Source organism: Notolepis coatsorum (genome assembly GCF_963971535.1).
Source record: "Notolepis coatsorum genome assembly, chromosome: 1".
Lineage (NCBI taxonomy): Eukaryota > Metazoa > Chordata > Actinopteri > Aulopiformes > Paralepididae > Notolepis > Notolepis coatsorum.
In genome coordinates this window covers 38194460-38338638 of record NC_140165.1, presented here as the reverse complement: position 1 = coordinate 38338638, position 144179 = coordinate 38194460, and the positions used below count along the sequence as shown (strand labels likewise).

Below are 144179 nucleotides of genomic sequence, written 5' to 3'. Positions count from 1 at the left end.
CTATAATCATTAAGTACCATCGCTATAGTTCCCTAAAGAACCAGGTTGTATACTTGCTTCCTGCGTAACCAGAGATTGGACATTCAATGTTGATTTGCCTACGAATACTCATTTGCCTTACAAGTGCATTCAAATCATAAATGTCATTAAGTGAACGTTGTATATACCCTTTGCTATATATTAAATATTCGACTTATACATTTGTGTGGACTTGGTTTCATGGTGGGAAAGTGTTCATCATATCTATATCATGTACTGTGTGGCCAGTAGTTAAAGTACATAAAGCGGTAGTGGTTTAATGATACCATACTTATCAATACAGTCAGGGAATTGTACCCCTCAGTTACAATTGGTCCTTCGAGCCGGAGGGTAACTAGTGTAATATTAATATAGTGTTATTAATATTGAAATGGCCTATGATGAACACTCCACGAAACGGTCCTCCTAACGTAGAACGCCCGCGGCGCAGACGACAGACACCTCAGTACTTAGAGGATTACGCTGTCAGTCAACTACCTAGCCTTCTACAAACGGTAAACGCGGTAAAAGTAGAAAGTAAAATTATGTCTGACCTTAACGACCAGGTTACCCCGACCACAGAGGCCCTAGTGGGTTCTAATGTAACTGACCAAGCTCACGGTGGGGACCAGGAGGGAGCTGACATGCCTTTACCCCCCGCCAATACCGAAGAAGTAGTCCCCGACCAGCCCCGGGAGGAAGACAACCCTACAGAGAGAGAACTCTGCACGGAAGAAGAGGAGGAGAGCGCCGAGGAAATAGAGCTCCAGGACTCCCCAACGAGTACCGCCAGGAGCGGCTCACCTCTACAACCGTCTTCCCCCAGCGAAGCGGAGAGGATGCTATCACAGGCGTTCCTCGTCAGCCTGACGGCCTCTACCGAACGCGATCGACTCCAGGGTGAACGCGATCGACTTCAGGGTGAACGCGATCGACTCCAGACACAGCAACGGAGCGAAGAAGAGCGCATACGCCTGGAGATGAGACGCCTTCAGACGGAAGAGAATATGGCAAGAGACCGAGCAGACACCCAGCGTGCCGCTGCCGGTGCCCAAAGAGAAGCAGAGCGCGACCTCGCTCTCATCCAGCGCAAAACCGAGCGCGACAGACTACAAGCCGAGCGCGACAAGCTACAAGCGCAACTAATGGAGCAGCTGATCCTCAAGGCAACACCCTCTCCCTCCGCCAGGGGTTCAAGGAACTCGTCGAGACAACAGTCAAGGGCAGCGTCTCCTAACCGAGCAAGCGACCCTGAACTTGACCAACAGACCAAGCCTATACCCCCCGCAGACCCCCTTCCCCGACCGGTCCAAGCGAGACCCAGCTACAAGGAAGGAGCAGCATACACTGCGGAGAAGCTAAATAAACGACTACAGGATCTAGAGGACCTGATAGAAGAAGAAGAGGGAGAGGAGGAGAACCAAGCCCGACGACAGCACAGTACTCCACCGGACCAGGAGGTCCAGTACAGCCCAGGCTATACCCCCGCGGCGCTGCGCTACAGACCCCCGACTCTATTCACGGGTGAGCACGACGCACGACCAGCCCCGAGGAATAGCACCTGGACCAGCGGGCCATGGTACCCTGCCGGTACCAGCCCACAGAGAGGCGCAAGAGGAGACTCGCCTAGGAGGCCTCTCCCCCAACGCTCGCCGATGTATCAGCCATCCACGGCGTCATACATTGCCACACCGACCATCCCAGACTTCACCCATGAGAATCGGGCACAGTACACGGAGCTCCGAATGTGCTTAGAGACAATGATGGTGGATGTCGCTGATGAACGCCACAAGTATGCAATATTACTGAAGCACCTGAAAGTACCCCGAGCGCACAATATAGCGCTAGCCTATGCCACCTCTACGACCCCATACACCGCGGCTCTAGCAGCGCTGGACCAGAGATATGGACGTATATGGGATTACGTAATCCAAGAGATAAGGCATATTGACCGCCTACCCCCAGCAACAGACAATCGCTCATTAGACGACCTGTCTATAAAAGTGCAGTCCCTGGTAGGGATGCTGGGAGCGCAACGAGAAAAGGGTATGCACGAGCTATACGCCAACTCTAACGTCGAGAGGATTTTAGAGAAGCTGCCACCCGCCAGACAAGAGCGCTTCAGGCGGCAGAGAGACCACCGTGATCCTAACGGTCCCGAACCATCCCTCCTCGATCTAGCCGACTTCCTGGCGAGAGAAGTCAGCAGCTTACGACTGGATACGTTCGTGCGGAGCACACCAAGCTCCAGAGAGGGACCCAGGAGAATAAACGATGGAAGAAGATCGGTGACTGTCATGCACCAATCAGAATCAGTACCGAGCAGTAAGAACCACAGTACCCCCTCGAGAAAAGAGAAGTGGAAGATGGTGTACCCGTACTGCGAGAAGGAACACTGGCTGTCACAATGTGACCTGTTCACAAAGATGAATGCAGAAGAAGTGAGTCAATGGATAAAGTCCAACAGGCGCTGTTACCGATGTGCGCGCAGTCACATGGCAGCCGAGTGCCGCCTAAAGAAGAGGTGCAGTCGGTGTGACGGAGCCCACCTAGATGTCCTACACGACAGTAACAGAAGAAAGCCTGCACCTGCACCATCGAGCAGCACCAAGGCAAGTGTCATGTACATTGACCCCGCCAGCAGCAGCGGCGCCCAAGTGCTCTTAAAGGTAGTCCGTGTAACATTGAGCTACCAAGATAAAGTCATGGACACTTACGCCGTCCTTGATGACGGGTCAGAGAAGACCCTTCTGCTCGCGTCCGCTGCGGCCCAGCTGGGACTGCGGGGGAGCGAGAACCAAATGACGATTCGGACAATAAGAAGAGATTTAAAGACGATAAAAGGCGAGAATGTCTCCTTCACTATCGCAGCAAGCGGGCAGCCAGAGCGACGGTATAGGATTACAAATGCTTTCACCAGCCAAGAAATAGGACTATCACAGTACACCTACCCCATCGCCAAGCTGATGGATAAATATGTGCACCTGCGTCAACTACCTATCCCGCTCATAGATGGCGCCACCCCGACCCTGCTGATAGGCTCCGACCATGCAGACCTCATAGTCCCGATAGACCGGGTCCATACAGGACCCAGAGGCTGTCCTGCAGCAGTCGAGACCCGCCTAGGATGGACACTACAAGGCCCCCTCGCTAAATCTCTCAACCGAACAGCAGCCACTAGCTGCCTCCACTCCAGAGTGACAGAAGAAGACACCACTCTCCTGCAGCATGTCGAGAGGCTATGGACACTAGAGACAATGCCCTTTAAGAACGAAAAGAAAGACATTCGTTCTAAAGAAGACATTTACGCCATAAACCTCCTCGAGCAAGGGACAAAGAGAGTCACAGTCGGCGGAGTGATGAGATACGCAACTCCACTCCTGAGGCGAGAGGGAATGCCCACCTTTCACGCCACGAAAGAAGCTACGGAGCGGTATCTATTGAACACAGAGCGGCGCCTAGCCAAAGACCCCGCTCAAGAGAGTGTGTACCACGCTGAGATTGAGAAGCTAATCACAGCGAGACACGTAATGAAGATTGACATTAAAGAGGCCGATCAGACGACCGAATCATGGTACGTGCCGCACCACAAGGTCCACCACAACGGCAAGGATCGCATTGTGTTTAACTGCAGCTACCAGATCGGATCCCAGAATCTGAATAAAGAGCTCTTGCCCGGCCCCACACTCGGCCCCTCTCTACTAGGCGTGCTACTACGCTTCCGCCAGGACAAGGTGGCTATCAGCGGGGATATCAAAGGGATGTTCCTGCAGGTGAGACTAGTGGAGGAGGATAAGCCCCTACTGCGGTTCCTATGGAGAGAGAGGATCGGAGATGAGCACCCAGCCATCTACCAATGGGAAGTCCTCCCCTTCGGAACCACATGCAGCCCGTGCTGTGCTACATTTGCACTGCAGAAACACGTCGCAGAGGACCCAGCAGCAGATGAAGAGGTCCGACACAGTGTGAAGAACAGTTTCTACGTGGACAACTGTTTACAAAGCGTTTCGACTCAAGAAGAAGCCGAGGCTCTCCTACTCAAGCTACGCGCCTCTCTGATCAAAGGCGGCTTTGATCTCAGGCAGTGGGCCAGCAGCGACCTGCACGTATTGCGCAGCCTCTCCCCCGCGGACAAGGCTGCCAGCAGCGAGACCTGGATGGCGACAATCCCAGGAGAAGCCCAAGAAATGACACTAGGACTAGTCTGGCGCTTCAAAACAGACTCGCTCCACTATAGACACAAACCCCTGACCACGGAGCAGGGAAGGTCGACGGCGATACCGACCACCAGACGGAGTGTGTACAGAACACTCGCCAGACAATATGACCCGTTGGGATGTATTCTACCTTACACCACCAGGGCAAAGATGATTGTACAAGCACTATGGGACAAGGACCAGGGCTGGGACGACCCAATACCCGCACCCCTTGCCTCCACATGGAGAGAGTGGGAGACGGAACTCCGCTCACTCCCAGGCGTCAATATACGCTGCAGCTACTTCCCACCCACAGTGAGGCCAGAGACATGCAAGATGGATCTACACGTCTTCAGCGACGCCTCCGAAGTAGCCTATGGATCAGTGGCCTACTTGCGTGCCCAAGAGAAGGGAGGAGAGATACAAGGAGAGTGGCCTACGCCCACCCCACGGGAGGCGAGTAAAGAGGAGGCTGAGAACAAGAAACCTATGTTCTGTGGACTGAGCACAGTCGCCTCCACAGACCCCAACATAGATGATTGCCTCACCCTACAGAGTGCGCAACTAAAGACATTTCTGTGGCACCACCCAGAGATTCAGCCCACTGCCGACATTTCAGCAGCTGACTACGAAGAAGCAGAACTTCTTCTACTACAACGAGCCCAGAGAGACTCGTTCCCCGACGAGCTAGACTGTCTACAGGGAGGAAAGCCCGTCCCATCAGACAGCAGATTGCTCCACCTGGCACCCGAGAGCGACGCCCATAATCTCATCAGAGTGGGTGGTCGTCTGCGGAGAGCCCCCGACCTACCGGATGACGTTAAGTACCCGATAGTCTTGAACAGCCGACACAAGGTCACAGAGCTGATCATAAAGAAATACGACGAGGATGTACACCACGCAGGAGCAGAGAGAGTCTTCGCGGAGATCAGAGGTCGCTATTGGATACTTCAAGGAAGAGAAGCAGTGTGACGCTTCCAGCGAACCTGTCTAGACTGCCGAAAGTGGCGTGCGCAGCCCAGCATACCCCGGATGGCTGACCTACCTCCCTGTCGCCTCCGACTCGGCGACAAGCCATTCCACTCCACAGGCATGGACTGTTTTGGCCCGTTGTATATAAAGAAAGGAAGAGGAACCGAGAAGCGGTGGGGTATTGTATTCAAATGCATGACCACCAGAGCGATACATATCGAACTCCTTCCAACCATGAGCACAGACTCATTCCTTATGGCCTTCCGAAGATTCACATCACGGAAAGGAAAACCGTCTACATTGTTGTCTGATCACGGGACAAACTTCAAAGGCGGAGAAAGAGAGCTGAGAGAGAGCTTCCAAGCTATGGGCCCAGAACTTAAGACCCACCTCGCTCCATCCCAGATTGACTTCCAGTTTAATCCCCCGAACGCACCCCACTTCGGTGGAACCTGGGAACGAGAAGTACGTTCTATAAAGACAGCCCTGTACGCCGTGCTTGGGGCCCAGACTGTAGCGGAAGAAGTCCTAATGACAGTCCTCACGGAGATCGAGGGAGTATTGAACTCCAAGCCCCTCGGCTACGTCTCCAGTGATATAGCAGATGTCGACCCAGTCACCCCCAACACACTCTTGATGGGGCGGCTGGACCCCGCGCTACCCCAGACAATGTACAGGCCTGAAGAAGCGAACGGCCGAAGAATGTGGAGGTACAGTCAAGTACTAGCTGACAAGTTTTGGAACAGCTTTCTACTCCACTACCTACCGTCTCTACAGACCCGCCAGAAGTGGGTAAAAGAGAGAGACAATTTGACAGAAGGAACAGTCGTCATGATTATCGACCAGTCACTACCCAGAGCTATGTGGCCGGCTGGCCGCGTAAGCAAAGTGATCACCGGTGCCGATGGCAAGGTCCGAGCAGCTGAGGTGCTCGTCCAAGGGCGAACTTACACATGACCCGTGGCGAGGCTAATAGAACTGCCTAGACTCCCAGACACTATCGATGACGACCATGACCCCATGACCCCATGACTTTGTGAGTTGACTGACCCTTACAGCGGACCTTGAGTGGTAGACAGTGCGGTTAATCTGTCTCTGCTTAGCTAATTAGGTGGGACTAATTAGGGGGCGGCTGTTGTGAAGGATCAGATTAAACCGAATATATATATTTATTTATGGATATATATTTAATAGTATTTGTATATCGTTTGATATCCCTTGTATATTCCTTGTACATATACACTGAATATCCCTTTAGTCTACTAACAGCCCATAATAGTTTCATTCTCTCATTGGACAAGAACTTGGCGCCAGCAGCCAAGCCCCTTGGTTCAAGTTCAATCGTGCCGACGAACATGTCGTTACTAGCCCGGTTCCGCGTAGGAATATGTCTGGCGAAATACGAATGGTACTATTTGTTCACAGCGCATATATATATGGCGCAAGTAAAGTAGAACTTTCTTTTAGTCCCTTAGCCCTTAGTTCTTTACCCTCCAACCTAGTGGCAAGACGTTAAGCCTCACCCACGATACACGTGTGGTGCAGTATGGTCAACTTGGCCTCAGAATGGCATTGAGACATCGTGTGGATTAATAGTTGAATTGTCATAGTTTGGCACTATACCGTCGAGTGGGACGTATTTCTATTAAGTTAATAATAGTCTATTATGTATGGTGCATCGTTCGGTTAGAGTTATAAAGTGAGCAGTACCCCCATCGTTTTCCTCGCGTTATCTAGAGTCTTAACCAGGCTGGGCAGACCACGTGTGGTGCTGACGGCGCTCTAACCCGAGTGAGGTCGCCTCAAGTCTCTTCGTTGTGGACCGGCAGCTACCGTCTACAAGAGGGCCCAACTGTATTCATCTGTGGACCAAGGTTCTGTGGGCACCGTGTTCAGCACTCTGAATTCTCCCAAGAAATCGTTGGCCAGATGGGATATCGCCAGCGGCTCTCCTAACCCCCCCCCCCCCTACTGACTTACAACCAGCAGGACCCCCCTTTAGTATATCCAGCTATAATCATTAAGTACCATCGCTATAGTTCCCTAAAGAACCAGGTTGTATACTTGCTTCCTGCGTAACCAGAGATTGGACATTCAATGTTGATTTGCCTACGAATACTAATTTGCCTTACAAGTGCATTCAAATCATAAATGTCATTAAGTGAACGTTGTATATACCCTTTGCTATATATTAAATATTCGACTTATACATTTGTGTGGACTTGGTTTCATGGTGGGAAAGTGTTCATCATATCTATATCATGTACTGTGTGGCCAGTAGTTAAAGTACATAAAGCGGTAGTGGTTTAATGATACCATACTTATCAATACAGTCAGGGAATTGTACCCCTCAGTTACACACCCTATTCTTAATCCTAGTCCTTTTATAAGGAGCATGTTTATCTACAAAGCAATTAAATGTCTTTATAAAAGAATCCAGTGCAGTTTGCACATTATCAGACCCTGCTAAACATAGACTATTATTAGTAGCAATGTCCTCCAAAAAGGTTTGGGGGTTAAAGATTTTAAGATTTCTCCTTTGAACAATACGCGGTCTTGATTTCAGCAGCTTTGTGGATCTAACACAGACCGTAGGACAATGATCACTAATGCCTAAATCAAAAACACCACTAGCAGAGATCCTGTCACATCTGTTAGAAAATATCAAGTCAATGAGAGTGGATTTAGCATGATCTTTAGGGTTTGGTCTAGTGCTCTCAGTAATCAACTGAGTAAGGTAGAGGTTACCACTCACCTCCGTCAGGTAACTAGAAGCAGCATTTCGCCAGTCCAAGTTAAAATCACCCAGCACTAGCATCTCTGAATTAGGATATAATGACAGTATATCCATAATTTTATCAGTAGCACTAGCCTCAGCTTTGGGAGGCCTATAGACACCAATCAAAACTAAAGAGTTACAAGGCCCCAAATCAACCTTCAGCACAAGTCATTCAAAACACTTTGGAACTGTGATGGTATTCAATACTGAAACAGACAAACAGGATTTTACATACATTGCAACCCCACCCCCTCTGCCAGCTCTGTCGCTTCTATATAAATTATAGTGCTGTAAAGCTGCAGATGAGTCATTGTCAGATTTTTTTAACCAGGTTTCCGATAAAACCAGAACATCAGGATCAGCCTGAGATACTAAAATGTTCAGATGGTCTAACTTATGTTGTTGAAGGAGGCTTCGTATGTTTAAATGGATTAGGCCAAGCCCTTTCCTATCCTTGAAGGCAGATGGGCTGTTCAGACTAACTGTGGCAGAGACTGTATCATTAGGTACAGAGGTTATGGGAACAGAAACCTGAGACAAGGGGTGTACATATCTCTCATTTTTAAGATCCACCAGGTTACTCCTGACCACACCCCTCTCTTCTACATAACTGCGCCTACCACGCGACAAACCATCACATACAACAGAGATATTTTTAGGAGTAGGTCCATCAATAGGGCTTTGATCCGCCTGATCCCTGGGAGTGGCTTTAAAAACATGGACACAAGGAACTATGAGATGGATCGGACTCACCCCATTTCAGGCCACATCCACTGTTTTCGGACCAGTTCCCTACTCCCACTCACTGCGGATCTCAGAGCCATGTCCATACCCATGGAGAGCAGCCGGGCTCCATTCCAGTTGGGATGAAGGCCATCCCTAGCAAAGAGCTCTGGACGTCTCCAGAAAACATAGAAATTATCTATATAGGGAATCATCATTAGGCAACAGTAACCCTTCAGCCAGATATGAAGTTCACGGATCCTGCTGTACTTGCCATCCCCATACCTAGGGGAGGGAAAGGGACCAGAGATAATGCAGGATTTATTAGATGACTGGACTGTGGAGATCAGGGCCCTAAAGTCCTTCCTCAATAACTCAGACTGTTGATACTTAATGTCATTAGACCCGGAGTGGATGATGATGGATGATGCCTGAGGATGGTCCTTAATGAGTGAAGGGAGTGCTGCCTTGATGTCCGAGACCCTGGCTCCTGGGAGGCAGTAGGTTCTGGCCCTCGGGACAGCCACATGACGCACCATTGAAGTCCCGATGACAAGCACAGAGGGAGGGGGGGGAGCGGTGCAGGGCTCACCATGCCTTGTGGGTCTCTGTAGAGGTTTACCATTCCGAGTGGGAGGGGGGCGCGGCTGGCGAGGGGGATCCTTCAGAGAGTGAGGCAGGGGACCCATCCACGCCTCCTGCGTGTCGGCTACAGGCGTGGTACCAGGAGCAGCAGTGAAGGACATTCCTGCATGACCAGTCTGCTGTAACACCTGCTCCCACGCCCCGGGAGAGGAGGTCGGTTTCGGTCTGGGGGTGAAGACCGGGAAACCAGGGCGCCTAGAAATGCTAGGAGTAGCTGGCAGATCCTCCTCCCGCTCCTGTGGTGGGGGGCCCAGACAGCTCCTAGCCACAGGAGTGGGTGAGCCTGACCCCGGACGTTGCCTCTTGGCCTCTGGTGTCCGGTGGTCAAGCTCCACACTCTCCAGGATGTTGAATCTGTTGGAGAGTGAGAGAGACTCATGGGGTGGAGGGCTAAGACGAGAGTCCCAGGTTCGCCTCTTACGCCTCGACCGTACTTTAGACCAGGCCTGGGGAGGGGGGTGAGTAGGAGTGGAGCTGTAGAGCTTGGGCTTGGCTCCCTGCTTCCTGTATAGCCTCTCCCTAGAAGATCCAGCCGAACGGGGGGCGCGCGCGGGGGGGGGGGGGGTGCTTCTCTCAGGTCAGCCGACAGGATGGTCTCCCGATGTCTCTGCTCATCCAGATGGATGGTGGTGAGGAGGGAGACCCGCTCCAGCAAATCCTCCAACTGCTTGGCGATCTGGCAACAGCCAGTAGTGGAACACTCCAGTGGGGGACCGGCGCCCGATGTCATCCTGGAGCTGTAGGCTCAGGCAGAGCAGGCTGGAGGCCTAGTGGAGCTGGAGGTCCTCAGGTGGAGATGGAGGCCCAGTAGAGCTGGAGGCTAAGTGGAGCTGGAGGCCCGGTAGAGCTGGAGGCCCAGGTAGAGCAGGCTGGAGGCCCAGTAGAGCAGGCTGGAGGCCCAGTAGAGCTGGAGGCCCAGTAGAGCTGGAGGCCCGGTAGAGCTGGAGGCCCAGGTAGAGCAGGCTGGAGGCCCAGTAGAGATGGAGGCCCAGTATAGCTGGAGGCCCAGTATAGCTGGAGGCCCAGGTGCAGCTAGTGGCCCAGTAGAGCTGGAGGCCCAGGTGTAGCAGGCTGGAGGCCCAAGTCAGGCCAAAGTAAAAAATATATCTCGCAGTCCACAGGGCAATAAGCCTCTGCTGCAGATCTAGGCTATAGACGAGCCACACTGCAGCAGTAAGATGGTTGTGATGGGCAGGTAAGCAGGAGATTATTCTTCCAACTCTAAACTACTGCAGGTCTTCCAGCTCTTAGCTAATTGCTAACAGAGCCAGCTAGGCTACTGCTAACAAGCAAGAGCACAATTTTAGAAAAGTTCCCAAAAACAGTATAAGTAGTCCACTGTTTTTAAAGCAGATTAAATAAAACTGACCTTTTCAACTGGCAGTACAATTCCATGTTAAAATTCAATAAAATCCAATAAAATCCAACAAACTTTTCAGGAGCTGTCATTTCACACAGCTATCACGGCAGCCATTTTGTTTTTAGGGAGTAGCCAGCCTCCTGATATGGCGGCGGTGTGTTCTTGAATGTGCTGTATTGGTCGGTCTTCTCCTCCTCGTCATTGCGGTACCACTTGAAGGAGGATGAGGGATTGTCGGTGTAGCGGCCAGTCAGTAGGACGCTCTCTCCCACACGGATGGTGGAGATACACGGCGTTGGCCTTGGTCTGTCGTAGTCTGCAGTGCCGGGGTGGCGCAGCAGGCTCAATCTCGTTGATGGTGATAACTCTGAACTCGTAGGTGTCTTCTCTCAGGCCGTCGAAGGTGGATCTCCTCTCCGTCAGTGTCTCCTTGGTCAGTCTCCTTCGTCGTCCTCTGCTGTTGTCTGCCGTGGGCCGCCGGGGTGAGGCCGCATGTCGTCCATCCTGTCTGTGCTCCCCTTCCTTGGGGATTTCTGTGTCGTGTGGGCTGGGTTGGATGGCGGCTCTCCCACGGCTGTTGTCGTCGCCCTGGTTGTGTCCGCAGCTCCCCGGCGGTGTCCCTCGTGGTCCTCCGCTGCTGTGGGTCGTTCAGGTCCCTGGGCCGTGCTCCTCTCCGTCTGGTCCCGCTGTCGTTCGTGGTTCAGGTCAATCATGAGTCACTCCTTCTCACTTGTCGTGTCCTCTCACCAATATGATCTGAGGATGATAAACTGCCTTAGAAAACTCCTCACATAAATGATTTTAACACCTTTCTGCTAAAGAGGCAAATCATTTAAGATTAGTTCAATTCACTGTAACACCATCATGCATTTTTTTTATCATCTGATCTTTGCATGGAATCAGACAAAATAGCTCTTTATCTTTATAGTCTGATGTTAAATTGAAGTTGACCTTACCTCAGGCCACGTACGATGGTGTGCTTGGATACTTACCTCGCCATGACTTCTCTGGCGTTCTTCACATCTCAGTGTGGCTCATCATAATTTAGCATGGGGAAAAAAACATAAAATCTAGGCAGCCAGTTATTTTGCATGAAAAACAATCATTCATTTTCTCATCTACTCTTAAGTAGCATTAATTAAATTATCCTATAATATATCATGTGCATTTTTGCAACTGATCAAAATAAATCTAACCCTAACTAATCTTAACACTTTGATCGCCATGGTTAAATTCATAATTTACCATCCCTCGCCATCTCTATTTGTCTATGGAGAAGTTCCCCTTCTTTGCAGGGCTATAACTTTTTAAATTGTATTGCTAAATTGACATTATTATGGCCCATTCAATGTCCTATATCTATTGTTCAGGGTGTAGCAACGTTATACGTTTTCATTCACATATTCATACTAAAATACGGTCTAAAGTATAAGTATGTTTTTATCGTTTTCTGCAGCTTTCTCCAGAACTTGATTTATAGCCCTAAATGCATTATATTGATGATAAAATACAGTTTGGTAGGAATCTGTGCGAGATAGAAAATTTCAACTGGATGTGCTTCTAGGAGTTACTACGTATGATCTGATGTTGACCGGATGGGCGGGGGGTCGTTTATAATTCTGTGGGCAACGTTATATCATTCATCTAGTGTGGGTGATATGATCATCAGAGCAGTTAGTAAATAACACGTTGGAAAATAACGCTGGATCTTACCGTATCTTCCTCGCGCCGTTGGGCGATGAGCGTGGAGCAGAGATATTCATATTATGGGATGTAGAAATACCCGATCCATTTCCAGGTTGTATAATAGTATATACGTCCAAATCATGTTGTTTGTCGAGTTATTTGCAACCGATCGACATCCATTGTGTCAAGATGGAGTCCTGCTAATGATAGCGAGTGCCCGGACGAAATATGGGTGAGCACCACTTCATCCACATGACTTCCTGTTGGGCGATCTGCCGATCGGCCACCAGATGGCGCTCTTGAACCGTTAGAGAGTTGAGTGGAGCTCAGCAGTATATCTCAGGTCCCCGGGGGAGAAATATGATTTCGATCACAGATTTTTGAAATATTGATATCAAAGACGTGTTACGGCGTCTTCGGCAGAATGAGCATGGCGGGGAATGACGAGTTACGGCGTTTCCGGCCATTAAAGTGTTAATGTCATGCCCTTGTCCTAATAAACTAACCTACACTGTAGCACTCAACACTTTGATGAACATTGTTACTCAACTGATAGAGTTGTGCCCTTCCTGATGTCTTGTTGTATGCAACTTGTAAGTCGTTTTGGATAAAAGCGTCAGCTAAATGACAACAATGTAAATGTACACCTTGTACATTTTGATAATCATTGTGTAACTCCTGGCGGTTTGATATTTGCAGTCATGGAATGTGCTTGAAATAGCAAGGATTTAGTGGTTATAAGCAGAGAATAGAGGGAGGAGATAGCATGTAAGTTAAGTTGTTTTCATCATTAATCCTTCATCTTGGGCACTTCTACTTTGTCTGGTTTTATTCAGAAATCATATCTCTAATTCGTGTGCCTTCTTGGAACGAGAGATGATGAAAACAACTGGTTAGTTATTCTGTTAGTATGTGAATTAGGTAGCCTTTCATGACTGCAACATCATCACCTGTGTCTAAGTTAAGTTGTATAAATAAACAAAGATGAGTTCATTTTAAAACATTGCATTTATACTATACTAAGTTGCGTCTCTAGGTGTGGTCAGAGTCCTCTCTAGCTATTTGCATTGTTTTTCAGCTCCACACCATCCTGGTTGATTCTCGTGTTCAAATGTAGATTATTTGGGGTCTCAATTTACATGACTGCAGTTGGTGTCTCTCAGTCAATGTCTCGTCTGTGTTCACATGCAAATCGTTGGAGTTTCAGTCTTTTGTGATACAATTGGGTGGCTAAACAATGCAAATCAGTCTGTCTTCTTGATTGTCTGCTTGCTTCCTGTAAACACAAAAACATGTTAATTTCCCACTCTTTTCTTTTGTTTTCGTCTGGGTGAATTCTCTTTGACTGCCTGTGTGCTCAACATACAATACATGTCTCATCACTGTTACTGTGGAAAAGAGGAGGCGGGGGACTTCCGGTTTGGAGATGTGTGGGTAGTCGACCATTGAAAGAGCTCCCGGTCAAACAATATCGAAAGAAGGAAGTAAAACTGTCTAAAACTAAATAAAAAGTGGTAACTCAAAGATATAGGAGAAGGGGAAGGATGAACACGAGAGAGCGAGAGAAAGAGGACCCCGGAGGACGTACAAACACCGGAGGAAATATCTCGACACGAGGAAATGGCGGAAGAGATAACTCAGATGAGCGTGACACAGGTAGGCGGAGGCGTGGAGCCCGCCTGGGTAGCGAAGATGCAAGCGACCATGATGGCCAGCGTACAAGAATTACGGGCTGACATACAGGCTAACACCCAAGCTATAATGCAGATGGACCAGGACGTACGGGCTAGCACACGGGCTATGGAGTTAGCTAACCAAGCTATCCAAGTTAACGTGCAGGACATCCAGAGCGACATCGATGGACTCTGGGCTAACGTGGTGTTGGACCACAGCGAGGCCTGGCCGGAGAAGGAGCTGCAAGCTAACACGGAAGCTAACATGAGGAATACGGCACAGCAAGGGATACAAGCTAACGTGGTGTTGGACCGCAGCGAGGCCTGGCCGGAGAAGGAGCTGCAAGCTAACATGGAAGCTAACACGAGGAATACGGCGCAGCAAGGGATACAAGCTAACGTGGTGTTGGACCGCAGCGAGGCCTGGCTGGAGAAGGAGCTGGAAGGTAACATGGAAGTCAACACGAGGAATATGACGCAGCAAATGATACAAGCTGGTTTGGGAGAGGTGAAACGGACGGCCCCCAGGGGAGGGACAGGGAGACGCTGGATACAAACGGACCAACTGGGACTCGGGCACCGAGGTCGGCCGGACCATCCGCACACGAGATGCAGGCGCGGAGGTCGCCCGGGCCGGCCAAGATGCGAACACGGAGGCCACACACACCAACCGGGACCCGAGCACCGAGATCAACCGGACCAGCCAGAACTCAAATAACGAAGTCGCACACACCAAGCAGGACTCGAGCACTGAGGTCACACACACCGACCAAGATTCAATATCACATATGCATATAATTAGATAGTGAATGGAGGCAATGATTCGAGACACACTGCAGACAACACATAGACCACTGGGAATACAGACAAGGTAAATACGCTAGTTGGGGAAATTGGGACTTGACTCGGGACATATAATACAAATAATAAGTACTAGACTAAACTATAGACACTAACACACAGGACACACAGCTAAGAGGATGGGGAACATAGGGAATCACATTCGGAGACCTGATCGGGAGCTCTGGAAATGTACTATCTATGAAAGATAAAAATTCAAATAAAATGTTGGACAATAATAGGGACATTGGAGAACCCCCACAGGGGACATCTCCGTCGTTATAGGAGGGGCCCTCTCAAGAGAGCCTTACCCCTCCAACCCGCCAACGGGGGTTAAACGGGGGTTAAGAGAATTACCTGGGAAGTGCCAACTGTCTTTAGTCTTCTTTTATATTATCTCTTCAGAGTTATGTTAGAATAGCAGTTTCTTTAAATGTGCACATGGACAAATATGAAGGACAAGAATTAAAAATGTTGGACATGAAGAGAGGCTTGGAGAGCCTCCTTTGGGGGGCATCTTCGTCTCTGGGGGGGGGCTTCTCCAGTGGGAGGGCTGATCCCCCCCCAAACCGCCAACCGGGGAAAGAGTGCGAACCATATAACCATTTATATCCATGTAATTTCTTCTTATTGTTGTTAGTTTTATTTTCATAAATGTATGCGGTGATGTCGGTGACATGGGAGGTACAGTGGGTTCAGTGGGGGGGGGGGGGGGGGGCCGGGGGGAGGGGCCATCGTTCCGGCGGTTCGACCCGAGGGAGTGTTGTGGGATTGGTGTAGGGGGGGGCGGGGTTTCCTGGGGTCGCGGGGGGTCGGGGGACCATTGAGGCGTGGTGCTTGGGCCTTCTGCGGACCTGGACTTGGGGCTCTCGTGGGCTGGGGCCTGGCGGTCGGGCGCGGGCGGGCTCTGGGTGCTCGGCTCCGCGCATGGTGGACCAGGATATGGGGGTGTTCTATCTCTCGGGGAGGAGGGCGGGAGGGAGGGGTTTCTCTCAGGGGGATCTGGACGGCTGAACGAGGCCATATTCAAGGGGCCCATAATGTATGTTGTTATGTTATGGATGTCACTGTAAATATTGTGTTGTATGTCTATAAATGTTAAATAAAAATTTAAGTAAAAAAAAAAGGAGGAGGCATGATTTGGCCTCATCTAAACATTATCTGCATTTATTTATTATCTTCTAAACCTCTTATTGCTTGGGGAGCCGTTTTACTCTATAGTTTGTGTCAAAGTATTCTAAGGTTATAAGGTCTAATCTAACGTAAAAGCTTATAAGGTCTAATCGCCTATAATGGGAGTAAGTGTGTGTTACTCATAAATAGTTTCTGCTTGGGGAGCCGTTTTACTCTGGGGGAGGGAGTTCCATTTGATAGGTAAAATGGGTGGGGGGGGGGAACACAGGATAGGGGACAAAGGGGAGGGGAGGGGGGGTGTTTTTACATGAGAGTTAGGGAACCTTTCCTTTCTATCCAAGGTTTTGGAAAAGGTAGTTGCCTCCCAGCTCCAGGACCACCTTAAAAATAACACCCTGTTCGAGAAGTTCCAGTCAGGCTTTCGCTCATCCCACAGCACGGAAACAGCTCTGCTCAGGGTGACGAATGACCTCCTAATGACCGCTGACGCAGGATCACCATCACTCCTCATCCTCCTCGATCTGACAGCGGCGTTTGACACTGTGGACCACACCATCCTCCTGGAGCGCCTCCACAACACTGTTGGACTGTCGAGCCATGCACTACAGTGGTTCCAGTCCTACCTCTTAGGCAGGACAGAATATGTCTCACTGGGAGGACACAAGTCCAGGCTGCTCGAGGTCACCTGTGGTGTTCCGCAGGGGTCGGTTCTTGGTCCCATTCTATTCATCACCTACATGCTCCCCCTCGGTCGTGTCATCGGCAGACATGGAATGTCTTTCCACTGTTATGCCGATGACACACAACTCTACATAAAAACGGCCCCAAACCCCTCTGCAGCTCTGTCATGCCTCACCACCTGTCTTGGGGAGATAAAGGCATGGATGAACAGCAACTTCCTCCAACTAAACAGCAAGAAAACCGAGGCACTCCTAATTGGCACCCCTCACCAGGTTCAGTCTTCATCCATATCCCATCTCACCTTTGACGGCCAGGTAATCCCCCTCTCCCCCTCAGTCACAAATCTGGGGGTTCGATTTGACCCCCACCTGACCTTCAACACCCACATAAAACACCTCTGCAAGACCTCATTCTATCACCTAAAAAACATATCAAAACTCCGTCCCATTCTAACCCTGTCAGATGCAGAGAAGCTTGTCCATGCCTTTATCTCCTCAAGACTGGACTACTGTAACGGACTCTTCATCGGGATTCCTGGCAAGAGCATCCAAAAGCTGCAATACATCCAGAACAGCGCTGCCAGGATCCTGATGAGAGTCCGTAAACACGATCACATAACCCCCATCCTTCACTCACTACACTGGCTCCCCGTCTCATCCCGGATCAACTACAAAATCCTTACGATCACCCATAACTGCATAAACGGACATGCACCCCTCTACCTTCAGGAACTCATCACTCCACAATCCTTCACCCGCACCCTCAGATCCGCAGGTAGCCTGCTCCTTCGGGTCCCCAATACCCGGCTCTGCACCATGGGTGACCGAGCCTTCTGCACGACTGCACCACGCCTGTGGAACAGCCTCCCCATCCAGCTGAGGGCACCACAGAGCCTGGACTCTTTCAAAGCAGGCCTGAAAACCTATCTGTTCAAAAAGGCCTTTGACTGTTAGCTTTTTATTTAAATTTTATTGCGCTTTGTTTTTAAATTGTCTGTTTATACTATGTTTTTAACTAACTATGTTCTATTTTTATTCTGTATTTTATTTTATTTGTTTTACTAATAACTATTTTATTCTATTTTTTTAACTGTTTTAACCATGTAGTGTAGCACTTTGGGATCCCAGCGAACAAAAAGTGCATTACAAATCCAATCTATTATTATTATTATTATTATTATTATTATTATTATTATTATTATTATTATTATTATTATTATTATTATTATTATTATTATTATTATTACTATTATTAATCAATATATTATTCCACACTGCCATACACTGGCACCAGGCTCACATCACACTACACAATGGCTGAACGGCTCAGGAGACAGGGATTGATATCAGCCAATTAAGGGGAAGGGATTATTAGGTGGCCTTGATGTCAGAGACCTGATTGGGAATTTGGCCAGGAACGTTGGGGAATCCCTACTCTTTTACGATAGGCGTCCTGGGTTCTTTAACGACCGAATTCAGTCAGGACCTCGGTTCAGCGTCTCATCCGAAGGATGGCACTCGCAGCTGTACGGTGTCCCTATAACCGACTGCAGTTCTAATGCCATTGCCTCGGGGCAAAAAGTCAGATTCAAACCAGCAACATCCCTAATACACTGTATGTGCTTTGGCTCACTGAGACATCGGGGCAAGCCGCCATAATGTTTCTCCCTTATCGAGAGCGAGTTGTCCAGTGTATTCAGCATTTGAATGACCCTCGGCTGATGTCCAAAAGCTATTTTCCATCATCGAGAATAACATTGTAGTGGGGGAGTCAACATTTGGCTGACCCTCAGCCGACGTCCAAAAATAGACATCATGTCAAGCCCATTATTCCGAGCAGTTGTTTATAGAGGATAAGCAGCTAAAATGTCTGTAATAATAGCAGAGAATTGCTTGCCTGGATAAATAAAGGTTAAAAAAATAAAGAGCCAAGTAGCTTTACTGGGATTTTCTCTCTCTCTCTCTCTCTCTCTCTCTCTCTCTCTCTCTCTCTCTCTCTCTCTCTCTCTCTCTCTCTCTCTCTCTCTCTCTCTCTCTCTCTCTCTCTCTCTCTCTCTCTCTCTCTCTCTCTCTCTCTCTCTCTCGGCATCTCTCTCGGCATCTCTCTCTCTCTCTCTCGGCATCTCTCTCTCTCTCTCTCGGCATCTCTCTCTCTCTCTCGGCATCTCTCTCTCTCTCTCGGCATCTCTCTCACTCTCTGTGACTAAACCATCTTCAAAAATTACATTTTAAAAGTCCTCTTTCTTGCTATCAACAGCGGTCACAGGTTGACAGGACCCTGCTTTTCGAAAGACTGTAGTTTCATATGAAATGTGTGGATTTACTGTTTGCGAACTGTGTGGATAACTCTGGATTATCTATTTTTCTGCCCAACAGAGACTAGAGACACTGATTGTACATTGGCTCAGGTGAACAGCTGTAGAGAATATTAACTAATTGGGGGGGGGGGCTGTGACTTGTGTTTTCCCTCGGGACTGGCTAGGCATCTTTCTGCCCTTCTCTCCTCCTCTACTGTTCTCCTGAGCTCTCCTATAGGAGCGTGATGATGTCATGGCCGAGCATCTGGGGGCTTATAATGACGAGGAATTTGTAAATGGCAGACTGGTCCAAACGAGAACGTCTCATGCGAGCTGTCCATTCCACCTGCTGTCGGCACATCGAGTTCTTCACCGTCTGCAAGCAGACATCCTCGAGATTCTACTTCCCATAGGAAGCCAATATTGTTGCGCTAACCGTAAACGGGCTGTTTTATGATTGTAATAGTGTTTTATGATTGTAATATTGTAATAGTTTTATACTTTCAGTGTAAAAAATGGTGAAGGTGCCACTGCAGCCATGGCAGTAGTTCCCCTGCCCTAGACAGCCCACTGAGCATATACTGTAGTAGATTATTGCATGTGGTACAAGAAGTTATAGGCCATTGAATGTGTGTCGGCCTGCTTGCTAATGTTTCCGATTACTGTGTACCCAAGTGGCCTTTTCTTGGGCATGACAATAGGTATAGTATTTGTTGTGTGTTTTCGCCACATGCAAAGGGCTTGTGTAAGCTTGCCACACACTAAACTGCCACAATAATGTGGAACGCCCTACCAACAGCCGTAAAGGAATGTGAATCCCTACCCTCCTTCAAAACCGCTCTCAAAGAGCACCTACGGGTGGCTGCAATTAGAAACTGCCCCCGGTAAATGTCAAAATCCCCCTCCCCCACCCACCCCCCTCTAATTTAAAAAGATTTCGCCTTTTGCTTTCTATTTTTATGATGTTCTCTCTTTCTTACATAGTACTGTATATTTGTATGTCTCTAAATGTTTTGATGAATTGAAAATGGAGGACCCTCCTCTCTGGTAAACAAGAATACCCTGAAGACTAGCAGGAGCACTCATTCAAGGGTACTACGACTATGCTTGCACCTCATGGTACCAAAGCACCTCAAAGGCGCTAAAAACAAAATTACAAACATCACAAAACAAACTGGTCAGACTACTGCTTGACCTTACTACTAGAACCCACCTCACCCCTGCCCACTTTGACAACCTAGGATGGCTTAGAGTAGACGAAGAGTACAGCAACTTGCAATGGGCCTGGTCTACAAGATACACTACACGACTAAGGTACCCATGTAGATGTCAAAATACTTCCCAAAGGTCAGTGAATACCACGAACACAACACCAGAGGGAGCTCCACAAATCATGTTAAACCCAGATTCGGCTCAATCAACGGACTAAACACAATGTGGAACGCCCTACCCACAGCTGTAAAGGAATGTGAATCACTACCCACCTTCAAAACCTCTCTAAAAGAGCACCTACGGGAGACTGCAATCCGAAACTGGCCCCTGTAAATGTCCAAACTCAACCCCCTCCAATGTACAGTCCCCCGCGCCTACCCAACCCCCCCCCCCCCACCCAACCACCTCCAATGTACAGTCCCCCCCACCCCACCTACCCAAATTCCTCCAATGTCCAGTTTCTTCCCCCTCAAATGTATATACTCTCTTTTTTAGACTCTTTTTGTATCACAAACAGTACTGTATTTGTAGATCTGGTATGTCAAATGTCTAGATGTAGCAGTACTGTCTATCTGTATGTCATGTATGTCATATGTTACGATGAATTGAAAATGGGGGACCCTGATGTAAACAAGACGAAAGTCTTTCTCTGGTCTGCATCCCCTTAACAATTGTGTGTATTGAGCTGAACTGTATTGTACCCATTGTGCAATCTGTTAATAACATTTTCAATCAATCAATCAATCAACTCTTATGTAAACAAGACAAATGTATTTTTCTGGTCTTCATCCTGTTAGCAGTTGTTGTATTGAGCTGTACTGTATTGTACCCATTCTGCAATCTGTTAATAAAGTTTTATAACAATCAATCAAACACCATTACTAACAGTGTATACTAACCCCTGGCATTGTGGTGTGTAGGCGCAGTCTAACCCCTTTCCCCGCAGTGCTGCCCCGGGACACGAGAGGGCCCTCGACACCACCTTTTCTGTGCTATTTTTCTTTCTGTTGATATTATTTTACAAATAAATGTTACTTTGTTTTTCACCCATGTCTGTCCACTGTGTCTGGGAACCTATTACTCGGTTGATATGTCATAGGTCGACCTGTGACACAACCAAAGTTTTCGTCTTTTTACTTCTGCATGAAGTGCTGTTCAATCGTTTAAAAGCTTCAATGTCACTGCAGCTTGATGTATTTCTTTTGCACACTCAATGGCTTCAAAAGGGTAAAAGGAATCTTATCTGACAAATAAAAGAAGAGGACCTTGACACTTTCACAAAACCTGAATATATTTCAATCACGTTGCAAGAAGTTCTTTTCAGAGTTTAGACTTCTGTGAACCCAATTACATGATGTATTGAAGAATGTGTCCCACGGTGCAAAATGTTAAAAAAAAATCACAATTTCTCATTAGGTGTTCAGAAGACATTCAGTTGCTCAGTGTGGAGGGCATCTGGCAGGGCAAGACGTGTAGAAGAACAAGTAAAGAGAGAGAGAGAGAAAGAGGGAAAAGTAGCAGAGAGATGAATATGCTATTCAGACTCTAAGGCAGGGAATGTCCAAGGACATGTACAGTAGAGAAAGAGAGGGAAAGAGAAAATAACAACGAGAGATATGCTTATGTTGTTTGGGCTCTGAGGCATGATGTGAGAGGAAGAGTGAAAAAAGAGAGGAAGAGAGGGATGTGGAGGAGAGAGAAATGGAGAGACAGATAAAGTGGGCGGGGGGTGCAGGAAGGGGAAGAAGAGAGAGAGAGGAAGAGAGAGCGATAAACACCCAGCAACTCAAAACACTACATATCCCTCCCTCTTGTTTTCCTTCTAGATGATGTATTATTTATGTGATTCCTGCTGATGGTCTACTACTGCAGCGGTTCTCAAACTACGGGTTGCGACCCAAAGTGGGGTCGTGGGTAAAATAGAAAGAAAATGTGCTTTTATTTTGATATTCTATAGTGGAGGGGGGTAAAAAATGGCTTCCAACACAGATTCATAGTCGAGGCCATTGGTTCTCAAATATTTTTGTGTGAAGTGAACTGGAAAGATGAACATCCTCCCTCATTTGGCAGGTGGATTTGCGATGTAATGTACCATTTAAAAGTTGAAAAGATTAAATATACTTTACGGGGATCAAGTGGGAAATTTGATGTGGTGTGGCAACCCTTTATCTCGTATGTGGAACGGTTGACTACGTCTCTCACCTCCTGAAACAAGGACACTGTATAGGAACGACTGTAACACGAAAGAACTTTTTATTTTTTATCTTTTCTTTTATCCACATATTATATATCCTATATATAATTTTTTTTATTTTTATTATTATTATTATTATTATTATTATTATTATTATTATTATTATTATTATTATTATTATATATAATGATATATATATATTAGTATATGTTATGTTATGTATATTATTATTATTATTATTATGTATTATATATATTATTATTATATATATATATTTCTTTCTACATATTTTTTGGTGTTGGTCTGTTTTTTTATTTAATTTTTTTATGTCTTTTGTTTGTTTTGTCGATAAGTGTATGTATGTCACGTTCGTATTGTCTACTGTAATGTCTAAAAAAAACGAATAAAAATATCAAATATAAAAGATTAAAATAAGATCTAAAAAGTGGGTGTACTCTGACTCCACATGCCATATATTTTAATCATAATTAGGCTGATGGGTATACTTTATAATAATCGACCACTAAAAATAGGTGGGGATAGTTGTATACCACTGTGTGTCTGTGTGTGTTTGGGGCGGGGGGGGGTTCTGTCAGTCCATGACAGGGGAGTATAAAATAATGGAATTTTATATGCAAATAGCTGCAAATGAATTTGTATCCTGCCCCTCAGACAGTACACAGCTGTGGAATGACAGGAGACACTAATCCAGCACAGGGCCTGGTAAAGAGAGAGAGAGAGAGAGAGGTTCGTCTCTCATGGCACCAGAGCCGGAGCGCCCTCTAGGGGTGCCAGCAGAGAGGTGCATGGCTAGATGAAATCCCTGTTGGTCAGTTCTCATTTTAAACATATGTGACCGTAAATGCCTTTTTAGCCTCATTCCATTACCAACTTAATACGTTTCATTTCAAATCGAGATATCTATAATTTTGAGAAAAAAAGTACATTATTTATTGATGATGGAATCAGCTGTATTTTATTTTTATTTTTTAATATGGCCCTATGAATTTCAAGTGGGATTTTGTACCCACTTCTATATGCATATATTCATAGTATTCGGTCACGGACGTCTTGGTCACAAACAACAGGTGATTGTCATCAGATATCAGGTGATTATCATTAAATGGCAACCGTGACCAATGAGCTGTGGTGTTGTGCCGTATTGGTTGGCAAAACACATCATGAGATTACTACTGACTGGCAATATCACCTCCTGGTTTGGGAATAGCACCGCACAAGACCGTAGCAGACTGCAAAGAGTGGCCCGTTCAGCCGAACGCACAATTGGAGGTGGGCTTCCCACTCTCCAAGACATTTACAACAAGCGTTGTAAGAATAAGGCCAAGAGAATAATAATAGACTCTAGCCACCCAAACAACTGCCTCTTTGAACTGCTGCGGTCAGGCAAGCGATACCGGAGTCTCATGGCAAGCACAGAGAGACTCAGAAAGAGCTTCTATCCCCAGGCCATCAGGATGCTCAATGATAATTAACACTATGTAACAAACCATCAAACACACTCACAGCACACACACCCACACGTTCACACCCACTTTAAATGGACAACTCATTGTAGACACTTTAGACACTAACACACTTTATATTTATATATTATATTATTGGCAACTCATTGCACATAGCCAAGCCTTGCACCTACCTCATCCCATTTACCTCATCCCATTTATATTGTATTGTAAACACTCTGCATTGTATATTGCACCACAAGCTACCTCATCCCATTTACCTCATCCCATTTATATTGTATTGTAACTACTCTGCATTGTATATTGTACATATCGTTAGCCTCATAGCATAATTGCCTAAGTAATTTTTTGGCCAAATTGATATTTCTGCCTAACTCTACTCTCCTCACTCCTGGCTGTGTCCTCAGCCAATCAGAACCTTGTTATGTTACAAATCCCTTTCTGCCTAACTCACTCGTGTGGCTTGTGCCAAAATTCTTCTTTTCCGAAAGTCTTGAAAAATGACTTAGGCAATTATGCTATGAGGCTAACAATATGTATATTGAAAATTGTTGTCTTGTTTAAACTTGTTTAAGTACTTGACTTTCTATTATACATACTTTTTATAATTATCTATTTTTACCTAGCACACTCTCAGGAGCAAAACAGAAAGACGCATTTCATACAAAAGTATCCTGTATTTCTGTATGACAACTAATAAAGCAACTTGAACTAAACTTGAACTATGAATAGCATTTCTGAATCAAATCCCTATGGTGACCCTCTTTTATTGCCGTGTCAAATAATGTATTTTTCCTTTTCCTTTTCTCTTCAGGGCCTGGGAAACTGATGGGGCAAGCTATGAAGAATGGGTCTCATTCCCGAAATTTTTTCAAAGTGTTATTCTGGAAGACTTATCTTGGAACCACTGAGACATAATCAATGACAAGTTCACTCTGAGTCCTAAACGTGCTGGTAATATGTCTTAAGTGGCTGAAATGGTCGCACAAATGATATGATCTGATATCTGCTTGGAGAATGGCATTCTGTCTTAAACTCGAAAGCGCGTTCCCGTTCAGGTCATTTGCATACAAAACAACGCCTCCAGAGCTCCTTATAAGGCAACTAGTGACACAGCTGTGTGAAAATGGAATGGCGGAAGTGCTTTGCGAGTCTTGCGAGCCGCGTGATTACGAAACCTAGCGTCAGTCAGTGCCAATCAGAGAGCGTCTCCGAGAAATTCGGCTAGGTTTCGTAATCACGCTTGCGCGCCATCAAAACTAGATTAGATTAATGTATTGGCATCATATACAGCTCGCGGTACACCTGCCGCAGCGCGCGCGCACACACACGCGCGCGCAGTACTGTATATGAATGAATGAATGAAATATAATATATATAGCCTACGGCGGGCGTAATGAATGAACGCAGTATGGCTTATTATTCCATAATTAAGCCTATAGGCTACTGTTCATTCAGAGGCGCACACAAGACTTGTTATGGAATAATAATGCAGTCTATTTCCACCGATTAGCTTTAGTTCTTATTTATTTATCCACTGTCATTTCAGTGTTGGTGTATAGGCTATAGTGTAATTCAATATAAGTTTAATTGATTAATGATATATTCAAAGGAATGCAGGTTTATAGCTATATCAACCCCCTCCAATGTACAGTAAATGACCAAGTATGGTTTTGTCAATATTCCAATGTACAGTTTTGCTTGTACAGTGTAAGTCTATCCCCCACCCACCCCTCCTACCCAACCTCCTCCAATAGTTTCTACGTCAAATGTACTCTCTTTTCTGGACTCTTTTTGTATCACAAACAGTACTGTATTTGCAAATCTGGTATGTCATAAATGTATAGATGTAGCAGTACTGTCTATCTGTGTCGTGTGTGTCATATATGTTATGATGAATTGAAAATGGGGGACCCTGATGTAAACAAGACGAAATTCTTTCTCTGGTCTGCATCCCCTTATGTAATTGAGCTGTACTGTACTGTACCCATTCTGCAATCTGTTAATAAAGTTTTCAATCAATCAATCAAACAAAGGTCTGTCCCAGTGTATACCAATCAATGGGATACATTGCATGTTGACCTGCATTCTTTCAAATGTATATAATTAATCATTAAAACAGATGTGTAACAAATAAGAAATACAAATTCCACAGAAGGCATTAAATAATTATTATTTTCAATCATTTCACAATAATTGCATAATTGTGTTTGAATATCTGAGTAATTAAAGTAATTATACATTTGTCCAAAATAGCTGGTTCAGATATGGTTAAGCAGCTGCCCTGTGATCAGATGAATCCATATTATTTATTTTTCCGCGTAATTGCGTAATTTCTTATCGTACAAATATTGTCATATTTATTTTAATTATGATTAAGTAATTAATTCCAAGGAGGCCTGTAGCGTTGACATGAAGGAATCACTATGAGAACACAGTCTGTCAAGTTAATAAAATTTTAAACTAGTCAATCAATCATGAGATTTGATCGTGGCTGAGAGCAGATTTAAGAGTGCTCCTCAGCACTCTTAAATCTGCTCTCAGCCACGATCAAATCTGATCTCAGGAAAATTTGGGGACTCCCGCTCCCAGCCCCAATATGTCTTAAATGGGCCGAAATCTGGCTAAGACGGAATTTTTTGTCGTAAATTCGTTCGGGAATGAGACCCAATGACTCTGTGTGGACAGCCGGATATTTTTGCATTAACTCATTCAGCTCCTAGAGGTCGCTGTTTACCGTGTGGTAAGAAGGCCAGCACTCTGTTCAATGGGGATAATGCCGGTGTTTGCGAGTGCTAAAACTATATTAAATATTATAGCTATGGATCTAATAAACACGTCGATTGTCAGTGAGTTTCTTCCGGTCAACATGCAAAAAAATTAATTTTCTTTCATACATATACATTTCTGTTTTATACCGTGGTGAATATGAGTATAGTTTTAGAGTGATCCTGTCGAATCCCAATAAACTCCAGCAAACATTTACATTTACATTTAGTCATTTAGCTGACGCTTTTATCCAAAGCGACTTACATGTTCTGTACGACAAGCCATCAGGAAGGGCACAACTCTATCAGCTGAGCAACAATGTTCATCAAAGTGTTGAGTGCTACAGTGTAGGTTAGTTTATTAGGACAAGTGCATGACAGTACGGTTAGTTAGGGTTAGATTTTTTTATTTTTTTTTATTCAGATAATGGTTGAAGAAGTGCGTCTTTAGTCGACGCAAACGGCGCTTCAATGTATTTCCTTAGAAATCGTGCCATTTGTCGCTTGATTTATGAATCATTCTGAAATAAATGCTAGATTGTCGGTATTATGTTTCATCATGCACGCACGAAAGCGGGGGAGGAAAAGTTGCCCCTCCGTGCTTTGGTCACACACACACACACGTTGTGATCGTTACGAAAAAAACATCGGGTTAACCCAAGATTATAGAGTCCATAGAGTCCTTACCTCACATCTGATGTACTGGAAAAAGAAAAATCCAATTCCTGATCGCCATTCCAAATATTGATCGCAGTCGTCTGTCCAACGTTTATCAACCAAAACACATGAATCCACGGTGCTCCAGTGTCCCCAATCCGTGTTATAACGTTAGTCATGCCCGAGAAGGAAAACCCGGGCCGGACTTCTTAGATCGAGGCACAGCCCAAACCAGAGGGATTCCAATGATGTGCAATACCGTCCGCAAGGCGTTAGGCGGCGGTATTGGCATTTTGCAAGCTCAGGCCCATTCCCAATGATAACATCAGGCTGGATGAAAAATGAATGGATATGGCGAATAAAAGAAATAACGATTAAAACCCGACTTTTCTCGTGATTAGTGCTCAACCACCGGCGAGATAACCAGACTTTTTTCGTCATTGCCGCAGAATGAGTTAAGAATGCTTGGGGGGACTTCCGGTTTGCGACGTTCTGGTGAACAGCCACATGAAAGAGCTCCCGGTCATTGAATATAAAAAAAAGGAAGTAGTGCGGCTAAGTGGCGCAGTGGGCAAGGCGCTCGCCACTAACGCAGGAGATGCTGGGTTCGAGCCCAGCTCTCGGCGTTGCTTCCGGCTTGGCTGATCGTTCATACTAATACAATTGGCAGTATTAGGGGGTGGGAAAGCCGGTGGGTGGGGATTGGACGTTGTGGACAGCGACTCCTACAGGTCGGTTGGTGCGCCTGTACAGCAGAATCAGGAAGCAACGGGGGCAGCGTGAGCCTCCCACGCGTTACTCCTCGCCGCTGAGAGATTGCGCTGTACAGGTGAAAAGATGCGACAGCTGCCTCGTGTACCGGAGGGGACACGTGATGCAAGGCTTGGTCCACATTGCAGCCGACCAGTGGGAGGCATGGTCTAACAACGTTCGAGACAGGGGAGGGTAGAATTGGATAATACGAAATTGGGATGGGAGAAAAATAGAAACTGGGGAGAAAAAGTAGATGCAAAGAAAAAGGAAGTAAAACAATTCAAAGTGAAATAAAAAGTGACAATTCAAAGATATAAGAGAGGAGGAAGGAGGAACACGAGAAAAGGCGAGAGAAAAGCGACCCCAGAAGAAGTGCAAATAAGGGCGCAGGAGAGGATTCAGGCTGCCATAATGCAGTGGGCAGTGAGCATGCAGGCTAACATGGCGCAGTTGGAAGCTAACATGGAGAAGTGGGCAGCTAGCTTGCAGGCTAACATGGAGAAGTGGGAAGCTAGCTTGCAGGCTAACATGGCGCAGTGGGCGGCTAGCATGCGGGCTAACACGGTGCAGTGGGAAGCTAGCATGCAGGCTAACATGGTGCAGTGGGCAGCTAACATGCGGGCTGGCACCCAAGCTTGATTGATTGATTGAATTGATTGATTGAAAACTTTATTAACAGATTGCAGAATGGGTACAGTACAGTACAGCTCAATACATACAATTGTTAAGGGGATGCAGACTAGAGAAAGACTTTCGTCTTGTTTACATCAGGGTCCCCCATTTTCAATTCATCATAACATATATGACATACATGACATACAGATAGACAGTACTGCTACATCTATTTTAGCAAATCTACCAGATTTGCAAATACAGTACTGTTTGTGATACGAAAAGAGTCCAGAAAAGAGAGTATATACATTTGACGTAGAAACTGTACATTGGAGGAGGTTGGGTAGGTGGGTTGGGGGGGACTGTACATTGGAGGTGGTTGGGTGGGGGGGGGGGGGGGGGGTTGGGTATGAGGGGTGGGTGGGTGGGGGACACTGCAAGCAAAGCAAGCAAAACTGTACATTGGAATATTGACAAAACCATACTTGGTCATTTACTGTACATTGGAGTGGGTTGTGTTAGGACATTTACAGCGGCCAGTTTCGAATTGCAGTCTCCCGTAGGTGTTCTTTGAGAGTGTTTTTGAAAGTGGGTAGTGATTCACATTCCTTTACAGCTTTGGGTAGGGCGTTCCACATTGATGTGGCATAATTGCAAAACGTGTTTAGTCCCTTGTTTGAGCCAAATCTGGGTTTAACATGATTTGTGGAGCTCCCTCTGGTGTTGTGATCGTGGTATTCACTGACCTTTGGGAAGTATTTTGACATGTACATGGGTACCTTGGTCGTGTAGTGTATCTTGTAGACCAGGCCCATTGCAAGTTGCTGTACTCTGTCGTCTACTCTAAGCCATCCTAGGTTGTCAAAGTGGGCAGGGGTGAGGTGGGTTCTAGGAGTAAGGTCAAGCAGTAGTCTGACCAGTTTGTTTTGAGATGTTTGTAATTTTGTTTTTAGCGCCTTTGAGGTGCTTTGGTACCATGAGGTGCAAGCATAATCGTAGTACCCTTGAATGAGTGCTCCTGCCAGAGTCTTCAGGGTATTCTTGTTTACCAGTGAGGAGATCCGGTACAAGAATCGAGTTTTTTTTTTATTACATTGGATGCCATTTTATCACAGGAAAGATTTGCCTCTAGGATGGAACCCAGGTAGGTAATTTCTTCTTTCCTTGTGACAATATTGTCACCCACTGTAACTGAAAAGAGCAGATGGTAACTGTAACTGTAGCTGAAGAGCAGATGGTCCAGGACATACGAGCTAGCACACGGGATATGGAGTTAACTAACCAGGCTATCCAGGCTGGCACGCAGAACATCCAGAGCGACATCGATGGACTCGGGGCTAACGTGGAGTTGGACCGCGGCGAGGCCTGGCCAGAGAAGGAGCTGCAAGCTAACATGGAAGCTAACACAAGGAATATGACGCAGCAAGCGATACAAGCTAGTGTGATGATGGGCCGCAGCAAGGCCTGGCTGGAGAGGGAGCTGCAAGCTAACATGTCGGAGCCAACACACGGAATGGACTCGATGCAAAGCGGGGTGTTCGGAGGAGCATGGAGGCTGGATCGTGAGAGGTGAAACGGACGGCCCCCAGGGGAGAGACAGGGAGACGCTGGATACAATTGGACCAACTAGGACTCGGGCACCGAGGTAGGCCGGACCATCCGCACACACGATGCAGATGCGGAGGCCGCCCGGGCAGGCCAAGATACGAACACAGAGGCCACACACACCAACCGGGACCCGAACATCGAGATTAACCGGACCAGCCAGAACTCGAATAACGAAGTCTCACACACCAAGCAGGACTCGAGCACTGAGGACATACACACCGACCAAGATTCAACATCACATATGCATATAATTAGATAGTGAATGGAGGTAATGATTCGAGACACACTGCAGACAACACACAGACCACTGGAAATATGGGGAAATTGGGACTTGATTCGGGACATATAATACAAATAACACGTACTAGACTAAACTGTAGAAACTAACACACATGACACACAACTAAGCATATTATTTGATAGTGAATGGAGGTTATGGTTCGAGACACCATGCAGATAACACACAGACCGCTGGGAATACAGACAAGGTCAACGCATGAGTTGGGGAGGTTGGGACTTGATTCGGGACATATAGTACAAATAACACGTACTAGACTAAGCTGTAGACACTAGCACACAGGACACACAAATAGGATGACAGGGAACATGGGGAATCACATTCGGAGACCGGACCGGGAGCTCTGGAAATGTACTAACATATGAAAGATAAAAATTCAAATAAAATGTTGGACAATAATAGGGACATTGGAGAATCCCCATTGGGGATATCTACGTCGTTATAGGAGGGGCCCTCTCCAGGAGAGCCTTACCCCTCCAACCCGCCAACGGGGGTTAAACGTTGTATTACGTTATATTATTTTCTTCTGAGTTATGTTAGAATAGCAGTTGCTTTAAATGTGCACATGGACAAATATGAAGGACAAGAATTCAAAATGTTGGACATGAAGAGAGGCTTGGAGAATCTCCATTGGGGGGGGGGGGCTTCTCCAGTGGGAGGGCTGATCCCCCCCCCCCAAACCGCCAATCGGGGAAAGACTGCTAACCATATAACCATTTATGTTCACTTCATTTTTTCTTATTGTGTTGTTAGTTTAATTTTTCATAAATATATGTGGTGATGTCGGTGACATGGGAGGTACAGAGGTGGGCAGGCTGGGTTCAGTGGGGGCGGGGGTGTCGGGGGGAGGGACCATCGTTCCGGCGGTTCGAACCGGGGGAGGGGGGGCCTTGCGTGTTGTGGGATTGGTGTGTGGGGGGGGGGTGGCCTGGGTGGTCTGGTCACCGGGCCGGGGGGGCACCGGGCTTGGGGTCGCGAGGGGTCGGGGGATCATTGAGGCGTGGTGCTTTGGCCTTCTGCGGGTCTGGGCTTGGGGTCCTCGTGGGCCGGGGGCCTGGCGGTCGGGTGGGGGCGGGTGGGAGCTCTAGGTGCTCCGCGCATGGTGGACCAGGATATGGGGGTGTTCTGTTTCTCGGGGAGGAGGGCGGGAGGGAGGGGTTTGCTTGGCTCGGTGGGGGGGAGTCCCCTATCCTTTCCTCTACTGGGCTGGCCCAATTGATTCAAGGGACCTGTGTCGCCGGGGGTCCGGCGGTGCGCGCATCGGCCTGGGATATGGGGGGCTTCTATGGGCTTAACTCAGGGGGGGGGGGGCGTAGGGGGAGGGGGACCATCGTTTCCGCGGTTTGGCCCGGGAGAGTGGGGTCTTGGATGTTGTGGGGTTGTCGGCCGTGGGGTGGGGTGCTGGGTGGCATGGGAGGTAGCGGGCTTGGCTCGGTGGGGGGGGGAGTACCACCCCTCGCCCCTCTACTGGGCCTGGCCCAATCAAATTCAAGGTACCCATGTCGCTGAGTACTCTGCCATGCGTGAGACGGCCCTGGGATGTGGAGGAGCCCTATTTCTGGGGGTAGATGGCGGGAGGGGGGGGACCCCTCTCATGGAGGTCTGGAAGGCTGAGCGCGGCCGAATTCAAGGGGCCCAAGTGGATGTACTGTTGTGTTGTTGATGTCATTGTAGGTATGCTGTAAGTGTTGTTTGTCTATAAATGTTAATAAAAAATAAATTAAAAAAAAGAATGTTTGGGGACAAGCTGCCACTGAAAATGTCATAAGGATCTTGGGAGAAAAACCTCAACTCTTCTTTTTTTTCTGTATTTTTTACCCATCCCCAATTGTAGTCGTTATGCCAATTCCCTTCCTGGTCGTTGCGCGCATTGCCCCACTGTCGATCTGGGGAGGGTGTGTAGACTATCACATGCCTCCTCCGATACATGTGGAGTCACCAGCCGCTTCTTTTCACCAGACAGCGAGGAGTTTCCCTGGGAGAACGTAACGCGTGAGAGAGGCTCATGCTATTTCCCCCAGATCCCCTCCCTGATTCGATCCCAGAGTCTCTGCGGTGGTAGGCGAGCGCTTAGTCCACTGCGCCACCCAGCCGCTCCTCAGCCCTTTTGTTTAATCTCTGCTCTCATGTTTGAGCCATTTGTGAGCAGCCCCTGTCATTTGTGAGCCATTGTCACACATCTTTAACCTTTCTATTGCATCTGGCATAGTCCCGCAAGTGTGGAAATCTGCCAAGGTGCTCCCCTTGCATAAAGGGGGGGATAGGGATAAGATGGATAACTATCGTCCTATCTCCAAACTATCATGCTTAGCCAAAGCACTGGAGACCTTGGTAAACAACCAATTAAAAACCTTTTTCTCAAGTTGCTCAGTGCTAAGTACTCACCAATCAGGTTTCAGAGCAAATCATAGTACTATTACAGCTGTTACTTTGGTCACTAATGACATTATTTCAGCCCTGGACAATGGGAAGCATTGTGCAGTTCTCTTTGTAGACCTCTCAAAGGCGTTTGATACAGTAGACCATCACTTGCTTTTGAATAGTCTAGCTAGCATTGGCCTGGATAAAGCCGCTTGTGCTTGGTTTCAGGACTATTTATCTTCAAGGTGTCAATCTGTGAATTCAGGTAACTTTCAATCTGATTTCCTGCCATTGTCTAAGGGTGTACCACAGGGTTCGGTATTGGGGCCGGTCCTCTTTACAATCTATATTAATGATATTGTTTCTAGTCTTTCAGCACTAGCAGGTTGTCAGGCTCATCTTTATGCGGATGATACAGTTGTCTACTGCATTGCGGATACTGTTCAGGAAGCTATTGTGAACCTGCAGCTTGCGTTTGACACTCTCCAAAATGCTCTAGCTAAGCTCAAGTTAGTGCTTAATGCTAGTAAAACCAAGTCTATGATGTTTTCTAGAGCCAGGGTTATAGATTATGACATGCTACACCTAACAACAGCAAATGGTTTGTATATTGAAAGAGTTAGTGAGTATAAATATCTTGGTATATGGCTGGATGATAAACTTTCTTTTAAATTCCATATAGATAACCTAGCTACAAAATTACGGCAAAAGATTGGTTTCTTGTACCGTAACTGCGCTAGTTTTCCTATGTTCTGTAGGAAAAGAATTATACAGGCTGTTTTTTTGTCAATATTAGACTATGGTGATGTCATTTACAGGCATGCGTCTGCGTCTACATTAAGGCCTTTGGATTCTGCCTACCACTCCGCCCTAAGATTTATTACGGGTGACAAATATGATACTCACCATTGTCTTTTGTATGAGAGGGTAGGCTGGCCATCTCTCTCGTTGCGACGTAGTTATCATGGGTATCTTTTTATCTACAAAGCAATTATTGGCAAACTTCCACCTTATATTACATCTTTGTTGGTCTGGAGTGCTGTCACCTACCAAACTCGTTCGAATGATCGGCTTGTGCTCAGGGTGCTCGAGTTCGGTCTGAGCTTGGAAAATCTGCCTTCTCCTACGATGCTCCATACACATGGAATACCCTGCAAAAGACTCTAAAGCTCGGAACATTCCCATCATTCATGGAGTTTAAAGGCATTGCAATTGACCTATGTACTGAATCATGTAATTGTTTTTAATCCATCATTGTAGTAATTGTAATTCATTGTAATTATTAACTGTTATGATATTTGTGTCCTTTGTTAACTCGTCATCACTGTAAATGAGGGAAACCTCAGTGCTTTCACGAGTATAAATAAAGGTTTGAAATGAAATTTTTCTGCACAATAGTGTTTGCACCGTCTTCACGATTTGGTCAGTAACCCAGATGCGCGGACATTAGGGGCGACATTTTTGTACCCTTTAAATGCCAGTGTTTGTGATGGCATCACAAATTATTGTTAAAAAACAGGCTAGCATATATGATTAGCAACAACACAGATTTGTATGGATTTTCTGTTTTTTTGTAATGTCAGATTGAAAATAATACAATCTTTTATTCAACTTCAGCCCTGATCATAACACCACATATTCATTTTATAATTCTAACCCTTTAAATGCCAGTGTGTGTGATGGCATATATTTGCAATATATCAAATGCAAAGTAGATTTTTCTGGGGGGGATTATTACAGGCTAGCATGTGTCAATGATTAGCAACAACACTGATTTTGATGGATTTTTTGTTTTTTGTAAGGGTCCCGCCTCCACCAATCACATGCGGCTCCCTTTGTGTGTGTGTGTGTGAGCAAGAGAGAGAGAGAGAGATAGTTATCCAACTTGTGTGAGTTGCAGTGATCTCCTGGTTGTTCCCCACCTAGGTTATCTAACTATTGCGCCGCTGCAACTAGAAACACTGGCCTGGCCTGCTTCTAAGTTCAGTGGCCTGACTGCATAATTATTTTTTTTTATTTGCCTTTTTTTTTTTTTTAGAATAATTAATTTTTCTTTACATTTTTTTTAGGCTCGCGACACCCCTTTGGGAACCACTGGTCTAAACCACAGAAAAGTTCAGGAAAGCGCGTGGAAGCTGCTAGAACATACAGAGAAGGACTTAGTCAGCAGGAAAGGGCGCGGTATTCTCATAAACTCAGACTAATAGGTGGTGAAGATGAAGACCTTAAATCTTACAAATGTTGGATGCCTATTGCCTGGTGTGTGGATGGGTGAGCGAGGCACAGTATCAGCTCATCGATGACATGTCATGTGTATTGTGAAAGCCAAGGTAGGAGATTCAATAACATTACTAGATCGACTGATCTTTACATTTGAATTTTCTTTCTAATAGTCTACTAGTACAAATGTTTGGATCGAAATGCTGATCGGTACTTTGGTAGTTCGTTCAGACGGGAGAGGAGAGGGGGTGTTCGCCTCCTTCTTTGCACTCTTCGCCCTGATTTGTAATAGCTTTTGGCAATCTGAAGTACTCCAAATGCTTTTCCCGGTCCAACCGATTAGTACAGCCAAAAACATGGCAATAATTTACCATTTTGAGCAACAATGACCAGGAATAGTTGCTAGTTCGCTTGCGTTGGATACGTTCAGTATCTCCCAAATGGCCGACCTCCGGTTTGATGACGTGCCGACCTCCGGTTTTATGATGAATTGAAAATGGGGGACCCTGATGTAAACAAGACGAAAGTCTTTCTCTGGTCTGCATTCCCTTAACAATTGTATGTATTGAGCTGTACTGTACTGTACCCATTCTGCAATCTGTTAATAAAGTTTTCAATCAATCAGCCATGAAAACACTCTATAGAACTGAAGTGATCCTCCGAAAATGTCGACCAGTGCAGCAAGCAGCCCACAGCATCCGTCAACACGTCCTGAGCTGAATAAGGCGGTCGAAAAACCCAACCCTGACATTAGATGACTAACCCACTGGACACGATTAAAAAAAGGGAAACGACTCTGTTCTGTAAATCACATTAGAAACAAGATAATCACAAGTCTGACGTGAGATCACAGAGACCACTACACTGCAGGAACACAGTAACGGAATAACTTTCAAAGACGACATTTAGTCAATTTCAACTTTTATTTTTTATTTTAAACATCCGCTGAGAACGAGACACGAGTCGTGAGCAACACAAGACAGTTGAACGACGACAAGTACACCCTGCAAGTCGCCTGCATACAATACAATCAAACATACAGTGGCTTGTAAGAATCGACAAGATAGATTGCCCGACTGTATTATTTTCCTCGCTGTGTGAAATACTACAGTTGCGTCTGAGGGGAGTGGCCACTGTGACTGGCTGACAGTGCTCCCTGCTGTCTCGGGTGTCGGAGAGGAGACGCACAGATGAGAGAGGAGATGAGAATGAATGAATGAAAACTGTATTTAACAGATTGCAGAATGGGTACAATACAGTATGGCTCAATACTCACAATTAAGGGGATGCAGACCAGAGAAAGACGTTTGTCTTGTTTACATCAGGGTCGGTCCCCCATTTTCAATTCATAGTGTTCATAGACGCACCAAAATCCATTTGCGGGGTGAAAATTTGCCGCAAAACATTAATATCTTTGGAACCGTTTGTGTTCAATTGTATCTGAATCGGGAGATGCTGTTCTCTCGTCACAATTGAAATTGTATTTCTCCGTCGAGCAAGAGCTGGCTGGCAGTCTCATTGAATAATATACGCACTCCGAAAAGTCTATAAACTTGTGCATAACGGAGCAGAGGTCCCCAACCATCGGGTCGCGGACCGATGTAATATAAAACACTTAATTAGCCGTGCATTGATAATACAATTGGTATCAGCTAACGTCTTAATTGGCGCGACAGAGTCGTTGTAGGAGATGCATTCAATCTAACATTGAAGCTAACCCATATATAGACATTTGTCATACAGACTAGGAGATGGAGCCAAGTGAGGTATTCAGAAGTTCAAGTGAGGTTTGTTTGTTTTTATTTCTTCAGGCTTGAAACGTTCTTCTCGTTTGCCTCACGTCTCACGTCATTTTCAGTTAAAGGGTCATTAGAAATAATGTTATTTCAAAGCCATTCTAAACAACGAACATTCCTCTCACGTCGTTCTGAAAAAAAATCTCAGAAAGGCCACACCCCCTGCCGATTTAAAGTTCCAACGTGCCTGTTTGAGCGTGTATATACTGTACATATATGTGTGTGTGTGTGTGTGTTTCATTTGTAATCGCGGGGTAACTGATTGGTTGATGTTTCTTCTCGTCGTGTTTTGATTGTATGCAGCATAGGTCATAGGTCATTGTCTGGGCCTGTATGGGCCTGTATGACTGGGTACCCAGCGTGCAGCTGTGTATTGTGGAAGGGTGGAAGGCGATCTCTGTTCCCTGTGGGTGCTCTGCACCTGGTCCTCCTGAGACGCTGCCGTCTGGCCCGTCACCTTTCTGTCCAGGGAGCTGGTCTGGGACCTGGCCCACTCCTCAACCTGCTGCTGACGCTCCCTGCAATACAAACCTGCACTGTGGCATTCTGCGAAGGACATTTGAACTCTACTGTACATGTATCCAGGCATAGATATATATCTATCTAGATGGCTTACCCGCGCTGCTGGCCAACGGAGACCGATGTTGCCACATGGCGGCCATCTTGCGAGGGTGGAGCACGCCCACTCATAACATGCATGTCTATGGTGCATGTACTATTTAAATAACCATAGCTTGCTAAATGTTCAACCGTTTGGTTTGTTAAAAACATCAGAGATGTAGTTATACTGCATACTTATAATCGACTTTGATATGAAAGAATACAAAAAATATATAAAAAATATTCTCCCTAGCAAGAATCATAGCCAAGTTAATAACGTTTGTAATAAACCAAACCGTTTGTAAATCCGTCAAGATTTCATCACCTTAAAGCAGTAGACCACCCTCGCAAGATGGCCACCGGTGAAGTATGCGAGAGACTCCGCCTTGAGCCATCTAGTGTTATATATCTATGTATGCAGGCGTGAGGCAGAGGAGGCGAGGTTGGAAGCATGTACTCGTTGTAGTCCACGGATCTGGGAAGACAAACACAGGTTTGGAGACGTTTTACCATGAGTGTTGCTGAAAAGGCATTTGAACTAATCAATAACGAACGAATAAGCACTCTCAGTAAATGCAATATGAGTGCGTTATATTCGCATGGGAAAATAATGTGTAAGATATTATAATACATATAAAACGTAACGTAATATAATACATAATGATTATGATATGATACTGGGACAGTCGCTGTGCTATTCTTTTGACGGTAGGGTCAAATGGATGTTGGTGGGAAATGTAGTGAAATTAGGTTACAAATTCCGTGAGAGAAACGCACTTTAAGTTCTTTTTATTGGTATAATACACACAGACAAAAACACAACTCAAGTGAGCTAACCTAAAGTATGAGAGGAGGGGGGGAGAAACAGCCCAGTGCAGAGTGTGCGTTAATTTGTTCTGTCGGCTTGTCATCATGTTTTATTCATCATCTAAATGTGGCAATACAAGCTTGATATTCAACGTTAAATGAATGACCTTCTGTGTTAAGACTGTTATTGTTCGTATAGCTTTGCCCTCTGCTCTATTGGAACTGTCCCTTTAATTATATGCTATCATGAAAACTTTCAACCACATCCGCTCATACATAAGCTCCTTCCCTACTTTCACCACCGTGAAGTCCGTGTATAGCACCGCTTCAAGTTTAGTGCTTTAAAGCAGTGTTTCTCAACTGGTGGGTCGCGACCCAAAAGTGGGTCGCGCGACCATTTTGAGTGGGTCGCGAATGTGTGTGTAAATTTTTTCTTTTTGTATATATTTTTTTTGACTACCTATCTTTGTGAAAGTGGCTTCTCAGCTCTGGTCCAGCTGAAGACAAAGCAGAGGAACAGATTGGACATTGAGCATGACCTCAGAGTTGCTTTGTCTACCATCACCCCAGACTTTGAGACTCTTGTCAGGAGCAAACAACATCGCCAGTTATCCCATTCGTTCCCTGGGATGTTAAGCTAAGAAGTCTGCTAAGAAGGATATATTATTTATTATTATTATTATTATTATTATTATTATTATTATTATTATTATTATTATTATTATTATTATTATTATTATTATTATTATTATTATTATTATTATTATTATTTTATTTTATTTCATTGTTTTTAGCCCTAGTTGCAACCCCAGTTATCCCATTAGTTCCCCCAAACTTACTGTAGAGAAGTCTGCTAAGAAGCATATATTATTTATTATTATTATTAGTTTATTTCATTGGGTTTTTAGCCATAGCTGCACTTTTGCTGCAACCCGTTATCCCATTAGTTCCCCCAAACTTAGGTTTGTTATATTAAGTTAAGAAATCTGCTAAGAAGCATATATTATTTATTATTGAATTACATTGGGTTTTTAGCCCTAGTTGCACTTTTGTTGCAATTTTTTGTGTTTATTTCATGTTTTTAACACTTTGGTTGCCTAAGGTTAAATTCATGATATACCATAGATTGCCAGCGCTATTTGTCTATGGAGAAAGTCCCCTTCTTTGCAGGGCTATAACTTTTTAAATTCTATTGCTACATTGCCATTATTAGGGCCCATTCAAAGTCCTATATGTATTGTTCATTGTGTAGCAACGTTAAACTTTTTCATTCACATATTCATAGTAAAGTATGGTCTAATGTATAAGTATGTTTTCATCTCTTTCTGCAGCTTTCTCCAGAACGTGATATATAGCCCCAAATGCATTATATTGATGATGAAATACAGTTTGATGGCAATCAGCGCGATATAAAAAATTCCAACTAGACGTACTTCTAGAAGTTACTACACGTCATCTGATGTTGACCGGATGGGCGAGGGGGCGTTTATAATTCCGTGGGCAGCGTTATACCAATCATCTAATGTGGGTCAAATGTTGATAATAGCAGTTAGTATCTAAGACGGTAACGTTACACGCTGAAACTCACCCCAGTCTCCGCGCGCCGTTGGGCGATCATCGTCGAGTAGAAATTTTATCATTATGGGATATATTTTTACCCGGTCCATCTCCAGCTTGTATAATGGTATATACGTCCAAATCATGTTGTTTATTGAGTTATTGCCAATCGATCACCATGTAGCGTGACGAGCCAGAGTCCCATGAACCATAGCGAGCGCCCGGAAGTACTACGGTCGTCATGACAACCTCTATTCAACATCCTGTTTTGGCGATTGCGCCGATCGGCCACCAGATGGCGCTCCTGAACCGCCAGAGAGCTCAGTGGGTCCTGCTGGTGGATCTCAGGCCAGCGGAGGGACATTATGAATCCGATCGCAGATTTTTGAAATATTGATATAAGGACGCTGTACAGCGTCCCCCGGCAACTTTAGCATGGCCAGCAAAGACGTGAAAAGACGTGTCCCGGCACTCAAAGTGTTAACAGTGCATGAAAGATTGTGTATTAACATCACGGTGACCAATCGCAGCCACTCTTATTGTCTGGGACCAAATACGGCCACGCCCCATTCCCAGTAAAAAGTGGGAATCTCTAGAATGGGTTTCGGGCGACGCTGTATACGGAAGTGACGATAGACAACACTTTCTGTTGTCAGTAGATGGCAGCATGGTTTAAAATTGGTTTAAAAGGTGAAAATGTTGAAAACTACATGAATACATTTCCCAAGATCCTTAGCACAGGTCACAGGTCACTGGGATGTGTCTATTCTTCGCCGTGATCTGAACAGCGGTAAACTATTACTGCGACCTCGGTATAGCGACCGCGAATGGTAAACTAATTATCTTAACAAAAGTGCGCTGGTAGTGTTACATATGTTGTCTAAAGGGGGACATATGGTACAATTTAAGATTTTAATGATAATCGGCATATAAAGGACAACATAAAGCATTGTTAATTTGTAAGAAACCTCAATGAAAACGGTAATATTAGCTATTGTTATGAAAATGTGCTAGAATCCTATAAAAATGTGGACGCATTTGGTCTACGTTCCGTTACTGCAATTATTTTTTTTAAATAAATCATAGTGGTTAAAAAAATTGGGTCGCGACTTAATTACTAAGGAAAATGTTGGGTCCCGAGGCTAGACCAGTTGAGAACCACTGCTTTAAAGTAGTTAGTTAGTTATAGGAGCTGTGTTGGCATTGTCTTTTGTTTCTCCCTCTCTCACTAATTTACGGGAGAAAGAAAGGATTATGTCGTCACCACCGGAGAGTCTAGAGGATTATTCTGACCTCCACCGGCGCTTCACATTTGGGGAGTGCGCGTCGCTGGGCAGTTCCCCCGCCAGCGTTGCGCTCCGGCTGTGCAGCTGGATACTATTGCCGCGAGAGGCAGTCGGCTGGCTGACGGTCTCTCTGGGCGGGTGGTGTCTTGCGACGCGGGCCTCAGATGTGTCATGTTAAGTATATGTGTTAATATGATTGTATGTAACTGCTTAACTGTTCCACAAGAGGGCGCTATAGGCGTAAGGAGACGCAGCTGTTGTGGTTGACGTCAGGTAGAGGGTATAAAAGGGAATGTTCCCTCCACCTCTTTCTCTTCCTATCTACCTATATCAGGCATAAAATTATGCGATTAAAATGCGATTAATTAGATTAATTAATTACAAATCCTGTAATTAATTAGATTCATTTTTTTAATCGCCTGACAGCACTAATAAATATATATATTAATATATATTTCTTTATACGTGCATCACTATACATATTAATACTACAACTCTGTACATACATCTCATTAGTACTATACTCAGTAGTACTCATTTATATATTTTATACCCAGTTTAATCACCTGTACATTGCAAACATTATTTTTGTTGTACTGTACTTGTAATGACAATACATTTGTATTTAATCTAATCTAATCTAAATATTATATATATATATATATAGGTTCTACTGTGTGTACCTGGAGTTTGAAGAAGGGGACGCATGTTTTCACAGTGATCTATGGGCTCGACGGGCACTGGGCCCAAAGCATCAGGGATCTGCAATGAGGAGAGAGACAAATGGAGCCTGTCCTGCAAATGGCCTCACATCTGTCACTGTATACACACTGATAAGACCAAATGCCTCAAACAGCCACTAGTGCTTCTCAGAAGACCACATCAAAAGATCTTTTACCAGCAGGGACATTAGAGAAATGAGAGACCTTTTTTGAAAGTGCAGGTATCATTCTGAGTACTTTCTCCAAGTGCAGGTTGATAAATAACAAGTCCATTCTCCCTAATGTGTGTTCCTCCCTCCCTGTGTTCTTCCCAATTTAGTCGTTATGCAATTTTACAGTGTGACACAGTCCTCAGTCGGTCTGGGGAGGGTGTAGACTTAACCCTTGCATGGTTGCCTCTGCTGTCAGTGTGTGAATGTTTGAGTGCCCTCCATTTAATTAGGAGAGATTATTAAATGCATGTCTCAATGGCAGCCTGTGATCTGCAGCAGCCTGTAATCTAAAGAGTTGCTGTATTCAAAATAAAGTCTTCCCTCTATTTACAGTAGAGTGTTGGTAGGTATGCAGTGTACCAGTGCTTCCTCTACCATTTCTTGTAGCATTGGAAGGGGGGTCATTTAGATTTTTGCTTGTATTGGACTCATAATATAACATAATTCATCCATATATAGTAGGTAAACACTGTCACTGTCTCTGTTACAATATTTCCCCCCTGCAGATAAAACAAACATTAGTACAGTATGGAGTCATTTAAAATTATATAGAAAATGATGGTTAAAAAATACATATCCAGAGTTTTGAGATTTACAGAGACAATTTACAGAGACAAATGTGGAAGATAGAAGTACAGTCAGGACACTATTCTGCCCGCAACGTGTATTATTTATTATCTGGTGTTATAATGCAGTGCACAGTGTGCAGACTCTATGTCTATCTACTAGGGATGTGCATCTCCTCACTGAGGCCGATGCGATGTGCATCTCGATACGGTGCCAACGATACGATACATTAACGATACATTTGAAGCACCGGGCGATGCGATGCGATATGATTCACCCCCTGTTGAGATACGATACGATTCGATACGATTTGATTCAACATAATGCGATTCGGGGCGATACGATGCGATTCAACACGATGCAAAATAATAATAATAATAATAATAATAAATAATACAATTTTATGGTATGACAGAGGATTTGGTTGTATTCCTTATATGCAGCTTATATTATTATTAAAAATAAAAGAATCTACTGTAAGACAATTTATATAAAAACTCTTGGGTGCCTAAGAAAACTTTTGCATAAACTGTCTTTTCTATCCACTTTAGCTAAAAACACATGAGATTTATTTCTCATTATTATTATTTTGTTGTTCCTATTTGTGAATAATCATGCACTGAAATGTCAAATAGAATAGAATAGAATAGAATAGACTTTTAATTGTCATTGCACAGTATACAACGAAATTTCAGGGGAGCTCTCACAGACCGTAGTACATAATACATACATGAACACATAACACATAACACTGTACATAACAGAATATTTTAAATAATAAAGTGCATAATGGGTGGTAATCAGAGATTATCAAGTGCAGTGGTAAGTGCATGGTGCACGTGAGGGGACAGTCAATGAGTGTTTAACAGTCTAACTGCTTGGGGGAAAAAGCTGTTCTTAAATCGTGTACTCTTAGCATGTATTGACCGGTATCTCCTCCCTGAGGGAAGGAGCTGAAAGAGGTGATGTGCTGGGTGCGACTGGTCCTTGATGATACATTTGGAGCGGTGGAGGCAGCGGGAGGTGAAGACGGAGGTGATGTTTGGTAGAGGAGTCCCGATGATCCTGCCTGCCGCCTTCACCACCCTCTGTAGAGCCTCTTGCTCTGCCTTTGTGCAGCTGGAGAACCACACAGACACACCGTAGGTCAGCACACTCTCAACCGCACAATGGTAAAAGTTGACAAGGAGATTTCGTGGCAGGCCAGCCTGCTTCAGCTTCCTTAGGTAGTATAGGCGTTGCTGAGCTTTTCCGATCACTGAGGCGGTGTTGGTGCTCCAAGACAGGGTCTCACTCACACTGAGACCCAGGAACTTGAACTCAGTGACCCTCTCCACTACTTCGTTGTTGATGAGCAGAGGGGAGTGGTCAGGCCTTGATCTTCTAAAATCCACTATAATCTCTCTTGTTTTCTTTATATTGAGCGCCAGGTTGTTATTATCACACCAGACTATAAGGTCCTCCACCTCCCTCCTGTAGGCAGACTCATTGTTGTTTGTTATGAGACCCACAACTGTGGTATCGTCTGCGAACTTGATGATGTAATTGGAGGGGTAGGAGGGGGAACAGTCATGTGTGAGCAGGGTGTACAGTAGTGGGCTGAGTACGCAACCCTGCGGGGCGCCGGTGCTGAGAGACAGGGTGGACGAGGTGTAGTTGCCCAGTCTGACGGCTTGTGTGCGGTTTGTGAGGAAGTCCAGCACCCAGTTACACAGTGTATTACACAGACCCAGGGTTTGGAGTTTACTGATGAGTTTACGGGGGAGTATGGTGTTGAAGGCAGAGCTATAGTCGACAAAGAGCATTCTTACGTAGGTGTTTTTCTTCTCTAGGTGTTCTAGGGCGGTATGAAGCACAATGGCTATAGCATCTTCAGTTGATCTGTTCTGCCTGTAAGCAAACTGGTATTGGTCAAAGGAGGCCGGAATGATGGATGTAATGTGTTTCCTGACCAGTTTCTCTAGACATTTAGCAGGGAGGGGGGTGAGTGCCACGGGTCTGTAATCATTCAGGCACGTGACAACTGACTGCTTGGGTACTGGAATAATTGTGGATGTTTTGAAGCATGCTGGGACATATGATAGTAGCAGGGAAAGATTAAAAATCACGTTCCATTTGTACCTGTACAATATGGTGAATAAAGTCATCTGAATCTGAATCTGAGAGAGAGAGAGAGAGAGAGAGAGAGAGAGAGAGAGAGAGAGAGAGAGAGAGAGAGAGAGAGAGAGAGAGAGAGAGAGAGAGAGAGAGAGAGAGAGAGAGAGAGAGAGAGAGAGAGAGAGAGAGAGAGAGAGAGAGAGAGAGACCCTCCCCGTCTGAGCTGCCCCGTCGACAGTTGATGATGTCACACACTAGACTAGGTCACTAGGATGCGTCTATAGTACTTTCCGACCGTAGCATTATGTCAACATCACGGTGCCAGGCTGGATGGATTGCATGAAGCGATATAATTAAGAAATGAATAACCAATAAATGTGAAGTTATCTTTGAACCCCTGTTGTCAAGCGTCTTCAATATACCCCCCCCCCTCCTCACTAATGTTACTGGTGTTGCAGAGTCACTTTAGTTAGACACTAGTTATATAGCGGAACGGTGGTGTAGTGGTTAACACTGTCGCCTCACAGCAAGAAGGTCCAGGGTTCGATTCCGGCTTGGGGACCAGGTTTCCATGATGCCAGGTACCCAGGTGGGGTATCTCCCAGGCCTTTCTGTGTGGAGTTTGCATGTTCTCCCCGTGCTCGCAAGGGTTTCCCCCCCGATAAGATAAACCCAATGGAAAAACATGCACAACAACAGATCGCTAACGCTGTGGCGTCCTTGACGAAGACGGACAGGAGCACTTGGATTGGTCCCCTGGCGCGTTAGCCAGAGGCTACTAGCGTTAGCATGTTGAGCAATTCTATTCATGTCTCCTCGACTTCCACTGTTTGTTGATAACTGTGACGCGGCTCTCGCCTTATGTAGTAGCAAAGCAATAGTATCTGCTGTGTGTGTGTGCAGTCACAGTGCACTGCTGACAAGTGGATGAGAGGAAATTATATCAATGCATCGGTTTTTGACCGATGCAAAGACGCTACAACAAGATGCATCGCGAGTTCAGCCTGACATTTTGCCGACGCGGACTTATTCCACCGGTGCACTTGCATCGTGAACGTGTATGCCGGCGCACCGATGCAAATCGATGAATCGTCACATCACTACTATCTACCATGTCTTGTCCTCTGTCTGTCTGTTGTGTGTTTCAACTCATCTGCTATAATGACAGAAGTGCTCATTATACTGTAAACATTGAACCTGTACTTGTTTGTGTGTTGGAGTATGGAGAAAAACAAGGACACACAGTGGACGATGCCGAGCAACCGTAGCTGGTAAATGTGCTTACAGTCTTCTCCAGAGTCAGACAAGAAGATAAGATACCGATTTCCTCTGTGTTCAGTAGAAAGCTATCTGGCTGCAAACTAGCCTAGCTCAGCACAAATTAATGGAAGTGAATATGGACCACTAGCCTAGCTGTTGGACAAAAACACCTCTCTTGAGTTTTAAGCTAGGGGAGAGGTATGCTAGGCTATGCTAGTGTAACAGAGGTACCGTGTGTCTATCCTACAGTCACGATGGACAGTGTTGAAGTGACTGTGGACGGCAGCGGTACTGCAAGTAAACTCACTCCCCAGAGGCATCCAGACCCATTACTTAGAAGTGAATTCACCTCTTGGTATAGTGGTCTGTGATGCCGCCCGCGGCGCGGGAGACCGAGACCGGGGTTCAACTCCCACTCGGGGCATGTAAAATAAGACCGGTTACAGTGGTGCCGTGACCCGGATGCCCTGGATGGTGTGAGTTTAGGGGGGTGAGTGTAACGGAGGTACTGTGTGTCTATCCTACAGTCACGATGGACAGTGTTGTGAAGTGACTGTGGATGGCAGCGGTACTGCAAGTAAACTCACTCCCCAGAGGCATCCAGACCCATTACTTAGAAGTGAATTCACCTAGGGCGGTTAGGTGGCCGAGCGGAGATTGCGTTCGTCACCAGCCCCGGAGCTGTGAGCTGGATTCGCCTGTTCGAATCCAGCTCACAGCTCCGGGGTTGTCACCAGCTTGGCTGGCCGTCTGCACTAATACAATTGGCTGTATTAGAGGGTGGGAGAAGCTGGCGGGGTGGGTCCGGGTCGTTGTAAACAGCGACTCCTACAGTTCGGTCGGGGCGCCTGCTAAGCGTGGATAGGACTCGAGGGGGATAGTGTGGTCCTCCCACACGCTACGCCCTCTCGATGAGAATCCGCGCTGCCAGGTGAAAAGAAGCGTGATTGGCTGGACGTGTGTCGGAGGAAGCACGTGGTAGCCTCCACTCTCCCAGATGATCTGACTGTGGGGGGTAAGTGCGCAGCGACCAGGAAGGGACTGGGAATTGGCATACGACTAACATTGGGATGGGAGAAAATCGGAGGAAAATGGAGGGGAAAAAAAAAAAAAAAAAAAAAAAAAAAAAAAGTGAATTCACCTCTTGGTAAAGTGGTCTGTGATGCCGCCCGCGGCGCGGGAGACCGGGGTTCAACTCCCACTCGGGGCATATAAAATAAGACCGGTTACACTAGCTTGCAGTCGGATAGCTTTCTGCTCCACAGAAGACGGTAAGCTCATTTCCCATAACATTGGCGTGCTCCAACACCTACGGGAGACTGCAATTCAAAACTGGCCCCTACAAATGTCCTAACCCAGTTGTACAATAAAGACCAAGCATGGCTTTGTCAGTATTCCAACGTACCCAACCCCCCCCCCCCCCACCTCCAATGTACAGCCCCACCCAACCCCACCCCACCTACCCAACCTCCTCCAATGTACAGTTTCTATGTCAAATGTATGTCAGTATTCCAATGTACAGTGTGTGTCCCCCCTACCCAACCCCCCCCCCCCCCACCTCCAATGTACAGCCCCACCCCACCTACCCAACCTCCTCCAATGCACAGTGTCTATGTCAAATGTATATACACTCTTTTTCTGGATTTTTTTAGTATCACAAACAGTACTGTATTTGAAAATCTGGTATGTCATAAATGTATAGATGTAGCAGTACTGTCTTATCTGTATGTCGTGTGTGTCATATGATGAATTGAAAATGGGGGACCCTGATGGAAACAAGACGAAAGTCTTTCTCAGGTCTGCATCCTCTTAACAATTGTATGTATTGAGCTGTACTGTACTGTACCCATTCTGCAATCTGTTAATAAACTTTTCAATCAATCAATCAAAACTCCTTTTACCTTACTAAATAAAAGAAAAATAAGGATATATATTCCTCTTTGCTACATCTGATGCAATGTTTCCTTTTTGCACAAATTAATGGAAGCGGATACGGACTACTAGTGGTCCATATCCATTTGTTTGTACACACAGAAAGGAAATTGGTGTCTACCTTCTTGTCTCGACTCTGGAGAAGATGGTAAGCACATTTCCCATGTCTGTGTGTTCCTGTAAACAAAATGAGCCTCCACTGGGGGCAGAGTGGCTAAAACGGTTTGATTAATTGATTGATTGGTGGGTATTATTGCGTTAGGACATTTACTGTACATTGGAGGGGGTCGGGTTAGGACATTTACAGGGGCCAGTTTCGAATTGCAGTCTCCCGTAGGTGCTCTTTGAGAGTGGTTTTGAAAGTGGATAGTGATTCACATTCCTTTACAGCTGTGGGTATGGCGTTCCACATTGATGTGGCATAATTGCTAAACGTGTTTTGTCCCTTGTTTGAGCCGAATATGGGTTTCACATGATTTTTGGAGCTCCCTCTGGTGTTGTGGTCGTGGTATTCACTAACCTTTGGGAAGTATTTTGACATGTACATGGGTACCTTAGTCGTGTAGTTGGTCATGAGCAGTAAAACTCCTGTTTTTATACATAATCAGATTGTTTTTAGTAATACTGTGTATGAGGGGTCTCAAACTCACGGCCCGCGGGCCAATTGCGGCCCGCTGGATGATATTTTGCGGCCCCCTACTTGACATCAAAGTTTAATTAAAAAAAAAATTATTTTATAATTTTTTTTGTGGGACTTGTACAGCACTTTGTTCAACTTTGTCAGTGCTGTAAAGTTTAAACCTTTTTAAATCTTAGACAAACAAAACACTTGAAATGAAATATTGTAAGCCGTCATTTGAGGCTTGATAAAAGCAGCACAATGAACACAAATATGCCAGTGCCGAGTCCGACCTCATCTTAAATAACAAACAGCATTGCTTGTTGTAGTTAACAAAGAGAGGCAGAGTTGATTTAGCACAAAAAAAAAGTAATCGTATATATAATATTTGATGCGGCCCAGCCTCACCCAGACTCTACCTCCAGCGGTCCCCAGGTAAATTGAGTTTGAGACCCCTGGGTTCCGGTAGTGGGCAGCTTGAATTGCCAGGTCCTAAAACCAACGTTTTAAGGAGATCTTTTATTTTTAGAGCATTAACTCTTTGGAATAACCTGCCTCAAAACCTTTGCTGCATTTACAGTAGATTCACTTTAAAAAATAATCTTAAATTATTATTAAAGTATTTTTGTTTTACACTGTAATGTAATTTTAGCTATCTTAATTGTTAGTTTCATTATGCATTGTGTGTACTGACTTTTAATAATTTTGTTTTTGCAATAATAGTTTTTGCATGTTTTTTTTCTGTGTGTGGACCCCAGGAAGACTAGCTGGCTGCTATGGCACCAGCTAATGGGGATCCTTAATAAAATCAAATCAAATAGTGTATCTTGTAGACCTGGCCCATTGCAAGTTGCTGTACTCTGTCGTCTACTCTAAGCCATCCTAGGTTGTCAAAGTGGGCAGGGGTGAGGTGGGTTCTAGGAGTAAGGTCAAGCAGTAGTCTGACCAGTTTGTTTTGTGATGTTTGTAATTTTGTTTTTAGCGCCTTTGAGGTGCTTTGGTACCATGAGGTGCAGCTAACGTTACTGTCCAGTGTCCATGCAAACCACTCGTCGAAGGGCTAACGTTAGCTCACGTTAATTACCCCCTGTGTATAGAGCATTATTTTCAGATAACTAACAGCACACCACGTCATGTATGATCCATTACAGCTAACGTTTTGACGGGAGCTAGTTAACATTAGCTAGTTAGCCAGCTAGCTAGTAGTACCGGTGAATCATGTTGGTAATTGATTTCGGTCCACTAACGTTAGCGAGATTGGCCTACGTTCCGTTACATATTCATAATCATGAGAAGGATAGGAGTCTGAGGCGGGGATGTCGAAAGACGACGCTAAACATTTATTAATGTTAAACTCTGTTGACGTTGAGCTAACAGTTAGTGTGCTGACAGGAAAGTAACAAACAATATGGTCCGTGCGGAACCCTTATCCCCAACACATAGTTCTGTGGGTGGTTGTTGACCTTCCACAAAAGATGAATTGTTTAAATGTATGTTTAATCCAGTAAGAATAGCACTAGGCTATATAACATACATCTGTGCAAGTAGATTACATTACATTAAATGTAAGGACTTTGGACTACTTAAAATAGACTCCCCCTTCCACCTGATGGACATATATCACCTGTACTACTAATATTAATGATCTATATACATATAGAACTGCTCCACATGGATTTTAATATATCATGCTTTAAGTACTGTAGTTTTAATGTAGTTGGTGTTTATTTTTTTTTATATAGTGGTCTTTTTACTGTAGTTTTAACAAAGCTGTTTTTTTTATAGTGGTGAGTGTCTATGTATTGTGACTGTATGTTTGTCTTTTAACCACTGCACAAATGAAGTTCCGAAAAGAAAAGAAAGTCATTTTGAAGTTGAAGTTTGAAGTACATAGGCCTATTCATAATCATGAAAGTTTATTTGGAAGTATTTTTTATTCTGTACTTAGTTTGAAAGTGGTCAGACAGTTACCTCTGTGTGTAATACAGACAGTCTTCACACATTCATAAATAACACTTACAGAAAATCTGATTTGTGCACTGTAATAAAAGACGTTTTGTTCAATGGGATTTTTATTTTTTTTTATTTACAGAATACGTGATATACCGTGAACCGGGGTATTTTTGCCCAAGGTTATCATACCTTCAAAATGTCATACCGGCACATGCCTAACTACGACTATGCTTGCACCTCATGGTACCAAAGCACCTCAAAGGCGCTAAAAACAAAATTACAAACATCACAAAACAAACTGGTCACTAGAACCCACCTCACCCCTGCCCACTTTGACAACCTAGGATGGCTTAGAGCAGTGGTTCTCAACTGGTCTAGCCTCGGGACCCAACATTTTCCTTAGTCATTAAGTCGCGACCCAACATTTTTAACCACTATGATTTATGTAAAAGAAAAAATATTTGCAGTAATACGCAATCTTTCAAAACATGAAAAGAAAAAGTGCAACAAAAGTGCAACTATTGCTAAAAACCCAATGAAATAAAAGAATAATAAATAATATATGGTTCTTAGCAGATTTCTTAGCTTAACATAACAGACCTAAATTTGGGGGAACTAATGGGATAACTGAGTTTGCAACAAAAGTGCAACTAGGGCTAAAACCCAATGAAATAAAATAATAATAAATAATATGCTTCTTAGCAGATTTCTTAGCTTAACATAACAGACCTACGTTTGGGGGAACTAATGGGATAACTGGGGTTGCAACAAAAGTGCAACTAGGGCTAAAAACCCAATGAAATTAAATAATAATAATAAATAATTATGCTTCTTAGCAGATTTCTTAGCTTAACATAACAGACCTACGTTTGGGGGAACTAATGGGATAACTGGGGTTGCAACAAAAGTGCAACTAAGGGCTAAAAACACAATGAAATAAAATAATAATAATAATAAATAATATATCCTTCTTAGCAGACTTCTTAGCTTAACATGCAGGGAACTAATGGGATAACTGGGGATGATGTTTGCTCCTGACAAGAGTCTCAAAGTCTGGGGTGATGGTAGACAAAGCAACTCTGAGGTCATGCTCAATGTCCAATCTGTTCCTCCGCTTTGTCTTCAGCTGGACCAGAGCTGAGAAGCCACTTTCACAAAGATAGGTAGTGGAAAAAAAAAAGTAAAAAAAAAAAAATTCCTTTTTTTTTTTTTTTTTTTTTTTTTTACACACACATCCGCGACCCACTCAAAATGGCCCCGCGACCCACTTTTGGGTCGCGACCCACCAGTTGAGAAACACTGGCTTAGAGTAGACGACAGAGTACAGCAACTTGCAATGGGCCTGGTCTACAAGATACACTACACAACTAAGATACCCATGTACATGTCAAAATACTTCCCAAAGGTCAGTGAATACCACGAACACAACACCAGAGGGAGCTCCACAAATCATGTTAAACCCAGATTTGGCTCAAACAAGGGACTAAACTCGTTTAGCAATTATGCAACAACAATGTGGAACGCCCTACCCACAGCTGTAAAGGAATGTGAATCACTACCCACCTTCAAAACCTCTCTAAAAGAGCACCTACGGGAGACTGCAATTCGAAACTGGCCCCTGTAAATGTCCAAACTCAACCCCCTCCAATGTACCGTACTGTATTGTACCCATTCTGCAATCTGTTAATACAATTTTCAATCAATCAATCAATTAGTAGGGACGACCAAGCCAGAGGTACCGCTGACAGCTGGAGTCGATCCCAGAGTCTCTGCGGTGCTTAGTCCACTGCGCTACCCAGCCGCACCACAGTATATGCTATTTGATCATGTGGTAAATTCCCACAGACTTTCTACAATAATTTGAGGTTATTGTAGTACAACACAATGAGATTGATTATCTGGAAGGAGGAGGAAGGATTCATACTTGTAGAATTGTTGGTCTCCTCATCTGACTTAGCAGATGAGGAATAAAACGTGTACACCAGACAAACCAGAACTGTAGTTCAACTCAGCTGATTTATTGGAGTCAGGGCCAAGAGTGAATAAAAGGTTGCCTTTTACATACAAAAGATTATCAGAGAACATTAACAGAGCTGTCTGTTGTACAGAAATATCACAATCAGGTTTGCATCTCAAACCTCAATAATGTACATGAAACAGTCGGTAACATAATCTGAACATACATTGACCATGCTGCACACATTTATACATGAGTAAATCTGGTTTCAGATATTAAGGATTTACACTAAACTTTAAACAACAAATGGTGTTTCCCATGTATTTTACTCACATAAAATGCAAACAGCACAGCAGTCTCTCTCTGGTTGAGGGGTGGTGGAGCCCCCAGACCCCCTGGGTTGGTGTCTGGTCTGAGAGCTCTCGAATTACAATTTGTCTCTTCCTTATATACCCAACTTCTAGCCAAAATAGAATCCAGTTCACTATTACAGTTGATCCAATCATGCATCTCCTGTGGGCGCCTTCTGTGAGCGGTGTCCGGTGGGCGCTGGCAGCCCCTCCCTCTGGGTTTCTCTGTGTGTCTTCTCACGGGGGGGGGCTGGCCTGATGTCCTTCTGGTGGGGGGTGTGAATACACTTTGGGCCAAATTACCATATAGTACTAATCTGATCACAGAGTGGGGGTGAAGAGTAGCTCTCGTCACCCCTGCTAGTTGGCAGAGTAGCTGTGATGACTTCTTTAACACGAGTGTAATCACCCTTCAAACCTTATTTCCAATATTATGGTTTACTCTTTTGATACTAAACAGTTGATTAATAGATCCATGACTCTTCAGCATGTAATCAGCATTTACATACAGTCAGTTTGAGTGAGGGCTTTGTGACTTGTAACTATTCCCCTATATACCATTTGGGTATGCAGCCTTCTCATGCGAGGGGGTTGGTGTGAAATGTCTGTCTCTCCTACATTATGACTTTCTAATTATTCACACATATTATTTATGAAATTCAACTCAATATTACCACATTTCCCCGTTTTGACGATTCTTATCGTCACATATGATATATTGACTTGATTTTCTATACATTCTAACCATACATAATAAAATTAATTTTTTCCCAAATTAAAATTCATTTTTTCAAAATGTCTCCATTTTTTCTTTTTCCAATCTAAACATTACACTTTAAAGTCTAATCAATCACAATTTTTTAAGATTACAGTATCCGTTTACATGATCTGGGGAGGACACAGAAATTATTATTCATTCTTTCATACATTTTGCTTCTCCTCTCCTGTTAATTCCTTTTCCAAGTCAGCCCAATCACATTTTGCATAATCAACTCAGTTGGTCTTCTCACCTCTCCCCCCTTTATGAACATCCCATGGACATAACACCTACCACCCCTGCGCACAGACGGACAGGGAGGGCGGAGCATCACTCAAGGGAAAAAAAATTTCACCAGAAATTATCGGCCATAACCTACACCTAATAACCTACCTATGTGTATGTGTTTAGTTTAGTACTCTTGCGTTGTGTCATAATCTATACCAGTTGTTACCGTTCAGTCACCTCCCGTTCAACATACCAATCAATCACACAGAGGCCCTTGTTCAACGCTTTGGTTGCACAGTCTCCGACCGTTTTCGCCCCCCCCCCCCCCCCTCCACCCCATGTCGGCCAGCCTCAGCTGAAGCCAATGTTTGTAGGCCTGTGACTTCGTTATATTCCGTCCCATGACTGTATTTCCATGGATCTACAGACGAACGACTCTGTCAGTCTGGAGGTTTGTCTCAAACCCCCGGCCTTTGTATCCGGGGCTATATCGAAGGAGGGGCAGCGTCACAAGCGACCTCTCTCCACAATCCAACAATCTCCCACAGGAACTGACTGAACGGGTTCACACCATCATGTCATAATCTAATGAAATGTATTCCTACACATTTTTCCCATGATACCTCCACTTGTGATGGTCCATCCCCCCCCTCCGACTGAACTGCAAGGGAACAAAAACACAAAACAAATTTTCTTTACACAATATGTCAAATATTTCTCAAGAGAAGCCAAATGTTTAACCATTATGCAAACGTAATGGGACCACTTAACTGCCATCGATCTGATCCAATGTATTCCATCCTCGATCTGTCCCAATGCATCTCATTCTCCAACCGTCCTCTCACCAGATCATAACAGAGAAATTTAAGAAACAAAAGGCAAATAATCAAAAAAAACATTCCAACAGATGTGAAAGCAAATCAATGAAATTAACCAGCTCCAACCGCAGACCACCTTAATGGTTATTTAGAAAGAAAAGAAAATAAATCAAAACTCTACACCCAAACCCTTCATACCTAAAACAGTAAATCAATGAAATAAAATAAAAACCAGGTTTTCCAAAACCACCCATTCAACATCTTATCACCCAACCGTACCATTCACACATGTCAGTGACTTCGACACCTCTTAAGCCAGCACATTCACCCTCTACAGGCCCCATTCACACCCAATCAGGCCACACAACCATAGATCAAAAATAGAAAAGAAATCTAAATTCAATACCCTCATCCAATTGATTACATCCACCCAGACATATCATACTTAAACACATTTTGATATTTTTAAGACTAGTTTCACCTTGAGTGAAAGCTAAGTTGTGTGTGTGTATGTATGTGTCGATCAGATTGCGTGAACGTGTGCCTGTGTGTGTCTGTGTGTGTGCGTGTCTGTGTGTGTGTGTGTGTGTGTGTCTGTGTGTGAATGGGTAATCAAGGCCTCCTGGCCCCCATCCCCCGCTCAATCATTCACTGAAATCAAAAGGACATCTCAATCTCACACATACATACAAAAATTAAATTTAAATAAAAGTAGTATCTGTACCAAAATAAAACTTAACACTTTGAATATGACCTACTCAAACGCTTTCATCCAATTTCTCATAGTCACATTCATTCGATCCTGAACATTTAGAGTTAGAAAAGAAATAAAAGCAAAACCCAATTTAACATCATCCACGCTTCATTCATATTATAAACATATACTTCCTTTCATACACTCATTAATCAACCAACAGACAGACAAACAATGTTAGTTCCCCTGCGCTCATCTCTTCTGCTCTCTCATCAGGCTACACTCATCCCTGGCTAATACAATTCACACTTAATTTCTACACTCCTACCTACTGCCAGAGAGAGTCTAGGAACTCTCCCTCAACGACAGAACCTCAAAGCATTCCTAGTACTTTGAGAGCCTACCGTTATTCCCCCTAACCAAAAAGCTAGCCCTTCAAAAGTCATAACCCCATTGAACGACTACCTCCCTGATTGTCTCACTCATTGACCCAGCTGTGTTTTGTATTAGCACGCTTCCTGTCACACTTTCCTGTCACTTCCTGGCCCCCTGGCCCAGTACCCCCACTTCCTGTCCTCTGCTCTAAAAATAACGCCATCTGTTACCTCACTTTGACTGTTCCCTCCTATCTCCACCTGTGGCCTCTTTCCTGTTGCATCTAATCTCACGCCATCCTGTCATAAAAAACAGCCACCGTAACAGCTGCCCATCTCGACCCCCCTGGGCCGTTTACTGCTTAGTAAAGATAGCCTGGGTCACTCCTGTGAGTTTCCGCGACCTCCCTGTAACTTCAACAGAAGGATTAATCATTTCATACACAAATCATCTATCAAACATTTATAATAACTGCTAAAACACAATCTTACATCATAGCAGCTTCCAAACAACCCCCTGTCACTAAATTATCCCACTGTGACCCAAGGATTTGCAAATGGCATTTAAAGACATAACATTCTAACAGTATTTCAACATAGCAATGAAACTCATTAAGGATTAATAAAAACAATCATTTCGATCACTGTAAACACAACCATATCAAAACTTGTCCTTGCAGCAAGCCTCCATCAATAAATTATCCTACAAGTCGGAGGCTTGTGTCAACATTTTAACACTGTATTAAAGATTTACCAATCTAAACCAAGCATAAACACATGTCCTAACCATATTAACAGTGTATTAACGATTTAACAACCTAAAACAAGCATAAACAATTGCACTCTAAACAGATTTTAAAAATCACATCTTCACAAAACAATATTTATGCATACTACCAACACAAGCATCTTTCATTTAGAAAAACATTATTAGTGGTTAGGTCCAAATGCTCCTTTCTCCATACACGTGTGATAAATTGATTTTACTGCAAGCAACATGTAACTCTAGTGTAGAGCCACTTTCCAAATTCAGCCTATAGCTACTCTCAAACTCCCGTTTATCTGTGTACCACGTATGATTGAGCTGTACTTATTTTTAATCAATCCCTACTCATTCCCCCCTGGATAAAAATATTCCTGTGTCAAACGTGCGTATGTAAACCAACCACTAACAATGATACATTTCTTTCCCATGTATGTACAGAGCCTGTGCACTTGTATCAAATCGCCAATGTACTAACAAAACTGCTTTCTCACACAGACAACAAGGCCCCACCAACAAATTATAATCTCCCATAAATCTGAGACCTGTGTCCACATAATAACAGTGTACTAAAGATTTACCTCATACAAACATCTTAAAACAATCAAATCACATTTGTACATCCTAAAAAAGCACATTATTTATCAGTCAAGTTCCCACCATGCTAAGTCTCATAACTGTAAACAGGATATTCTGGGAACGCCTACCACTGTATACAGGTGACATGTGACTATAATGTAGACGCTTTAATCAAAATATGACGCAAGTGATATGCCTTGGATAAGACTCCCCCTGTGTAACATATTTATTGCCCATTTATTACAAGTACAATGTGTGTCTGGTATATGAATCCCAGTGTAAGTTAAGGGCATGTATTTTAAATCATCCCACCACATGCTACACCTATATAATTTGTAGTAATACCACCAAAACCCACTCCCAGAACATTGTTTACAACCCACAGAATGCACAATGCACAATACACAAACACAACCATTTTACAAAATGCAGAATATTCCCTTACCCGTTATTTCTGTCCCCCGAGCGAACTATCACGAATGCAAATAGACCCAATCCACGCTGTACCGCGTATGCGCAGTGGCAACCGAAGCGACTGCTATAACGTCGCTTACGACAACCAAAATCTGCCACGACATTCATAACATGCCCCGATATTCATAATCTGCCACGACATTCATCACGTTCTCTACCCCTTCCCCAACATCATTCTCAAAACTCGAAACGTAACATATGCCGCCCCCAAACGCCACAAAACACCGGCACGCAAGCTAACTAGCTTAGCCAGCCCTAATGCGACGTTCAAGGCCCTCACGGGAGCCGTGCCTTTCAAGATCCGTTCATCCACGCAATTCGCTCAGTACCAACCAAAGCATAAACAATTCACACAAGCTTAAAATAGCCAACCACTCTAACAGAAAATAATTTTCAAAGCACTCACACCAACCAACGCCGCACATATAGTTCAACACGAATCCTCTCTCCTACCTACTCCGCCACACTCCATAGCACCGCGAACGTTACATACTCTCCACAACACTATGACGTCAACAAGCAGCTTCTCCTTAATATCAAACACTATCGCTACCGCATCAATAATAACCCCCAAAACGGCAACAATCTCGCCACCCTACGTCTCGATCCGCTTCTTACCTGTAATCGCCGCCACAGTGTTTAAACAATTCTCTCATAACGCCATCGTAACGTCCCCAGTTTCACCGCGGACTCTTCCCACAGAGCTAAGCTAGCTAGCCCCAACCACCAGCAGGGACTCGCCTCAAACATATGTCCGTTGGTCATTAAAATATCATAACAAAACAACAATAAACCCCCACGTTTCGCCAATCATTCATAACCACAGCCATAGTCCCCCATACAATTCCTAACCATAGCCATAGTCCCCATACAACCATTAAGCACTTATCAGTCAGTTCGACCGAATTGTTTTTGTATCACAGCGAACGTAATTAATCAACAGGCCGGTTTCGCTCAAGAATAAAAAGGATATTATGCCTAAGGACGGCAAATATATCTTCATTTAAAACAGGCCGACTGGTCCCCCAGACTTCAGTCCGTCCAACGTCAAGCCTTATCTTGAACACGCCGGCACCCTACACTTCTATTAATTACTACGTTTTTATCCTGTAATCGCACAGACCCCTGCGCTGATCATGCCAGGGTCTAACAATCTTTCACCATACTTGACTTGCATGTTCTGAAATAGTAACAGAGCCCTTAGCCCGACGCATTTATGCCCATACTGACCCACTCACGGTCCCCGTCCCGCCTATTCTGTGGCTACAAGCAGGGTCATAATGCACATTGGACACAGCTCTCCTTCCATTTCAGAACAATCAAATCTCCCCAACTTACCCGCGCCCTCTTCCTGAGAATAATTTTAGGGCAATTACATACACAGAACGCGCCCCTGTCGTATACACCAGAATAACCGTGCTTCCTAGCAAGAAAAGCCTCTTACCTGCCGTCATGCGACGCCACCCCCGTTATACCATGACCAGATAGTCTGTGCGGCACCAATACGCAATCACATTACTATAACATGAGGCCTTGTAATTACTCCAACTTCCCCGTACAGTTCATAAAGTATATTCCATACGAGTTAACCAACCCAACCCCCGTGGCCCGCTGGGCCGAGACCGGCCTCCTGTGTCTGAATAAACATACAAACATAAAAAGCCCACGTTTGCATGTTCACTGCACAACAAGCGCGATCGTCATACCTCCGGACATCCTAACCTAAGACACCGCACCCCCCAACCCTGCATGCAAAAGCCATATTCACCGTGGGCCCCAAACAGCGGCGTACACAACCAACCTTCATCCTGTCCCTCTCTCTCCTCCATTCAGACAACAAGCCCATCTTCTATCACTCCAAACGCAGCAACACCCCAGCTCTTTGCCCCGTGTCCCCAACACACCGCAAGGTCCAGATATGATACATATGACAAGACCCTACCGCACCTTTTCAGGGGGAGACACAAAGGATGGGAAGCACGGCACCATTTCTGTGGTAAATTCCCACAGACTTTCTACAATAATGTGAGGTTATTGTAGTACAACACAATGAGATTGATTATCTGGAAGGAGGAGGAAGGATTCATACTTGATAGAATTGTTGGTCGAATAAAACGTGTACGCCAGACAAACCAGAACTGTAGTTCAACTCAGCTGATTTATTTGAACCAGGGCCAAGAGTGAATAAAAGGTTGCCTTTTACATACAAAAGATTATCAGAGAACATTAACAGAGCTGTCTGTTGTACAGAAATATCACAATCAGGTTTGCATCTCAAACCTCAATAATGTACATGAAACAGTCGGTAACATAATCTGAACATACATTGACCATGCTGCACACATTTATACATGAGTAAATCTGGTTTCAGATATTAAGGATTTACACTAAACTTTAAACAACAAATGGTGTTTCCCATGTATTTTACTCACATAAAATGCAAACAGCACAGCAGTCTCTCTCTGGTTGAGGGGTGGTGGAGCCCCCAGACCCCCTGGGTTGGTGTCTGGTCTGAGAGCTCTCGAATTACAATTTGTCTCTTCCTTATATACCCAACTTCTAGCCAAAATAGAATCCAGTTCACTATTACAGTTGATCCAATCATGCATCTCCTGTGGGCGCCTTCTGTGAGCGGTGTCCGGTGGGCGCTGGCAGCCCCTCCCTCTGGGTTTCTCTGGCTGGCCTGATGTCCTTCTGGTGGGGGGTGTGAATACACTTTGGGCCAAATTACCATATAGTACTAATCTGATCACAGAGTGGGGGTGAAGAGTAGCTCTCGTCACCCCTGCTAGTTGGCAGAGTAGCTGTGATGACTTCTTTAACACGAGTGTAATCACCCTTCAAACCTTATTTCCAATATTATGGTTTACTCTTTTGATACTAAACAGTTGATTAATAGATCCATGACTCTTCAGCATGTAATCAGCATTTACATACAGTCAGTTTGAGTGAGGGCTTTGTGACTTGTAACTATTCCCCTATATACCATTTAGGTATGCAGCCTTCTCATGCGAGGGGGTTGGTGTGAAATGTCTGTCTCTCCTACATTATGACTCTCTAATTATTCACACATATTATTTATGAAATTCAACTCAATATTACCACAATCAATTATCATGTGACATTTGTGCCCAATATCAAAATCCTAAGATTATAAGACGGGGTCAAAACCTGTCTCTGTTGCGGTCGGCTTCTTCATGCTGCCAGCCAGCCGCTTCAAACAGGCCAGTCTGCTCTTCATGCGACATCGGACAACAACCTGAAACGGTTAACACTTTGAGTGCCCATGCGTTGAGTGCCAACGACGAGAAATCTCGTTATTTAATCGTTATTGCTTTTATTAGCGATATCCATTCATTTTTCATCAATCCAGCCTCACGTTATCATTGGGACTGGCTCTGACCTCGAAAAGGGCAAATACCGCTCCCCTATCGTCTCCCGGATGGTAATGCACCCATTGGATTGGACTCAATGGAAATGCATGGGGGGGAAAAACCCCGGATTCCACATTTTACTTCTCAGGCACGAGATGATTGCATTCATTGGGGACCCTCAGAGAGAGCAGTGTGGAATATGTGTTTCGAGGTTGGATCGTTGGATCAATAAATGCGATGGATATTTGGAATGGCGATCAGGAATTGGAATAATCTTTTTGCAGAACATCTGATGTGAGGTAAGGAATCTATTTTACCAGTCTTGGGGTAATCAGATGTTTTCTTTCACATATTTCACAACGTGTCCCCTATGTGGGTATGTGTGTATATGACCTTAGCGCTGACCAGGTCATAGATAATCGATTTTTCAGCCTGCTTCTCTAGCGTGCATAAGTACACATATACTATCGATAATCTAGCGTTTATTTGAAAACAATTCATAAATCAGCCGGAAAATGACAACGTGTTGTGTGTATTACACTAAAGAGCTATTATCGCGGAATCTTTTTATTTTTCTAGAAATTTTCAAAAACTTCCGTTTTTCAAAACGGTATAAAACGGAAATGTACAGATGAAAAAACTATCCGTTTCGTACAGGTTGACTGCAAGCAAGTCATTGATAAGCGACGGGCATATTAGAATATAGAAATAGCTCCGCGAAAATCATGAAATATTGGAAAATCAGTCCCAAAAGGCTGGCATTCAAGCGATAAATCGTGCGCCCCCTGCTGGCACTCAATGTGTTAAGAAGCGAACGGTAAGGTAGTGTTTCACTGAGGAAAAGCCGGTCCCCAAACGTTTTCATGTTAAAGAAACACGGCACAATTTAAAGAGACATTGAATACAAACTGGTAGGCTTTTACTCTTAGCACGAAAAATCACAATTCATTTGACTGGGATTCACAGAATTTTGAAAGAACAAGTTATTTATTTGCTGTGAATGCTGTAGCCTACATGGCGGTAATGTTCCCAGGCCGTGTGCTGTAAACAGTATGACTCAAAACGTTATCCAGGGGAATTTACACATGGATACGTAACGTGAAGCAACATTCATGTCGACAGAGAGGCCTGTTGGTTTGGCTGGGAGCACATTAGCCTAAGGCTACTGGACAGTGAGAGTGTGTGTGAGTGTGCGCACGCGCGCGCGTGTGTGTGTGTGTGTGTGTGTGTGTTTGTGTGTACCTTGCGTGCAGCCTGCTGCCGCTTCCTGAGGGCTCTGTGTCTCAGCACCAGGTGTCCAGTAGAGTGGAGGAGGAGACTCCATCCTTCCAGCTCTGACAGATACAAGACACAGCATGTAAAGACAACACAACAACAGATACAAGACACAGCATGTAAAGACAACACAACAACAGACAGATACAAGATACAACATGTAAAGACAACACAACAACAGACAGATACAAGACACAGCATGTAAAGACAACACAACAACAGATACAAGATACAACATGTAAAGACAACACAACAACAGACAGATACAAGATACAACATGTAAAGACAACACAACAACAGACAGATACAAGATACAGCATGTAAAGACAACACAACAACAGACACCTGCAGGATACAGCATGTAAAGACAACACAACAATAGACAGATACAAGGCACAGCATGTAAAGACAACACAACAGACAGATACAAGATACAGCATGCAAAGACAACATAACAACAGACACCTGCAGGATACAGGTGAAACCCTAATTCATGCTTTTGTCTCATCACGTCTAGACTACTGTAATGCACTTTTTTCAGGCCTACCTAATTCAAGCATCAAAAATCTTCAACTCGTGCAAAATGCGGCTGCACGGATACTAACTAAAACTAGAAAATGTGATCACATCACAGCAGTTTTGTCCACTCTACACTGGCTTCCTATTCAAGCCTGATCTGACTTTAAAGTGCTACTCCTCACCTACATTTTTTTAAATGGGCTTGCACCGCTCTATCTATCCGATCTCATCTCCCGATACTCGCCCGCTCGTGCTCTGCGCTCACAAAATGCGGAGCTTCTATCGATTCCTAGGGTTAAAAAGAAATACGCCGGCCACAGAGCCTTTGTCTACCGCGCTCCCTACCTGTGGAACAAATGACCTGCCGTCGTCAGGGGCGCCTGCTCTGTCGAAGCTTTTAAATCCCTGCTTAAGACCCATCTTTTCTCTCTCTCCTTCAACCTACCCTGATCTCACCTGGTCGGGGACTGACTTTTAGATTAATCTGTCTAGTTTAGTTAGGAATCGATGTCTATTTTCTCCCATGTCTGCAGAAAAGCAGAGCAGAACCTTTTAACCTCTGTCTCTGTCTCAACCGGTCCCATGGAACAGCTTCATACCGCAGTGCTGAACCTTCTGAGCGACTCCTCCTGCCCCCACGGGGCATACAGCCCTGAGCTATTGTCTTGTATCTCATCCTGTATCCATACGCTTGCAGTAGTTCTATCTATTACTCTATTTCACAATTTTTTTTTTTTTTTTTTTTTGATCCACTTTTTCTCCCATTTTCTATATTTTCTCCCATCCCAATTTCGTATCATCCAATTCAACCCTCCCCTGTCACGAACGCTGTTTCTTGCCTCCCACAAGCCGGCTGCAGTGAGGACTAAGTCATACATAGCACAAGTCCCCTCCGGTACTTGAGGTAACAGCAGTCGCATCTTTTCACCTGCGCAGCTCGATCTATCAGTGTCGAGGAGTAACGCGTGGGAGGCTCACGCTGCCCCCGAAACTTCCTGATTCTACTGCGCAGGCGCACCAACCGACTTGTAGGAGTCGCTTGTTCACAACGTTCGATCCCCACCCTTCAGTTTTTCCCTCCCCGTAATACGGCCAATGTGTATTACTGCGGACGACCAGCCAAACTGAAAAACAATGTGGAGAGCTGGATTCGAACACGCGAATCCTAGCGTCTCCACACTGGTGGCGAGTGCCTTAGACCACTACACCACCTAGCCGCCACAATTTTCTTATATACTATGATTCTACTGTCACCATGTATGCATATGCTCACTACATGTATTTATTGCTCCATCTCCGCCCACTACAAACATGGGAACTCTCTAACCCCTGTCCCCCCCCATCTCTCTGAGTGCTTGTCTCGTAGTGCTGCCCAAGGTGGTGGATGTCTTGGGGTCTTGGCCAATTTCTTCTAATTTACATGCTATACTATGTTATTGATACTTATCTTGTCTAGCACAGTCTCTGGAGCGTAACAGTAAGAAGCATTTTGTATAAAAGTATTCTGTACTTCTGTATGACAACTATTAAAGAAACTTGAAACTTGAAGATTGCAGTGACTGTTCTATGTGCACCACCGAGGCCATGGATCAGCTTCTTACCGTCTTCTGTCCGTGGTCTGTCAACATGGTTTGTGGTCTGTCAACGTGGTTTCATTGCTGGGTTAAGTACTTCTACTCCATTCACATACTATGCTTACTTTATATATCTATTCTATTCACATATATGCTTACCACTTGTATCTATTGTTATGTCCGCCCACCACAATCACGCGAGCTGTCTAACGCCTGTCCTGTCTCCCTGTGAGTGGCTGTCCCGAAGTGATGACCGGAGTGTCGGACGTCCCGTGATGAAGACCGGGAGGATGCGACCCTCTCTGCGTGCCCTCCTGTCTCCCTGTCTCCGGCTGTCTCGTAGTGATGACCGGAGTGCTGGACGTCCCGCGATGATGACGGGGAGGTTGCGACCCTCTCTGCGCCGCCCCCTGTCTCCGGCTGTCTCGGAGTGATGACCGGAGTGTTGAGCGTCCCGTAATTAAGACTGGGAGGATGCGACCCTCTTTGCGCCGCCCCTGTGCCTCAAATATATCCGCTATCAGCTCTATCTTTAATCTTTCAAAATGTTCAGTTGCTAGTGCATGCACTCATCTGTGTTTCACTACACACATGAGTGCATGCTTACCAACTGTCCGTCTTCAACACTACTATCACCGACATCTAAGAAGGGAGATCCCCCTTGAATGGCCCTTCTAATGTTTCTTTCCTCCACATTGCCTGTGGTGCATTTTTTTCCTATTGCTAGGTTTTAGTGAGTTTTTCCTTACCTTCGCATGGGGTATGTCTGGGAGTGTTGCATTCATTTATTTAGCATTTATTTTAAATGTGTTGGACCTTCTGGTGTTCTTGTTTTGTTCTTGACTTATTGTGATGTTTCTTCTTGACTTGTTTAAAGAAGACGTGTCCGGCCCATGGGGACATTAACGTGTGTTGTCGGGCCTCACAAATAAATTTGATTTGATTTGATTTACAGCATGTAAAGACAACACAACAGACACCTGCAGGATACAGCATGTAAAGACAACACAACAGATAGATACAGGATACAGCATGTAAAGACAACACAACAATTTCCCAAAATGTTGGCGTGTTCCTTTAACTCAATGTACGCCAGACCCGAATAAAGTCGGGTTAACTCGCCGACGCTTGAGTGCCAAACCCGAGAAAAGTCGGGTTTTCATCGTTATTTTCGTTTATTTATTCGATATTTCCATTCATTATCCATCCAGGGAGCCTGGTGTTATCATTGGGAATGGGTCTGAGATCGCAAAAGTCCAATACCACCGTCTGGTAGGTTGCGGCCGGTATTGCACATCCTTTGAAACTCTGTGTATACGGGTGCGCGTCGATTATATAGGTCCGGGCGGACTTTTCCTTGTCGGGCAAGACGAGTGGTTAACGCATGGATTTATAAAAATCATACACTCCCGATTCATGTTCTTTGGTGGATTATGTTGGCGACACGATCGACATCAATACTTGGAATGGCGATCAGATACAGTAATTGGAATATTATTTTTGGGGTACATCCTAGTCAAGGTAGGGGCTATATGGTATCAATCTTGCGTTGATCCAATAATTCCTTCATTGTGATCAGAGCGTATGTGTGTAATGTACTGTGTAATGTATTCCGTTGGTGATGATCAAAGCATAAAAAAACGACCCCCCCCCCCCCCCCCCTTTCATGCATTCATGATGAAACATAATACCTATAATCTAGATTTGATTTGAGAATAGTAGCTGGTCCAGGCAAGAAACGCTTTTAGTAGAATACGCGCAGCCTTTTGGGAATTACCCTAGACCACTCTAAAACTATACTTATATTCACCACGGTATAAAACGGGAATGTATGGATAAAAGAATTATTGTTAGATACTCGATGTCAAATGGGCAATAGTATTATATCCATAGCTATAATATATAATATAGTTTTAGCCCTGCAAACACTGCCACGTATTCCTATACTTTAAAGCGTTGGCCTTTTAACCAACACAGTACACAGCGCCCTCTGGTGCTGATTGAGTTAATGATGGGGCATTCATTTAAAATTGTCAACAAATTGGATAGAACTTCTCAAGCAAAACGTTTTTAATAGAATATAATTGAACTCTAGCTAGAGGGTTAGATCCTAGAGGACATGAAAGACATATAAGATAAGAGATAAGGGTTAGATCCTCCCATTATAAAATGTTGTCATAAAACATGATGTTTCTCATAAAACATCACTGTGTAAATATAAAGCTGTAAACATGGTGGAAAGGAGAGAGAGAGTGTGTGTGTGTGTGTACTATAAACAGTGCACGTGGATCAGAGTAGGAGCAGGAGGAAGTCCTGCTAAGTGTCCGTGAGAGTTCTGTCAACCGTTCCCTTTTTCAGAGAAAACACACACACTCATATTTCACTAGTGAAGGAATTTAAGCGGCACGGTGGTGTAGTGTTTAACACTGTCGCCTCACAGCAAGAAGGTCCAGGGTTCGATTCCCGCTTGGGGACCAGGTTTCCATGATGCCAGGTACTCAGGTGGGGTATCTCCCAGGCCTTTCTGTGTGGAGTTTGCATGTTCTCCCCGTGCTCGCAAGGGTTTCCCCCCGATAAGATAAACCCAATGGAAAAACATGCACAACAGATCGCTAACGCTCTGGCGTCCTTGACGAAGACGGACAGGAGCACTTGGATTGGTCCCCGGGGCGCGGCTCACGTTGACGCCCTATCTGCTCCCGGCTGCCCATGGGGGGAAGGACAACGGGATGGGAAAAGTGCAGAGAGACATTTCATCTGCGACTCAGTGCATGTGTGTGTGTGTTCCTGTGGGTCGCCCATTTCGCCTGTGTGTGTTAAAACTGCATGACAAATAAAGACTTCTAGTCTAACAATTATTAATCTATGTTTTCCAATGTGTATATAATGTATATATCGGTGGGTGACAGCATCTGCTATTAGATATTAGTTGTAAGAGGACAGTAGCAGTCACTATGTCTGGCTCCAGTGGGGCTGCAGACAAGGGCCTGTTATCAGCTGAGCTCTCGAGCGAGCCAAGGTCATTGTATGCAGCCGGCACTGGGCTCTCACATGGTGGTGTGGTCACATCGTTTGGTAATATCGGCATCGCCGTTGCAATAGTGATTTGGGTCAAGGGTGCCGTTGCCATAGTAACAGTCACGAGAGAGAGGTCGACCCCGCGAGACTTGAAGACTGTAAGCTGTGGGGTCTTCAGGAGACTAAGCAGATTGAGACACGACGCACGCGCTAGCTTCGGCTAACAGGGAATGGTTGTTGGCTACGATGAGGCCCAGAACCATTGGACTAATAGCATAAGAGACAGTGGAGAAGAATGAATTAAGACTGTTCAAGGACATTACAGAGTTGGTTACATCTGGTACGGAGCTATGTTTATGAAAATAAACATGAGGATCTAAGGAAAGAGATCACGTTGCAGTGTCGTTTCTTCTGACCACGGATGTACTACCAGGGGTTGATACAGTGTGAGACAGCTAATGAGATATCCAAGTAAAATGACACAACGTGGAGGCCAGTCACGGAACAGCAGGTGACGAGTGAGAGAAATTATTAAAGGCTAGAAACACTGTTATCTAACACTAGTGATGTGACCCAGGCTGAACTTACACAATTACTTGGCAGCATTCAATACAAATCAATCATGGACAGGCAACGATGTTTATTTCGTTTTAAAATTTTCTTATTTTTGGGCGAAGATGTGTTAAAAATCACGGAGTGGATCCAATACAACTGAATCATGCTACAATATTAGGTAGGGAGAGTAGCAATGTTTCTCAACAACTGACAGGAACTCAAAATGTTGCCCATCTAGAATGTTTATTTTACACAAAGTCATGAAATACCACAATTTTGGTAATAATAATAATAAATTGGATTTGAAGAGAGAAGCGCCTTTCTCAGACTCAAGGACACTGTACAAGGAGAGAGAAGCTATATAAAAGAAAGGGTAGATAAAAATATATAGTAACAACAGGAAAAAACAAGTGAGATAAAAAAAAGGAAAGCAAGGTGCTGTCCAATTGGATGAAGTGGTAACAAGAAAGTTAACAAAAAACTAAAACTAAAAACAGAAAACAAAAACAAACAAACAAACAACAAAAACAATGGGATCTGTGGCTTAAAAGAAAAGAGTGGGCTACTTGGGAGCAGGGCCGTGTTGCGTGAAGGCAAGTGTGAACAGGTGTGTTTTTAGGTGTGTTTTGAAAAGGTTGATGGTGTCAGAGCCTCGGATGGAGGGGGAGAGGGAGTACCAAAGCCTGGGGGCAGCTACGGAGAAAGCTCTGTCTCCCAGTGTGGAACACCTGGTGCGGGGGATGGTGAGGAGGTCGGAGTTGGAGGAGCGGAGGCCCCGTGCTGGAGTGTAGGTGTGGAGTAGGTCGGTCAAGTAGGAAGGAGCCAACCCATGCAGGGATTTGTAGGTGAGGAGGAGGACCTTGTAGGGGATTCGGTAGTAGGTGATGTGCTGCCAGGGTTTTTCTGCGTGTGAGGACCCTCGCAGCTGAATTTTGGACGTACTGCAAGCAGGGACCGAAACTAAAGCCCGCCGCCCGCCAGGGGCGGTCTGTTTTTACCTTTAGGCGCATGACACTTAGAGGGCTGCCCGCCGTGTGGCGTGTAGACGTGTAGTTCATAACGATACTCTTGTGCGAGTACAGATTATAGCCGCTCGTCTTTTTTTTCTCCACCGCGAGATCGTTAAAAAACTACAAGTCCCACATTGCACTCAAGTCAACGGTCCAATCACAGTAGAGTGACGTGACTGGTTTCATGAGAAAAAAAAGCAAATGACCAATCGGAACCTCCCATTTGGCTTGTTTACTTCCGTCTGCTCTAGTCTATATCGGACCTCCATGAGCTAACGTTACTGTTTAAACAATGACCCAGTCAACTATTCACTTTTAGTTTAATACATGACGAGGCATTGTCTAACGGTATCTAGCTGGCTAGCTACTGATAGCTGCTGATATCAACAAATGCTCCAGCAATAGTCTACTCGAGTGCATAATACCTCCGTTCCCTCGTTAGCTAGCTTAGCTAGCTCACGTTAGATCCACCTGTCCCAGTAAACTAAATTGTCTTAACGTTATCTACCGGGCTAGCAGTAGCTACAGATAGCTCCTGATATCAATGTCTTATAACATTGATTGAATGCGTATTCTAGCTGAGGGCATGTTGAATGTGATTTGACAAAAGAACCGTAACGTTAAATAGGGTCCAGCTGCATCGCCGGAGAATCCTTGCATGCTGAATGTAGGGTCTAGCTGAATATAGGGTCTAGCTGCAGGGCCGGAGAATCCTTGCTGGAGCTGGAGGCTACTCAAGTATACACACAGACAGTGGAGCTGTTTGCAGATAGCAAGCATTTTGACTTATTGCGTGGTGGCGATGTCTCGCAGATAATACAACTACAAGTATGATTATATAATATATATTTTATTAAAAAAAAAATTTTTATATAAAATATATATATATATATTTTTAATCAAAAAAAAATTGGCAGGTAAGAAATATGCTTGGCGGGTAGACTCTTCCCATCTACCCGCCACTGGCCGGTGAGTCAAAAAGTTAATTTCGCTCCCTGACTGCAAGCGATCCAGAACCTTCTTGGAGGCACCAAGAAGGATTCCGTTATAGTCAAGGCGGGAAGTGACGAAGGCATGAATAAGTGTTTCCGCTGAGGTGTCGGAGAGTGAGGGGCGAAGGCGGGAAATGGTTCCGAGGTGGAAAAAGGCGGACCTGGTCACAGACTTGACGTGTGGGTGAAATGAGAGGGTTGAGTCCAGTATTATGCAGACATGCTGCCCGGGAGGAGCGGGAATCGCCGGATTACCAGACGACTGCTCTACCTCTTGAGCCACTTGAGCCCTTCATAGCCTGGAGGACGCATACATGTTTTTTTTATTTTTATTTTTTTATGTTTTACTATACTTCAGTTAAAGGAACACGCCAATATGGGAAAGGCACTTACGGTCTTCTCCAGAGTCAGACAAGAAGATAGATAGCAATTTTCTCTCTGTGCGTTCACTTTTGACTGAGAGAAAATTCAATCTATCTTCTTGTCTGACTCTGTAGAAGATTGTAAGTGTATTTCCCATAATGTTGGCATGTTCCTTTAATCTGAAATCACTGTAACTCATTATGATTTATAGATCATAGCTGGCTCAATAATGCGTTCCATAATGAAAATGAAAAATGTAAAGAAAAACTTTTTCATTGATATTTTCTCAAATAGAACCGGATTCACCGGGTTCTGTGAGGAGGAAAACGACATGCATACCATCACAGCACTCACGTGAGCTCGGCTGGATCTATCTGTTGAGTGGTCAATAAAATATAATCATCATTCATCACTTGAACAGTAAATAACCACAGCATATAACAGATACTGCACCTTGGACATGTCAGCTTTCTTGGGAGGTCTGCGTACGGTTTTCCTCCGAGGAGGCGCTGGGCGAAGGCCCTCTGTACTCCACCACATCCCCTGTACCCCACTCTCTGTCCAGCTGACTGTGACACAAAAACAAACGTACCTCCAGACGAAACGGGGCGGTTACTGCATACACAGGACTGAAAATAAATCCAGGTTCTTTGCACTGATACTGTAATTACCACAAAGTATCATATCACTAATATCACATATCGTATAATATATCTTATATTTATCACTATCACCAAGTTGTTTTTCATGGTAACCTGTAGTGAACTGACAGACGTCACCAAACTACAACTTGCTGATGATTCTGACATCCGAGGGAATAACCTGTTTTAGAGACAGGTCCTGAGAGCAGCTGAAAGGAAGTATAGAAAGTCACGCCTCACTGCTGACATCGACACATATCACAACCTCTTGTTAACATTCTCCAAAACCATTACTAATGCCAAAGCTTCTTTCTTTCACCATAGGATCGAGGCCTCTGCCAAGAATCTTCGCAAACTGCATGCTACCATGTCCTCCCTCCTCACTCCCCCCCCACCCCCCCCCCCCCCTCATCTTTCTCTGCCGAAGACTTTGCGATCTTCTTTGAGGAAAAAGTGGAGAACATCCGCAGCTCCTTCTCCCAACCCCCACCCATTCCAAATGCTGAATCGAGAACCTCATCCTTCACTCTGTCATCTTTCTCTCCCATTACAGAAGCCGAGACCCTGACACTGGTAACGTCGAACCGTCCAACTACATGCCAGCTGGACCGGCTACCTTCCCCACTCCTCCAGACCATAGCACCAGACATCCTCCCATTCCTAACTGCAACCATCAACTCCTCACTCAACTCGGGGGTGGTCCCCACCTCCCTAAAACAAGCCAGAGTCACGCCCCTCATAAAAAAACCATCCCTGAACCCTACCGTCATAGGCAACTACCGTCCTGTCTCTCTTCTCTCCTTCCTTTCTAAAACACTTGAACGTGCTGTATCCAACCAACTTACTGCTTATCTCTTACAGAATGACCTCCTAGACCCTAATCAGTCAGGCTTCAGGACTGGTCACTCCACAGAGACAGCCCTCATTGCGGTCACAGAGGCACTTCACTTAGCAAAAGCGAAAGGCCTCTCCTCTGTCCTGATTCTCCTAGATCTATCTGCAGCCTTCGACACAGTCAACCACCAGATCCTCCTCGCGGCCCTCGCAGGAATGGGAGTGGCTGGCTCTGCGCTGACATTGTTGTCATCATACCTCAATGACCGCTCCTACCAAGTGTCATGGAGAGGGACCCTGTCGGCCACCCGCCCCCTGCGGACGGGTGTCCCCCAGGGCTCGGTTTTAGGACCCCTTCTCTTCTCCCTCTACACTAAATCACTGGGTAACATTATCACGTCTCATGGCTTCTCCTACCACTGTTATGCCGACGATACTCAACTCTTCCTCTCCTTCCCTCCCTCAGATATCCACGTCTCTGAGCCGATCTCGGCCTGTCTGTCTGACATCTCCGCCTGGATGACGACCAACCACCTCAAACTGAACCTAAGCAAAACAGAATTGCTCCACCTGCCGGCCAAATCCTCCCCCCTGACCGACCTTTCCATCACAGTCGAGAATGCAGCTGTGACCGCGTCCCCGACCGCCAAGAACCTTGGTGTTGTCCTCGATGACCAGTTGAACTTCTCTGCTCACATCGCAGCGACAACCAGAACCTGCCGATTCCTCCTGAGCAACGTCAGAAGGATCCGCCCCTTCCTGACAAAAGAAGCCACCCAACTCCTCGTCCAATCAACAGTCATCTCCCGCCTCGACTACTGCAACGCACTGCTCGCTGGCCTCCCGGCCACTGCCACTAAGCCTCTTCAACTCATTCAGAACGCAGCGGCCCGCCTGATCTCAAACCTACCGAAGTCGGCCCATGTCACCCCACTTCTTAGGGACCTGCACTGGCTCCCCATTGCTGCACGAATCCGCTTCAAGGCCCTCGACCTAGCATACCGTGCGGCAAAGGGAACTGCTCCCGCCTACCTCCGGTCAATGGTCTCTAACTACACACCCTCAAGACCCCTACGCTCTGCATCTTCTGGCCGCCTCAGACCTACTCCTATCCAAGCTCCGGGAGGGTCATCAAAGAGAAGTCGCCTATTCTCAGTCCTTGCCCCACAATGGTGGAATGAACTACCCACCCCAGTTAGGACAGCCGAAACACGTCCAATCTTTCGCCGTCGACTAAAGACGCACTTCTTCAACCATTATCTGAATTAAAAAAAGAAAAAAAGAAAAAAAATCTAACCCTAACTAACCATACTGTCATGCACTTGTCCTAATAAACTAACCTACACTGTAGCACTCAACACTTTGATGAACATTGTTACTCAGCTGATAGAGTTGTGCCCTTCCTGATGGCTTGTCGTACAGAACTTGTAAGTCGCTTTGGATAAAAGCGTCAGCTAAATGACTAAATGTAAATGTAAAATGTAAATGACATGTCATAAACTGGGAAATGGCTGATCCCATTCAAGTCAACTGAACGTTTCCACACTTGGCATCCTTTTCAAGTTCAAGTTTCAAGTTTCTTTAATAGTTGTCATACAGAAGTACAGAATACTTTTATACAAAATGCTTCTTACTGTTACGCTCCAGAGACTGTGCTAGACAAGATAAGTGTGAAATAAAATAGTATAGCATGTAAAAATAGAAGTAAAAATAGAAGTCACAGTGTTCAGTATATACATATGTACATACAATGTTCGTGCAACACAGTGACGTGATGACCCTTCCTACTTTTATAGTTTCCCTGAGAGACACAAGACGGATAACTTCAAATTAGGCTACTTCAAAATAAAGGTCTTTGCTCGTAAAACTTGCTTTATCAACTATGGCGTGGTCATTATTCGACTTGCAAATAATAAATTAAGTTCGAATCATCCCTTTCATTATCTAGTTTTTCCATCCCGGTGCCGCGGGTCAAGTCTATGGCTCAGAGCAAATTTTTCTACACCGGGATCTCAATGTGGAACAGCCTTCCACTTAGGATAAAACTGTCAGGATCTAGAGGAATATTTAAAGGCCAGGTTCGCTCATATCTCTGGGGTAAAGTGGCCACTTGGATTTTATTTTATTAAATCTTTTATTTTTAAACAAAGTTTTTCATTCAAAGATTACATTCACATTTATATATTGAATACAGATGTTGGATTGTTGTTTTAATCATGGTATAAGAAATGCGCTATTTTATGGTATTTGGTCAGGATGTTATTGACTTGTTTTCCATGTAGAATATGGATTTGTTGTATTGGACTTTTGCTTTATGTGTTGTTTTATATGTTATTTGTATATGTCCTTTGGTCAGAACATCGGGGACCATGCTGGAAATAAGTGTTGTCACTTTTGCATGTCATCCCTTGGATTTGTTGTGTCTTTGGATCCATAAATAAAATCAATTAATCTATCAAGTCCCCCTCTAAAAGAAACGCCTGCTTGTATTATACTGGAAAACAGCCTGTGTCTCTGCATCAGATAATCCCTCCCGGGTCCACTGAGTAGTGTCCAACTGGGAACCGACATCGACCCACCGTTGTGAATTTGAGAACTCCCGTCTTTATCGTCTCATCCCTCTGTTCTCCGGCACACATTGTGTCTTTTAAAAATAAATTCTTCTTCTTATTATTATTCGTTTTCCACTCCAGGGAACAACAAACTAGGGAAAGGTTTAATGCGCTGCATATCCAATCGGAAAGTGTATCAGGGGTTGATATCAGTCGCTGCACAGAGCTATATTCTTTTTTTTTTATCTACTTTTTCTCCCCCTTTTTTTTTTTTAACTTTTTCTCTCCATTTTCTATTTTTCTCCCTTCCCCAATTTCGTATTGTCCAATTCTACCCTCCCCTGTCTCGAACATTGTTAGGCCATGCCTCCCACAAGCTGGCTCCGGTACACGAGGAGGCAGCCGTCGCATTTTTTCACCCCCGTCGCTTCCTGATTCTACTGCGCAGGCGCACCAACCGACCTGTAGGAGTCGCTGTCCACAACGTCCGATCCCCACCCACCAGCTTCCCACCCCCTAATACTGCCAATTGTATTAATATGAACGACCAGCCAAGCTGGTAGCAACGCAGAGAGCTGGGCTCGAACCCAGCATCTCCTGCGTTGGTGGCAAGCGCCTTGCCCACTGCGCCACCTAGCCGCCCCTTCTCCCCCCTTTTTCTGTGATTTTTCTCCCATCCCAATTTCCTCTCGTGCCAATTCTCCCTCCCATGTCCTGATCGTTGCTCGCATGTGCCCCCCACCGGCCAGTCGTAGGGAGGATAGAAGGAGGATAGAAGTCCCCTCCGATACAGCGCAGGCTCTCATTGGCAAGGAGTAACGTGTGGGAGGCTCACACTGCCCCCGCCATTTTCCTGTCTTTGCTGTGCAGGCGCCCTGACCGACCTGTAGGAGTCGCTGTTTACAACGACCAGACTACCACCCTTCGACTCCCCTCCCGCTAACTCTGCCAATTGAGTCAGTATGACGGCCGGCCCAAGCCGGAGGCAACGCTGACAGCCGGATTCGAGACCGGTGTCTCTTGCGTTGGTGACGAGCGCAATGTCCGCTGCGCTACCCAGCCGCTGCACAGAGCTATATTCATGAATGATTAACTCCCGGCTGAGATAAAGCGCTGCTGGAGTGGAGAGAGAGATCCAGCAGCTGAATGATGGATAGCACTGTTTTTCACACGGGAACTGGACTAGACATGCTCTTTGCTTTTTTTCTAATTCTGAGCAGAAAACAAGAGCAACGTTTGCTTAGTTAGTGTTTAGTTCACATGGTTGTGAGTGAGTGAGCGAGTAGTTTTAAGAGAGAGAGAGAGAGGGACTTCCAAGTGGACCTTATAATTTTGTGTATGCACCACTACTTCAATAACAGATGGTTACAAGAGGGCATGGTGTGTAATGTGAGCAGTACAGATATGTAAGGGTGTGTAGTGCGTTCTTGACATTAGTTAACGTTCCCAGAGGAGCACAGCAGAATAGTTTAGAGTTTGATTTTACCATCAGTCAAATACAGAACATATGCAGGATGGATGTATGGTGGGGGACTGTGTACTAGGTCTAAACCTGAACCATTACCTGAGAGCCAGGTTAGGATGTATGGTGGGGGACACCCCCTCCTAATAGACAGTCTCCTCCCCACCGTATGTATATATTCTCTCCCCACCGTATGTATATTTCTCTCCCACCCACCCACCCCCTCCTAATGTACAGTCTCCTCCCCACCGTATGTATATATTCTCTCCCCACCGTATGTATATTTCTCTCCCACCCACCCACCCCTCCTAATGTACAGTCTCCTCCCCACCGTATGTATATATTCTCTCCCCACCGTATGTATATTTCTCTCCCACCCACCCACCCCTCCTAATGTACAGTCTCCTCCCCATCATATGCATATACTCTCTGTCAGGATCTATGGGTAACAGTACTGTATATTTGCATATCATATATGTCACAAATGTAACAGTACTATATACCTGTATGGCATGTATGTCCCCATGCCATAAATGTCATGATGTCATGTATGTTGTGTATGTCATAAATGTCACTATGAATTGAAAATGGGGGACCCTGATGTAAACAAGACAAACGTCTTTCTCGGTCTGCATCCCCTTAACAATTGTATATATTGAGCCCATTCTGCAATCTGTTAAATAAAGTTTTCATTCATTCATTCATTCATGGCGAGGCTCCGCTTCCTGTGTTGGGACTGGGAGGGGAAATCACATAGAAATACGAGGTACAGATCGGATATTCAACAAGAAACACACACTGGATGAAGTGAAGTTGCTTACTTCACTTGGTTGGCTGCCACAGAACGTTTGAACACATTATAACCGGTTGGCTGCCACAGAACGTTTGAACACATTATAACAATGGTTTTAAATCTTTTTATTTTTCATGAGGTTTCACATTCAATCGACAGATCTACAGAATGTTCAGTGTCACTCTCATGAACAATTTTTAACAATTTTCCTTGTGCTCCCCACTCAATCCATTCTCCCATCTCTCACTCACACTCACACACTGGGACATACACACACGTACACGCGCACACACGCGCATACAGGCATACACACACACACACATACACACATACACTTGCCCACATACACACAAATAAACAATTAGACAACAAAAAAAAAAGAAAATAATAATAATAAAAATAACAACATTATAACAATGGAGCAATTTCCACATCCATTTAAGAGACAGGAAGATTTTTGTTTTTCCTGCCTCCCCTTGTTGTATCCTAATACCAAGATACATCCAGAAGAGTGCGTTTTCTATTGTAGAAAAAATTAAGGGGCGGGGAATGGGCGGAGACAACATTATGAGAAAAGTTCTAGGTTTTCTGCAGTGACACATTCTGCCCATTGAATATGTTAAATGAGTTTGACCAGACCTCTTTGGTTTGACAATTTATTTTGCTACATATAAGGATATTGTTTTTTCCCCACATTATTTTACAGGTATATATTTTATTTTATTTGATGTGTCTTTTTTATATATAGTAGCTTAGTCTTAGTCTAAGTTGAAAACCTGCTTGACAAAAACAATGCTGAAAGTTGGAATAATTGGACTTATTCTCATGAACGCTCAGGTGAGCTTGTTGATAAGGTTCTTCTGTTGATTGACCTGCATATTGGTATTTTCTGTACTTGGGAATACAAAATGTATATATATATATATATATATATTATTGATGTGTTTTGCTTATTCAGGCCAAAAGAACAGCAGACTGTCACCCACACATAATTCATGTGAAAGAGGAGGAAAAGTGCATCAAAGAATTGATGCTTTCTAATAAGTCTAAAGAGCCGGGTGAGTCACTGCACAATAACGTGAATCAGTCTTATCAGTTGTCAATAATGTGTTTAAAAATAAAATATAAAAAAGTTAACTCCTTCATAGAGTCAATGTGCCACTATGACTGCCAATTTGTAATTTCTTGTGTGGTGTCTTTTTTTTTAATTGAATGTTTTGACATCTACATATTTTGTGACTATAGGCTTAACAGATACATGACACTACAGAAAAGTCCCATTGAGTCACAAACTGGCTTCAGCAGGCCTCCACATAAGGTGTATACGACCCTATAGTGACATCTAGTGTTCAAATAAAGTACACAAATAGTACAGTGTGTGCTTCCTACGGGTAGAGGTTCCATTCCCTGTGTGGCTTAATGGGTCGAGCATGGCACTCATTGTCTTGGGCTCCATTATAATGGTGCAACCCTATACATGCCCCCAAATTATTTAGTTCATGCACTTTGGATAGAGGATTATGATCTATGAAATACCACAAAGATCTAACAAACTATTACATGTATATTATAATGTATACGGAAGGTATTTTTTGAAAGAGTTGATTGACTTTACATTTGTTTTTTGTTTTTTTCTGTAGACTGCATGGGCATGTGGGACCACTTGAACTGCTGGCCGTCAGCCTCTGTAGGGGAAACAGTCTCTCAGCCCTGTCCTGAGTTTTTCAGCTCAGAGAGTGAGATACTACAGCATACAGACACACACACATAATGTATGCGCACACAAACACATACGTGCATTCCAACATACACACACACATAATAATAATAATAATTACTTGCATTTATATAGCGCTTTCTAAACACTCAAAGTGCTTTACAATGTAGGGTGGAAATTGCCTCATTCACCACCACTGTGTAGCACCCAACCTTGGGCTACGAAGGCTCAATGGCTACCATCAGGGTTCGAATTATCACCTGAGAGCTATGGGGGCCCCCTGAATAATTTTTTGTTACTATTTTTTTCCTGAAATTGTGGCTGTTTTCGAAGTCATATTTAGAGGAATAATCTCATTAGGATTAGTCTAATACTAAGTAATAATGACATCACACAACAGTCTAATCATTAGACTATTGTGTGATGTCATTATTCAGTCTCATTCTTAACCATCAATATTTGTTCATTTTCTTACTCACCTCTGATATATAATGCCATATTTACTTATTTGCATTTTGCATCTGATAAAATACAACAATTTAATTTAAAAAATGAGACCAAATTTATGAACTTGAATTAACATTTATTTGTCTCTGCACTTATAAATCGAAAACTAACAAAATAATCTAATGGAAAATAAATAGTTGTATGGCACAACAGCAGCATTTATCAGGATACAGTAAGTAACATTATCATCTGATAATAAAATGAACGTAAAATAAATAATTGTATAAATCAAAATAAATAATGTTATAAACAAATGTGCACAGGTAATCAAGAACTGAATGAAAAATAAATTACAAGTCATAAGAGGGTTCAATTTGGTATAAGGCAATCTTTTTTTAGCGACAGCATATGCTGCCCTGAATGAACTGGCTGTCTCCTTGAGCAAAGCAGATGTGATTTCGCAAACTTTTTTTGGAAGCTGGCTTCTGGTTCTGACTTTCTATTTCTATAGCTTGCTTATGAGCAACGCTATCACTGTGCTGTGCAAGTATATTTTCTTCCTCAACTTCTTGCTCTGAGAGCTAGTCACAGTCCCATTCATCCACTGCTCTGCCAAATGGGCTCCAAATGATTTATTTAACAATATCTTGGCGTTTTTACATGGAAGGCAGCCAATGCATCCCTCCTTGGCAAATAACCAGCTATATTTATTTTTCCAAAAGTTCCACTGACTCGGACCCCAGTATTGTGGTGGTTGAGTAGCAGCGCAGTCCAGGTCTAGTGGTGGAGACTCGGGTCTGGAAGTGGCAACCGGCGCGGTAACAATAAGAGGTGCACTGCGCACAGGAGCAGCAGAGCTAACACTAGTACTAGCACTAGCAGTGTCAACTTCAGTGACAGTAGCGCTGCTAGCTGCTGCACTAACAGCGTCAGTCTTTGGCCTTTTTATAAAACCAAAGCTGTCCAGCTTTGTACAGCCTTGCGGCGGGTTGAGCCTTTTTTTTGGTGGCATGTGGCGTACTGTTTAGTGTTTATGTTTTCAGTTGCAGGACACGGATTCTGTTTACAGCAGCTGCTTGCTGCTTCTTCTTCACTAGGTTGGAGAAGCGTTAAACTTATGGGCGACGCTCATGGGCGACGCATAACGGCTTGGAGGTGAAATGCAGCCTATTCCACAACATTAATTACTCGGTTCTTTTAAAAACTGAAAAGAAAAATATTATCTATTAACAATTTATTTAGGTAACATAAATAATACTAATTCGTAAAAAAAAATAAAAATAAAAAAATTATATAATTTTTTTGAGAGACCCCCAAAGACCCCTTGACTATGGGGGCTCAGACTATAGCTATGGGGGCTGAGCCCCCATTGGCCCCCTCATAATTCGAACACTGGCTACCATACACTGGCACCCGGCACACATCACACTACACAATGGCTGAACGGCTCAGGAGACAGGGATATATATCAGCCAATTAAGGGGAAGGGATGATTAGGTGGCCTTGATGTCAGAGACCTGATTGGGAATTTGGCCAGGAACGTCGGGGAACCCCCAACTCTTTACGATAGGCGTCCTGGGTTCTTTAACGACCGAATTCAGTCAGGACCTCGGTTTAGCGTCTCATCCGAAGGATGGTACTCGGAGCTGTACGGTGTCCCTATCACTGTAACAGGGGCATTGTTAGTGACAAGTCCAGAGGACAGAGTGCACCCTGCTGGACAACAACACCACTTTCCGACAGCAGGCTTGACCAGGGCTCGAACCGGTGATCTTCCGATCATGAGTCCGGAGCTCTACTCACGTAGCCACACTTCCTCACTTTCTCTTTCCTTTACACAAACTCATTCGCACACAAACCCTCACATTTGCTTGCACACAGACACGCATACCACACATGCCAATATCTCTCTCTCTCTCTCTCTCTCTCACTCCATCACCTCCATGCGTGTACTGGTTAATAATCTGCCACCAGGCTCATTTGTTCCCATTAGAAACTAAAACATGTCTGTCATCTCCCTGTGTCTCAATATCCGAACCGCCGGCCATAAACTGTTTATGTACACAGAGATGATTACAATACTGTACGTGTGGATGGCCTGCATTTCGTAAAAGGACTGCATTTATATAGCGCTTTTATCCAAAGAGCTTTACAACTTATGCCTCACATTCACCCATTCACTCACACATTCACACACCAACGGCAGAATGAATGAATGATTACCAGATGACTGCTCTACCTCTTGAGCCACTGTCACCCCCTACTATAGATAGTAGATAGAGATAGTTAGAGGCACACATGTTTCCTGTACGTAGATCAATTTATGTGTGGCAGGCTGATTTATTTTGCACATAGTCTCACACACATCAGTTTTGAACACATTTAAATGGAAAACGACATTGAATCCTTGTGTTGTGTTAATTATACTGTAGCTCCTGCTTATAGCTCAATAGCTCAAGGAAATTATAAGGTATTGCTATTTTTTGCCATCTATATCATTTCATGGTGATGTAATTAACACAACACAAGGATTCAGTATCCCCGATGACATGACTGGTGGCCATATTCAAATTAATTTACTTCCAATAAATTAATGTGTGCAAAACTGTTTAGAGTTATGGGTGGGGCTTACAAGATGGGTGGGGCTTATCACATCAGGATGATTCAGTTATACAACAGTGCCTTAACCCTTTCACTGCCACACGACATCAGGTTAAATTCACTTTTAAATGGTCTAAATCTTCTTGCACCCACTGTATTTGGCCTATATGTGGCAAACCCCATGCATCTGGTATTCAAAGCAAATTAAAACAAACACGAAGATTTATTCTGTATCTTGCCAACATGTGGTATGATAGTTTTGTCATTGGTTGCATTGCCAACGACATCACTGGTGGCCATATTCAAACTAATTTACTTCCAATAAATTAATGTGTGCAAAACTGTTTAGAGTTATGGGTGGGGCTTACAAGATGGGTGGGGCTTATCACATCAGGATGATTCAGTTATACAAAAGTACCTTAAATTCACTTTTAAATGGTCTAAATCTTCTTGCACCCACTGTATTTGGCCTATATGTGGCAAATCCCATGAATGAATGAATGAATGAATTTATTCACACACACACACACACACACACACACACACACACACACACACACACACACACACACACACACACACACACACACACACACGATATATTACATGTACATATATTCATGTGATACAACAACGACGCAATTGTGTGCATGTGCCAGGTCTCCCAAGAAGCTATTTAAAGCTTTTGGAGGGAGCCTGATCACAAATATAAACAACAAAAACAAAAAACAAAAACAAAACAAATAATACAACGTGGGTAGGTTTACACACCTACCTACTAACTGACATACAACATAGATACATAAATACAGACAATTTATATACCTAAGTTATGATTCTAATTAGAGATATGATTTAAGCAGTTCCTCTTTCAGTGATTTTTTTTAATGTTTTAAAGGATTTAGACATTTTCAGACTCTTGTCAAGCTTGTTCCAGATCTGTGGGCCCCTGCATGCTATGCTTAGGCTAGCACATTTGAGTTTTCTCCTCTTGCCAAATGTAAGATGCCTATTTCTTGTGCATGCATCTGGTATTCAAAGCAAATTAAAACAAACACAAAGATTTATTCTTTATCTTGCCATACATGTGGTATGATAGTTTTCATAATGACGTCTGAGCAAACACGACTGCATTAGCACAGTAAAACACCTAGTTTATCATCTCTGTGTCTATCCAAATAGTAGGCCATAAACTGTTTATGTACATAGAGATATAGACAGGAGAAATGGGAACAGTAGGTTTTATGTCTAGAGTTGAGTATGATGGATCTCATAATGATCATGTCTGAGTGTACACAGGGCTGTATCAAAACAACTCTGAGGTAAAAGTAATTCATGTACAGCGCTGAATTCTGCACTCCATTCTGATTGACAAGCTAAAAGCAATTGGTTTTGATAGTTTATCAGTGAGCCAGGGGCGCGGGAAGTCAGTCAGAGTTGGGGGTGCTGAGATAACACTTCCACGTTCGGTTTGCGCAATCTGATTGGCCGGGAGCAGATAGGGGCGGGACCAATCACAGTGCTCCGATGTTGCTGTCCAGCTGCCGGTGCTACAAGTGGGCTCGCTCTGAGGGAAGGAGGCCGTTCACGCTGCTAGTGTAGAGGGGCTAGTCGCTCAAATATATATCGTTTTATATATAATTGTATCCTTTTGTATGGCAGTGAATGCTGGACCTTGAAGCCCACCCTGCAGAAGTCCTTGGATGGGTGCTACACCAGAATGATGCGTGTGGTGCTCAACATCAACAGGGATGAGCATGTCACTAATGCAAACTTGTATGGGGGGGTGCTAAAGGTGAGCGATAAAGTGGCAGTCAGGAGAATGAGGCTGGCAGGTCACTGCCAGAGACACCATGAGATGCCAACCAGCAAACTTGTGCTGTGGGAACCAACACACGGGCATCGATCACGAGGACGTCCCACATTAACCTATACGTGGACGTACTCAGGAGAGATGCGGGAACAGAAAGCACCGGCGAGCTAGCCAGATGCATGGAGGATCGGGATGACTGGAAGCACAGATGGAGGGCCCGTCCGAGGACGACCTAGATAGAGTATCAACACAGATATTAGGCAGTACACACATTGTCCTGCAATAAATGTACAGTTGATGCAGCTAATCACTCGTGTTTGACCTACATGAAAATACCTGAATTGAAAAAGACAACACGCCTCCCGGTCGGTCGGCCTCGAGCAGCGATGGCTCGGGGGGCGAGGAGGACGCGGACTGGGTCCCGGAGGTTCCGGATGAGGTGGAGGAGGAGGAGGAGGAAGAGAGCGATGCCAGCGGGGAGGCTGACACCGCCACTCCGACGCCTGGCTGGGTTTCCCGAAACGGGTTGTGTGCAAAGAGCATAGCCTCTCCATTTGCACAACGTGCACGAAATAAAAAAATAAATATATAAACATCTATTTGTCTTTTTCAATTCAGGTATTTTCATGTAGGTCAAACAAACGAAACAAACGAACGGCATATCACTGGGGCTGCCAAGCGGGCCTGACGCCGTGGAATCAGCACTCATGGCCTCCATCCGTGACGATGCACGAGAGCTCGGTGCCGTCTCTTGGCCCCTCCTCGCACGGGAGACAGCGGCTGACGAGGGCCTTGGCCACCTCCTCCGCCTCATCGAGCAGGAGGGTGGGATTGACGTCAACGACCCCGCCCTGGCGAGTGTCATCGGTCTGTGAGTCTGTCTACACGCAGGACGGCGTCCTGCTCTATCAGGACCGCGTTGTGGTTCCCCCATCCCTCCGTGAGAGAGTCCTTCGGCATCTCCATGCCGCCCACCAGGGGACTTCAGCGATGGGGCAGCATGCCCGAGCAATAGTCTACTGGCCCGGGATGTCCGGGGACATTCAAGCCACCAGGGGCGGGTGTGCAGACTGCAACCGCAATGCTCCGTCACAGGCGGCTACACGCCCCCCTGCCATCCTCACCCCCATCCACTCCGTTCGAGGCGGTGTTTGCGGACTTCTTCGACTATGGGGGCCGCCACTACCTAGTTGTCGGAGACCGGCTCTCGGGCTGGGTAGAGGTCCTGAGCTCTACGGCGGGTACTGCCCTGGCAGGCTCAGCGGGCCTGGTCCAACACCTCCGTTAGTTCTTCGCCACCTTCGGCGTACCGGAGGAGCTCTCAAGTGACTGCGGTCCGGAATTTAAGGCGAGCCACACTGAGGACTTCCTCCGCTTATGGCACATCAAGCACCGCGTATCCTCCGTCAGCTTTCCGCAGTCGAACGGGAGGGCAGAAGTAGCGGTGAAGACTGCCAAGCGCCTCCTGATGTCCAACACCGGCCCATCGGGCAGCCTTGATCAGGGCCGCTTCCTGCACGCGATGCTGCAGTTGAGAAACACACCTGACCCCGACTGCAACCTCTCGCCAGCGCAGATCATATTCGGCCGCCCCCTTCGTGGCTCGCTCTCCTTCGTGAACCGCCTCGAGAAGTTCTCGAACCCGCATATCCGTCTGCTGTGGCGTGAGGCATGGGCGGAAAAGGAGGACGCCCTTCGGACCCCGTATGTCCCGTACCACCGAGTCCCTGGGGACTCACTCAAGACCGCTCCGCCCATTGGCGCTCGGCGAGAGAGTATTCCTCCAGAAGCCAGAGCCCTCACAAATGGGACAGGTCAGGGGTGGTGGTGGAGTCACTGGACAACGACCAGTATCGAGTCAGGGTCGACGGTTCGGGACTTGATAACCCTGGTGATATGTTGGGTCTCACTGTCTATCTACACGTTGAGTTGTGGTGGTCATTAGGGGTCATGTGGTAGGGTATGTACAGTGATGGGCAGTAGCTAGCTACAAGTAGCGACGCTACATAGCTTAACTATAATTCTCAGTAGTGTGATGGTAGCATCGCTACTTTTTAACCAGGGTAGCAGTCTCTGTAGCGGAGCTATTTATAGAACGAAGTACTGACGTAGCGACGAAGAAACGCTACACGCTACTGTCGGGAGAAACAGTCTAGACTAGTATAAATATTTGTGAGGAGGAAAAAAAATCCCCGTAAAAAACCCACTATGATTGGTTGGTTGGTTTAGATATGAGTATGACGACTCACGATTGGGTATGGTAGGCCCAAACATTACGGGTAGGCCAATCAGAGGCAGGATAGGGCGGGACTCCAACCCGCAAATCAGGAAGTGAAAATCAAAACACAGACGTACTGAATGAATTAATGCAATTTAACGGATTACATGAACCAGTCCGCGCGAAATGGCAATGGGGTTCGATGGCATTGATGAAGATGATGATGTCAATAACAACAATGCCTCTCCATGGCCCTATCTGGGACACATTTATGAGTTTGACTGAAAAAACGGCTAAAACATATGCTGCTCTCAACTTCCCACACCTCCAGCACTAACTTGAGAACACATTCAGGTGAGCTGATGAAAATCAACTGTTCCCAAACAGCACACAAGTCAGTACACTTTTTGTCAACAGCTTTAACTAACAGATAGCTGCTATCATGATGATGTTTCACTGTAGGCAGAAAATGAACAATATTATGGGGGTGGAGAAAAGAAAAAAAGAGGGAAAAGCAGTGGTTCTCAACCTGTGGGACAGGACCCCCAGGGGGGGTCCCCACATGATTTTGGGGCCATGGAATGTTTTGTGAGTTACATATTTAAATACATTTGGTCATTTAGCTGACACTTTCATTCAAAGCAACTTACAAATTGTGTACAACAAGTCAGCAGGAGTGGTACATATCTAGCAGCCAAGGATAAGTAGTATTGTTTGTCAGTGTCAAGCTTGAGTGGTATACTCTGAGTACATACTGTAGTATTATAGACATATTAGCATAGTTGGTAGTAGTATATACATGGTAGCATAATACTAGTAAAATGAAGTAAAACAGTTACAATTCAGATATTGAAGAAGTGTGTTTTTGGTTGATAAAGTGGGCAGGTTTCAGAAGATGCAGAGTTTAGGGATAAATAATACATAAAGATAGAATAGAAAAGAAAAAGACAATTACTGCATCAAAAGTAATCAACAAACTATACTATAAAAACTGATAAAACCAAATGGTCTCTTTCTTTTCTTTTGTAGAGGCTGCACCCAGCTAAACTTGCCTTCCTGGATTTTGTACGTAATACAAGTTCATGTTAAAAGGATGACACAAAAAGCCAGACCGAGGGCTTGTTTCAGTTTTATAATAAACAATCAAACTGAGAATTTTTTTTGCCTGCCTATTTGTTTGGTGGAAACTTGATCACAAAAGAAAAAGTAGTGCCGATGTAGCTAGCTATTTTTGCCATGTTCTTGTAGTGTAGCTTGCTACATTTCTCTGGGGATAGCTTCCATTGTAGTTGAGCTATATTTAATCGAGAGTAACTTGTAGTGTAGCTTGCTACATTTTCCAAGTAGCTTGCCCATCACTGGGTATGTAGCATCTATCTATATACATGTTGAGTTGTGGTGGCCATTAGGGGCCATGTGGTAGGTTATGTAGCATCTATCTATCTACAAGTTGAGTTTTGGTGGCCATTAGGGGCCATGTGGTAGGGTATGTGTATGTAGCATTTATCTATCTACATGTTGAGTTGTGGTGGCCATTAGGGGCCATGTGGTAGGGTATGTAGCATCTATACACGTTGAGTTGTGGTGGCCATTAGGGGCCATGTGGTAGGGTATGTAGTATCGGCATTGCCAATACTTGAGCTCACATCAAAGAGGCAACAGGGGCTGTTGAAGTTGGCAATGATGTTTGGGGGCCGTTATGGGCCATGTAATATTCATAATGTGTAGTTCATAATGAAATGTGCATGCAGGTACCCATACACAAAGACACACATACAGTAGACACACACACACACAAGGAGCCATTGAACAGCAGGTACATTGTTATACTGTCCAATTTATGTATGTTACATGTTTTTCCATTCCGCTGTTTTCCAGGTAAAGTGTACCGCAACTGTACTGTCAAAGGTTGGACCGACCTGTTTGCACCGCATGAAGACGCCTGTGACTACGTGTTCAACGACACCTTCCACTTTCTTGGAGAGGTTGGTTGATTGATTTGGTCTCCCCCTCTACTGCATGTACCTAGTCAAAATAGAAAGATATATAGTAGTTATATATAACAGAGAGAAATGTCTGTTTCATCTATAATTACCTAGCCCGGTGTAGCATTTAATTTGTTTTTATCGTGAAATTTATAATTTCCAAGATGTTTTATTTGAATTCATTCATTTATTTTCTGTAAAGGAGAATGGGTAATCCATCCAGTGTGTTCTTTATTGAGACAGTAGGAAGGCTGAGTGGGAAACAGAGTAGGGGTGACACAGAATGATTATAGACAATGGTTTTTAAGTACGGTAACAGAACCAACTGGTAGCAGCATGTGGCTGGTGTTCATTTCAAGTTCTCATGTAACACATAACATTGACATCCAAACAACGTTTCTTCCGCCCGTGTTTAGTCTCCGGGTTCCCACCTGTACTTCTCAAACGTGAAGACCATGTACACAGCGGGATACGCCCTCTCACTCCTCTGCCTCACCGTTGCCATCACCATCCTCTGTCTGTTCAGGTCAGATATGAATCAATCAAGTATATGTGTCCGTCTCAGTTGTCAGTTGTTTTAGTGAAATGCATGCATTTTTACTCTTACTACAGTAGTTACTCTTACGCTGCCAGTATGACTGACTATACCACGGGCCTGTACCATCGAATGGAATTCAGAAATGTTCAAACTAGACATTGCAGATTAAATATGGTTCAAGATCCAGCAATAGCATAGCAATCTTACTGTTAAAATGTTTGTCAGAAACATATTTTAGGCTCAACTTTAGGTAGAAAAGAGATTTACACACAATTCTGAATGGCTCATTTTAATAGGGAGGGTTCTTGTCACAAGTGGACTGCAGAAAAGACACAATGCACATATTTAACATTTTGTGTTGGACGACCCCAACACAAACAATGCAACACACGGGAAAAGGCCATTTTCACAATAGGTCCCCTTTAAATGCCACAGAAGAATGGAGGAGAATGGAGGATTATCAGAATGTATGATGCAGAGTGATTGCTTGAAGGTTGTGTGATTGATGTAGGCCTATTGATGTGGGCCATTAGACTGATTTTTTTCATGTATGGGCAGGAAAATCAAACGGTTTTCCTGAAAATCCCTGAAATATTTACTTTTTGGATCACAATATTTCTACAGGACATTGAAAATAGATCATAAATTAATATTCCTTGTTGTATCCAAGGAGGCTAAATGGAGGAGATGCCGTCATATCGCATCATATCCTGTCAAACATCAGGGTGTAGCACATACCACTAACACAGTTCAAATGTGTCCTCCATCAGCACAATTTGAGCATCTCCTATTGGGTGACTTAGCCTCCAATATAGTATCCTTGGTTGTATCCAGGAAGTGGTAAATGAATATCCCTGTTGTATCCAGGAAGTGGTCAATTAATATTCCTGTTGTATCCAGGAAGTGGTAAATTAATATCCCTGTTGTATCCAGGAAGTGGTCAATTAATATTCCTGTTGTATCCAGGAAGTGGTAAATTAATATTCCTGTTGTATCCAGGAAGCTCCGCTGCACCAGGAACTACATCCACATCCAGCTCTTCCTGTCCTTCATCCTTAGAGCCATATTCATCTTTGCCAGAGACACTCTGCTCTTCACCAATGAAGACCTCTACCACTGTGACTACTACCCCGTAAGAAAGGAGGGAGGGGGAGAGGTGAATGGATGGATGGATGGATGGACATACTGTTTTAACTGTTTCCCCCTCTGTAATGAACCGCAGGTGGCGTGTAAGGTAGTCTTGGTGTTTTCCAACTACAGTATCCTGGCCAATTACAGCTGGCTCTTAATGGAGGGGCACTACCTGCACACCTTGGTCAGCCGTACCTTCTTCTCCAAGAGGAAGCATCTGGCCTGGTACATCGTTCTCGGCTGGGGTAGGTTATGCCACGGTTGGAATTGTTCCCTCAGGATAGGACTGTATATCTATGCGTTGTGTTGTTGGATGTTGAAGTAGAGTCACTGGAATGAAATCTCCCCTTGCTATAATATACGACACACAGGCTCCCGGTATTCTCTTTATAACACAGGTTTATTGGCATAAACAGCTAAATGATTCAAATAGTGCTGAATACAGAAGAAGCCAAGATCCTCTCTCTCCCTGCAGGCATAATATGACCATTTGTTATCACCCTCTCCTTTGGTTATCTCCCTTTCTGGCGTTTAAAGTTCATCACAACTTCTGGCCTCCTAGATTCGTTCCCCCTGCTAGAGACGCCATCTGGATACCTATGTAGTCTAGCTAACTAAAATTGACACTTAGCATAATGTCAAGTCAGAAGTAAGAAGTCAGTAATTATTTATCCTATTTTAGGTTTGCCTGGTTTAATTGCGTAATAATGCATGTATAGCCTCAACCCTGAAAAGTTAAGTGATATATACTTTCTTTTCAGGACAACCTAGAATATCTATGCTACAGTTATGTCACGTGAATGTATAAATGAGTTATATCAATATATATATATGTAACGTATGGTATCGTGAAGCGCAGTCAAGAAGGGCTGGGGTGAGTAGTGGTGCTATGGGTTAAACTCACTCTCACATCCTCAAAGACAGATAGACACGTTGCAAAGTAGTGAATTCACCTCTTGGTATAGCGGTCTGTGTTGTTGCCTGCGGCGTGGGTGACCGGGGTTCGACTCCCACTCGGGGCATCGAAGTGCCTTGGGTGGAGTGGAGTGAGTTTGAGAGGGTGAGTGTAACGGATGGTATCGTGAAGCGCAGTCAAGAAGGGCTGGGGTGAGTAGCGGTGCTATCGGTTAAACTCACTCTCACATCCTCGAAAGCCCGATAGACACGTTGCAAAGTAGTGAATTCACCTCTTGGTATAGGGGTCTGTGTTGTTGCCTGCGGTGTGGGAGACCGGGGTTCGACCCCCACTCGGGGCATCGAAGTTTAAGGTGACGTTGTCACAACCGTTACATATATATATATATAGTGTAGTACATAGTGTATAACACGGAAATGGAATCTCACAGAACTTTGTTAACACTTTGATCGCCGGAGACGCCGAAACTCGTCATTCCCCGCCATGCTCATTCTGCCGAAGACGCCGTAACACGTCTTTAATATCAATATTTCAAAAATCTGTGATCGAAATCATATTTCTCCCCCGGAGACCTGAGATCTACTGCTGAGCCCCTCTCAGCTATCCAACGGTTCAAGAGCGCCATCTGGTGGCCGATCGGCGGCTCACCCAAACAGGAAGTGACCCGCCTGAAGTGGTGCTCGCCCATATTTTGTCCAGGCACTCGCTAACGTTAGTGGGACGCCATCTTGATAACACGGGACATCGATCGGTTGCAAATAACTCGATAAAGAACATGATTTGGACGTATATACTATTATACAACCTGGAAATGGATCGGATATTTCGACATCCCATAATAGAAAAATTTCTGTTCCAAGCTCATCCCCCAACGGCGCGAGGAAGCTACGGTGAGTTTCAGCGTTATTTTTTAATGTCTTCGATACTAACTGCTCTGATGATCATATCACCCACACCAGATGAATCATCTAACGTTGTCCACGGAATTATAAACGACCCCCCCCCCCCCCATCCGGTCATCATCAGATCATACGTAGTAACTTCTAGAAGTACGTCCAGTTGAAATGTTTTATCTGGCGCCGATCGCTATAAAACTGTATTTCATCATCAATATAATGCATTTGGGGCTATAAATCATGTTCTGGAGAAAGCTGCAGAAAACGACAAAAACATACTTTAGACCGTATTTTAGTATGAATATGTGAATGAAAAAGTATAACGTTGCTACACCCTGAACAATAGATATAGGACGTTGAATGGGCCATAATAATGTCAATTTAGCAATACAATTTAAAAAGTTATAGCCCTGCAAAGAAGGGGAACTTTTCCATGTTAAATAGGGCTGGCGAAGGATGGTAAATTATGAATTTAACCATGGCGATCAAAGTGTTAAAAAGAACACACAGAACAATAATAAACAATCTCTTTGGCTTCAGAAATGTGTTCTCCCAAGTCTTGGTAGTCAGGGGGGGGAAAGATATTTTATCCAACACACATCAAAAACTAATTTTTTTTTTAAACATAAGTCAAATGTAACTAAAATGTAAGTCATATTAGTTTTCTAAAAGCTCCAAAAGGACACTTCCAAGCTGGATTATTGAGCTTCTGGGAGGGCTCTTTGGAAAGCTACAAAAGTGAGGTTTGCTAACAGAAAAAGAAGTGTGCAGACTGCAGGCAGCACCACAGAGATGTTCTAAAAAGAGTCACTTAAGTTCAGCTGGACCTGCCGGCGGGTCCGTGGATCCCACAGGGATTTGGATGGCTGTGGAGATCAGGTTGCATTAGATACGTGAGGCGCACTTGATTACTGTGATACTGAAATCCATGTGATGTTGAATTTTCTTTAAAATTGCCTGGTTTTCTCTCATACATGTCCTAAACTAGTCAAAACTGTCCTTCACAGGTTTACCAATGATTGTGATTATCTCCTGGGGACTGGCAAAATATCTACATGAGGATGAAGGGTAAGACTTAAACAGACACATAGCGTCTCACATAGTGTCCCTGTGGTACAAACAATTTAGAAAATCGACATGAAAAGTATACTGTCCATAGGAAGCAAGCAATTGACGATCTTTGTTTGAAATTATAGGAAGTCTATATTTTATATCTATTGTTCATTTATGTCTACTATTATGACCAAAGCTGTTGGGAGACTAGGAGGCATGACTGGATTTGGTGGATTCTTCGTGTGCCAGTACTGCTATTTATATTTGTAAGTACTGCAGTTTTTGTCTCTTTGTTTGTTTACATTCATCTTTCTCAATTTTACTGAGGTGTTTACTTATTGAGGTTTATTACCGGTGAGAGCTACAACACTCACCACTGTATTCTTTATGGTAAGGTCGATTGGTCCTCATTAACCGACAGGCGTGATACACATTGGTACCTGTATATTTATAAAGCCCTACTCTGCAATTACCACCTTATATCTAAGCTATGTTACAATGGAATACTGGTCCATGTGTGATGTGTTACTGTGGCTGTCTTTTTTAAGCACCCTGTGCTAGGACTGAACTTTGAAAGATTCAGACAACTTTATTGATACCACGTGGGGCAATTCATATTGTAGCTTTGCATGAGTAACAAAACATCTAAACGACAACACAGCAACAACAACATTCCATGATATACACAGTCCAGTAAAAGTAAAACAGACAACTAGATGTATAGGCTACTTAAAGTGACAACTTTCTGAGTTTAGAAGTCTGATAGCCGAGGGGACAAAATATTTTGCGTAACGGTTGGTCCTACTCAAAGGAACATCATAACGGCTGCCAGAAGGCAACAGCGAAAACCGCTGAGACAGAGCATGGAGAGGTTGGTTAGGTTACTGATGCTCATCCCCTTCTTGACCACCTGGTCCGTCCAGAGAGAACATAGGTCTCTCTGTTTGACTCCAATTATTTTGGAGCACACTCTAACAATGTTCTGTAGGCTGTTCTTATCTTTAATAGATAGACCACTGAACCAACAGATAAAAGAAAGTGTTAAGAGGCTTTCAATAAAATAACCATAACCATTAACAATGGACTCTGTATTTAAGTTGAACTTCAGTTTACAAGTTACAACACAGATACTTGGGTACTTTACAAACTGACCTAAAATGTAGCACTCTTGTCTCACTAGGGTGTTTTACATTTTTAATCAACATTGTCAACTTGTAATTGTTTTCCTTGACCTACTACCGTTCCATTGTCTTATTAATACTGATATGGTCTTGATTGTACGATTGTTCTTGTTGTTTTACTGTTTATTTTAAAGGTGCTATAGATGACATTCAGCCACTAGATGTAACATTAGACATTAACATTAGAGAGTCATTTATCCAATCAGGTGCATTCCACGTGGGGAAATGGGAAGTAGGGAGGGAATACATGCTACATTCATTTTGGACCCATCAATTTTTTTTTATTACAAATCATTAATCAATAATCTTTTTGGGGGCAATGGGGGGGGGGCAATACTTATATTCCGCACCTTTCTAAAGGTTCTGTGTGTGATGGATCACGGTTTATGTGGGTTTTTATTTTAGTTTATTCTAAGGTGCTTTGGCTTTATTTCGTCTTTCTGTGAGGGACAGCTGTCGATTCCGTCTTTCTGTGAGGGACATCTGTCAATCACTGGCATCTGCAGTTCTGTATCACACTAGCTCACGCTCAGCGTCTCATGCATATATCTCGCTTCAGCATATATACACTGAATAAATTTCAAAATGTACCTTTAAATGCCAGCATTCATCTGGCCACACCCCCATCCGCTTACCTATATAAGCAGGGGTGGTGCCACACACTCATCTCCTTCTCAAATTTCATCACAAGCAACGTGTTGCTATATGCCCACTTGACGTGGAGAAAAATATTGGCTGGAAAAGCAATGTTTACGGGGAAAGGAAGAACAAGGAGATACGTTGACATCATATCTTTATTTTCTCTCTCACTTTTTTCGAGAAAATACGGCGATATTGTCTTCGTCACTGGAGTGTCTGGAAGATGGTGATCATTCTAAAAATCCTCCACCGGTTTTCGTATTGGGAGCACGCCGCTGCATGCCTCTCAACTGCAGTTCCTTGCTGTGTTGGTTGGGGTGAAACCTTTCAGGACACAGCTGAACTGTAGGACGCGCCGCTGTTGTGAGAAGCGGTGGGTTTCAGGTTGGGTGAGTACTGTTTGCTTGCGGCTCCACTTGTCTGTTAGTGCTATGGGGGCTAACTGACAATGTTTATGAACACCGGCCCCAGTTTAAGGTCTTTTGGTTCAGCCTCTTGGGCAGCAGCGGAAGACCTTGATCTGAAGCCCATTATAGTTTGACTAGTGGGCCACGACCATTAACACTGGTGATCCCTGTGTTTTCTGGACGAGTGGATATCTCTCTGTCACCGTGTTAAGGCCCCATCTTTCATAGCCAAATGAGAGTATTCCCTCACGAGGAGATATGGGCATAGATGTTCTTTAGCGGAAGATCTGTGTTCAAAGTCAGCTACACAGGCCAGTTGGGTATTGTGCTGGCTCCGTCGGGTGTTGGTAAAATCACCGTTGTAAAACTGTGTTAACATCTTGTTTCTCTTTTCTCTTAAAAAGTGAGGAGGGTTTCAGAACGGCGGCCTGTCTGGGTGAGTGTTATATCATTGTGTACAAGTTCAGGTGATAGCTGCTTAGCTTACGGTTAGCCAGTCAGCTGTTGTTAGCCAGTCAGCTGTTAGCTGCGGCGCTAGCCTGCTGTGATCACTAGGAAACGTTAGCTTGCTGCTATCGGCCAAGGCCCAGCGCGGGGTGGTTCCGGCTCCTCGCGCGCCGCCGCGAGCTCCCCTCTGGTCGCGTGCGCCATTCGCTCGGCGTCTCGCGGGCAGGGGCAGTAGCGACCGACGGTTGGAGCGGCCGTTAGCTTAATGCTACTCTGTTGAACGTGCTTTGATTATAACATGTTTTAAACACTCTTGACTACGACGTCATCTTTGACAGAGGATGTTCGTCGAACCTGCCCTGGGCCAGGACGGCAAAGCCTGCGTCAACAAAGGGGACCGTAGCGACGGGTTGGAGCGGCGATGCTGCCCAGATCGAACAACACAGGACGGCTGTGTTTTCTACGGTGTCTTATAATAATAATAATAATTTAGGACCTGCTCCGAGGTCACCATTTGGCACACATGCGAACCATGCATACAATGCGTATCTGCGATTAACCCATCCCGTCGTCCTTCCCCCCCAAGGGCAGCCGGGAGCAGACAGGCGCCACGTGAGCCGCGCCAGGGGACCAATCCAAGTGCTCCTGTCCGTCTTCGTCAAGGACGCCACAGCGTTAGCGATCTTGTTGTTGTGCATGTTTTTCCATTGGGTTTATCTTATCGGGGGGGGAAACCCTTGCGAGCACGGGGAGAACATGCAAACTCCACACAGAAAGGCCTGGGAGATACCCCACCTGGGTAACTGGCATCATGGAAACCTGGTCCCCAAGCGGGATTCGAACCCTGGACCTTCTTGCTGTGAGGCGACAGTGTTAACCACTACACCACCGTGCCGCTTGAGACTGCACTTCGTTGATCTACGCTCCGGGTAGGCCAGGTCTGACCAGACCTTGTACACTTCTTCTGGCTTTCCCTTCTAAATGTTTTGTAAATAACGATGTTTTCCAAAACGAGTGTTACTGCACTACATTTAGGATACGACGCGAGTTGTGTGTGAATTGTCTTGTCACTAGGTATTTAGCTTCTCCGTGCAAATCGGGTTGTTGTTTCAGATGTGAAAATGATCTGGTTTGTTGTGTTGAGAAACATCATGTGTGTTTATATGTACCGTGTACTCACAACTAAGGGGGTTAACTAACCTATAAAGCTATGCTTAGTGACAAATGAGTAAAGAATGTTCTTTTCTCAGCCTGTAATGACAATGAACAGTGTGTTCACATATTAACAGGTTTTCCTGTTTTAACTGGCCGTATTAAGGGTAAAGTAGGAGGATTGTGTTTCCCCCCGGTTCCCTGGGGACTTCTTCATCCTCCTATCAGACATGTTGTTGCACTACATTGTGTCTCTGTGTGGTAGGGATGCGATGTAACCCTTAGCTTGATTGCTGAGGTTGTGCTAAAACTGCTGGAGAAACTTTATTTTCCTAAAAGAAAAGATTGTTTGGTCGCTTTCGTGTGTGCTTAGCAAGGCCTGTGGCCGATACTAATCGAGAATTATGTATTCTCTCATTATGAAAAACGGCGTTCCTCTGTAGAGTGTTTTTGCCATTTTTTGTAGGTGATGATGGGTTGTGTGTGTCATGTGACCTACAACTGGGTTGGACTGGCCACAGAAGCACATGTGAAAGTTTGGTACCGGGGCTCTTGAAGAGCCCTCTCTATTCTGTGTTTTTTTCCTTAGTAAAAATCAGATAGCAGGTTAGCTCATGCGCTGTGTGAAGCTGTCAGACGCTTCATAGAGCTGACTATGACTGTGTCATATTCTCTTTTTGTCATTACATCGTATCATGGGTGTGGGGTCGTAAAGGGGTGAACTGGTAACCTTTCCTTCCCCTTTTTTCTGTTGGTCAGGGGTAAACCCACCTGTCCTTCAAGGTTCCTGTCACGTTGCGGTTCGGCACGTTACAGGGTGAGGGGGGGGGGGGGGGGGGAGTTTCCTGGTCACATATTGGGCGTGTGCACTGCAGAAATTCCCCCGCCATAGTGTACGTCACCGTGCGCGTCTCTGTTGGTAGGACTTCTGTGTGCTGTTCAGGTCCATGTGATGGATCTGTTTCGGGGGGTGGTCAGGGCTCCTCCTCACCAAGCTCCTATTCGGGCCTTCTGTGAGTTGGGACTCCTCCTTCCATGTGAGGGAGCCTCCTTCAGAGTACAGAGCCTCCTCCTCAGATTGTCAAGGTGAGTGGACCCTCTAGAAGGAGTCCTACTCTATTGTGTATGTATTCGATTCAATTCGATTATTGAGTGTGTATGGGTTCAGTGCCTCCTCCCCGGAGAGCCCTAAATCCAATTTTTTACATGGCTCAAGGTGCAATATATTCTTTTCAATCTGTACAGCTCGCGTGGGAAGTCTCTCTGGGGATTCCCGTCTCCTTCCTATGGGAGGGTGGTGGGATGTAAAAATGTGAAAAATTTGTACCCCCGGCTGTGTAGACTGGGATACATACTGTTGGTGCTTCCTTCTTTTCTACTAAAAAGAGTTGGAGTTAGGAAGTGTCACACCCCTCTTGTCGTTCCCCATGGCGCCTTGGGGATTCAATGACAGGTCTAAATAGCCTGTTCATTGATGTGGGTGTGTCCCGACGCACGTATAGTGCTAGCTCAGGGTGTTCTGTAAACAGGCGACTGACTGGCACGCCTTGGTTGCTTGAGGTTAAAACGGCGTTTTTATAAAGCAACTGGGATGGAGGTTTTTCCTCTTCCGATGACCAAATCCAACGACCTAGTTTTTGTTATCGACGGATTCTCGTTCATGTCTGGGGGATGATGACGGAATGGATCTGAACATATGTAGAGGGGTCTCACCGGGCGCGGTTCGCCCGAACGTCTGGGTGGCGCCTTCTTTTCATGTTTAAGATCAACACGCATATCTGCCCTTTCTCCTGGAGTAGGCATGTCGGCGTGGTTAGGGCACGGGACTGGTTCTGGTCACGCTGGTCCGGATCAGTTGAACCCGTTGTCCGCCGGGGATGCAGATCTGCTGTTCTGGTACCCTGAGGGACTTGGGCTTTTTTCAGGGGGAAAAATGCCAGGTTGGTCCGGGTGTCACAGGGTTAAGCACTATGGAGACCCTGGTTGGGTACGTTTTTTACTCAGCACTGTCGTAATGGCTTACGGCCATGCCAACCTGTACACGCTCGATCTTGTCAGATCTCGGCCGCTACACAGGTTGGTCCTGGTTAGTACTTGGTTGGGAGACCGCCTGGGAATACCAAGTACGGTGTGCTTGGGGCTGGTTCTCCATTCTTTTTCGCTCCTCTCTCACGCATGGCGAAGAGGGGCCTGTTGGGGGGGTCTTTGACCTCCTCTGGTGACCCTGTGCTTCCCGTATCGCCGGGCCCGGTCCGAAGTAATGTTTCGTCGACCCGTAGGCCTGGGTTAACCCTTTTTTGGAAAACTAAAACACTTGTACTGCGGTATAGCCGGTGTATACCCGCAGGTGTGTTTTGGAGTTTTTTCTTGAGGGGTTATAGGAACAACCACCGCATTGAGTAACACCAAGGTGGTTGATTCCCTGGTGTGTTGGAGCAGTGTCAACTCCCGGGTTCACCGTTTGAGGGTGCCCCTGCACGTTCATGACGTCTGCCAATCGTGTCAGCCTTCTCTGCCTCAACCCCTCTGGGTGGGTTTTTTTTTTAAATGGAGGCTTGGTCATGCAACACCGCCAGCTTACGCCCCTTCCACCGAGGCGGCTGTGTTCAGCTGTCCCCTCTGGCGCCTGTCTCGTCCGCAGTCTCCAGGCTAGGGTTAACAGCCTGTTGCCTGGTTTTTCCCCGGTGCGCTGCCTGCTTCCGTTGGTTAACCTTTTTTGTGTGCTCACGGCCATGCTGACTGCCTGTTCTGCAGGGTCAGTGTGCCAGGCGGTGTACTATTGGGGGGACAGGGCCCGCTCGGCTGAGGGGCCTTTGTCCGAATACGCTGGCGATGTGGGGGGCGGGGTCACTAAGTGCCCACCTGGTGGGGTCTTGATGCTGGCATCATGGACTTCTCCGGGCCCCCGTTCCAGGGGGTCCAGTCCCTTTGGTGGGTCTGGGTCTTCCTTCGCGCTCCGCTGCTACGGCCTTGCCACAGGGTTGGGTTTGCCCTTGACCCCGTGATTCTGGGGGCAGTAACGAGGTTGTTCCCTCCGTTCGTTCCCGGGTGGCATGCGGGTTGTGCGTGTGTGTAGTCGTGGGGTCAAGCCACGGTCTGCTCACCCTGTGCGTTGAGTTGCTTGAGTGCCTCTTCGCACGGTCGGGTCCGTCGCCCTCCCGTGAAGCCCCCAATAGGGGGGGTGCCCTCCATTAGGGGGGGTCGGGGGGGCTCGGTCCTCCCTGATCTGATGGTTGTGGGGGGCCTCAGCAGGGTACATTTGTCGAGCTTCTAGCTCCCGCTCAGCTCCTATTATGCATGAGACGCTGAGCGTGAGCTAGTGTGATACAGAACGTTAGGTTATGACTATAACCAAGTTCTGTTAACACTAGTGAACGCTCAGCGTCTAGACGCCGCTGCGGCCCTTGATTTTTCATTGTGGTGAAATTTGTTGGGAAGGAGATGAGTGTGTGGCACCACCCCTGCTTATATAGGTAAGCGGATGGGGGTGTGGCCAGAAAAATGCTGGCATTTAAAGGTACATTTTGAAATTTATTCAGTGTATATATGCTGAAGCGAGATATATGCATGAGACGCTGAGCGTTCACTAGTGTTAACAGAACTTGGTTATAGTCATAACCTAACGTTAATTGCCATATGGCATTGCAGGTGTGTGGTCTTGATTGCCACCTGATTGGTGTCAGGTGTGCAGTGCCTTTAAGTAGGTTTGGTTGACTCTGTTCGGATGCTTGTCCATTTCATGTTTTTCCCATGTCCCAAGCGCCTGAATGCCTTCTACAACAGAACTTTGTTTCCGCGTCTCTGATTGGCCAGGTCATTTCTGGTCATGTGACATGTACGCCCAATCGTGGGACCGCAAGTTTCTACACTGGTTAAGCTTAGGCGCTCTTTCGATTTTTTTTTTTTTTTATCAAATCTTTTTTATTATTATTTACAACAAGAAACAAGACAACACATTAATCACAATCACAATACACAGAACTTCACAGGAAAATAACAAAAACAATAATAATACCGAAATAACAATTTATAAATTATAAAGACAAAAAGAAAAGAAAACAGAGTTCAACCTTTTTAAATTTTAAATTCAAGGGGTACTATCCAAATGGCCTTTCCCAGTATCCAGCCCCGATTCCCGGCCGTGTGGCCCTATATTAATAAAACGTACATCTCTAATTCACAACAAGGCCCACTCTTCCAATTCACCTCACAGCATTCACCCTCACCGAGCTGAGTTATCACAAAATGTGCATATCAGTGATGTCAGAGATCTCCCAGCTGCATAACAATGTGGCAGATGCCACCGGGTCACACAGTGGTTGGAGCCCCGCCTCAAAACGGCCTAAGGTCCTGAGGTAGAAAAACGCCACTTTTGAGAACACAACTCAAAAACAGAGCAATGAACCTTCATGAAAAACAAAAACCTACAGAGGTGTTCCATAGACTCACAGGAACCGTGTAAAAGTGACCAAATAGTGAAGAAATAGCTAAATAGCTGCCCCCCAATAAAATCCCCAGTTAAATTCAAGAGGACAACACAAAAGACAAGACAGACAAGACATTTCCTCCTACCCCTCCCACGAGACCACCGGACTCCCCCGAACAAGCACCCCAACCCCGCTCAGCCGCACACGGCGGTCCTGACCTTCTCAGCTGCTGCGAACCACAGGTCAATCCCAGCCTGCCCCACCCCAATCACCCGCGCCGTGGATATCTCAAGATAAATCACATCCAACAGTGTTAGGGACCAGTTAATCACTGTGAGCTTCTCAGGCTCCTTCCATCTCAATGCTATTAGCTTCTTCGCTGCTGTGACGCCCGCTAGGACAACCCTTTTTAGTTGTACGGACGCGGGTAGTGTTGTTATATCGTTCAGGAGTAGCGTAACAGCTGTGAATGGGATAGTTAAGCCACACAGATCTGAAAGTTTGTCCGTTATTGACCTCCAGAAGCATGCCACTGGTGGGCAATCCCAATACATATGCATATAAGTGCCAGTGGCCTTTTGAGAGCACAAAGTGCACCGAGAGTCTGTTATCAGTCCCATAGCAAATAGCTTCCTAGGTGTAAGATAGGTCCTATGAATATAATTAAAATTAATTTGCTGGTGATTGGGGTTGCGGGAAGACAATGCCACATTTGCCCAAACATCATCCCAGTCAAACTCGGGGTCCAACTCCGGGATATCCACACGCCAGATTGTATCCAATGATACATTTTTATACATGGATTGAATTAAGAGCGTATAAAAGTCTGAGACAAACCCTCTGGAGGTCGTCCTGTCCACTATGAGCCTGAGGAAGGGGTGTGGTTGCAAAGCTTGAGCCCACGGCACGCCATGCGCCCTCAGTGCTGACCTTAGTTGAAGGTAAAGAAAGAAGGACTCGCCGGGAAGATCATAAAATTCTTTTAAGTCCTGAAACGCACGAAGGCCGTTCTTATCATAAATATCCTCCAGAGTATGAACTCCCCTCCTTTGCCATTGAGGAATACTAACCGGCTTGTGCCCAACAAGTAGTTGCTGGTTATTAAAAATAGAGTCCAGGTGCCATGGGCATTTAACCCCACATGACTTCTGTACATTACGCCATGTTTGGATCACGTGAGTTATGATCGGTCCATATCTCAGTCGGCATTTCGAAATAGGGACAGTGGAGTACACTACATCCTGCAATCTTAGCGGTGAGACCGCCGCCGCTTCTAAGGAGCGCCAAGATACAGCCTCTACAGGGTCTAGCCAGCACATCAGAGGTCTCAGTGAAAAGGACCAGAAATAAAGCTTAAAATCAGGGATTGCGAGGCCCCCATCTTGTTTCCTACGTTGAGTAGTAGCTCTTTTGATTCTCGGGCGTTTGTTATTCCAGATAAACTTAGATACCATCGATTGTACCTTGCGCCAGTGGTCTATTGGAGGGGGCAGGGGGAGCATTGAGCTAACAAAATGTATCCTAGGCAGGACGTTCATTTTGATTATGGAAGCCCGGGCTTGTAAGGAGTTAAGAAGGGACGACCATCTGTCTAGATCCTGGCGTATTTTATCATAAGTACCCGTGAAGTTGTACTTAGTAGTTTGACTCAGCGTGGGGAATATCTCTATGCCTAAGTATTTCAAATGTTCCACTATGGGGATATCAGCTGGTAGTCGCACCGCCTTGGACAGCTCATTAAGAGGTAGGCAGGCTGATTTGTTCCAGTTAATCTTAAAGCCTGACAATTTACCAAAGTCGTCGATTATTCCCAGTAATTTTGTGGCCGACCGGGAGGGGTCATCCATAAAAATCAGTAGGTCATCCGCATAGAGAGCAATTTTGTGTGGTGTATTATTGACCATTATGGGGACGATGTCCTCCGATTGCCTAATAAATTGGGCCAATGGTTCGAGGGAAAGCGCGAATAGTCCTGGGCTCAGAGGACAACCCTGTCTAGAAAATCTGGAGACTGGAAAAAGTGTGGAACAGTTTTTGCCTGTCAATATCATTGCCGACGGCGAGGCATACAGGACTTTAATCATATGAATAAAATTCTTTCCAAGACCCATAACCTCAAGTACCTTCCACAGGTATGACCATTCTAGTCTGTCAAACGCCTTCATGGCATCCAAAGACAGAACTGTGGACAGAGCTGTATTGTCTTTACTGTTATCGACTACATGCAACAGCCTCCTAAGATTATCTGCAGCCAGGCGCCCCGGGATAAAACCAGTCTGATCGCAGTGTACCAATACCGTCATAAATCTCTGCAGGCGGCGGGCCAGCACCTTGGCAAACACTTTTAGATCGGCCCTGAGGAGACTCAAGGGCCTATAGCTACCACAATCATTGGGATCTTTATCCTTCTTGAGATCTTATCGAGCATCAATGGACCCAGTTGGTCCCAGAAAGCTAAATATACCTCGGGTGGAATCCCATCCCAGCCTGGTGCCTTACCCATCTGCATTTCAGCAATCGTCTCCCTAAGTTCCATAAGAGTGATTGGTTTCCCCAGTTCCTTAGCCTCTTCCTCAGAAATGTGGGGTATCTCAAGCCCGCCAATGAACGATTCAAATTTAGAGTTATCGAAATTAACCTCTGAGCTATATAACTGTGAGTAAAATTCTTTAAAAGTGTCGTTGATCTTTTTTGAGTCAGTAGTGACTGTTCCCTGTCGCGTCTTGATCGAAGGGATATCCGAGAAATGATCATTCGAGCGTATCTTCATTGCCAACAGATGGCTAGGCCTGGAACCGTGAAAGTGGTAATTTTGCCTTGTCCTATGTATCAAGAACTCAGACTGTTGCTTAAGTATGGAGTTTATTTCTTTCTTGACTATCTTACGTTGTGTGTTTAGTTGTTCACTATAGTTAGTTTGCAAAGATGCGTATAGGTCCACGTATAATGTTTCCAGTCCTTCTAGTTTTTTTGACCGGGATTTACGCAAATTGGAGGCGAAAAGTGTGACATGACCCCTGATAAATCCTTTCAATGCGTTCCACAGGACCCTAGGGTCTTCGACCGTGCCGACATTGATCTGCAAGAATTCAGCTAGTTTACTCCTGAACTCAGTACAGAAATCATCATTCTTTAATAAGGTTGAGTTAAAACGCCACCTGGGAGCTCTCGTGGAGAGCCTGCCAAAGGTTGCCACAAGGAAAATCCCCTTGTGGTCCGAGAGAGCCAGGGGAACCAATGAGACGTCGAAACTATCAAACATATTAGGGGACGCGAATGCATAGTCTATTCGAGAGAAGGTTTTGTGTCTGGCTGACAGGTGAGAGTAATCCTTGAGGGTGGGATTGGATATGCGCCATAGGTCTGCGAGCCCTGTGTCCTGGGCCCACATCCTGAGGGCCTTAGAGGACCGTTTTTGGTCGCTTGTTTCAGAGGACCCAGACCTATCCATCTCCGCATCCCAGCATGCATTAAAATCGCCACCCACAATGAGAGCGTATCCAGTAAGTTCCAACATATTCTTCGTGATTGTATTATAGAACGCTGAATCAAATGTGTTAGGGGCATACAATGCTATTAATGCCATCTTCCTATGAGAGAACTCAACTTTTGCTATAGTAATCCTTCCCTCCGTGTCCGACCACACATCCAGGACTTTGATATCAAGGTTACGTCTTGTAACTATGACGACTCCTTTTGTCTTATGGTCGGCTGAGGATGAGGAGATAACGTGATATTGTCGATTTGCTAGCCTTGACACATCACCCACCAATAAATGCGTCTCACTAAGGAGAGCAATGTCAATATTTCTTCTCTTCAATAACCAAAGGACACTGGCACGCTTGTGTGGGGCGTTAAGACCCCCTGCGTTCCAAATTAAAATATTCAATTTAGCCATGGTCGAACTTGTCTAAATGCGTGGAGAACATACCAGTGCAGCCAGGCTGAGGACAGAGGCGCTGATCCAGGCGGGCCCAGACGGTCAATCCCAAGAGTTCAGAGGAGGAACAATTACACACATACAGGACAACAGTACAGAAAACACAGAAAAATACCACCCCAGTTACAACCAGGGGCGGATTTAGGATTGTAGGAGATCCGGGGCTTAGCCCAGATGGGCCCCTTATTTATTTTTATTTTCTTTAAATTTAAAAAAAAATTTTTTTTTTTTTTTTTTTTGGCAGGCAATGGGTGGTTTGGAGGGGCTCAGTCACGACCCCCTCCACGACAGATTTTTTTTTAATTTAATGAACCTGTACGTGCAATTTCCTGCAATATAGAGCCTTCAATCTTGACCAATAAAGCTGCTCTTTTCACTATAAAACTCAGTTAACCATAACGTAACTCAACAAGAAGACCAATAACAAATAAAAATAAAATAAAGACTAATGGGGAGAAAAGTGTATTTTGCACGATAGAAGGGAGCTCTCGTGAAACACGTCTCACTCCATGAACGCCTGGCTTCGCCCCCTCTCTTTCGAAGTTGGTTAAGGTTAGAGTTTGTCTTAGAGCATGGCGATAGAACGCCTGCCCTGATTCCGACGGTTAAGCTTAGGCACTCTTTCGAAGTTGGTTAAGGTTAGAGTTTGTCTTAGAGCGTGGCGATAGAACGCCAGGTAGTTTGCAGGCTGTTAGACCCGGGAATAGGCGCAAAACTTGCTGTCCCACGATTGGCGCACATGTCACATGACCTGGCCAATCAGAGCGCAAAACTCGAACGCGGAAACAAAGTTCTGTTGTAGAAGGCATACACGCGTCCCAAGCTCATGCTTCTAGGGTTTTCTCTGTCTCTAGTGCTATTGTTTTAATGTTTGTTTTCAACTGCTAGGCAGTGGTGGTTATTTGAGGATTTTTACCCAGTTATTTTTCAGTTTTTATTTTAATTTATTTTATTGTTGTGTCTTCCCCCACCCTCTCTCATCGCTCAGCGATTCCAGTGGTTAGTTCCAGTGTGTCCTACACCCCCCCCCCCCAATCCTGACACTGATGTATTTCTTTTTTTATCAGTACTATTAAAATGGTATCTATAGCACCTTTAAATGATTGAATGTTTTGTCATTTATGATGATATCATGTGCCCTGGGTGAAAATGAGGGGCCCTCAATTGACTCCCGAGGTAAAATAAAGTACAGAGATTTATTTATTTTATTGTATGTATTTAATTTATAATAATGCTCTAATATGTTTACATTGGCATTGTGTCCACTTGCAGTATATATTTATATTTTGTCAGATGAATATGATCTTCTTCCTGAGCATCTTGAGGATTCTGGTGGGCAAACTGAGGATGCCAGATGCACAAAGGAATGAATTCAGCCAATATAAGTAAGTACTGTATATTAAACAAGCACAATGAGATATGTTATATTGTCAGATGAACTCAAAAAAGTTACTTTTCTGGAATATATATATATAAAAAAGAGGACCATCCATTTTAAATTACATTATTGGTTTTGAATCGGTCCCGCCATTTACATTTCACATTTACATTTTGTAATTTAGCTACCGCTTTTATCCAAAGCGACTTACAAGTTTTGTACAACAAGTCAGTAGGAAGGGTACAACTCTATCAGCTGAGTAACAATGTTCATCAAAGTGTTCAGACTTGAGTGCTAGTGTTGAGTGTAGTATGTTAGTATATTAGGAAGAGTGCATGACAATAAGTTCAAGTTTCAAGTTTCTTTAATAGTTGTCATACAGAAGTACAGAATACTTTTATACAAAATGCTTCTTTCTGTTACGCTCCAGAGACTGTGCTAGACAAGAGATAAGTATGAAATAAAATAGTATAGCATGTAATAATAGAAGTAAAAATAGAAGTCATGTACGTAGACAGTGTTCAGTATATACATATGTACAATGTTCGATGCAGAATAGAAGTAACTGAGTTACCATACAATATACAATATACTATGCAATACTAATATACAATACTATATAGTGCAAAGCAGAAATGGGATGAGGTACAATTTACAATAAGGTGTACTGAGGTATGGGTTGTAGTGCAAATCCTTTATCAATAAATATAGTGTGTTTAGGTGTTCTAAAGTGTGGAGAGTGGAAGGTTAGTGTGTTTTTTCTTCTTCATTTCAGATATTGATTGAATTGAATTATGCCGTAATCCCTGGGAACGTACTCATGAATATGAAAACGTTCTGAATACTTTTCAAAATTTCAGATTTTTAAATACCAACATTAAATATGATCAAATATTGTTTTACCGTAAAACATTTTTAAGTCTAAAACACTAGAGTAGTTACCACTCACGGCCACAGGGGGGCGGCTGTCATGGTGCTTGTTTTAGTAAAATTCTTCTTTCATCAGAAGGCTGATCAGATCAACGTTTTTCCTGGTGGCCTTGTTCGGTCTGCAGTACATCCTCTTCGCATTCCTGCCAGTTAAAGTCAGTGGCTTGGTGTTTAAAATCTTGACCTTTGCGGAGCTGGCCCTGTCATCTACACAGGTAGGATAGTTATGGTACTGTGTGTGTGTAGTGTACTAGGGCTGGGTATCGCCACTGATTTCCCAAAACGATTCGATTCCGATTCACAAGGCCCCGAATTGATTCGATTTTCGATCGATTCAATGCTATAAATGGTTCAAGGAACCCTTGCATTGTTAAAAATATCAATGTTTACATTAAGAATTGACTCAAGCAGTTACATGAATGTACTTTTTATTGGAACATTGGCTTTTGCACACGTTTCATAGATTTGTTGTATTTCCACAATATTTCACCTCCACTTTGCACAGCTTACATAATGGCTTTGCTTTTGTCCAGCTCTTCTCTGTCGTCATGTTTTTTAAATCCAAAATGCAACCAGACATCTGCCTTTGCACCTGGCGGTGACTTGAGTGATGCTTTCACTTGATCCATGTTTTTAAGATTCAAACACGTTGCGTGAGATCTGGACAAGAGATGACCAGGAAGCCTGAATGCCTTCTACAACAGAACTGCGTTTCCGCGTCTCTGATTGGCCAGGTCATTTCTGGTCATGTGACATGTACGCCCAATCGTGGGACCGCAAGTTTCTACACTGGTTAAGCTTAGGCGCTCGTTCGAAGTTGGTTAAGGTTAGAGTTTGTCTTAGAGCATGGCGATAGAACGCCAGGTAGTTTGCAGGCTGTTAGACCCGGAAATAGGCGCAGAACTTGCTGTCCCACGATTGGCTCACATGTCACATGACCTGGCCAATCAGAGCGCAAAACTCGAACGCGGAAACGCAGTTCTGTCATAGAAGGCATACACGCGACCAGGAAGGGAAATGGCATAATGACAAAATGTGGGGATACATACAAATAAAATAAAAAATGTATCTATGGATTATGAATCAATAGTCGCTCATTCAATCGATTCAGAATCGGGAAATCTATTATTTTTAAACCAGCCCTAGTGTGTGCTTACGTGCACGTGTGACTCAGTCAGTCAATGAGTTCTGTCAGTTTTACACAATTTGAATTTGTACAGTATATTTGCATAATTATTAGCATGTTCTTTTAAAGGAACACACCAACATTATTGGAAATGCGCTTACAGTCTTCTCCAGAGTCAGACAAGAAGATGGATACCAATTTCCTCTCTGCGTTCAGTAGAGAGCTTGCCTACCTTAGCGCTAGGGGTGGGACGATACATCGATCCAGATCGATATATCGATCTATTATCAATAATCAAATAGGATCGATGCAACGTAAAAAGATCGATTCATATCTCTTATTTTGAAAATCCCATGTCTGGTATCCGCTCGGCTCGGATCAACAGCAGACAGCAGTAGCGTCTAGAGCGTCACTAGAGCAAGACTAGTGTGCCTATTCTGTGACCCAAAACATGTCCCTGCTGTTTTATTCCGCAACGGGTCCAATGCATCTAACCTGCTTTGCAATCCTCGCCACTCGATTATGCCCACGTCGCGTTAAAGATCAAAGATCCGGTGATGACGTCAGTGTGAGAGAGACGCTTCTGCTGTTCTCCCCAAACCCCACAGAGAAAATGTTAGTTTAAACACTACTTATAGTCAACAAAGTTTTAATCCATGGTAGAGTTGAAGTAACCCTAATAATGGCAGAGGACAACTCATCAACAATAGAAAACAGACTGAAAAAGCTGGAAAAAACAGTGACGACTTTGCAACAGCGGGCGGAAGATGCCGACAATCAAAGCCGACGTGAAAGCGTTTGTATTATGGGTTTGAAAGAGGGGACAGAGGGCACACAACCTGTTAAATTCTTCGAGACCTGGCTTCCAACTCTGCTTAATATCGATACAGAAAAAGGCAGTGTGAAGATTGACAGGTGTCGCGGGGCTGCAGGAGACATCCAGCCTGATAAAACCAGACCTATGGTCATAAAATTTCAAACTATGCGAGATGCACAACGAATTATGACAGCAGCACGGGCGAAAGGCGTACTGAACTACGAGGGCAATAAACTTCTGATCAGACCAGACATCTCCTATCAGACCAGGATGGAAAGACGTAAATACAACACTGTGTGTGATCAGCTCATCAAAAAAGGGATACGATTTAAAATGCGCTTCCCTTCGAGACTAACCATTACACACAACGGCGAGGACCACTCTTTCAAGACCCCACAAGAAGCGGAAGATTTTCTGAAAGACTGGGATTAAAGGTACTGCCCACCCAACACATGGATCGGACTGATGGAATGCGCTCATGCAGAACGGACTGAGGTCTCTCTCTCTCTCTCTCTCTCTCTCTCTCTCTCTCTAGTTTTGTTGTTTTTTTCTTCTTTTTTTCCTCCCCATTTTTTTCCCTGGCTCACTTCACATTATACTGGTATAGGTTATTAATTATTATGTATTAAAAGACTAGTTTTTATGATGTCCAGCTTTGATTTCAGACACAAATATTGGGGCTCCCCCCAACCCCCACAATGAGTTGGAATGGAGTAGTCCGGATAAAACTATGGCAAGCATATCTAACCTATGGAGTGCTACAGTAGTTCATGGTTAGGATGATATTTTTTTTATAGTCACCGTAATCTCCCGGGCTCTCCCCGCATTTCTTCTTTTTTTTCTTTTCTTTTAATTTAATTTGTATCACTTTATCTGATATGGGCTATACAGTTTCATGATATGCTTTAGTCACGTGATTTACGGTTTAAATACTCTTAACTCCTTCAGATATCAAACAATGGATTCAAAATCATGATTATAGATCAGTGGTACAACTATCTTTGTCTTATTATTATTATTATTATTATTATTATTATTATTATTATTATTATTATTATTATTATTATTATTATTATTATTATTATTATTATTATTATTATTATTTATTACACCGTAGTCATGCAATTCAGACAAACAAACAGACCAATGTAACTCCAATTTGAATATATACACAAAAAAATATGATTAATTCCCATAGTTTATTATTATTATTATTATTATTATTATTATTATTATTATTATTATTATTATTATTATTATTATTATTATTATTATTATTATTATTATTATTATTATTATATATATCCCCCCCCCCCCCCCTCTTCTCCTGATTGCAATTTTTCCTTTAACTCCATAAGGGCCACAATATGTGGACAAAAATAATGGTAATAATAAATAAGAGGGATTAAACAGAAGAAAATGGTCATACTATTTTTGGTCAAATTATCGGATGCGAGTAGCCTATATTATCTTTAAATATCTGATTGAAATTACACCTACAGACAAGGAGTGAAGCTCCAGTACTGTTGGGTTCTGTAACTATTTACTACCAATTGATACGGCGGTGTGGGGATGGGGGGGGTGTGCGGAGAGGGGCCGATTTTATCACTCGATAGATTGGCCTTTTACTCTCCCGCGGCGGGACTCCTCTCAGCTTCACTGGAACGATGTTAATCATTTTAGCCCATCCATTAGGGATGGGCCGTATGTGTTTTATGTGTAACCCGTCTGTACAAGACGGTAGGGTTATTTTGTTTTATGTACTTCACCCCCTCCCCCCTCCGTTCACCTCCTTATTCCAGCCATTTAGAGACCTGCCCACATTAGCTTCAAGAGACTCCCAGTACGCACTCATGCAACACATTATGTATTATATTAGTTTTTGACATGAGTGATCTTAAAATTATAACCCTCAATGTGAAGGGTATAAATAATGTGGTCAAGCGTCAAAAAATATTGTCCTATCTGAAAAAGGAAAAATGTCAAATAGCCTTTTTACAGGAAACTCACCTGTCTGACATAGAACATATGAAATTACAGCGTAACTGGGTAGGCCAGGTATATCACTCCTCTTACAATACAAAAAGCCACGGAGTAGCTATTCTTGTACATAAGAATCTCCCATTTACCCTAGAAAAGGCGGTGTCTGACGATGAAGGGAGATATGTCTTGTTATCAGGTTTCCTTTATGGTGAACATATCCTTCTGGGCTGTGTATACGCTCCTAATGTATTTGAGGCCTCCTTTTTCTCTAAATTACTGTCTGCAATATCCGCATTCTCAATTAACTACACCATCATCGGGGGAGATTTTAACTCCACTCCCAATGCAAATGTTGACCAGTCAACCCCACGACCTACTCCGTCTCGTAAAAGTGTCAGACTTGGAGAGCTATGTAATGATTTGGAGCTATTTGATGTTTGGAGAGTACTCAACCCAAGAACAAGAGACTTCACTTTTTTCTCTCGACCTCACCAGGTGTACTCTAGAATCGATTTTTTTCTGACGTCTAGAATGATATTGGATAGGACTAAGGAGTGTATAATAGGCACACAGACGCTCTCGGATCACTGTCCAGTTAGCCTGACTCTCCACATGCCCTATAGGGACCCTGCCAGTAGACAATGGCGTTTGAATCCTTCTTTGATGAGCAGCCCCCCGTTTTTGGAATATATTACTAACAAATGGACTTTTCTTCTCTGTAAACAAAACCCCCGGGATGAGCCCCTCCACATTATGGGAGGCAGCAAAGGCATATCTCCGGGGCTGTATTATCTCGTACAATTCGGCTCAACGAAAAGAGGCCATCAAAAATCAACTGGAACTTGATGGCCCAGAATTCTATAAAAAAATGAGTAAGGTTATAGTCGGACCTCTGAGAGAGATGTATGCAGACTCATTACAAAGAGGCAGTCTTCCCCAAACACTGAACTTGGCTAATATATCTCTCATCCTTAAAAAAGATAAACCAGCTGACGTGTGTGGCTCTTATAGGCCCATTAGCTTGATAGCGGTGGATAGTAAAATACTCTCCAAATTATTAGCAAGGAGGATAGAGGGACTGCTGCCTCTGATAATAAACGTAGACCAGACAGGTTTTGTACAAGGCTGACACTCCATTGCAAACGTGAGGCGGTTACTGAATGTTATACAGTACTCTAATCAGCTGAAACACAAAGCGCTAGCAGTGTCACTAGACGCGCAGAAAGCTTTTGATAGAGTAGAATGGCGGTACCTGTTCGACGTCATGGAGAGATATGGACTTGGAGGGGATTTCCTTAAGTGGATTCAAACCATCTACCACTCTCCTGTGGCCTGTGTCCTTACCAATGGTACCTGCTCTGAGCCTTTCCCCCTGGCAAGAGGCACAAGGCAAGGGGACCCCCTAAGCCCATTACTGTTTGCCGTAGCACTCGAACCGCTAGCAGAGGCTATCCGGTGTCATCATGAAATTGAGGGGGTCTCACTCACGACAGGGGGCACCCCCCACAAAATAGCTCTATATGCAGATGACATTATACTGTTTCTGTCCTCCCCAAAGAGGTCAGTGCCTACTGTCCTTTCAATTGTTAAAGACTTCGGCGCTATCTCAGGCTACAAAATTAACCAAAGTAAATCTGAGGCAATGCCACTAGGAACCCTGACCCAATCAGACATCCCAGATAATTTTCCTTTTAAATTGACTACGTCAGGATTCATATATCTTGGCATTAAAGTCTCTCCCAACTTAAAAGATATGGCACGTCTGAATCTGGCCCCAGTCACCACAGCGGTTAAGAGAGATCTGGAACGGTGGCATGACCTCCCACTATCAGTCATGGGATGGGCGAGTCTAATAAAAATGAACATTCTACCCCGCCTTCTATACCCCTTACAAATGCTTCCCATATGGGTATCCAAAAAAGATATTAAAGATCTGGAGAAGGCTTTTTCTAAGTTCATTTGGCATGGAAAGAGACCCAGGCAAAGATTTAAAATCTTGCAGCTACCAACCAGTAAAGCGGGCCTTGCCATGCCAAATATACTCTTCTATAACTGGGCATGTCACGCTTGTTACATCTGGGAATGGTTACAAGCCTATCTACATAATAAGAACTGTGTGGACTCGTGGGGCTGCTCACCAAACTCACTATGGGCACTGGTAACCGGTAATAAAGATAAGATTCATAGGGAGATACGAGGCAATCCAATTATCTATAACTCTATCAGAGTGTGGCGACAGATTACCATCTACACAGGGAGAGGAGACCTAAGATCATTGCTAATACCAATCTCTAGCAACCATGAATTTGGACCTGGGCGCAGTTCGGCCATCTTTAAGACCTGGCACTCACTAGGGCTTTGTGTATTGGGGGATCTGTTTAGGGATGGTGTGTTGATGTCGTTTCAGCAACTGCAAACACAATTTAACCTCCCAAGAGAATTTTTTTTGGTTTCTTGCAAATACGACATTTTATTAACTCACTACAGCTGCCAATGCCAATGGGCTCCCTTTACAGCAAAACAGAGAACTTCTTATCCAACTGTAGTAAGGTATCACATTTCATCTCGGCGTTTTACTCACTGCTGTACTCACTGGACTCACAGGAGTTACCATCCCTCCGCAAATGGGAAAGAGATTTTAACAGTGAATATATTGAAGACGACTGGCAGGAGGCCATTGACTCAGTTAAAAAGGTTTATACTTGTAACAGACTAAGAGAAACACAATATAAAATTCTTCACAGATTACACATCACACATGTGTTACTAAACAAAATGGACCGTTCAATATCTCCATTATGTTCGAAATGTCAAACAGATCTGGGCACCTACTATCACTACTTTTGGGAATGTAAGTGTATATCCAGGTTCTGGGGCCAAGTGGCACGTGAGCTGAGCGACATTTTCAAGGTGAAAATAAAGAAGGATCCAGGAGCTTTTTTACTGGGACTCCCATCAAAGGAAAATAATTTGACACCCTTACAATTCAAACTATTTGATAAACTTCTGCTTTCAGCCCGGAAATGCATTTTGATAAACTGGATTAAGGATAGGCCTCCATCCATACAGATATGGTACAGAGAGATCTTCGGTGTGCTACCCCATGAAAGACTCTGTGCAATGCATAGAGGCAACGACGCTTCCTTTCAGGATGTGTGGGCCCCACTATTGGACTACTTTCCTGCTACAATTTCTTAAATTTTTTTTGTATGGACAGACTTTGGATAGAAAAAAATAATATATGTATATATATGTATGCCTACATGTGAATGGGCTCGAGGCAAGTGCAGTACTGTGCAGTGCCTGTCTGGGTTAGATTTCCTTTTTTTGCTTGTTTTTCTTTTTGATCTGTTTTTGCTGGCATGACGGCATAGATGAACTGGAGGAACCCCCCCCCCCCCCCCCCCTTCTGTCCCAATGTGTGTTTTGTAATGTAAGTAACTGTATGTGAAAAATCTTTTAAAAAAACCAATAAAAATATCAAAAGAGAAAGATCAAAGATAACGTTACGTTAGCGTAAGCTAACAAGCTAACCCAGAGCCATAGGCAGAGAGAAGTGGGGACTGGGAAGGAGGGTGCATTCTCGGGATAGCCCCACTAACAGGATCTGGCCGGTACTGCACCTTCGGACTCCCAATATGCCTTTTCCAGCCAAAATACAGCTCTGTGACAGACAGTGAATATGATATTAATATCGAAAAAAAAGATAAACGAACCAAAAACAGTGAACAGGAGGTCTATTTGTATTAAAAACAATAGATTGTTTTTCATTTAAATGTCTGGAAGAGCTCAATAATAAAAATTGCCTTTTTTTTTGTTGATTGTGTTAAATGGGCATATAATATCGTCTCATATCGATCGCAGGCACCTGAATCGAATCGTATCATATCGTGGCAGACTGTGTGATATCGGATAATATCGTATCGTTGTCCAAGGAATCGATATCGTATTGTATCGTGATGAAACTGGTGATTCCCACCCCTACTTAGCGCAATGAATGGGTAACAGCCATCTAGCGTAAAACCTATAGGTGTTAAGGGGCGGCTAAGTGGCGCAGTGGGCAAGGCGCTCGCCACTAACGCAGGAGATGCTGGGTTCGAGCCCAGCTCTCGGCGTTGCTACCAGCTTGGTCGTTCATACTAACACAATTGGCAGTGTTAGGGGTGGGAAGCTGGTGAGTGGGGATCGGACGTTGTGGACAGCGACTCCTACAGGTCGGTTGGTGCGCCTGCGCAGCAGAATCAGGAAGCGACGGGGGCGGTGTGTCCCTCCCACGCAGACCCTCGCCGCTGAGAGATCGCGGTGTGCAGGTGAAAAGATGCGACGGCTGCCTCCTCGTGTACCGGAGGGGACACGTGATGCAAGGCTTCGTCCACATTGCAGCCGGCCTGTGGGAGGCATAGTCTAACAGCGTTCGAGACAGGGGAGGGTAGAATTGGACGATACGAAATAAAAAAATTTAAATGGGAGAAAAAGTAGATAAAAAAAAAGAAAAAAACTATAGGTGTTAGTTGGCCAATGCCTAGGCTAGCCGGCAGCCGCTACGCATCTGTTTCAATTCATTGTGCTAAGCTAGGCTAGCGTGCAGCCGGATAGCTTTCTACTGAACGCACAGATAGGAAACTGGTATCTATCTTCTTGTCTGACACTGGAAGAGAATGTCCCATAATGTTGGCGTGTTATTTCTAAAGTGAACCTTTTATTTAGAGAGACAGCTGGGGTTTACAGCGAAAAAAGAAACCCATGCATAAACTCTTTATTGGCTGTGGAGCCGATTATCGCATAGTACTGTATATTTGTATATCTTGTATGTCATAAATATCTGGATGAAACAGTACTGTATATCTGTGTCGTGTATGTCAGAAATGTCATGATGAATTGAAAATGGGGGACCCTGATGTAAACGAGACGAAAGTCTTTCTCTGGTCTACATCCCCTTAACAAATTGTTTGTATTGAGCCGTACTGTATTGTACACATTTTTCAATCTGTTAATAACATTTTCAATCAATCAAAAACATACATCTGATTAGCACTATACTCAGTAATACTAATATATATATTTTATACCCAGTTGAATCTCCTGTACATTGTTCCAAACCGTTCTCTTTGTTGTTATGGGGCGACAGTGGCTGGGGAGGTAGAGCAGTCGCCTGGTTATCTTCAGGTTCCCGGTTTGATTCCAGGTTTGATTCCCGCTCCTCCCCGGCAGCGTGTTGAAGTGTCCTTGAGCAAGACACCTAACCCCTAACTGCTCCCGATGATGAGCAGGTAGGCACCTTGCGTGGTCGCCTCCGCCATCGGTGTGTGAGTGAATGGGTAAAAATGTGAGGAACAAATTGAAAAATCGCTTTGCTGCTATATAAATGCAGCCATTTACGTCGTTGTTTGTTATTGTTTACTGAACCGTTATTTTCACACGGCACCTTTTGTGTTTTCTCCACGTGAGGGCTTCGCGGTGGCTGTGCTCTACTGCTTCCTCAACCGGGAGGTGCAGCACGAGATCCAGAGGCGGTGGAGGAGGTGGAGGCTGAAGCGGCATCTCCACGGCCGGCCCCACCGGCAGCCGCGCGGCTCGCTCAGCCACAGCAGCTCTCCCGTCACACAGGTCTCCCTGCTCCCCTGCGCGCCCTTCAGCCCGCCGGCCGCCACTGGGAACCTGTTGGACACTGGAGAGATGTGATCGGGGCTCTCGTGATTATCCCCCCGCCCTGCCCCCCCGTCCCAAACTGAACAAGTTATAGGAACACGCCAACATTTTGGGAAATTAGCTTACAGTCTTCTCCATAGAGAGACAAGAAGATTGATACCAGTCTCCTCTCTGTGCGTTCAGTAGAAAGCTATCTGGCTGCACGTTAGGCTAGCTTAGCACAGTGCTGGTTAGCTTCAGGAGAGGTGTTAGTTGGACAATGCCTAGGCTAACCGGGCACTGTCCGCTTTCATTCATTGCGCTAAGCTAGGCTAACGTGCAGCCAGATGGCTTTCTACTGAACGCACAGAGAGGAAACTGGTATCTTCTTGTCTCTCTCTGGAGAAGACTGTAAGCTAATTTCCCAAAATGTTGGCATGTTCCTTTAATATTAGATTTGCTTAGATTCAAATGTATTGTCATTATACAGCACAAGTACAGCACAACAAAAATATGTTTGGCATCCAACCAGAATGCAAATGTAACAGTGCAATAGTAATATACAATGTACAGGTGATTAAACTGGGTGTAGTACATTTTAATTAGTACTACTGAGTATAGTGCTACTACTAGTAAGGGTACAGCTATAGTATCTACAGATATGTAAAAAGGATTATATGCAGGTATGTACAGACAGATGTGGATATATATACACGTAAGAATAAATATATATATATACCCCATTAAGTTAAGTTGTGTTCATTTGATATGAACGTTACAGTAGTATTCGAATTGTAACATATTACATTCATGCACAAAAGACCAGATGCAGTCTTTGTAGAGAAATGCACATTTGAACTGTCCACAGGAGAAAAGTATATACTAAAATACATCCACAAATACATAACCTATACACAAATACAGATGTAAATACATGTACTAAAATACATCCACAAACACATAACCTATACACAAATACAGATGTATACATGTACTAAAATAGATCCACAAATACATAACCTATACACAAATACAGATGTAGATACTATACTAAAATGCATCCACAATTAGATAGCCTAGAATACATTATGCACATACGAAATATGGGTGTGTCTATAGAGGTGTGAGAACAATGTTGCTTCTCTTTAAGCCATAATTTAATACCTCTATTAAAAACATAAAAATTGTATTGTGTTTTCAATTAAGTTGGTAGACCGTTCCATCATTTTGCTCCTTTAACAGTCTGACCAGATGTGGTCTTGTTAAGGCCTGTGTATTGGCTCTACTGGTGACTTGTAATGAGGTCACTTATTACAGGCAACAACCGTTTAATTAATTGCCAAACCCGAGATAAGTCGGGTTAACTCGACATGCGTTTGCTGCCAGACCTGAGATATCTCAGGTTTTGGTAGTTTATTCTTTTATTCGATATTTGTATTCATTATTCATCCAGGGACCTTGGTGTTACCATAGGGAATGAGTCTAAGATCGCCAAAGTGCAATACCGGCTGCATCCAGCTAGATGGCGGTATCGAGCACCCTTTGAAAACCTTGTATCTTGGCCTGTGCAACGGTCAAATGTCACCGGGCTCACTTTTCTTTGTCAGGTTAATGGAGCGGTTATAACGATCGGATTAAGATGATTGACATGATGTGTGGTGGATTATGTTGGCGACACGATCGACACCAATACTGGGACTCGCAATCCGATAATTGGAATATTCTTTTTGGGGTACATCCTAGTGAAGGTAAGGGCTATATGATATCAATCCTGCATTGATCCAATCATGTCTTCACCCCGATCGCAACATGTCTGTGTAACGTTACTCCACAACGTATGCCGTTGGTGACGATCAAAGCATCAAAAAATGACCCCCCCCCCCCTTCATGCATTCATGATGAAACATAATACCTATGATATAGATTTGATTTGGGAATAATAGCATGTAGAATTGACGTATATGGCTATTACTCAGCCTTTCGGGAATTACCCCAGACCACGCTATAACCATACTTATATACACCACGGTTTAACACGGGAACGTATGGATGAAGAAATTAATTATTTTTCACATATTGAACGATAGATAGGTGATGTCAAATGGGCCATAGTATTGTATCCATAGCTATAATATAGAATATAATTATAGCTCTACAAACAAGGTGACGCACTCCAATTATTATTATTATTATTATTATTATTATTATTATTATTATTATTATTATTATTATTATTATTATTATTATTATTATTATTATTATTATTATTATATCTTTTAAAGTGTGGCATTGCTATGATGGGCCCCGTCTAATAGCTGGCTGTCAATGAGTTAAATATTTGCCTATTATTTGCTCAAATGTATTATGTATGGATATAGCATCTTACTAAATTGCATATACATTTTATTAGTATTTTAGTTCATGTCATCTCTCTGCCTTGCTGTTTCAGATTGCATCATTCTCCCGATCATTAGGTCTAAAATAGCACGAATGGGGCTAGCCCCTCTCTATCAATGCAGTGTGTACGGTACGTGGGAACATCCAAGTGCGCATGCTCAGGGTGTTGTCTCATTCACAGTAGACCACATCAGTTTGATGGCAAGTGGGGCTCGGAGCCCCTAGCCCCAAGTGTACGTCATTTCGTATTTCAAAGTTGATTGGCTGGCGTCGGATTTCAGTCGGCAAGAAGCTTTTCATTGCTAACGACAGCTACTGTGAACTACCTAGCTAGTGACGTTACGTGAAAATGAACAAGGTGGATTATTTACTCAAGCAATGGTTTGAAACCCTGAATTTGGAGGAGATAATTGAAATCAAACGTCTGGGTCCACACCAAGCCACTGGATATCGTTATAACTCAAACAGCTTGCAAAGGTAACCGTTAACATCCATCCATGACAACAACCTAGAAGAGGCTTTTACTGAGACCCGTCAGTCTGCTGAAAATCATAATAACAACTCCTATGACGACATCTGAGTCAGAGAGGAACTTTTCCACCTTATTAAAGAGCATACAAACGCTTACTCGCAATACCATGGGACAGCCAGTGCTGCCTTTCTCTTCAAGTGAGCCCACGCTTTGGTGAGTGATATTTTATCATCCTGATGTTATGGTCCATGCTTTGTCAATGCTGTTGTGTTGAATCGCTTGATAATAATAACTTTATTTGTATAGCACTTTTCATACAGAGGTTGCAGTTCAAAGTGCTTCACAACAGTAAAAAAAAAAATACAGGCATGAGCGAGTAGTTGATGATGGTAGTGTCATGTTTAAAGACAAGGTTGTCATAATATGGTTGTTATAGAATCCCTAAGAAAGTTTTCTATGTGTGCTTTGGTGTGGCCTTCAGTGGCTAATAAATAAGGTGTTTCTTGACACTAAAAACTTCCGCTTTCATGAGGGGCGAGGGGGACCCCAAAAAATCGTGGTCCGCCAAAAGGGGGCCTGACAAAAAAAATTCTAAATCACTTGAAGTGTGAATGTGATATATCACAAAATATCAACCTTGACTGTCTTTGACTATCAATGAACACAATACTCTAACTTACCATCTAACCATTTAAAACATTGTTCCTCTGAAAACTTAAAATGGACTTATATGGTTCTTCCTCCGAGGTATTCAATTAATGAACGAATAAAGCCCTAGCCTGTAGCCTAATCCTACTAGTTATATATAGGCTAGTTATTGGGGATTTAATGTGATTTGAATTGACATTACAAGAGGTGACATTGCAATAGTCCTCCACAAGATGGCACAAGAATTTCAGCAAATTATCAGAGTGGACTTGGGTCTGCCCGTGGATTACTTTGCATTGCTTTGCCTTGACATGCGTTTTGGCATATGATATAGCTCACAGCACCAGGCAAGAGAAGAAGAAAAAACATCAGTGGGTCCCAACCCCTACACAGTAAATTTCGCAGAGTAAATTTTACTCAAACTGAGTACATTTAAAATACTCAGTTTGAGTCAAATGTACTCATTTTGAGTCAAATGTAGGCCTACTCTGCGAAATGTACTGTGTAAATTGAAAACCACTGTGCTGAGGGGTGGGTCAGCACACTGGGACAGCCTTCAATCACCCTGTATGTTTCAAGTGAGCGAGTTGAGAGTGCACTCTAAATGTTGTTGTGTATACTCTGTACAACTGCTTACCTGTGTGTGTAATATACCCATGACTACAGGCACAGCCCATGAGCCTCTCAGGCAGGCTATGCACTATGACAAAGTCAGTCCCTCACAAACTTTAGCACGGCAGGAAAGAGGTGTTTGCATACTGAAGGTGATTATGATTAAACACCATCAGTCTCTTCTCACCTGTAACCCTCACACACCCTCTCACTCTCTCTCTCCCCCCTCCCCTGTCTCTCCTTTTCCACCTCTCCCTCCTCTATCTATCCCTCTCAATCTCTCTATCTCTCCCTTTTCCTCTCCCCCCCTCTCTCTGGGCTGATCCGTCGTGGTATTTCCCAGTAATAAAACATGAGAGTATCTCCCTCATCCATTAATCAACAAGAACTAAGGTCAGCCAACGATGATCTCTGGCACACACACACACTTACTCACCCACTGACGAACACACTCATGGACACACACACACACACACTTACAGATCATTCACTCACTCGCGGATACACCAATTCATGGACACAGACCACAAAGGTACACACACATTGACACAAACCACACACACACTTGCATCCATCAACACAAACTACACTCACAGTCAAAGACACGTACACAAATCCCATATGCATTCATACATACAAGCAAGTGTGCATGCTCGTGCACACACACACACACACACACACACACACACACACACACACACACACACACACACACACACACACACACACACACACACACACACACACACACACACACACACACACACACACACACACACACACACACAGGCAAGTGTGCACATACGTACATAGATACGAATGCACACATTTATGGTTTAAGTGCATACACAGCATACATATACAGACCCTCTTAAATATGCACATGCACACACACACACACACACACACACATGCACATACCTAGACAGCATTATTTATAATTGAAGTGTCATTAATGCAGATAAATAATTAAGCTGTCGGCAGTGCCTTCATGCAGGTAATGAGGGCTGGGGGACAGAGAGCACTTTAGCCTCATTATCTCTTGGTGACAAGTTTGACAGTCTGGTGACAGTTGTCTTTTTAAAGGGGGATACTGCCTTGGCACGTAAAGAAAACATGCACTTTGGAACATTGTATTCTATTGTAAATCTTAATATAGACACATTTTACTCTAGCGTTTACACTACCAGCATGAATAAACTCTTTAATGACACTTCAAAACTGTATCTGTTGCACTTGTATCAAGAGCTCAGTCAATCAACTAGGGAATGAGAGATATGCTCCATTTCTGTTTTTGGTGGTAGGGCTACCCATTGTCATTATGTATGGATCATGAATTGGACCTTTAAACGTGCCCTATATTTATAAAAAAAAAAGACGCTGAAAAACTGATCCATGCCTTTATCTCAAGCCGACTTGACTACTGTAATGCACTCCTCACTGGCCTCCCAAAAAAAAACACAGAACGACTCCAACTCATTCAAAACTCGGCAGCTAGGCTACTAACTAGAACCAAGAGGAGAGACCACATCAGTCCTGTATTAGCTAACCTACACTGGCTTCCGGTAACATTTAGAATTGATTTCAAGGTCCTCCTCCTTATATACAAAGCACTAAATAGAACAGGATCAAGCTACATTGCAAATTCTCTAGTCAACTATGTGCCTCCTAGAACATTGCGATCATCTACTACTGGTCTATTGAAGGTTCCAAGCCACAGTCTAAGGAAAATCGGGGATGTAACCTTTGCAAACTATGCACCAAAGTTATGGAACACACTATCTATGGACATTAGGGAAGCTAGATCTCTTAATATTTTCGAAAATAAGCTAAAAGTTTACCTCTTCACCATAGCCTTCTAATACACCCCGCTGTTGATTGTACTGTAGCACTATTTTACTCTGTCCATTCTATTGCATAATTTTATTTTACTATCTATTCTATTCTATTCTATTCTATTATTGCACTGTATTATTTTACTCTGTCTATTGCTTTTTATTACAGGTTCAAAACTGTCAGGTATTAAACTGTGTGGGTATTAAACAAGAGACTGTCAGGCTTTAAAACTGTGTAGGACCCAGGCCTAGAACTGCACCCTGAGAGAGGGAACTGCACCCTGAGAGGGAGGTTTGCCTTGGGTGGGAGGTTCAAAGGGTCAAAGTGGGTATAAAACAGGAGAGAAGACTGTCAAGTGTTAAACTGTGGATACCAAACAGAGAAGGTAAAGACGACTTTGAACTGTTGAACAGTAATCCAGAACTATTTTATTGCACTGTAAAATATATATATATTTTAATCTATTCTATTCCACAATTTTATTGCACTGCACTATTGCACTATTTTACTCTGTCTATTTAATCTTACTATTTTTATTATTGTCTATAAAACTGAATCAAACCATAAACAAGGTGGCCTGTTGGGATGTTAGATCCTAATGTAAAAAACTGTGATTTTATATGTCTGCACTTTATGTGCTCATTTTATGCCTGTCTTTTTTCTGTTGTGAAGCACTTTAAGCTGCAGTTTCTGTATGAAAGGTGCTATAAGGTCCTTCCCAGCCCTTCCCAGAGACAGTCGCATTTCTCTCCTCTCCCCAGGCTCCTCAAGGCCGTTCCTACCGCCGCCTCTACTGCTCCATGGAGCCCGACGCTGCTATGCTCTGCTTCGTGCCGGTGGCCGGACTATACTCAAATCAACTCTAAATGGATCTAATCAGTGGATTGCATATTTTCTTCAAGAAGCAGAATAAGGCTAACCCTCTCTGCCTATTGGGACATCATAATCGGGCTACCAACTTGAAGACGTGGTCATTTTTGGATTATCAAAGCTTTTGGACTGCAATAAGAAGATTTTGGATCTGTTTACCGCGCACAGGACCTACCAAAATGAACTGATTAAGACACTTGGACTAATAATGCATTCAGTCATTTGGACGGAGTTGTTAAAACTCACTCCACTCAAATCAATAGTTATATTTCACTCTATTCAAATCAAATTTAAAGTGACGTGGCTGGGATAAATGTGCCAGTCAGTCAGCCAAAACAAATTCCTGGACCAAGGTCGAACCAGAGAGCTGTGGAGTCGAAGGCCCTCTGGGAGATAAGAGTGGCGAGCGGCTTCCCCAACCCCCAATCCCTACCCAATCCCCCCTCCCGCGTGTACGCCCGGCGCCACTCCCACGTGATGGTGACGGCAGCCGACTAGTACGCATGCACACCATCACACCATTCTGATTGACTAGCTAAAAGCAATAGGTTTTGATAGTTTATCAGTGAGCTGGATACAATCCTACCTGGAGGGGAGAGAACAGATGGTGGATGTAAACGGTACCCTATCCCCCCCCCTCACAGTGAGCTGTGGTGTTCCACAAGGAAGCATACTAGGACCGCTACTATTCCTAATTTATGCAAATGACATGTCGTCAGCTTGTGACTGCAACTTGTTCCTGTTTGCGGACGACTCAGCCCTGCTGGTCTCTGACAAGAACAAGTTACAGGTTGAAAAAGCCCTCAGCTCGGAACTAGGCAAAATCTGCATATGGCTCGCCGACAACAAACTATCATTACACATGGGCAAAACAGAGTCCATACTCTTCGGTTCAAATAACAAAATCAGCAAGACCGACGGCTTCTCGGTTACAGTGGGTGACAATATTGTCACAAGGAAAGATGAAATTACCTACCTAGGTTCCATCCTAGAGGCTAATCTTTCCTGTGACAAAATGGCATCCAATGTAATAAAAAAAGTCAACCAACAAACTCGATTCTTGTACCGGATCTCCTCTCTGGTAAACAAGAATACCCTGAAGACTCTGGCAGGAGCACTCATTCAAGGGTACTACGACTATGCTTGCACCTCATGGTACCAAAGCACCTCAAAGGCACTAAAAAACAAATTACAAACATCTCAAAACAAGCTAGTCAGACTACTGCTTGACCTGACTCCTAGAACCCACCTCACCCCGGCCCACTTTGACAACCTAGGATGGCTTAGAGTAGATGACAGAGTACAGCAACTTGCAATGGGCCTGGTCTACAAGATACACTACGCGACCAAGGTACCCATGTACATGTCAAAATACTTCCCAAAGGTCAGTGAATACCACGATCACAACACCAGAGGGAGCTCCACAAATCATGTTAAACCCAGATTCGGCTCAAACAAGGGACTAAACACGTTTCGCAATTATGCCACATCAATGTGGAACGCCCTACCCAAAGCTGTAAAGGAATGTGAATCACTACCCACCTTCAAAAACACTCTCAAAGAACACCTACGGGAGACTGCAATTCGAAACTGGCCCCTACAAATGTCTTAACCCAGTTGTACAGTAAATTACCAAGTATGGCTTTGTCAGTATTCCAATGTACAGTGTGTCCCCCCCCCTACCCCCCCCTCCAATGTACAGTTTCTACGTCAAATGTATATACACTCTTTTTCTGGACACTTTTTGTATCACAAACAGTACTGTATTTGCAAATCTGATATGTCATAAATGTATAGATGTAGCAGTACTGTCTATCTGTATGTCATGTATGTCATATATGTTATGATGAATTGAAAATGGGGGACCCTGATGTAAACAAGACGAAAGTCTTTCTCTGGTCTGCATCCCCTTAACAATTGTATGTATTTAGCTGTACTGTACTGTACCCATTCTGCAATCTGTTAATAAACTTTTCAATCAATCAATCAATCAATGCTGGAGGGGGGGGCCTAAGACTGTTTCATCACCAAAGTCCTATCCCCCAGTCCCCTCCCTCAGGACAATCTTTTCCGCCCTCCCTCCCGCCACCTGGTGCGACGACACTTTGTTTCAGACACTTTGTTGTTGTTGCAGCCGACTATCGCATATGGCGTCTCAGGCATTCTGTAGATGACATGCGTCAACAAATGTACATGTCTGTGTGAATTTATGTTGTGCCGTTGTTACTGTAAAAATGTAATGATTGTGATATGTTGTTATTAATGAGACGATGAGCTGTATGTGTGTGTCACTGGAATTTCCCCAAGGGGATTAATAAAGGAATATCTTATCTTATACAAATAAAGTTTATTATTATTATATGGAAATTAATTTAATGAACATTGAAGGAAGGAAGGCAGCATACTGTACTTCTGATTTAGTCTAACCTTAGGCGACCAAACTCTATACGTGTCAGTACTCCCGGCTGGAAATAGCAGCACTCCACGCATATTTCTGCATTCCGAAGTCTGGATTTCAGAAGCCACTGCATTGAAATGACGCCATTAAGTCTGAGGGCGATACCTTTGAAAATGGAACCAACAGTTAGAGGATGGCTCTCACATCAGTGAATCCTGAAATATCCACGCCGCGTTGTTGGTTAGAATCCTGAAATATCCATGCTGCATAGGCGGCTGGGTGGCGCAGCGGACATTGCGCTCGTCACCAACGCAAGAGACACCGGTATCGAATCCGGCTGTCGGCATTGCCTCCGGCTTGGGTCGGCCGTCATACTGACTCAATTGGCAGAGTTAGCGGGAGGGGAGTCGATCGGTGGTAATCTGGATGTTGTAAACAGCGACTCCTACAGGTCGGTCAGGGCGCCTGCACAGCAAAGACAGGAAAATGGCGGGGGCAGTGTGAGCCTCCTACACGTTACTCCTCGCCAATGAGAGTCCGCGCTGGCAGGTGAAAAGATGTGACTGGCTGCGTCCACATGTATCGGAGGGGACATGTGATGGGCTTCTATCCTCCCTACGACCGGCTTCGGTCAATAAAGCTCAGTTTGCGTTAGTGTCGCAGTTCAGTTAAATAGCTTAGGCTGTTTAGCCGTGGAGCACACCAACGTCAATGTCAGTTTCCGACAAACCTCGTTTGTAAGACCAGGGCCCTCATTTATCAAGTTTTCTTAGAAAATGTTCTATTTCCACACGTAAGCACAGAATTTAGAATGTGTGCACGCACAAAGAAAATGGGATTTATCACACGTGCGTACACAGGTCCTACGCACACCTGTCATGATAAATATCACCTTGCTCCTACGCTGAGGCTCGTGCACACTTTCACGTATTTGCATACCAAAACCGCCCTGATTAACCATATACGGTAATGGCGCACCCCCATGAAATGTGGAAAAATGGACTAAGCCGAGGGAAGCGTGTTATGGAGAAATATGTGACAGGCTGACAGACGTGTACAGTGATGTCGGATATGATATCTATTAACCATTGCTGCCTGGGCAGCGCAAACACTAATAAAGACCGTGCTGGAATATGACTGCCTTTTTCCGTTTTGTTCGATTAATACCCAGGGATTAAAGTTCTCCTAAATTTTATTCCAAATCGCGACGGATTTTCCGTAAATTTTCTACCTGCTGCATATGATTTCTAGAGGCATACAATCTATTTTGATGTCAGTATTGGGTAGCCTATATAAACAATAATACGAGAGCATATACAAGAACAATGAATCTCACTGCCATGTATGATGTAGCCTAGTATACGCCATGTGTAGCCTGCCTATGTGATCAATACAAACATGAACTTGAATTTCATCATGTTTGTGTGCGGGAGCTCACAAGGCTGTTGTCACAATGGGTGGTGCAGTCTACAATATCACGATGGACCATGCCATGTAGCCTATGTTCTATTATGACATGATCTGTGACGACAAATGTTCTAGAATGTTTGATTATGACATCATACTCTGACAGCATGCCTATGTGATCAATAAAATGTGAACTTGAATCCCATCATCATATTTACATAGTCTGTCCACTATGTTTATTACTTTGTTATTTCCCCCCCATCTATGTAAAGCGACCTTGCATGGGTCTCTTGAAAGGCGCTATATAAAATGAAGCTATTATTATTATTATTATTATTATTATTATTGTTGTTGTTATTATTATTATCATGTCTGTGTGCGGAGCTCAGTGAAGTTTCAACGGAGCGAGGTAATCTATTCTAACCAACCAATTGAAGTAGAAAGCATTCCGTTGTGGCCAATCTTATTTGGAAACATGACACAAAATAATAGTATGTCGCTTTTTATTTGAAACAATATTTAATGGCGTTTGGAGGTGGGTGTTCTGCGTCTGCCCCCCGTGCCAAACAAGCAAGCCAACCTCTTGTTCGCGCATGAGCCCGTTATAATTACACTACTGTCGCTATTTCACAATGAACTATAATGAATTACGGTTCATACAGAACACGCGCCACGGAGTAATGCACAAAAGCTTATTTCCGCGTTGAAACTAATGCATGAACTGAGGAGCTCATATGCCGTCCGTCTGCAGTAACGATCTTCTACCACGGGGCGTCAGCTAAGCATGCTCCGAGCTGTGCGTAAATATAAGCACAAAGTCAAGTTCACGTTCAAATTGATAAATCCCACACTTTGCTTAGAAATGGTCATACGCACGGGTTAAGCACATATCTGTGCGTACGCAACTTTGATAAATGAGGGCCCAGGTCTTACCACGACCGAGATATGAACTGCAACGCAATGGAGGGCTGCGAGTAGTAATGTATGGAACTTTAGCTGAGCAACGGTAATCAGTGGTCAATTCTTTATGTACACCGCCGTGCCTCACGTTTGAGCACAAGAAAAAGGCATCCTTAGTTTAGTGGGTAAAGAAACTGCTCTGCTAGTGCGTGGTGACTTTCGGGGATTAGGTCACTGGATTTGAATGGAACTTTTCCACTGGCTGTGTGAGAATCCAAGGTCAGTTTATGTTGTTGTTCTCCCAGTGGCCGATCCACTGTTACCCTTGGTTACCACGGTGACCACATCAGCACATGTCACTGTGTGTGTGTGTGCACGCGCATATGTGCTGTGCTTGCAAGAATATCTGGCCTACGGCATCGTTGCTCTTCAACGCAGTATGTGTTTATTTGTCCCTCCGCTCCCTGCTCCCTATTACTAAACTGGAGAGAGAGAGGTGGAGAGTTTCCATCGGATTCAATCCACGGTTTTGGGTTTAAACATGAAGGCATTCGCGCAATTGTGCCCTGTCTCCTGAGCCGTTCAGCCATTGTTTAGTGTGATGTGTGCCTGGTGCCAGTGTATGGCAGCCATTGAGCATGCGTAGCCCAAGGTTGGCTGCCACCAGTGGTGGTGAAGGAGGCAATTTCCACCCTACATTGTGGGGAGCGCTTTGAGTGTCTAGAAAAGTGCTATATAAATGTAATGAATTATTATTATTTACTTGAAGAACAATGGCGACACTTTACTCAAGCGTAGAATCTGTAATGCCGTCAAACAGCGACCTCTATAGGCAAAAGCCCACTGTTGCACTTTGAACACGGTGAATTTCTCCAGACCTTTCTTGGCCGAGCCTGAGGACACATCAGACCAAAACAAATAATGTAAAACCAAGCGTGGCTCTTTTGCTTAGCGGTCGCTGTTCGATGGCATTACAGATCCTACCTTTAAGGTATACATCTATAATGTAGGTGTAATAATGATATTCAGCGATTATAGGGATGAGCCTGAATTCGAATATGAATTTGCGAAAGTGTGGATAATGAGATGGACAGACACAGATATGTTTTATACTTGAATATGGTCATCATTATCCGGGGACATTTGCTTAACACATTAACTGCCACGCTTATATCTATCAATGTATGATCACTGCCACCAGTCTAAGCCTATGGAGATGTTTACCTTCTTTGCAGGGCTATAACTTTTTAAAATTGCATTGCTAAATTGACATTACTATGGCCCATTCAACATCGATTATCTATCGTTCAGGATGTGGGAACGTTATACTTTTTCATTCATAGATTCATACGAAAATACCGTCTAGAATATAAATATGTTTATATCGTTTTCTGCAGTAATTCCTAGAACGTGATTTATAGGCATAAACGCATGTAGATGATCAACTGCCGTTTGTTGGCGATACACGCTATATTAAGATTTTCAACTGTACATGATCCTAAACGTTATGACTTATCATGCACGGATGAACGGGGGGGGGGGGGTGGGGGGGTCGTTTATAATTCCGTGATCGTCAGTAAATGCTTTATGTAGTATGGGTGATATATTGATCAGAGCAGTTTGCATGAATAATAATAAACAAACACGCTGAAAATGACGTCAGCATCCTCTTACCGTTCGCCGATGAGACTGTAGGAGAAAGATCCCACTTATTTGACGGCGATCGACTCGATCCATTTCCGGTTTGTATAATAATAATAAACGCCCAAATCATCTCGATTATTGAGTTATGGCAGCGATCCATATACACGATGTGTGTCTAGAGTCCCGTAACAATATGTGAGTGCCGGACGCATTTCCCCGGTGCACCGAGATCACAAGAGATTCATTTCCGGTTGTAACTCGCCGATCATCCACCAGGCGGCAGTATTGAAGCGTTGCAGAGTTGTGCAGGCTCCCACTGCATCAGACCAGGCTCTGTGAGGGAATTATGAATAACATGGCGAAAAAATTAAATATGATCTCAATAACGTTGTATGCTGTGGAATGGCAGAATTAGCATGAACTTGAATCACATTGTACGACGTTTTTGGCACAGGATGTGTTAATGTTAATGATCCATTGATACAACATGCTCCACCCTAAGCACCACCATTGTGTTCATCGTCAAAAACTACCTGTAGGACGGCCCTCTTAATTTAGTAATCCATTTTGGAAAGTTTTACGTAGAAGAAAAAACGCTCACAATTTTCTCTCCCATCTCAGCTGCTCTATGATCTCCCCAATATTTTCAAAAGCCTAGAGACAGCTTGTCTTAACTCATCATCATGAGTTATGTCTGTGAAATTTATTGAATTCATCACCACATGCATGGCCTTTGAGGACCTACTGTACGTCAGAACCACAACCCGAGAGGCACTGCACTTCTCTCCTCTCCCTCATTCACTGAGAGCACAGCACCTCTCTGTCTCTCCTCTCCTACATTACTGCGCTGAGCGTAAGCCTTCACTGACACGCCAATTCCAGGAATATGATTTATAGATATTTATCTGTTCAAAAGTTGAGTTGGTATGGTATGAGGGGCGGTTCCAAAGGAGTTATAAGAGCTAGTCTGTCAGAGGTAATCACACTTTTGGATGTGGTGGTTTTAGGAACATCAACCCCCCCCCCCCCCCCCCCCCCCCTCATAATATTTGTCAAAAAGAAAAGAAAACTTCTTGGCCCATTCTCTTTTTAAGAATTTGTAGAATTAGAACCTAAAAGGCAATTTTCTGCAGTAAACTGGAATTTAATCATTTTACAGCTGTAACAAGTAAATGATGAGGCTTGCAGGTTGTATGTCAACAAGTTTGTTCCTTGTAGTATTCACTCCTGAAATGTAATTAAATTGCACAAAAGCATGCTTAATTAAAAGGTTTCTCACTCAGTGAGACCCTTGGGGGGAGGAGGCTTAAGCATAATGTCAGGAGGCTTAAGCATAATGTCAGAGGGCAGCCTGGTTCTGTCACGGCGAGACGTATTGAACCCAATATGAGGACACAGAAAGGCAGACTGGTCAAACCCAGCACGGGTGTATTTATTTAATAATAATGGATTGGATTTATATAGCGCTCTTCTCTGACTGACTGTTGCTCTGACTCAGAGCGCTTCACAGAGTCAGATTATTCGTTCATACACAGTCATACCGGTGGTGGTAAGCTACAATTGCAGCCAGAGCTGCCCTGAGGCAGACTCACGGAAGCGTGGCGAATAATCAACGCCTACGGCCCCTCCGACCACCACCAACATTCATTCACATGCATACACATTCATACGAGGCAAGTAGGTTAAGTGTCTTGCCCAAGGACACAACGGCAATGGGATGGACATGGGCTTGAGCGGGATTCGAACCACCAACCCTTCGATCATTGGACGCCCCGATCTACCCCTGAGCCACGCCGCCCCACATTTAGAAAGGGGTAGTCAGGTATCCGGGCAGGAATCGAGTGACACAGGGGGGAATCTCGTACAGTCCAGGGAGAATGTGTGGGGCAGGGTAGTCAGACGTGCAGGGGTCGATAACGTAACGGGTACTCAGGTAATAAGGGGGAGTAGGGAGGGGCAAGGCAGTCCAGCAGGCATACACAAGGGGTCATACACGGGTTCACGTTCAGGTCCTCATACGTTCCGGGAAAAGGCAAGGAGAATGGTCAGGCAGGCGGAGGTCAGAACATGGTATCCAAGCACGAAATCAGGGTGAAGAGCCAGGTATCGCACTGCGGGAAAGGAGGACATCACAGTAGGCTTGTTTGAGATTTTATTTTATTTTATTAGGGATCCCCATTAGCTGGTGCGATAGCAACCAGCTAGTCTTCCTGGGGTCCACACACAAAAACACATACAAAAACAATCACTATTGCAAAAACAAAATGATTAAAAGTCAGTACACACAATGCATAATGAAACTACTGTAACAATTAAGATAGCTAAAATTACATTAGTGTAAAACAAAAACTAAAAATTACTTTAGTGTGTTAAAAACAATTTAAGATTCTTTTAAAAAGTGAATCTACTGTAAATGCAGCAGAGGTTCCGAGGCAGGCCATTCCAAAGAGTTAATGCTCTAAAAATAAAAGATCTCCCCAAAGCGCTGGTTCTAGGACCTGGCAATTCAAGCTGCCCACTACTGGAACCTCTAGTGTAATGCTCGTGCACAGTATTACTAAAAACAATGATGACAAAAGGCGTGTTCGAGATGGGATAGGCGGACGCAGATCTGCGCAGGTTTGACTACGGCCTCGCCAAACGCGTTGCATGACGGTTAGAATGTTGTCCGACTTGCTCTGGAAATCTCTCACGGGAGCGAGGTGCTCGCAGTTTTCAGGGCTTCAGAGTTTCATCCCCCATAGTCTCTGAAAATCCTGTGGGAAACACTATATCTAAATAACAGTATCAACCCCCCTGAACAAAAATATTATGAGAAAGTTATTTGAAGAAGCTCTTGGTACATAAACTCCTGTTTCCAATAACAATAATAATAATAAATGAAGACTTGATTCACATCAATTTCAAAATCAAGAGAGAGAGAGAGAGAGAGAGAGAGAGAGAGAGAGAGAGAGAGAGAGAGAGAGAGAGAGAGAGAGAGAGAGAGAGAGAGAGAGGCAGTGACAGTTCACACTTGTATATCACGCATTATTCCATGTTATGAATGATTATGTTGCCTCAGGTATAGTTTACCTGTGATGTCACTCTCTCTAACTTCATTTCCCGATGGTGCTGGTCAGATGTCATGTGGCATGCCGGCCTAGAGGGGATGGTAGAGAGGTCGACTAATACTGAACGGCCCCTGGTTTGACAAACACAGACAGGAGGGTGTATTCCAGCTGGCAACTGGAGGGGTGGTTGGTGTTCAGTGCTGATGATGAATCGTTTTATTTTCGGTCTTTGTTTACAGATAAATCAAAAACACACGTGTGGACTTTCAAAGGGAAAAGAAAAAAAGAAAAAATCACAAATGTACATATTCAAAGTAAGCTCACACACAAAATCCAAACTCAATGACCGAAAAAAGGAATAGGCTGAAGCACATGCTTATTTTTGCCTCTCCTTTACAATTCTTAAAAACTAAATATACTTTAATATAAGAAAGACAAATTTAAAATATGCTGCAAGATAGATTTTTTTTCTTTTTCTTTAAGAGAAAAAAGATAAGAGAAAATAAATGTTTGATGTTTTACTCAAAACTGTACTCCTGAATTATTTTATCCTTCAGGGCCTTTTTAAATCTCCCCTGAGAGGTACACAACTTCAACCCGTCACTAAGACTATTCCACAATTTAACTCCCAAAATTGAAACACATCTAGCTTTTACATTAGTTCTTACCTTTTTATATGTTTTAAGAATACACAACCCTCTTAAATTATACTTTCCTTCTCTTGGTTGAAAGAGACATTGAATACAAGCTGGTAGGTTCTTACTCTTAGCACGAAAAATGATCTCCAAGGTTTTTATGTAAACCATATCTAAAAATTTTTATGTGCAGGACTTTATGAATAATGGATTTGTCGATTCAAGATAACTAGCTTTATTTATTATTCTAATAGCTCTTTTCTGTAGTTTAATAATAGGATCTATATTTGTTTTATAAACATTCCCCCAGACCTCAACACAATATGACATGTATGGCACCACAAGTGAAAAATACAATATGCAAACATTCCTTGTTTTGTACAGAATGCCAACAGATTTGGCTAATTTACCTTTGATATATTGTATATGTGGCTTCCAACCGAGTTTGTGATCTATAATCACACCTAAGAATTTTGTTTCACCATCTCTACAAAAGGGCTCTTGAGCAAGGCACTGAACCCGAAAACTGTGGGGTACATAGAACTATGTAAAAGTGTAACTAGGTAGATATTGTATGCATAAAGTAAATCTTCTTTCAACCAAAATACCAACTACATAATGTTTTATTCCATATTAATAACGGTATTAACGTCCCCGATCGACTTGCAGGATCTACCTGCATATTTGATTTCCGAAACATGCAATACCGGCCAGATCCTCTTAGGGGCGCCATCGCTCCACTGCAGTATCATTGAGGCCGAATGGGAATATTATTTTTTTTACTCTCTGGGGCGTTTCATATGAGCCTGGATCCCAGCCGAACATCCTCCATCTTTGATCTTGTTACCGAACGCAGATTTCAGCCTTGAATAATGGGATTTATGATCAGCCAATGGACATATCGATTTACCAGATTCCGATGAATAATGACGAAATGCTGCCGGCGATCACATGGCCTGACGGTAGGATACTATTCACCCAAATTACAGCCGGATTGGACATTGTTGTAACACGCAAGCGATCGATCAGTTGAATGTGGCTACTTGAACGCACACTGTATTGCTAATCAATAATATTAATCGGCGTCCCCCGCCGCCCCCATTTCATCCATAGATGCTCAGTAATAGTCCGGATGCTAAGCAGTTTGTTTTATTTCATTCGTATATATATAACAGAAATGGCGTTTGATATAACGTGACTAGCCTTTAGCCTCATATCTAGCTTCCCAGAAAAAAGACGAGACGAAAACTGTGATAAAGCTTATATTCACGACGCTATAAAATGACAACCAACCGATGGGTTTTTATTTTCTTTAAGGCATTATGAAGGCACGGTTTATGCACTCAAGTGACAATGAGAATGGACAGATAGCAATACTATAAAGTATATATATAGTTGTTAGAAAGTACATCGGTTTGTTGACAAACCCTGGTCGTCCAGAACCATATTACACTGCAAACCGTGGTCGCCAATGTGTTAATCCACACCATAACATGCAGGCAAATGTTATAACTGACCTTCAAACATTTTCTATGCTTCAGAGCCACGTGATGTGTTGGAACTAGTCCCAAATAGAATCCAGCATGGGCAATGCTCGAGGCACGCTGTTTTCTGCTGTCGGTAGTTAGAACATTTGTTGTTGTTGTTCTTAGCTCTATTCTAATTCAATCTTTAAAAAATAATCTTATAGTTGCCATTGCATGACAGTACATATTTGTGTTTTATTACATGTATATGTACATACATACCAACTATTTCGCCTGTTTTATTTCCCACCCATCGATCATCCATAGCAACACTACACCGACATCCAAGAAGGGGGATCCCCCCTTGAACGGCCCTTCTAAGGTTTCTCTCCTTCACATTGCCTGTGTTGCTTTTTTCCTATTGCTAGGTTTTAAGTGAGTTTTTCCTTACCTTCCATGTCTGGGAGTGTTGTTTTGGATCTCGTGATGTTTTCTTTTGTTCTTGATTTATTGTGATGTTTCTTCTTGACTTATTTAAAGAAAATTTATCCAGCCCATGGGGACATTAATTTGTGATTGCGGGCTTTACAAATAAATTTTATTTGATTTGATTTGCTTGCGTGTTACGTGTGGATTAACACTTTTCTGTATCGTGACCCCGTTCGTCTGAAGCTTCCCGGTTCGATTGGACGACCATGGGACACGGTGAGTAAGCTAATAGCATCAACCACTACTAGTATGTAAAGGGGAACAATTTGAACAATTCACATATTATTCCTTTGCCCCAGGACAGTTCAGTCGATATTTGTTAATGCAGAGTTCTCACACCCTGAGGTTTATATTCTGGTGTTGCTAACAGGTTTGAACCAGAATTTAAAGGAAAACGCCAACATGTGCTGTAAAAACATTTTGGGATTTTGGATGTAATTGTCCAATAACCATTAATAAATATAAAGTAGCAAATATGAACATTCAGTAGGGAATGCAAATCCCACAATAACTCCTGAGTAGAAACCCTCTTTAAAGGGGCATGCCAAGCTTAAAACTCTAGGCTAGTACTCCATATCCGCTTCCATTAATTTGTGCTAGCTAGGCTAGCTTGCAGCCGGATAGCTTTCTACGGAATGCACAGAGGGCACATTGGTATCTATCGTCTTGTCTGACTCTGGAGAAGACGGTGAGCACATTTCCCATAATAATAATAATAATAATAATACATTCGATTTATAATGCACTCTATATCTGGAAACCAAGTCTCAGAGTGCTAAATAATGTCGTCCTGTGCCTTTAACCTTCCTCTCTGGACCTTCACTTCTCAAATTAAAGTAAACCTTTTCTGCATTCTGTCTCTTCTCCCCCGGATTTGATCAGCAGCCAGGGAAGGTGGTGACGCACCGAGAGACTGTGAAAGAATGAGGAAAGTTGAAGAACTAGGAAAGCCCTAAATATGAAACAGAAGGGTGGGGTTGACTGATGGACGGGAGAGGGGTGACACTGATGGGACGGGGGAGGGGTGACTGATGGGACAAGGGGGTGATGCTGGGAACAGTTCTAAAATTCCTTCCTGCCATGGAGGGATGAAGACAACAAACGGAGGACTGCTAACGATTACCTGTCAAACTCAAATGATGACAATCCTTGGGGGGGGGGGGGGGGGGGGCGAAAGGGGAGAAGAGAGGTGGACATGGGGGGAGAGATTACATGTTTTGATCTAAAATGAAATGTGTGTGTGTGTGTGGGCGTACCTATGTGTTTGTGTGTGTGTGATTGATATCATTGATGGATGGCCCTGTCCCCCTGAGCCTCTCATTAATGCTCAGGCTCTCAGGACGGGACAGAGATGAGTTTTTGACAACGATACGGACAGAATGTCCACTTCAATGTCCATGAATCACCTGTGTGTGTGTGTGTCTGTCTGTGTGTCTGTGTGTCTCTATGAGAAAGAATATTGTGTGTACTGTATGTGTGTGTGTGTCTGTGCATGTGTGTGTGTGTGTGTGTGTGTGTGTGTGTTGTACGTGGAACATTTGACTGTGACACGTAACTGGCAGGACAAGCTGAATTTTGCCTGCGTCTGTACTATTAAAGTGCCTATGCTTGATTATTTTTATGTCATTGTGAGTGTGTGTGTGTGTGTGTGTGTGTGTGTGTGTGTGTGTGTGTGTGTGTGTCTGTGTGTGTGTGTGTGCGTGCGTGTGTTCATGCACCCGTATTTGATATACTGTATGTTGTGTATGTGAATGTGAATGTGTACGTGTATCTGTGCTTACATGCATGGGCTTATGTTTGCATAATGCTTATGTACTGATATCTATCCGTGTGTGTGTGTGTGTGTGTGTGTGTGTGTGTGTGTGTGTGTGTGTGTGTGTGTGTGTGTGTGCGACTGTGTGTGTGCGATTGTGTGTGAAAGTCTGTCTCTAACCATGCAGACTAATAGACATTGTGGAGGCTTGGGGTCCTGGGTTCAAAATCAAATCAAATCACATTTATTTGTAAAGCCCGCAATCACAAGTTAATGTCCCCATGGGCCGGACAAGTCTTCTTTAACTCATTCAGCACCGGAAGCCTAGAGCATTTTTGTTCCTACCACGCCAACGCTCTAAAAGATAGGAATAAGTGGCAGTGTTTGCAGGGCTATATAATATTCTATATTATAGCTATGGATATAATACTATGACCCATTTGACATCACCTATCTATCGTTCAACATGTGAAAAAAATAAAAATAAAATCGTCAATACGTTTGCGTGTTATACCGTGGTGAATATGAGTATAGTTTTAGAGTGATCCTGTCTAATCCCAGAAAACGACGATATGCAGCAAAACGTGAATTTCACAAAAAGCGTTGCCGTTTCTCACCAGGACACGCTACTATTTCCTGTGGGCCCGTTTTGACCCCTGCACCCGTGTATCGACTCCTGCCTGTCTGACTCTCCTGTACCGCGCATGCCCCTGGATTGTACGCGTACTCCCCCCATGTATCGACCTCTGCCTGAATACCTGACTACTCTTTTATTATTAAATATACCCGAACTGGGTTTAAACAAGATCTGTCTGCCGATTCTCATTATCTGCACATTGGGTTCAATACGTCGAGTCATGACAGTATCTCTGCATTCGCAGTTGCCCCGAGATACAAGATTCACATCACGGGGGTTTAAATTCTGCAGTGGGTTTTAAAAGTCTTTTAAAAAGCAAAAAACACGATTATGGAGAAATCGGTATTCAATAGTTTAGAATATGATTTCCTTAACATTTCTTATTGTCTCTCTGGCTATGTTATACAGGAAATACATTTATAAATAAATGAATAAATAAAACATTCACTACCATCAATGAAGGCAGCCTGGATAAAACACTGTAAGTCCATCTAAAGTGAGGAGGATACATTCACCTAATGTGGCTACCCTGTAAAAAATATCAGTCACTAGTTTTCATTCCAGTCACAGTTTGCCAACAGTACTTGAGTCCCTGCCATTGTGTTTGTGACGTGTCCATATACCTATCAAACTAGAATCAGCCGGGAGACCTGCAGAGCTCAGAGCAAAAGAGAGAGGATGCATCCTAACCAGTGATGCCAGTAACTAGTTACTCTAATCTGATTACAGTTACTTTTCCAAGTGGCTGTGCGTTACTATTTAGTTGCTATCTCATAATGCTGATGATAAGAGAACCAGGGGTACAGTCAGCTAGACCGGAGATGGGACGTGCGCTCGCGCACGCACTCACACAGCCACACACACATGAGAATAACAAACTATTCTATTATATTACACAACGGTTTTACAATTTTATTTTTAATTAAAATTATATTATATACATTTTCTATTTTATTTCGTGTGGGAACCACTGTCCTAGAGTGCCTGAGCAGTGGACAGCTATGACCTTATATGGCCTGATGGCTGATGACGTCTCATGATGACCTGTCTGAGCAGCCAATCATGATTTATGACATTATGCACTTTCAATAAAGCATTATTTAAAAAAAAAATATTGTCATTCTTATGTTGTGGCAGCAGCAGGGGGGACGACGACGACGACTTCGTAACCTAGTTATCAAGTAATCAGTAAAGTAACTAGATTAATTTTTAAAGGAGTAATCAGTAATCAGATTATTTTTACAAGTAATATGTGGCGGTGGCCGGGTGGCGCTGCGGACTAAGCGCCTGCCCACCACCACAGAGACAGTGGGATCGAATCCAGCTGTGGTGCTTCCGGGTTGGCCGACCGTCCATACTAACACAATTGGCAGTGTTAGAGGGTGGGAAACCTGGCGAGGGTGGGTCCTGGTCGTTGTAAACAGCGACTCCTACAGTTCGGTCGGGGCGCCTGCACAGCGAGGGAAAGACCTGGGGGAGGTAGTGTGATCCTTCCACACGTTACACTCTCCCAGTGAGAGTCCGCGCTGCCAGGTGAAAAGAAGCGGTTGATTGGCTACACATGTGTCGGAGGAAGCATGTGATAGCCTCCACTCTCCCAGACCGACTGTAGGGGGTAGGTGCGCAACGACCAGGAAGGGGATTGGGAATTGGCATAATGACTAACATTGGGATGGGGAGAAAAAACGGAAAAAAGGAGGGGGGAAAAGATTAAAAAAATTAAAATAAATAAAAAAGTAATATGTGGCATCACTGATCCTAACGATGCGGAGGCACAGTGATCCAGGGATTGGGGTGGATGACAGGGCTGGTGGAGGACAGGGCTGGTGAAAGGGTTAGAGAGTGGGGTGGATGACAGGGCTGGTGGAAGGGTTAGGATGAGAGAGCGGGGTGGATGACAGGGCTGGTGGAAGGGTTAGGATGAGAGAGCGGGGTGGATGACAGGGCTGGTGGAAGGGTTAGGATGAGAGAGCGGGGTGGATGACAGGGCTGGTGGATAACAGGGCTGTTGGAAGGGTTAGGGTTAGAGAGCGGGGTGGATGACAGGGCTGGTGGAAGGGTGAGAGAGCAGGGTGGATGAGAGGGCTGGTTGAAGGGTTAGAGAGCAGGGTGGATGACAGGGCTGGTTGAAGGGTTAGAGAGCAGGGTGGATGATGGGCTGGTTGAAGGGTTAGAGAGCAGGGTGGATGACGGGCTGGTTGAAGGGTTAGAGAGCAGGGTGGATGACGGGCTGGTTGAAGGGTTAGAGAGCAGGGTGGATGACGGGGCTGGTTGAAGGGTTAGAGAGCAGGGTGGATGACGGGGCTGGTTGAAGGGTTAGAGAGCAGGGTGGATGACGGGCTGGTTGAAGTCGCAGATGAATAGAAGGTGACTCTGAGGGGCAGTTTTGAAGGGGATGAGAAGACATTTGATGATACTGAGCACCATACTGCATGGGAAGCCACACACACACACACACACACACACACACACACACACACACACACACACACACACACACACACACACACACACACACACACACACACACACACACACACACACACACACACACACACACACACACACACACACACATTTTAATACTTTATTTGGTTCCACAAATTATATTACATAAACAAATGTATCGGGGCCAAGCAGCACTGAACACTTAAGGGTACACATAGCACCTCCTTCTCCACGTGGCTAAGCTGCCAATAATAGCTGTTTTAATGTATTTGTTTGGCTTTTCTTTTAGACATTGCAGCAATTCTCAGACCGGTCATGGTGCATTTGTATGCATGGCCAAGACTTCCGAATACAAGTACACTATATCTACACCTATACCCAAGGTCAGCCATCACACTGAGCAGTGGTTGGTATTTGATATACTTGTCCCGGAAGGCCTGGTCCATGTACAGATCAAAGGTACAGCCTACTTCTATGACCAGCACCTCCCTGTGGCTGGTGTCCACAAAAACAACATCCGGTGTATTTGGTATGTTAGCAAAGACATCGTTGGTAAGGCCAAACCACTCTGGTTTCACTCTGGCATGTTTGTACATTGCTGCACTAGATGGTGATATGTTCCGTACCGCATCAGACACAATGTCCACAATACGGTCATGACGAGCGATGTACAGGTGTTTGTATGCATTACATCCGTTTGTTATGTGTGCAATGGATTCTAGGTGTTGTGAATCCTGATGGTTTAAACAGAATGGACTGTGAGTTTGAGGATACCAAGTGGACAGATTGTATTTAGTGGGTAATACCTGCAGTCTTGCTTTGATGGTACATTTTTAAAACATCCTCACCAACAGTGGCGTTCTTAAACACTGAGTGTGAGACCAAGTGGTCAGAAAACTCCAAACAAGCTAGCTTTCCCTGTAATCTGAGTCCACACCAGTGCTGCCTGATCTCAGACTCCTTCATGCTAAGCAGAACCCTCCTTGCAGAGTCTCTGTGCAGTTCGACAGTCTCTTCCTGCGGTGTTGTGATGTTGGCCTTCACAATCACACAGGGGTCTGTGATAAGTTCATCAGAGACAGGGACTTCAGTCTGTGGGTTGGGTCTTGTCCATTTCAGCTGAACTCCAGTCTGGTTGCAGAGGTCATTGCGATCTGGCCAGTCAGACCAGACCTTGAAGGCCTTGGCCCGAGAGTCCAGTTTCCCAGAGTCTTTCTTCCTGAAGCCGAGGAAGTTATTCTGGTCTGCAGTGGCCAGGGGGATCTTCCTTCTGTGTAGATCCAGCAGGAGAGAGGCCCTGGCCATTTCGCTGATGGTGACAACATCATTGTTAAGCATGTGGAGCAGGTGGGCTAGCCTGGTGGCTATGTAGGTCCACTCGACATTGGGGACTCCCAGCCCTCCCTCTCCACATGGGAGAAAAATCATGCCCCGTGTGGAGTGTGTGTTGAGGCCTACCCACTTTCTGACAAGCTGAACAGTTTTGTTTGTCATTTCTCTCAGTGCCTTGAGAGGGATGTGTACATTGGCAAAAAGGTGTTGAATTTTAGCCAGAGCCACCTCTCTCACAGCCTGGAACTTCATGATGACGGGGAGGGGGGACAGGTCAATCAGGTGTAGATGATGGAGAAACTCTGTAGTGAGCTCCTTGACCTGCTCCCCCCACTCTCCAGCAATGTTAAACCTGTGGCCAAGATATGGGTAGGTCTCATTACGGGAATACACCTTGATGGGTTGGCCCATTACAAGAAAGGAGGGGGGCTTGTCGTTCTTGGCCTTATACCAGCGGTTGCCTCCACGGAGTACGGCGCACTTGGCTTGCTTCATCTCCAGCCCTGACCACTGGAGGAACTCATCAGTGCGTGCCAGCATGTTAATGATGACATCTTCCTGTCGTGATGACACCTGCACGTCGTCCGCGTATCCCTGAACAGGATTTGGGGATCGGACATGCAGAGGAGCGCACTGGTAAATCCACTTCATCCACTGGTTGAGTGCTAGGATGACACACACACACACACACACACACACACACACACACACACACACACACACACACACACAGCAGGTGAATCTGGTTGCGGAAAGTGGATGAATAGCGCTCTCCGCTCCTTCAATAAGTACCATTGAATTGCCTTTGAGCAAGGCACTGCAGCTCCAACTCCAGAGGCAAAAATCTCAGAATTGACCAAACAAGCCAAAATCACCATTGTCACCTGTGGTGCCCCGCCCTAATAAAGGTTAAAAAGATGTGACCTAAGTGAGATGGGGTTGACTTCTCTTTGATGACTGACCCCTCAGGTTATGGGTGGGTATATTAAATAGCCATAAAAGCACATCTCTCATCTGTCTTTCACCCTCTATTTCTCTCTTTAATAACTCTTGTCTCATCCCCCCTCCCCGCCTCTCTCTCTCTCTCTCTCTCTCTCTCTCTCTCTCTCTCTCTCTCTCTCTCTCTCTCTCTCTCTCTCTCTCTCTCTCTCTCTCTCTCTCTCTCTCTCTCTCTCTCGGTGCATGCTGGGAATGAGATTGGAGAGGTTGGAGGTTGGAGGTGTAGTGAGTTTTTTTTCTATCTTTATCTGTCTATTTTGGTAATTTGTTTATGGGATATTGTTTTATAAGGGTAGTGTTGGTTTGCTGTGTTTTTTTTTTTTGGTGTGTATAGGGTTAAGTGGGAGTGTATTGTTTGTTTGGCAGTCGCGTCGGCCAGGCTCGTTTGCTGGCTGACGTCAGACGCCAGTATGGAGTTTGCCAAAATGAGCAGGAAGCATGGTATAAAGATTAATGCTTCTAATGTGTCCGTAGAGGATTGCAGCTTGGCAATAGGTAAAGTCGTTGGACATAAAAGTGTGAAATCAGCCGCGAAGATGAGCGGTAGTGTTGTCATTTTTCTAGATTGCCTTGAGAAGGTGCACTCGGTTGTTGAATCGGGGATCAATATCGAGGATGTGTTTATTACAGTGGAGCATCTATCCACACCAGGCAGAAGGGTTAATATAAATAACATCCCGCCGTTCATAAGTGACGAAGTACTGATAACTCAACTTGCAAGGTATGGGAAGATAATTTCCCCGATAAGAAAACTGTCATCTGGATGCAAATCTCCGCTGTTAAAACATGTTGTCACATAGACGCCAGGTTTTAATGATTCTCGAGAACAACAGAGAGGAGATTGATTTGGTTTTGAAATTAAGAGTTGATGATTTTGATTACGTTGTTTTTGTGAACTCTGAAAGCTCAAGGTGTTTCCGTTGCGGGGAAGAGGGTCATTTAATTCGAGATTGTGTGAGGGAAGAGGGGAGAGGCGCACGGTCTCAGCCTGCGCGCAGTGCAGCGGGGACGGTGATCCCAGTCACGGATGCGCATAGCGCAACGGGGACGGTGATCTCAGTCGAAGCTGCGCGTAGTGCAGGTGTAGAGAGTGAGGGGAGAGGGGCAAGGCGAACTCCGCCTCAGCCCCAAGACGAGCGCGGGGCTGGGCTCAGCGCAAGTAGTGGTACAGAGGAGGGCAGAGTGTTGCAGCGCAAAGCAGCGAGCGGTGATGACAACAGAGTCCCGCTGCAGACCGCCAGCAATGTAAATAGTGTCCTTGTGCAGACCGTCAGTAGCACAGCGGATGGTATCCAGCTGCAGGGTCACAGAACTGGTGTAGCAGGTACGAAGCAACCTGTTGATATAATGAAGACAGTTGCTGGGGATGGAAATGAGGGGGGGGGGGTCGTGGCAGGAAGGATTACGGAGGTGGAGGGTGGATCTGTTGAGACACAAGGGACTGGAGAAGGGGATGAGGATGAGGGGGGGGGGGGGGTCGTGGCGGGAAGGGTTACAGATGTGGGGAGTGTACCTGGGGTAGCTGCAGATGTTGAGGGGGTCAGGGTGGAGGAAGTAGAGGATATTGACATGGGGGAGGGGGACGGCGGGGTGGGGGTTGTTAGGCAGAAGAAGAAGGTTGAGGTGTTTGGGGTGTCGAGCTCTAAAGCTAAGAAGGCAGATGTGACGGAGGAACTTAGCAGTACGCAGAGTACGCAGGGGCGTTTATGGGCAGACTTTGTGGATAGTGATGATGAATATGTGGAAGATGGTTATTCCTATTCAATGGAGGCAATGAAACTGTTTTTAAAGTTGACAAAGAACAGGAAGAGTGTGGAGGTGAAAGATTTTTTTCCAGATAAAATTTTGTTTGTTGCAGCAGCAAAGGAACATATGAGGTTTAAAGGAGAAGGTCGTTTTGTTGACAAAGATATATACAGGATGAGGAAGATTGTACAGAAGGTAATACAGGGCCCCAGTGTGGAGGGGGCTGGAGTGGAATAGGTGTAGTTTTTGTTTTGTTTTATTTTTATTTATTTTTTATTTCTGAAATGAGAGTTTTTTTATTGACGGGACTGGTGTGTTGTCACTTAGGACTGGACGTTTCATGGTGTCCTGATGCTGAGGCCTGGAGGCTGAGACTTTGGTTGATCATCTCATGTACTCGTATGCATTTGTGGAACTGTGTGAACATTTTACTGGCTCAGCCTCGGAGGGTGATGGAAGATGGGAAGTCACTGGGGGCTGCCAGTCTCCGCACGGGGGTGTGGGAGGTGAGGTTGGAGCGGCATCTGGACCGGGAA

At 44.3% G+C, this 144179-nt stretch overlaps 1 protein-coding gene across 1 annotated transcript; it reads left to right on the top strand.

Moving 5' to 3' along the window:
* Positions 1-29950: 29950 nt before the first annotated feature.
* On the top strand, positions 29951-115958 carry sctr (secretin receptor; the record flags this gene model as incomplete). Its single annotated transcript, XM_084318087.1, has 11 exons — positions 29951-30245; positions 78175-78270; positions 87209-87315; positions 87732-87841; positions 88853-88985; positions 89076-89229; positions 91804-91864; positions 92046-92115; positions 105336-105427; positions 106427-106565; positions 115725-115958. 11 exons carry the CDS (start codon positions 29951-29953, stop codon positions 115956-115958), a joined length of 1491 nt encoding a protein of 496 aa, XP_084174213.1.
* Between the last annotated feature and the right edge of the window lie 28221 nt (positions 115959-144179).